The 110,615-nt window shown below is 39.4% G+C and overlaps 1 protein-coding gene across 6 annotated transcripts; it reads left to right on the top strand.

The window, feature by feature from the left end:
* Nucleotides 1-8,314: 8,314 nt before the first annotated feature.
* On the top strand, nt 8,315-94,981 carry RASA2 (RAS p21 protein activator 2). Of its 6 annotated transcripts, none has more exons than XM_067558159.1 (24): nt 8,315-8,503; nt 26,332-26,449; nt 32,873-32,976; nt 34,003-34,097; nt 45,790-45,866; nt 59,120-59,203; nt 60,542-60,614; nt 62,259-62,335; nt 64,143-64,241; nt 66,871-67,027; nt 67,981-68,129; nt 72,207-72,321; nt 72,963-73,037; nt 73,856-73,979; nt 76,388-76,494; nt 78,107-78,193; nt 78,286-78,363; nt 84,344-84,417; nt 85,880-85,986; nt 87,815-87,897; nt 89,004-89,212; nt 90,915-91,018; nt 91,684-91,873; nt 93,047-94,981. In XM_067558159.1, the coding sequence occupies exons 1-24, from the start codon at nt 8,440-8,442 to the stop codon at nt 93,120-93,122; spliced, it is 2,526 nt and encodes an 841-aa protein (XP_067414260.1). In that variant the 5' UTR covers nt 8,315-8,439; the 3' UTR covers nt 93,123-94,981. The 6 variants fall into 6 exon arrangements, 5 of the variants coding, with proteins under 5 accessions (XP_067414260.1, XP_067414376.1, XP_067414207.1 ...); XM_067558275.1 differs by having other exon boundaries at nt 92,706-94,981; XM_067558106.1 differs by lacking the exon at nt 8,315-8,503 and having other exon boundaries at nt 25,269-26,449.
* Nucleotides 94,982-110,615: the final 15,634 nt, after the last annotated feature.

Genomic DNA, 110,615 nt, shown 5'->3' with positions numbered 1-110,615 from the left:
GATGGAGAATGTTTGTTCTGCAAGAAAAATATTTGTGTAGGATTACTGCAGTTTTCCTGAAAGCCTGATGTTAAGGAGGAAATCAGGTAAGCCAGTGTTATATATATATATATGCTACGTATGTAGAGAACATGAATTAATCATAAAAACTCTGCTTCACCATTTCTACACAGATTGACTGAAAGAGTTTATTTCTCTCTATAGCCCACTCTACTTGTGAAGACTGACTCAGAAAGAAACTGGGTGACCCCAATCATTCACGGCTTAGATCTGCAGTGCTAAGAGCTTTCCATTTCAGAGAAAAATCAAGTTGAAGGCATTCCATAACTTCCAGGAGCAGCTTCCAATTGCAGATATTATATTTTCCTGGGGAGAGGTGGTAGCCGTGCAATGAGACTGTTCTCCCCCTTGCATTGCTATCCATGATGTGGATACCCTGTGCAAGGAGGCTTACAACTCAGCCTTAAATGAAAAAACATATGATTTAGCAGACATAACTGAAACCTGCTAGTGTAAGGCACCACTGGGGTAACTAAGTGTTCTGGGATGATCACAGAGTATTCCAATTCCTTCCCCACAAAGGTAGATAAAACCGAAATAAGACCAACTAACATTCAAACCCCCAAAATTGTATCAATTGTTATTAATGACAAGTAGAAAGTAAATAGAAATGCAAACTGCTTTACTAGTTAGTTGGCAAAGTCTTCTCTCTTGTCTAAAGGTGACTTCTAAAACTCCATGTTATCCCGTTTACAATTAAGACTCCTCTTATTCTTGAAGGACAATTAGGTTACTATCCTCTTGATTTAAGGTTGGCCAGAGACTGGGCCACTGCTGTATTCCTGAACATGTTGACACCTGCACATCACGAATAAGTCTGAAGCCTGGAAATGCTGTGGGAACCTACTTCCAGGTCTTGAGAGTCACAAAGCATTTCCTACAACACGCTCACTCATGAAAATAAACTTTAAAAAAAAATTTTTTTTTTGAGAAAGAAGCTACGTTTTTTCTTGGTCCGCTATGGTAGGCTCTGTGGCCCAATGGAGATCATATTAGATTTCTAACAGGCAAACATTCCCTAACTGGTTCCCTCAAAGGTCAATTCTTCTGCTCATTGTGTAGAAGTACAGGCTTCACATATGGCTTTTTAACCTGGCGGACAATCTTTTAGACTTGCGTCTAACAGGGAGGGATTGATTGTGACTCTGAAGATGGAAAGCAATTTGGGAGAACATGATCAAGAAATTACAGATTTCCTGATTCTAAGGAAAGGAAGGAGTGACAGCAGCACGATAAGGACAATGGACTTCAAAAAAGGAGACTTCAATAAACTCAACAGAACTGGTAGGTAAGGTCCTCTGGGAAGAAAATGTCAGGGAAAAAGGAGTTCAGGAGAGGTCACACTTTCTCAGCAACTAATCTTAACGGTAGAACCGCAAACTATTCATATGCAATGTCAAAACAGGAAGAATAGTAAAAAGCCAATATAGCTTCTCTCAGAGTACTTTAATTACTTGAAAAATAAAAAGGGAATAATAAAATAAGGAGAAAAATAAACAGATTGTTAAGGATGAATTCAGATGGCTAGCACAATCATGTAGGGACAAAATTAGAAAGGCCAAGGTACAAAATGAATTAGATCTAGCATATCACATAAAAGAGAATAAGAAGAGGTTCAATCAATACATTAGGAGCAAAAGAAAAACAAAGGAAAGTGTCGCACTATTTAGCAAGGGGGGAGAGTTAATGACAGATGACAAGAAGAAGATATATGTGTTTCATGGCTATTTTGCATCAGTCTTTACTAAAAAGGTTAATGGTAACTAGATGCTTAACTTAGTTAATTTTAACAACCAGGGGAAGGAACATGTTAAAGAATATTTAGGTAGCTGAGGCAGCAGGACCTGATGAAATTCATCCTAGGGTACTTAAGGAACTAACTGAAGCAACCCTGGAACCATTGTCAATTATCTTTGAACACTCATTGAGGATGGGTGGATCCCAGAGGGCTGCAGGAGGGCAAATATAGTGCTTAGCTTTTAAAAAGGGGAACAAAGAGGACCCAGAGAATTATAGATCTGTCAGCCTAACGTGGATACCTTGAAAGATATTGGAATCAGTTACTACACAATCAATTTGTAAGCATGTAGAGAACAATAAATAAGATTATAAGGAACAGCCAAAATGGATTTGTCCAGAACAAATTATGCCAGATCAATTTAATTTCCTTCTTTGTCAGAGATACTGGCTTAGTGGATAAGGAAGACAAGCACTAGACATGATGTATCTTGATTTTAGTAAGGCTTTTGATACTTTGACACAGGCTCATATGACATTTTCATAAGCAAACTAGGGAAATGTGGTCTAGATTAAACTACTATAAAGTGGTGCTTAGCTGTCTGTAAGAACCATACTCAGTGGTTCACGTCAAACTGGGAAGACTTATGTAATATGATTCTTTAAGGGTTCATCTGGGGTCCAGTACTATTCAATATTTTCATTAATGTCTTGGAGACTGGAGTAGAGACTATGTTTATAAAATTTGTGGATGACATCAACCAGGAAGGAGTTGCAAGAACTCTGGAGGACAGGATTAGAATTCAAAGTGACCTTGAGGCAGGGTGGATAAAAATTAAAAAAAAAAAAAAGTAAATAAAAAAATTGGATTTCTTTAATTTATATCAGATTTTTTGATTTTTTTAAAAATCAATAAAATACTAAATTTCTCTCACATTTAAAAAATAACAGTTACAATTAAATTGCATGACAAACATGCTAAACCTACACTTACAGTCTCATAAAAATGAATCAATGGCTCTAGTCTGTCCAACCTATCTACCAGCTCTTGCTTCTTGAAAGTTCTGGGCTCTCAGTTTCTGTTTCTGTTTCTCAGCAGACTAAAATCACATGAGCAAAGAAAGACACACACACAGGCTGGATAGGATTGTTGTTGTTCTATGCTTATGTGGTGGTGGAGCTGGGCCAAGCAAGGCAAAGGAGTTTGTTAAGACACTGTCTTAAAGACAGAGAGACAAAGGATGGAGGCAGAGTATAAAGGAACGGTGGAGTGGACTGGAAAGAAAAAGAGAAGACATTATTTAGTACACACACAACTTCTTATATTCCTCCATACTTTTGCCACAGAAAAACTGTCATGGCTTCTGGGCATAAGACAGACCCTATCTGGGAATATTTTGAAACAATTCCTTCCCTGGGTAATAAAGGAAAATGTGTCAAGTGTAAGCAGTGCAAGAAGGAGATGCAGGGCCTAGCTGCAAGCATGAAACATCATAATGAAAACTGCTTATTGGGAGAAAATGATGTGGATGAAGATGTGGATATGTCTGAAGAACAGTGGATCAACTGGTTAGTAACTTAAATAATTCACTTTGCAATGCCTCATTCTTTAAGACTCTCTCTATGCCTTTTAGTGTAAGTGTAATTTAACAAGGAAATTCCCAAGCTGTTTGCTATGTTGGATGTTGCTAGAAAAAAAAGTGTAGCTTTGCTAATCCTTATGGCTTGTTTAATTAGTTAACTAGATTTAGAATCTATCACAGTACAAAAAGCTGCAGTAAGAGAAATCTAGACTTGCCAGTTGCCACTGGATGTCATTTTCTTATTTTATATTACATAATACATGCCCCTTATTTTGGAACATCATGGCCACAGACCATAATGGTGGTGCCATAAGTCTATTCCCTATTTTACTTCAGCATAACAGCTTTCCCAAGGGAACCTCATCCTATACTTGTTTTTTAAAAAAACAGAAGTACCGGTGAGTTCTATGGGGCTTACTCCAAAATTAAGTGCACTCTAAATGTAGTCAATCTTAGCTTTTTTGGTAATTTGGAATCGGATCTGCATCCTTGCTGAAAAAAAATGTAAATGATTAACTGAATAATAGAGTGAGAATAACTGAGAACGACTATTCAAAATCATTTTTTAATTTTGTTTCAGGATTCCATTCAAGCATAAGAGACTTTGACTGTGACTGTCTATCTGCGACACCTTCCGAGTCATCCTTTGGTACTTTTAGCAGCAGTGCTGCAACTAAACGTATTTCAGACAACAAAGTATCAGTAGCAAGCAAAAGATTTCAATCATCCAGTAAAACCACCACCATGGATGGGTTGTAGTAAGGACCAGCAAATACCAACAAGATACCATAGATGAAAAGATTGCTCGGTTCATTTATGCCACAAATTCTCCTTTTCACATTGTTAACAATAAACACTTCATTGATATGGTTGAGTCCTTATGACCAGCCTCCACTCCACCTGGTAGAGCAGACATTGGTGGAAGGTATAGTGTATGAGAAGGAACTTGAACAGTTTGCAAGAAATACTGAGAGGAAATTTGCCAGTTTAAGCCTTGATGCATGGAGCAATGTACACAATGATCCAATAATATGTGCCTGTGTGACAACAGAAGATGGGGTTGCATATCTTTCAGAAACAAGATACATCGGGAAATGTCCACACAACAGAATATTTAAAAGAAGTGGCAGTGAAAGCTGTAATAAACTGTGAACAAAAATTCAACTGTCACGTGTGCAGTTTTGTCACAGACAATGCTGCAAATGTGGCAAAGATGAGAAGATACTTAGAAGAAGAAACAGAAGGGTGCTCCTTAATAACATATGGCTGCAGTGCCCATTTAATGTATCTTTTAGCCAAAGACTTAAGTACGTCTTCTCCAGGAATAAAAGAAAATGTTGTTGAAGTCGCAAAATACGTCTGTAACAACCATTTTGCTTCAGCTTCACTGAAGAGAGCAGGGGGAATCTAAACAAATTCTCCCTCAAGATGTTCGATGGAATTCTGTGGTTGATTGTTTTGAGCAATTTATTAAGAACTGGCCTATTCTCATAAAACTTTGTGAAGAAAACCATGATAAAATAGATGGAAGTATCTCATCCAGAGTATCTAACATTAGATTAAAGAGGAATGTAGAGGATATGCTCAGTATACTGAAACCTATATCCATAGCTTTAAACAAACTTCAGAGAAATTGTTGCTGCATTGCTAATGCTGTCGAAATTTGGAAGGCATTTCAAGAGACATTGAAGAAAGAAATACCTCACCAGAAAGTTATACTGAGGGCAGTAAAGAAGCGAATGGATCAAGCACTAACTCCACCTCATTTTCTTGCGAACATTTTTGACCTCAGATATAAAGGTCGATGCCTAACTTCTGAAGATTGATGCTGCCATGGCATGGGCATCTCAAAATCACTCCTCAGTTATGCCCGTCATAATAAATTTCAGGGCTGGAGTGGAACCATTTAAACAGTACATGTTTACTGATGATGTTTTGAACAAAGTCACTCCCCTGAATTGGTGGAAATCATTAGCCAGGCACCTTGAAACAGTTCCTTCAGTTGCTGTCAACTTTTCAGAGCAGTGGCTTCCTGTGCAGGCACACAGAGAATATTTTCATCGTTTGATATTATTCACTCAAACCTAAGAAATTGACTGGGGGTTGAAAAAGCAGGAAAACTTGTATTTCTGTTTCAGTCTATGAATAAAAATGACAGTGGGAGTGGGGAAGATGAGAGCTAGTTGTTAAAGTTTTAAGGACAGCATATCTTTAGTGTTGTGATGATTTGTTTGTTAGAGTTAATAAAATTTGAAAATTAAAAAAAAAAAGTTTAAGGACAGCCATCAACCAGTAACACAGGAGACTGCTGCAATTGCAAATGTGAAACATTTATGTAACATTTAAGATTTAGTTTAATAAAATATAAGTGCTATTGTGTTTGTTTGTGTGTGTGATTTAGTTCTTACCATTCCTAATGTACTGCTGCTGCATCTGCAGCCTGACACAGTAATGAGTATTATGTACCAGTTCCTAAATTAATAAAAATCAAGTTATCTAAAAAATTACACAAAGTATACCCTCCTACAAGCTGTAAAAACCCTCCTACATGCTGTTTTGAGTTGTAAATTAACATGTTTTAGTGATCTGATTTGCACCATTGTTTAAGAAATATGTGAAGAAGTATCAGTGGGAAACTTGATTTAAATCAATGATTTTCTCTTGGTGATTTAAATCATGATTTAAATCAATTATTTAAATTGCCTTGATTTAAATCAATCTACCCTGCCTTGAGGAATTGGAAAATTGGTCTGAAATCAATAAGATGACATTCAATATAGACAAATACAAAGTGATTCACTGAGAAAGATGAAAACAATCAAATGCACAAGTATAAAATGGGGACTAATTGGTTAGGTGGTAATACTACTGGAAAAGATTTGGGGGTTATAATGAATCACCAGTTGAACAGGAGCCAACAATATGAGTTAAGAAAAAGGTTAATGTAATTCTAGGGTGTATCAACAGGAGTTTTGTACATAAGGCAGAGTAGGTGCTCTCCTCAGCACTAGCGAGGCCTTAGCTGGAGTACTGAGTCCAGTTCTGGGTTCCACATTTTAGGAAAGATGTGGACAAATTGGAAAGAGTCCAGGGAAGAGCAAAAAAAAATTATAAAAGGTTTAGAAAACCTGATCAATGAGGAAATGTTTAAAAAGCTGGGCATATTTAGTCTTCAGCAAAGAACTGGGGAACTGATAACACTCTTTAAATATTTTAGGGGCTGTTATAAAGAGGACAGAAATCAATTGTTCTCCATGTTCTCTTATGCTAGAACAAGAAGTGATGGGCTTAATCTGTTGCCATAGAGATTTAAGTCAGCTATTAGGAAGATATTTCTAATTATAAGGATAGTTAAGTATTAGAATAGGCTTCTAATGCAGTTTGTCAAATCTCTGTGTTGTGGTACACATTCACCATTAAAGTACCCCCTTGCATCAGGTTGCAATGTGGAATGAATGTCTCTGTGCGCTATTCAGCTCTCTGATAGAGAAGCATCCAAGCCCACCCCCTCTCAAGGCAACAAAAACTCAAAGTAGTAATCATAGTCTCTCAGCAAGTCCATCCTCCTCTGGTCTCTATCTTCAATCGCCTTCGGTTTCTCTGGAGTCCCCTTCCCCAGTTATTAGATAACTGGCTATTAACCCCTTCTCCCCCCAGCTAATAGAAAATTGGCTGTTAACCCCTTTCCAGCCTGTGATGGGGTTTCTCCCTGCAACATCACACCCTGATGGAAGAGGGTACTCTAGTGGTGAGTGCACACCATAACACATGGTACATGAGTTTCACCACATCAAACTCCATCATTGTAGGTGTTTAAGAAGGGATTAGACAAACAGCTGTTAGGGATAGCCTAGGCATATGTAGTCCTGCCCCCCGAGGGTCTCTTTCAGCTTTACATGTTTATGATTCTATCACTGTTAACCTTCTCTTCTGAAATTGAAACAAAATAAAACTCCCATCACTGGTTACAAAAACATATTCTTTCATATTTATTCTGGTTCATGTGTGGCAGATTTTTCAGCTCCCCTAGCACAACCTCAGCATCAGCTTTCTTCTAGGCTCACACTTGCAGCAAATAGGTCTGTGGTGGGATAACTCTCCCATCACAGTCTGGGTATTTTTTTCATGGGGAGACTGTTGGTTAAATAAACCCACAAATTCCACTTTTGCAAAGTGGTTGGAGCTCCAGGGATGAAAAAGCTCTTTGCACCTATTATTCTTCATATTGCAATAGTGTCTAGGCCCCAGCCCCATTGTGCTCGGCCCTGTACACATAAGAAGATGGTCCCTGCCCTGAAGGGTTCATGATCCAAACCTGTAAGCAACCACCGCTGGATACATCACACGAGGTGGAGGAGGTAAGGAGCTAAACCACACGGCAATGATGGGATTATTTTGTCTAATTTGTTTACAAGGTGTCCATTCACCGTGCAACCTCGGGGCCAACTCAAGGCAAAACCCAGCCCAAATCACCACCGATTTTTATTTCGGAGTCAGACCCATAAACTTCCCCACCATTTCCACTAGAAACCCGTCTGCCCCCAGGCCTCCGCGGCACAAACCCGCCCAGCGCGCCCACCCTCAGCCACTGCGTCCATAACTGGCCGGCGGGCGGGCTGCCCGGCTCCGCTGGCGCTAACCCGCGCTGGGTTTTAGGCACAGCAGCCCCGGCGCGCGCAGGCGGTCACGGACGTTACGTTACTGCCCTGCCCTGATTGGCACGGGCAGGCCCAGCGTGGCGGAGTTTCCTCGGCCCGCTGGAAGAGACAGTCACAAGAACTGCCCCCCCGCAAAAACGCAGCAGGCGAAAGAACAACTGCGCATGCGCTTTCATCTCGCGCTGCTGTCCAATGGGAGACGCAGAGGGGGCGGGGCGTCCGATGAGGTACCGCCTGCTGCCAGGCTGGGGCCCTCCACTGGCCGGCGGCCGCTCCCTGAGTTCTTCTCCTCTCCCCTCCCCACCGTACAAGAGACCGGGCCGAGAGGGTAGGGGGAGCCGCCTCCTCCTCCTCCTCCTCGTCCTCGTTAGCGCGCAGCGCTGCGCAGCGCCGGCGGCACCATGGCGGCCGAGGTCGGTGGCGGCGAGGCGGTCCGGGTGTTACAGAACCTGCGGGGGAAGATCTGTGAGTGAGAGAGCGGGGCTGGCCGGACCCGGACCCGGACCCTACAGGGGCCTTTCTGTGCTGGCTTGCCGCCCTGAGTCACTGCTGCTGCCGCCCTGGACTTGCCTCCCTCCGTCCCTCGCTTCCCCCCCCCCCCGTGCGGGAGCTGTCCTTTCTGCCTTGTTTCCCTTTCTGTCCGCCTCTTCTTCCTGCCTCTCGGGGCCGGCTCCTGCCCCGGCGTGTGGGGCGGCGGTGGCAGCCAAGGGGCAGAGGAGGCGTCTCGGGGTGGGCGACTTTCCCTTCCCTCCGGAGGACGAGGGGTGAGAGTGCTACAGGCAACAGACGGAGGTCTTAATGGAGGCGCTCACTTGTCACGGCAGGGGGTGATGGCACGGGCAGCTGTGTGGGGTGGAGATGAGCACGGGCAGTTATGCGGGGTCGGGGTGGCTCGGAGGTATGTGGGAGATAGGGGTGGAGGGCTCGGGTGCGTGGGGGGGGCACGGTGGGCATGAGTAGGGGTGGTACTGGGGTTCATTCGGTATGGGGGGAGGGCTCTGGGTGTGCGTGGGTAGGGCAGGCATGAGTCGGTGATGGGCGTTTTTGTCTGTAGGTCGTGGATTAGGTTTTGGGATGGGCTGCTGTATGGGTGCATCATTGGCAAAGGAGGTATTGAGGCAGGGAGCTGAGTGGATATGTGCAGAGGAAGCTGGCAGTAGGAGTGAGGGAGTTATTGAGGAAGGGGCCTGCATGCAGTTCAGAGGGACTTGGTGATGAGAAGCATGACTGACACATGCAGAGTCAATTCATGTTGTGGAAGTTGTTCTTGGGAGGAATTGTTTGAGGGCAGAGAATTAGTTACTGGGAGCATAACTGACACATGCAGAGGAGATTGACATGTATTTGAGGGTGCTGTTGAGCAGTTGGAATTGAGATGCTGCAATGAGTGAACATTTCAGTGAAGTACTTTTTTTTTTACGCTAACCAACGAAAACTCAGCTCCAAAAAACTCTAGGCATAAGAATCTATTTGTTAAGCAAAACTTGCGAAATTATTGATGCAGCAGGAAGTTGGTACAGGGCTACTCTGGAAACAGTAACTTGTGTTAATATGTGTGTGGGGTGGGGGTGAGAGAAAGAGAGTTTGACTTATTTTGGTGAGTGAGGAAGGGCTTCATAGCTATAAATGTGTAAATTCAGTACCCTGGAAAACCAAAGGATGACTGCCTTAAAACGTTGGGTGTGGGTGGGGGGTAAAGAGAAGGGAGATAGATAATGTGTGATGCAACTAACAAGGACTTCAAAGCAGCTAAGAGAAACAGGATGTGTGGTGGCTTCCTGAGGGGTTATCAAAATGCATTCATATAACTCAAATGTAACCAATTTATTTCCTTTCTCACGCATTTAATTAATCTTTTTAATACAATATTTTATGAGAATGAAATGCAATATAATTAAATTTGGCAATGGAGTAGAATTAAGGAACTGTTATAAATATATTTGGATTTATCAGCGTTAATTCAAGTGGTGAAATGCAAATACCAAAAACTTAGGGAAGAATTCTTCGTATAACATCCAAGTCTGCAAAACTATTTAATTACTTTTTTTCCAGGGAAAATATTGTACTGTACTAACATTAATTTCTCTTAACAAAACTTGTGATTTGTATATATTTAAAAGATGTATGTAGAGGGCTAGAACTGTTATTACAGAGGATTCCTGATTTTTTTTTTTTTTTATCTCTTTAGGTTTTTATATCATATGCATCTACATGGTTTGTTAGCACCATATAGGATAGCCTCTTCTCTTAGCTTTTGTTTTGTACATAAACATAATTTGTGATAATTTTTCAGTAAATATTTGAGAGATTGTTTATCAAATATTGAAGCCAAGAAAAATATAATTTTAAAAAAATAATTGTGGTTGTATTTCCTTGACTAAAGAACTTGCGTAAAAGAATCCAAGTGCATTCCCAAATTTGATATTAATTTTTTAATTTGACCTTTGTCAGTGGAAGAGCAGGTCATGAGGATAGGAGTGTGTGCCCTGTGTGATTGGGGAGGGAGGTAACAATCCTTCTGTAATACTAGTTTTGCATGCTCAAGAGGCAGAATCTTAGGGCTTGGTTTGGTTTTGGTATTTTTCTTTCCTGAGATTTCAGGTGTACATAAAGGTGTTCAGAAGTAATTCAAGAACAGCTTTTCTTGTGATACTTTGGTACTACCAGTCCTGCAAGGATGCCAAATGGAAAAATAGCTAAGTATTTAGTTTTCTTGAGCCTCATAGGATTACTTTGGAGTCTTTAGGTTTAAACTAATATAAATGGTGAATTCTCTGTAACTTGAGGTCTTTAAACCATGATTTGAGGACTTACACCCCTAACTTCTGGCTGAGTTAATTTCAGGAGTGGGTGGGTGAGGTTCTGTGACCTGCAATGTGATGATCACAATGGTCCCATCTGACTTTAAAGTCTATGTTTGGCTCAAAATTCAAAGTGACTTAATTTTTACAGGCTTTTTTAGACTACTTTTTTTATTTGTTTTACATTGTTTTGGTCCTTTATTACGAAAGTAGCTTTGACTAAAAATAATAGAAACTTCAGTATATAAATTTGTACAGCTAACTTACTGGTTTTGTAGTCTGGAGGAGTGGGTTCTAAAAAACCTGATATTTCACTTTGAAAAGTGGTTGTGCATTGTCATCTTCCATAGGAATTTTGGAATATATCAAGATGCCTTTTAGATTTTACCCAAATGATTTGGACTTAAGCTCCTGAGTCACTTGAGAGAGGGAGAGAGAGAGATAGGGAGAGACCAGGGTAATTCTAAGAATATCACTTTCAAAAGTCTCGAAATACTACAATTGCAGCATCTGTAAAATCTTATTTAGTCATTTTAACAATACACTAAATAAAACAAATATAAACTAAAGGTTCAAACTTAGTGATAAGAAGTTTATACAAATTTATAAAGCAGAGATTGAGTTGGGACCAATACTTCAATTTATCCTGATTTCCCTTTGTTACCACTTCTGTATATGGTCACTACACACACAGAAGTGAAAAAGTACCACTGTACCACAGTCATCTAATATACTACCTAAAGAAACACTTTTGGCAACCTACACCTAAAACATTTGTGGTTCCTATAATTTATTTTAAAACTACATGGGATACCAAAGTTTATGTAAACTAATTACTTTTGGCTTTCAGATTAGATGTGATATGGGGTGCTGACCCGTTTTGGTCTTTAAAGATCTCATAACATGTTTTGTAAGTGTGGGTGTTACTCTGGCAGGTCTACACTAGAAACTTTTGCTGGTATAATAATGTTGGTTGGGGTGACGTGTGTGTGTGTGAGATTTCTATATTGAAAAAAGCCCTAGTTTAGATGCAGTTATGTCAGCATAAACCTACTTTTGCTGATATAGCTTATTTTACCTGGGGGGGAACTGGCAAAAACACTACAAGCTGGACTAACCTAGGAGGGTTGCCATATTGCTGTTAGTAGTTGGCTTTAGTGTTCTGGCTGAGTTCCAAGTTGGATAACTGGTTTCTACCCATGTAAAATTCCTCCTTATTTCAGTTGGATATGGTGCCCTAAAGTTTCAAAAGATGCAAAGTGATTTCGGTTGCCTGAACTCTTAGATGCCCAACATGACACACCTGAAAGCGCCCTAGACTTATGCTGAATGCTTCCTGAAAATAGGCCCTTTTAAGGTGTTTCTAGTTAGGTATTCAAAAAGTGAAAATCACTGATTATTGTTGAAAATATTAGATGGTATTCTTGTCTTAAACTCTTGCTTTGGAGAGCTGAATACTGTGTGTTACCGTAGCTACCCTAGCCACGGCTCTTGCTCCTGCTGCAGCTGTGTAAAGGAGCACAGAATGCTGTCCTGGGGAAGACACAGCCGATGAGAAGGCAGCTGGGAGAGAGCTTGGAATCCATCCAAAGGGAGCAGTTGAAAGGTGGCTGGAGAAGAAGGGGGCGAAAAGTGATGAGTGGGTGAAAAGAGAATTTGCTGAGGAAGCTGGATCAATAAGGGCCCTGTGCAAGGAGACAGGCCATGAGAGGCAACAGCACACGTGACTGCTGAAGTTGAGGGAAAACAGTTGGGGCATCTGGGTCAACTGGTGTAGTCCTCTGCATGACCAGCTGTTCTCAGATGGGCCTGCTGGAAAGAGGTGCGTTCATTGCAGCGTTGAAGCAAAGGAGCATCATAAGCTGGAGAGAGATGAAAGTGGGATAATTGGGGTGAAGCTGGATTTTGCAGCCAGGGAGAGGAAGAGTTGATTCCCTCTTGGGGTGACACAGTGTGGTGTTGAAAAACTTTTTATTGTGATGGTAATTTACAGTTTATTTTCCTAAGTGAGTACTGGATGTTTATTTATATTACTCTATTATTTACATTACATTGTTCCATCTAAATGTCTGGGTTTAACCTTAAACTTTTTAAAAGGAAATCTCCATTATGTTGGCTTGCATCTGCTTCTCTTCCCAGTAGGTAGAGCCTAGTTGAGGCTTGGGTCACTGCAGTAGGCATCATGAGCAAATGGGAGGAGTTCAAAACAAGATGACCATCTTAGAACAACATGAGTTAGTCAGGGGATAATGCCAGGTGAAGGTTATTGGGGGGGACTGCCACTCAGACACCCCTAACCATGCCATATTTCTTTGGAGCACCCTTATTGCCTAGATTTTCTGGAGAAGACTATTGTGGAATACAAGACAATGCCTCACTCAATGTTCAGATTGCCTGAGCTGCTGGAAAGACAGAAAATAGTGGCTCTCCTGGGGCAATTAGAGGGTGCAACTAAAAGTGAAGTGTGGTCGGAGATAGCCAGAAAATGCAAAAGGGACTGTAGAACAAATATTTCACATCACAGAGAGACAGAGACTAGACCTGAATGGCATAAAGGGCAGGTTATTGCTATGGGGAGGTGCCCGACTGCATTAGTTAAGAATAATGGGATAGAAATGTGGGCCTTGCTGGGTACTGGATCGCTAGTTATCACCTTACACAGCCAATGTTTTAGAAAACATTGGACTCACAATTAGTTGTTGACTAGCAAGAACACGGTGAAATTGGTAGCAGGAAATCGTTTGGCTATCCCATGCGTTGGCTATATGGAAACTGATATTGGAACTAGCAAATATCAGATTAGGTTTTTTGGTAGCATGGTCAAAAGTGATAGTTTACCCCCAGTAATAATTAGTATGAATCTACTGCAACATTGTTACATGGAGTGGTTGCAAGTATTAAAGGATCAGGCTTAGCCCTTTCCCTGTCAAAACAAGGAAGTCTTGCAGAATACCATTAGACATATAAAAAGTTATCAAAATTTTGCCAGTGAGTATGGGGTAAGTGAGAATAGACGATCTGCATCCTATCAAGCAGCACCCAAACACTGAAACTATTCTAATTTGTAAAACAAAAGTTTGTCTACAGAGTCAACGTTTTATTGCTTTACAGAAACCTGTTTGGGTAAAGGAGATGTCACAATAATGGCAAAAAGTGTTTTCATGGTGGAAAAAAGGATTAGTACTGGTGTAGAAGTATTCCAGAGAGAATTTAATGGGTGGGAGGGTGGGTGGTGGTTGAAGTTGTGATGGATATCTGAGGGAGTTTAAGCAGTCTATCCAGAGGAGGAAAATATCATCAGTGTATTTCAGGTATATAATTGGTTTCATGGTGCATTTGTCGAGAAATTTTTCAAGATGGCCTATGAAGAGGTTGATGTATTGGGGAGCTATCTCAGTATTCCGTGGTTGGCCTAGTAACCCATGGTTTGGACAAAGTATTTGTTGAATGTAAGATTGTTGTGGGTGAGGATAAAATGGATGAGTTTGGTGATGTGTTTCTGGTGGATATCTGAGGGTTGTCCAGTGTCTTGTAAATATTTGAGGCAGGCAGCTATGCGGTCACTGTAAGGTATGTTGGTGTATAGGAAAGTGACATCCATGGTGGCGAGGACTGTGTTCTGAAGGAGATAGTTAATATTGTGCAGTTTGTGAAGGAAGTCAGTTGTGTCCTGGGGGAAGCTGGCCCTTTGTGTGGTGAGTAGTTTGGTACTTCATGGCAGTTATAAAATGAGAACAATAGCACATTACCCTCAGACAAATGTGTGGAAAAAAAAATTAATGGGGCTATAATTGGAATGATTTGCAGTCTGCAGCAGGAACAGAGAGCAGACTGGCTGAAGTTATTACCTGAGTTAATTTATGTCTATAAAAAATCAGCACATCGTGATTACAGTCTAGTACTATCTGATGTTAGTAGACATAGGGACCATTCAAGATAGAGTGACCCATGAACACCTATGCAGTCATAGGACAAAAAATGGGAGAGGGTTAGTGGGTTACAGATTGTTGTAATAAGCCATAAATACAGTGTCCCAGTTCAGTCCATGGCTTTTGATATTTACCAGAGTAATGAATTTAAGTTTTCAGGCTAGACTTTTTGAAAGTGTTCTGTAGGGTTCTTTTGAGGCTGAGGAACTGGTAGGTCAGATATAGAGTGATTGCTTTGTGAAAAGTGTTCAACCCCAGGTGATTAGGTGTCTTTGTCTTTTTATCATTTTCCTGTGTGAGCTCATTCGAGAGTGTGGTGATTGTCTGATTTCCCCCACATGATTGTTATTGGGGCATTTAGTGCACTGGAAGAGGTATACCATAAGTTGTGATAGGCATGTATAGGACCCAGGGATCTTGAAAGATGTGTTGGGCGGAGTGTTGATGATTGTAGAAGTGGAGATATGTCTGCAGGTTTTGTATCTGTTGTTCAGGCAGTATCTGGTGCCACTTTGAGTTGCTGTCTCCTGGTCATCATCAGAAGCAAGCTCCCCATAGAATTTGGAGAAGTTGGGGATTTTTTTGAAGGCCAGAAGAGGGGGTTCAGGAAAGATTTTGTTTAGGATCCTCTTTGAGTATGGGTTGTAATGGTTTGATATCCCATATGGGTTTCAGTGTGGGGTGGTAGCTGACAACTAAGGATGTGTGATTAAAGGGGGTTTTATTTCTGTAATGAAGCAAGTTCTGTTGAGGTATTTGGGTGGCCTGTTCCATGATGTGACCTACTTTTCTGATGGAGTGTCCTTGTTTGGTGAAAGCAGTGTTAAGGTGTATATCCTGGACTTTCTCCTGAGATCATAATCTGTGGCATCTGACAGCCTGGCTGTAGATAACAAATTTCTCTGTGTTTCGTGTGGTTACTGGATCTATCTATTTGTAAACCAGGGAGTGAACTGCTAAAGGCCCCTCCCCCAGCCTAAGGAGAGGAGTTACTGAGTACAGGGGACAACGGATGAAAGACCAGGAAGGGGTGTGGGGGTTACAGGGACAAATGAAGAAAACCAGAATGGGACACCGAGCAGAGAACCCTGGACAGCACCCACTGCTCCCAGAAGGTGTCAAGGAAGCCAGCAGACGCCGGCGGACGCCGCCCAAAGGAACTCTGCCCGAATGCGTGAGTGCACAAGGGAACGGAAGTAGGCCCCACAGTGAAGCTGGATTTTGCAGTGAGGGAGAGGAGGAGTTGATTCCCTCTTGAGGTGACACAGTGTGGTGTTGTGGTGATAATTCACAGTTTGTTTCCCTAAGCAAGTACTGAATGTTATTTTATATTATATTACTCTGTTATTTACATTATAAAGGAAAAACCGAGAAATTAGACAGGAAACCTTAAAATTTAAGCTATTCGTCTATCTCCCTTGTGTTGGCTTGCGTGTACCTGTTTTCACTGTAGCCACAGACTGGCTGAGGCCTGGGTCACTGGGTTACCTCAGAAGAGGCTGCATTTCAAGAGTGGGTGTAGTTTGTTCCTGTATGGTTAGTTCTGTGCTTTTGTATTCTTTGGAATAAAAGTTGTTAGTTTAAATGTTAATTCATTTAAATCTCTTGTTCAGGCTGCCATTTTCAGAGGAAGCATGCATTGAATGTATTTGTTACCCACAATACTTTTTTTGCTGCATGAAACAGATTGAAATTTTATAATTCAAGTGTGTCTTACTCATTAATAGTTCCAGAAAAGGAGCTGTATGTTACTCATCTTCCTCTTCCAGATCCATTGCAAATGCATGTCACTTGATAAAAGGATTCCATCATTCTGCTTAGTTAAGATGGCTCATAAGTAGGGCCCTACCAAATCCACAGTCCATTTTGGTCAATTTTACAGTCATAGGATTTTTAAATTGTAAATTTAACAGCTTCAGATATTTACATCTGACATTTCAGTGTTGTGACCCTGTGGGTCCTGACTGAAAAAAGGGTCGGTATTGCCTCCCCTTACTTCTGTGGTGGGGTGGTGCCTTCAGAGCTGGGCACCCAGCCAACAGCCGCCGCTGTCTGGTCACCCAGTTCTGAAGACAGCACAGAAGTATGGGTGGCAGTACTGTGACCTCCCTACAATAGCCTTGTGTCCTGCTGTGACTCCTTTTTTAGGTCGGGATCCCCAGTTGAAAAATGCTGGTCTCCTGTGGGAAATCCCTATAGTATAGGGTAAAAGTACACAAAAGGCCAGATTTCATGGTCTGTGTTGCATTTTTCATGACCGTGAATCTGGTAGGGCTCTACTCAGAAGGTGTGGAGTAGGACTTGTTAGTTGTTTTGCTGCAATATCTGCATTTAACAGGTTTGTGCCTAGAGCTGCCATCTGGTTGGAGTCAGTCACCTCTTTACCCCATGTAGCTGTCCCACGTTCTGTGGCAGTGACACTTGACCAGAGCTTTGGACTCTATCATTCCATCTAATTCCTGCAGTGCCCATGGTTGAACCGGGTGTTATTTTAGACAAAAAACTCCCAACCGTGCCTGTAGCTGTTTTCATCACTTCATACTGACTTAATAGACATTCCAAGTTTCAGAGTAACACAGACAGAAACATAATACCATAACATTTGCATTGATTTGTGTGGGTGGCAAATGAAGGGTGTGTGGGGTTGTGAGGGGCTGTGTGTTTTTGAAGTTATTTTGTGAACTGGTTGTGATGTTGGTGGGTGGTTTCCAAGACCTGTGGAAGTTGGACCAAATAATCCACTGTCTGTGGAGTCTCCCTCTAGTAACCAATGAAATTGTTGCATGCAAACTAGCTGAAAAGTAAGGGTGATGATCTATTGTGTTACTTCTGATACCACAGTGGTCTAGGACTCTTGGCATGGCATAGATGCATACCTTACTGTAGCTGTGTATGTCATGAGTATGATCATAAAGTCAGAATGGCTGAAAAAGTAAAAAAATTGGATGGTATCAGACCAGGAAACCAAATAATGATTCAACCTGGTGATTGAACAAAAAGAGCTCTCAACCATGCTTGTAGCTTTTCCATTGCTTCACACTGACTCTGCATATATAGTCGTGTTTCTTAGCCATGTTGGTCCCAAGATATTAGAGAGAAAAGGTGTGTGAGGTAATGTATTTTATTGGAGCAACTTCAGAAGAAGAGCTTTATGTAAGTTCTAAAGCTTGTCTCTTACCAACAGAAGTTGGTCCAATAAAAGGTATTACCTCACCCACCTCGTCTTACTGACTACAAACATTTTAGGCTTCAGAGTGATACACAGAATGACAATCCTGGAATCTTATAGGTGTTAGACTGTTCTTTCTGGTACTTTGTCATAAGGCTGATACTAACTCTTGCAACATGACACTAGTATGGGGAATTTTAATTTTAAATGTTAAAAAATTAAGTTGTTGCTTGATCAGTATTCAGGCTTTCCCTCTTCTTTTAATTTATTCTGTTTTATATAAAAATACATTATGAAGTGGGAAAACTTTAAGTACTGTGTATAGGAGCAAAACCCAATACTGCTTTTCGTCCAAAATGTAAGCCCCTTATAGCATAATAATTAATTTGGATCTTTTTATAGTCAATATTTTCACAGAACTGAAAACTTGATTGGCAATCAGGCTGAATAAAATTTTTTTTTTGGTGGGGGTTTTTTTTTTTTTTAGGGAAATGTTTATTTAAAGTATATTTTTAAGAATAAACTAAAGTTGTCATAATTTCAGATTTGTTATAAATATAGTCTAACTACAACCTATTAAACTATTTTAAATTACATTTAAAAAAATTCAACCACTATGTATTTGCTGCCAAAGTTTTAAAGAAACTAGCTACTCAACTGGTGAAACCATCTGGAATCAGAGATAAATGCTAAAACTTAAAATGCTAAACCAGATTTTGGCAGCAATAGCCTTTTCTGCAGGTATAGAGGGAATATTTTCTTCATTTCAATTTGTTCAGCTAGCTCAATGAGTAATTTGCTCAAAGTTGAGAAACTCATTGGGAATTGGAAAAGCAGGAAAACAATTCCAATCTGTGAATAAAAATTAGGTATGTGAGGAAGAAACTACTAATTCTAAAATCTTGAAGCACATGGTGACTAGAAACTATCAGTTCAATTCACTAAACAGCAGAGAATACTTCTTTTGTTTGTTAAATTAGTTAATTTTAAATAGTTTATCCAGACATAGTTACTTTCTTAAGCATCTAACATATGTATCAATTAAATAAAATTACCTTAATTTTTTTTAAATACTGTTTGTGCATTTTAATTGAAGAACAGTTTCCATCCAAATGTAATTTGACACAAATTATGAATAAAAAATTAAATATCTATTACATAAATGTGATTCACTATTTTCCAGCATAATGAAAAATGTAATTACTTATATGTGTTAATTTTTTACAATCTTAAGAATCTAAATAAAAGTGTGGTCGTGTATTTAGTTGCAAATCAACACATTTTAATGGTTACCAATGAATAAGAATTAAGCTTTATTTAAGAAAATAATTTAAAAGTACAAATCAAAACAAGATTAAAATTGAGGATTTAAATCATTAATAAAATTTGTGATTTAATCACCTTGATTTAAAACAAGCCACCTTTGTGGCAATGAAACAAGTTTCAATTCCTGAGAATAATATATTTTATAAAATTACACTTTATTTTGAAAAGCAATGGAGGGCAGGTTTGGGCACAACTTTATTTTGATATTAATTATTTTAGTGTTGTATTGATAGAATTCTTCCATATCATCTTTACTTGTGCTTGTGGTAGCATAGATCGGGATAATGTTGAGGGTGCTGTTCTTGTTCAGTTGGAGGTGTAGCATGTGAGTGCATGATGACTTAAACTTGCAGGAGATAATTTTTGAAGACCATTCCTTGTTGACAATAAAACTTGATTCCTCCAGCAGTCCTCACGCCTTCTCCTGACATTGCATACTATCCTTGCCTTCCCCTCCATTAAACGGTTGATCTAGCGGTCCCTCGTCAATGTCCTGCAGTTGTAAGTACACACTGTGAGGGCAGTCCTTTTTCTTTCTAGTGGCCTAGTCCCTGAGATTCTTAGCAACCTTTTGTCGATTGCACTATCGCCATAGAACATGTTGTTTTAGCCATTTCTTCTGCCATCTGCTGGCTGTGCTGTCAGTGGCATATTTTTACCTCCTTAATTGGTACCCAACCGCAAGAAGGACAACTGTCCCCTCCCTGGGTTAGCAGTCTGACACCTTAAGGAAATCCTTCCTCAAAAATCCACATATACGATTGCAATGGGAGATTTCATCAGCACAGTCAGGAGAGGGAAAGAAAGAGAGTGAAAAGTTCACTGGACGATATGGCATAGGTAAACAGAATCCATGAGAAGAGTGACTGGGAACTTTGGTGGAAAAGAAAAAATGTTCATTGGCAACATCTGGTTTAAGAAGAAGGCCAAGAGGAGGTATATGTGGATCAAGCCAAATGTGAAGAATGAGCTCGACTATATTATAATCAATAAGCAATGCATTGTACAAGACATGTCTGTAGTGCCATTATTTAACCCCAGGAGTGACCATTGCTTGCTTGCTTGCTTAGAGCGAGGCTTAGCTTCAACAAAAAGATGGAGAAGAAAACGCCACATATGACAAATCAGAGACAGTGGCTGAAAATATTCAATGCAGTGATCTTGAAAGTGAACAATTCCAAGGAAGACTAGAGTCTCACAGATAGCTCCAGTGAGAACTATAAAAACTTTGCTGATAAGCTGAGGCAGTGCATTAAATCAACTAAGAAAGGAAGACTAAAAAGAGTGAAGGGAAGAATCTCAGAGGAAACAAGGAACTTGCTAGAGAAGTGGAGGACTATGAAGTGAAATGATGGTGACAAACTCAAGTACTCCCTTCTCTGTAAGCTGATAAGAAGACAACTAAAGGAGGACTTCAAGAAGTACCAAAATGAAGGGCTCTTAAAGATGGCTGGAGATTGCAGAAGCCTCAAAAAATGCAATCAGGAGTTGACGCTGTACAGGTTGACAACGACGTTGAAGTACAAGGACAGAATAGATGGAACTGAGATGGAAGCGGTCTGCAAATATTTTCTTTTTTTTAGACTGAACTGTTTGCATCCCAAATAGATGTCCCATTACCAACACTTCAACAGACAAATGAGAGCGTACTCCCAGTCCTTGACAGTGACGTTGGACATGCAGTTTACCAAATGAAGGAAGGAAAAGCTCCAGGAAAAGAAAAGTTGACAACCAAAATAAGAACTGGAGGCCAAGATCTCTGGGAAATCCTTGCTCAGAGGTTTAGTCTCTACTTGGACATGCAAAAGATAGACTCCTTCCAGCTATATGGTAACATCATTTTGCTGCACAAGAAGGGCAACAGTGAAGATCTAAAGAACTATTATCCAATATGCCTGTTCTGACATGTCTACAAGCCATTCACTAAAACAATAACAAATCAACTCTGAGTCTAGACGAGCAGTAGCCGAGAGAACAGGCAGGTTTTTCGAAGGATTTTTAGCACAATGAACCATGTCTTCACTATAAACCAGCTATTGGAGTGTTCAAGGGAATACGAATTCCCTTTATGCATACCCTTCATTGACTATGAAGAAGTGTTTGACAGCGTTGAGATCAGTGAAGTGCTGAAAGCTTTTGCAGAACAGGGCATCGACACAAATTACATCAAATTACTAAAGGAAGCAAGCTGACTGCACTATGGACATAAATCAGTTTGACACTCTGCTCTGCATCCCAATTTAAAAAAGTGTGAAGCAAGGAGACAGTTTCATTGAAATTCTTCTCTGCCTGCCTCAAAATGGTAATGAGGCAGTTGAACTGGAAGAGTAGAATCAACGTCAGCAAAGAGCTGTTAAATTATCTTTAGATTTGCAGATGATATTGTGTTTGATTGCAAAATACACTATCAAACTACAGAAAATCCTTCAAGAACTCAATGCAAAAAGCAGCTGAGTTGGACTGAAAATGAACTGCTCCAAAACGAAATTTATGCCATCTGATGCCCTGCCAAAAGCCCAAATAACAGTTAAGGGAAAACAAATAGAAAAAATTGAACAATACATTTATTTGGGCCAATATATTAATATGCGCCATGATCAGGAAGGCGAACTCTCGCAAAGAAAGCCGGTTAGCGCATATTTAATACTATCAAGGATGTTCTCCAAGGAAAAATCAATAAGGCAACACACGCCAACCTCTTCAAATCAGCAGTACTTCCAGCAGTGTTGTACGGCAGCAAAATATGTGCGTTGACAAAGATAGAAGAGCAACAATTGTCCATCACAGAGAGGCTGATGGAAAGAAGAATTCTGGGGACTTCAATCTGCGACCAAATCCCCAATAATGTGTTTAGCATGCAGGATGTGGTTGAAAGCAGGTATAATAAAATACGATGGGTTGGGCATATAGATAGGCTCACTGACAACTGATGGAGTGCAGCTGTCGCTGAGTGGTACCCACGGGAACTGAAACAACCACTTGGCCGACCTCTAAAGAGAGAGGAAGGTTTTTGTTTTGTTTTTTTGATGGTTTTTTTTGTGAAAAGGCCTGGCCACACATGAAGAAGGAAGGCCAGGATAAGAGAAGAATGGAAGACATGCATTGGCCATGGGTCACTTGCTGGTGGATTCTCTGTACCTTGAAGTCTTTAAATCTTTATTAGGCTGGGGTCTATTACAGGAGTTGGTGGGTGAAATTTTGTGGTCGGTTTTTGTGCAGGAGGTCCGACTAGATGATCATAATGGTCCCTTCTGACCTTCTAGTCTATGGGTCTACGTGTTGTGATCGGTGCAGTCTGTACAAGGGCTGAAGAACTGATTTGATCAAAGTGAGTGATATATTTCACACTAATCTAAATTAACCAGAAAAGCAGGTATGGCACACAAATTGATAATCAGTGTCCTCAACAGTTTCAGTCACTAGGCCAACCTGACTGACTGAAATTTAGTTAAGTCAAAATAAATAAAATGTTGTTCTTATGCATTTTATTTTTCACTGTTTGGGTCATTTTTGTTTCTTTCACAGTTTGTATTATGATTTTTAGCATTTTGAATGTAAAATCAAATGAGACATATTTACATTATCACTTTTCAGCATGGAACCATGCTTCAGCTCAGCATATCCCGAACTTTTTTGAAAGCCTTCCTTCAGAAAAATAATTGCATCCTCTGCCCATAGAAGCCTCATCATGTTATCTTAAAGATCTACCCATCTTAACTGGTACATCTCACATCTTCTGATCCCATCCATCTCCAAAAGCTAATTCTTTGCTCCTTGGGAAATGCTGATGTGGATGTTCATAAATATGATGCTTTCCCTCCTTACATATTTTAAGCAATAAAATAGGTAGCCAAGTTAACTTTTTAAGGACTGTCACTCCCATCCTAAATTGCGTGCATTGACGAGCTCCGCATTGGTTGTGCTGTCTTCACATTTTGAAGTTGGGGGGAGGTTCTGGGGGTGACTTTTGCAAATATAACAACAAGAGACTCTTTAAGAAAAGCTGAGACTTTTTTTTTTTTTTTTTTTTAAAGATGAAAGTTGTGAAGTTGAGGCAAAAACTTAGTAAGATTCATGGATGGATTGGACACTTTACATGGATAATGAAAATATTCAGAGTTATAACAGTTACTGCTAAGAAAATGCTTGGAAGGGATGTTAAACCTCATGCTTCTATGTTTAAGACAATCCAATAATTAAAAGGGATTAGGATGAGCCCTTTATTAGGGGAGATTATCCTACATTTGCCTACTACAGGATTTCTTGCACTTTGCTGTGAAGCATCTGATGCTTGCCACTGAGTGAGACAGTATACTAATCTAGATTGACTATGGATCTGATCCGGTGTGGCAATCCCTATGTTGCTAAGGCAAATAATTGAGATCCCCTTGCACTGTACCCCAGTTAGTCTTTCTCATGCTCCCAGACAGATGCAGCCCACACTTCTAAAAGTGCTGCTTTAAGAAGTGAAACAAAATGGTTCTGAAGTACTGTTTGGATATCTGTGGGATATTTGGGGGTAAGGGATGTGCATATAGTGGTGGTAATGAAAGTTTTATTCTTTGAGTTTGAGGTCACTTTGTTACTCACAAGTGTAGTTGTGCTAGTCATCCCAATGAATACCAGTAAAACCTATATACTACATCATGTATGCTGTATTCACTACACAATTTAGGAATGTTAACTAAAAAAAAAAACAAAAAAACCCACTCCCCCCCTTTTATCTGCCCTCTCCTAACTGTAAAACCAGACTGTTTTCATTACTATGAGTAACTGTATGAACCTTGCAGAGAGAAGAAAATAATACATCTTAAAAACCACTAAAATTATTTAAAATAGGTTTTTCATACATATCTTGATTTTATTCCTTCATAGATATATGTACACATACCTCACAGGCATGGATAGACATCACTGCCATAAATGGAGTAGTTGTGCTAGCTGTGTGATGAATCACATGTATCACATACCTTTGCATGCCCTCTGCCCGTTTATCTACCTCTAGCAAAGCTACATCTAATGCTCTAAAATGCCAAGCAATTTCAAACTGTTTTTTAAAAAAAGGGGGGGGGGGAGCAAAAATAGTGCTAAAACTATAATATAGGTCCATAATTTTCAAAATGTATTTTTTTTCTGTAAAAGTGGCATATTTAGATTATATGGTGTTTATATACAGTTTTTATTGGTAATTAGGATGACCTGCATATTCTAACTGGTCTACTCATGCATGTTTATTGGAAACTACATTAAAAATTATATCACATTTCAGTAGAGGCACTGCAGGGATTACTAGCTGGAATTTCGTAGAATTTTTCTTCCTCTCAAACAAATACTAGTTTTGACACCATATAATAAGTGACATTTTGTCACTAATGTTTCTTGCTAGGGCTTTCCATAACATCAGTTGACTCTAACCTTGTATTTTTGGTTTTTACTTTTTTGGGTTTTAATAAAACTTATAACTCCTTAACACTTCTCTGTGTGGTGGGTTGGGTTAAGGGACATATCTGCCTTTTTTTTTTTTCTTTTTTTCTTTAAGAAGTCAATGTAGCAGTCACTGACATTCCTAGGGACAGAGGTCTTTAACTACAGAACAGTTAGAGCAGTGATGGTATGTGCTTCCCCACTAATGATTTTGAATCCCAACTTGGAGAGATCACTTTCCATTACTATTTAGTTATCACTGCTGAGACTGCCAGTTGTGGCCTTTTAGGAGGTGGACATTTTGTCCACTTGCAGCTGGATTAAGACCAGCAACAGCCTTTACAAAATCTTCCGGCCCTCCCTATCTAGGTAAGCAATTTCACTTACAGTCACTACTGTGATTAGGTCCATGTATCTCAAGGATTTTTAAAATAGATGATGTAAATTCTATTCATCTTACTTCCAAGTCTATAGGAAAATTAATCTAATTAATTTATAGGTTTTGGATATATATTTGGATGTGAAGAATTTTATTGTATGGGAGAAAGTGACAACCAGTACTGGAGCGGGGGAGGGGGGAATCTACTTCTCAGTTTCAGCACCAAGATGGAGACAAGACACCCAGCAACAAATAGACCATGCTGAAACCAAGCCAGTTAGCCATAAGGAGAATTGACAGAAATCAGAGTCTTTTATGACTTCTCCACTTCTCTGAAATTGCTGTCACTGAAATCTTGAATGACATATTCCCAGTCAAATACAAGAGCTTTTACTCACATTCTTCAGCCTTTTGACACCATTAATCCTGTCCTTTATTGGCTTTCCAAGCTACTTGCTCCTCTTTCTATTGCCCTCTATCAGTAAGGTATTATTTTTGTCCCCCAATGGCTAGGAAAATAAATTCTATTCTTTCTTACTGAGAATACATTGATACTGTTAAATAAAAATAGTTCATGGTTGCATACCAACTGGAGCTTCAGTGATTAAGATTTTCTGTAATGGACTGGGCAGGGGGGGAGAGAGAGTGCGTGTGTGTTTTAAAAAAAAAAAAAAAAAAAAAAAAAAAATCAACATTTCAGCCAAATTGTATATTCATCTTATGACTTGCAGCCAAATCATTGCATACGACATCTCTAGAAAAAGTGCAGATGTTGCAGGAAGTGGTGTTAATGAATCAGTGTTATCATTTTTCTGAGTTAGTAGTGAAGCATTTCTTTAGTGTAGTTTGCTTTTCGGGTAGTTTACTTCTGGATAAAATACAAGAAGTCTTGGCTACTTGTGATTAAATATCTATGGCAATTTTTCCAAGAGTAGGGAATGACTGATAGGCTTCTTTATATCAATTTCCCCATAAGCTTTGATTATGTATGGTATATTAAGTCCTTGTAATAAAACTGCTTTACTGTGTACTGGTAAACAGCTGCCTCATGCCATCCAGAAGTGACTCCATTACAGTAGTGGGTGAAGTAATTCCTTTGCGTATAATACCTTGCGATCATTTCGGATGAAAAATACTATATAAATGTGTAAATGACTAGATATACAAGTAATTTATGTGTTTGACAATACCTAAGATTTTAGTGGCAGGTAACCTTATTTTTTGTGGGGTTTTTTGTTTAAAATTTCTTCATTGTTTATTACCAGGTGAAGCCAAAAATCTAGTGCCATACTCTGGACCCAATAAAATGAGAGACTGTTTCTGTACCATAAACTTGGACCAAGAAGAAGTTTTTCGTACCCAGGTGGTTGAGAAATCTTTAAGGTACATCTAAATTTTTAGACTAAGTTTCTGTGAACTAACTTCACGGCTGTTTGGGATAAATACATTGTCTTGTGTGGTTTTTTTTATTGTAGTTCTTCCATTCCTCTCTCTCTCCACCCCATAATACAAAACTTCTGCCTAACTCCTGTCTTTCATTCTTCTTGTTTTCTGAGTAGTTTCCCATCTACTGTGTGTGTGGTGTATTGGTTTGGTTTTTTTTTTTTTAATGGGAGTTGAGTTTTGTCAAATCACTGCCATCTGACTTATAAATCTTGAGAGTAACTAAAATTAAAACAACTAGTTAAATACTACATGTGTAGTGCTTTTGAAAATAAACAAACGCCTACTTTATACTGAAAATTCTTGCGCAACCAACTTCTGTTCCTTTGGTCAGCTGAACATTGTTCTTGCTCAGGATATTTTTAATGGAAAGAAGGCTCTGCTGCTTCTTTGGTCTCTTCTGCAATTTACTATTTCTGCCTTCTGTATTCATTATTCAGCATTTGGAATTATGCTTTGGAATCTGAGTCCTTCGGAACCCGTTTGTAGAGTACAGAGTCTCAAATTTTCCAACTCAGTCTTGTTTCATTTGTGGTGGCTCCTTATTTGATATTGATAACATTGAAATTCTTGTTTCTTGGATGTGTAACCTATGGTAACAGTATAGTATAGTTCTTCAGTACCTAGACCCAGTATAGCTCTGATGCAATAGTAACATTAAGAGTTCTAATGAGTCATGTCCCTTATCTCAAATAGTAGAGCTCATGCTTTTGGAACTGGAGGTTCCTGATTAGTCCCCACAGGTGAGTAATTTAGGGGAATTATTACAGCTGCATCCTACAGGATACCTAAATGTTAAGTGTGGTGAGTTTGGGCAGATGTCTTACCCCTTAGTTAGTTAAAAACATATGAACAAACAAAAGAAGCTTTAATCCAATTGTTGGCATTGATCTAGTTCTTTCTGTTGCCTGCAGTTTTCTTTGTTGCTGTTCTTTTGAAGCATGCATCAAAATACTTGCTTTCCAGGAGTGAGAATCCTGCCCATATGGCAAACTTTAAAGAACAGAAAACTCTGCTTTTCTGAAAGTATCACCTACTTCAATGATCCCTAGAAAAAGGCCCATGGAACTTGCTACGCTCTGAAAGTTTCTGAATCCCTAAGGGCAACAGTTGCAGTAGGAGCATGAGCCAGCTACTGGTGGTCAGTGTCCCCATGGAGTTTAACTGTTACTCTTGCAATCTTCCTAATCCATCTGGATCTGTAGTCTCCTCAGATTAAAATGAGTTGATCAGAAAAACTAAACGGATAGAGAAGTTAGTGCCTCCAAGATAAAACATTAAAGATAAACCATTACCTTAATATTTTCCCTCCAAACCAGGGAGTGAAGGGGTGGGTGGTGTTGAAAGAGAATCTTTCAAGATACCTTCAGAGGGCAGAATTACAAGGAGGTGGTAGCAAGGGAAGGGTATGTCTACATGACAAACTTTTGCCCATACAATTTACGTTGGCGTAAAACTGCCACAGTTAATATATTGCTTGTGTGCATGCATACTTGGCTCCTGGCATCAGTGCTCTGCACTTGCACCAATAGTGTTTTGTTTTGATGCACAGTCTAGTGCACCATGAGTAAATATCTCAGTGTACAACTCGCCACCATCCAGTGCACTCTCTCTTTTGGGAAGTTTTAGCAATGCAGGGTGGGGCAGAAACAAGTCATGTAGGGGTGGCTAAGACTGCAGGGTCAAGTTCCCATTATGCAGCTTTCTCCACTCCATAATACCATCTCTATCTCATAATTTTCGTGTGTATTTCAAAAATCCCACAAACCTGCGTAGGACTTCTTGTTGCTGTCTGCCACTTCTCACAGAAGCACAGAGCCTGCACAGTTCTGCACTATAGTCTCAACACTGTAAGCATAGGATGCATGATCGTCCGGTATTCGGAGAGCTGCAAAAAAGCCGCGGAGAACATGACCATTTCCTGGAGGTCAGATTGCTGTGGGACGTAGTGAGAACCTATTCATGATTGCCGATGGTGTACATGGAGCACCTGATAACGGTGGAACACTGCTTCTGGACCCAGGAAACAAGCTCTGACTGGTGGGATCACATCGTAATGCAGGCTTGGGATGACAAGCACTGGCTGCAGAACTTTTGGATGCGCAAGGCCACGTTCCTGGATTTGTGTACTGAGCTCACCCCAGCCCTCAAGTGCAGGACACTAAAATGAGAGCTGCACTGACAGCAGAGAAGAAGTGGCAATTGCACTTTGGAAACCAGCAATGCTGGATTGCTACCAGTTATTGGAAAGTTACTTTGGATTTGGAAAATCCACTGTGGGATTCATTGTCATGAAAGTGTGCAGGACCCTTATTTATTTCCTGCTACACAGGACTGTCTTTCTCTATAATGTGTGGGACATAATGGATGGATTTGCAGCAATGGGGTTCCTAAACTGTGGTGATGTGATAGATGGCATAAATATCCATATTTTGGCACCAGGCCACCTTGCCACATAGTACATTGGCAGAAGGAGCTACTTTTCTATGATTATGCAGGTGCTTATGAATTACCGGGATGTTTCACCAACGTCAGTGTTGGGTGGTAAGGGAAGGTGCATGACACTAGCCTCTTTAAGAACATAGGAACGTTCAGAAAGCTACAAGTAGGGACTTGCTCTCCTGACTGACAGGTTACCATTGACGATGTTGAAATGTGAGGAGTGATCCTGGGGGACCCCACCTACCCCTGTCTGATGAAGCTGTACACTAGTCACCTCAATAGCACCAAAGAGATTCTACTACCGTCTCAGCAGGTGCAGAATGACAGTTGAATGTGCTTTTGGTAGACTGAAGGGGCACTGGCATTTTTTGTTCACAAGATTGAATCTCCATGAGAAAAATATCCCAGTGGTTATATCTGCCTGCTGTATCCTGCATAGTATCTGTGAAGCAAAGCAGGAAAAATTGCTGTTGGTGTGGAGGTGGAGTTTGAACAGCCAGATATAAGGGCTGTCAGAAGAGCTCAAGGTGGCTTTAAAAGAGCACTAACAGCGAGCCATCATAATGTGTTGTGGATATTCTGTTTTCTACCTGCCTCTGCAGTTTGGGGGCCTGTTAGGAAGTGTGTGGTACTTATTACATTTATAGATGTGTAACACTGACCATGCACCTATTTAATTTTGTGGTACTTGATGTACATTTATGATTATTAAACTGTTCCTCACTGATCCTGTGAGTTGTATCAAAGTATACAATCTCAAGTAAGTGGGTGATTTGCAATACCACCAGCCATTCGGTAGCTGGTAGATGAATTATTTTCCAAACAATTACTTTTATTGAGTAACAAATGTCAAAAAATACTCTGTGCAGATTTTAAAAGCAATTACATTAAAACCATAACACATCTATTGAACAAAGCTTAGAGAAGGGGAAGGAACATTCTTGTCCATTTTAGCTATATATACATACACTGACCTATGAGAACCATGGTGAAGCTGTGGTTGGCCTTATTGTCTCCTGGAGTATAGGGATACGGATGTGGCCTCTAATGCCATGTGGGATGTTGAGGGGTGGAGGTGGTTGGGATGTGCTAATCTGGAGTTCTCCATGGACTACAAAGGGAGGCAAACCTGGGTAGGTCCGCAAGAGTGTGCAGCATTTGTATTTGCTGAAAGAGAAGCCCCGTTAAGGCATGTTGTATCTCCCCATCCAACTCCTGGACCTTTCTCCTGTCCACTCTTTCCTTTTCTGTACAGTCTGCAATAGTCAGCCTTTAGGCCCTCTGTTCATGATCTGATGCAGCAGTGGCTTGCAGGATCTCATTGAACATGTCATCTTGAGTCCTGTTCTTTCTCCTCATCTCGCTCAGATGTTCCCTGGGTGTGGAGGGAGAACCCCACGAGCCTGTAACAGCACCAGCCATAGATAAAACGCATAGGTACTATTGTCATTTTGGTCACAATAAAAAGCCAATAGTAAAATTTGGAACTCCCTTCCCTTGCTCCCAAGCAGTTTTAAACCAGATGTGTTTATTGACACTTCTGCTTTTCAGTGCTTGTGCACAGCATCCCTGACAGCTTCAGTCATGGTAAGTATGGCCTGCAAGGGATGAGGGAAATGAGGATGGTATTACTCGGTTGCATGAAACTTCATATAGGGCAGTGGCATTGAATATTGGCACCATTTTCCACAGGCTGTGGTGATTTTTCTGACATCTCACTCCTGAGGGTAACAAAGGCACAGAGAGAATAGCTGCTGCAGGTGTCCTGAAGCTGACTAGGCCTGTATGCTGTTAACCTGTGTACTACAAAATGGTGCCTGCTGAAGTTGTTGCCGATTGGTGTGGGAAAATGTCCTGCCATGGAGGAAGAAATAAGGCTGCCATCCCTTGAAACCTTTTTGGAGAGGATTGCAGAATACCACTATGGAAATTTCATTGAGATTTCTCAGGAGAATTCAAGGAACATCTCTGTATATAAACTGATCCACATAGCTGGCCCCCACTTTGCTCTATCTTTCTCTGTTGTACCAGAAGAGGTATTGGTACAAGTAAGCTAATGAAAAGACAGTAGCTGTGTCCTCTACCAGCAGACCTCTATTAGCTCCATGACTTTATAGAAGCCCTGCCTGTTCCTGCACAGGTGAGCTTCCTCTAATTAGGGCTTTCCTCTCAGCCTTAATTCTTCCAACTTGCAGCCCAATAGGTTAATTGGCCCATCTGGCCTCCATTAACTCCTTTGGGTGAGTGTGGGTGAACACCCCATCACAACAACCTCCATAAAATTAAGTTAAAAGTATTTATACTGAAATTCGTAATGGTACTGAAACCAAATGAGATATTTTATTAATTAGTAGCAGTTGGCACTTACAATGTTACATGTCAGTGTGATTTAATACAATTTATTTATTTTTTTTCCATGAAAAAGAACTTAAGATCTTGGATACCCACTGAGTATTCCTCCAACAGCACACATTTTATATTCATAAAATGGAAAACTTCACTAAAAAGTTAAGACAATTGAATTCCACTGGAACAGTTCCAAACATCAAAACACAATATTACACTTTCTGTACAAATCTATGAAATGCCATAAAACAAGCTGTATTCTAGAAGTAATGAGCCAAAGTGGGATGTACATTAGTAGACAATTGGTGCATGGAAGCTTGAGGCTTGCCCCAATAATCTACTAATGCATATCCTATTGTGGCTTATTGCTATGCTAATTTAAAATACCAAACTAACTCAGAAAACGGGAAACTTGCCATTCTGTGTTGTGCTAGTATTATTAATTGAACTAACTCTTTCCAATTTGCAGCATATTCATAGTAAATGGTGTAGTAAAGTTGCATATTACTAATTTTACAAACTATGCTTGAGTACATTTACTAATTATTTTACAAATTATAAATAAACCTAAACAACAGTGTTCAAATAAAGTGTATTAAAGTAGTATTATAACGTCATTTGCTTGATACATAATAAAATAGTACATCTCTCAGACACTTGTGCAAATTGAGGTCCCACTGTACTACTAACAAGTAATGTAAATTATTTTGTGGGAATGTCCTCTAATTAAATATCTCTGGAAAGAAGTTGACACTAGAATTAGTGATTTTTATTTTATTTATTTATTTATTTATTTATTTATTCATTTTGGAACCTTCAAACCTCAGTCAAGAACTACATATTAGGATATTGACCTGTGAATTTGGGCTTCTCAGGACAGGTGGTTCATGATTTCTGAGAGTAGCCATGAGCACAAAGTAAATGATTGTACAGAGATGAAAAAGAAAAATAAAGCAGTGCAGAAAACAGAACAATGACGTTCTGATCTAGTGGACAAAGAAAGGTTCACCTTCTGCCACAAGGATCAACAACATTCAGATTTCTTCAAACTCATTCCTTTTTCTTCCAAAAAAAAAAAAAAAAATCCTTAGGGTACAGACTCTTTCTGGAAAGATGCATGTAAATATGTTGAAAGAACCTAAATGATTCCTCTGAAATTTTAGTGCTTGACTTAATTTATTTTGATCACTTACATTTACAAATGGCTTTGTTTTAACACTTGAATCTTTATCATAGATCCGAACATACGACTCAGTAGTTATTAGTATAATGTATCACTAGAATATTGTGGCCACAGAAACAAATGATTAAAAACCAAAACATTAAAACTCTGGAGTGCCTCAAAGTTATTTGGTGAATTCGGGCAGGGAAGATTTCCCTTCATAACTTGAACATTCTGGAAAATAGGACTCATGAACTCTGGAGAAGAATCTCTCCTGTATATCATTTATTTTATGGAACATTACCAAAGTGTTCTGGATTAAAATTTAACTTGCTATGTAGGTGTCATCTAAATTCTGTAGTAAAATATTTTGCTGTTACAGTTTCCCCCCCTTTTTTTTTCCCCCCCCCCAGTCCTTTTTTCGGTGAAGAGTTTTACTTTGAGATTCCAAGAACGTTCCAGTGTTTGTCCTTCTATATCTATGATAAGAGCGTTCTACAAAGAGACCTGCGTATAGGTAAGAGCTAGTATGTTTTGTAAATGTTACTGAAAATAACCTTTACTGTTGAAATTATGTAAAATATCTCTTGTTTTTAAGGGTTTTTTGTACATTTTTAGCTCAGCACACAGTTAAAAATACTTATAGTACCTTTCTATGTTGGGTGTAGGAGTCTGCTTAATTTTGTCGTGTTCTAACTTGGTGATTTGGGAGTATGATAGAACAGCTTGATATAACTACTCACTGTATTCAACACATTTCAGAAAAATATGGAAAATTTGTTTTTTCCAATTCCATGCCAACAGAATATTTGGATCATTGCTTGTATTTGTAGATGTGTAGTGGAAATACTGGTTTTACAATTTGAAGACCTCCCAAGAAATTCATTTTTGTCATCAAATGGCTAAAGACTACATATGCTGCAAAATGGTTTACATGAGTAGACTTACCTGATAAAATGGAAGGAAATGAACTGTTCTTTCACTGCATAATTGCCCTTTTGCAGCTGTTTTTGTGAGGACTCTTTTGGATAAATAGTTTCTTTTTAAAAACTCTAGTTAACAGTGTTCAGTGGAAATAGTCACTTCACATAACTTGAATTGAGGAAGGAAATACTTTGTGCCAGCAGACCAGATAATTTGGTATAATAGCTTTTCAAATACCAATCAGTAGTGCAAAAGCCATCGACCTTCTAATTTTTTCTGTTTTTAAACATTCTTCAGCACCTTTATTGTTTCTTAAACATTTATTTTGTTTAGCATTTAAAGGGACATGTTAACCTTTTTTCAGACAGAAGTTTGATTTTTATTTTATCCAGTATTGTTTTGTGTCTCTTATTTGTGTGGGGTTTTTACACAGCATCAAAGGAGAAAAAAGTATTTTAAAAATTATAGTACATTTGACAGTTTTTGTGTTTTACAATGTTTAAATGACTTCTTAAAAAAATGATTAGATTTTAAATTGAAGTTGTCTCTTTTTAAAATCAATATCTAATCCTTCAATGGGAGAGTGAGATTCTTACATTATCGCACTCTTTTTCTGTAGGAAAGGTAGCAATCAAAAAAGAGGACTTGCGCAAATACACCAGCAAAGAGACATGGTTTTTACTTCAGCCTGTTGATTCTAATTCAGAGGTCCAGGTAACTATTAATCTTAAAGTAAAGAGAAAATGTTACAGATATTTTACTGTAGCTAGAACTTTCAACATAAGCATTTTTAGGAGCTATATAAAACTTTGTCAGATGGATGGAGAGCACCTGAGTAATTTCTGTAACTTTTTAAATGCTTGCTTCATTTCTAATAATAATATGCATTTCTGAAATAGATATGTTACATTGTTTCTCATGACACTTTTCAAGATGTAGCATGACTGAGAGAACAATTTTGATAGGAAAATTATAGCAACTGTTTGCGGATATATTTCTGAAAAGGATAGTGTATAAGAGGCATGTGCCTGCAGTGAAAAGGGGTGAAGAACTGGGAAACATATTAAGTTGTTTTGTTTTTTCCATTTAAGTATCTTGGTAGTATAGCACAGTATTTGATTTATGTAACTTGAAAGGGTTTGTTTGTTTTTTTTTTTTAAAGACCTCAGGGTTGGAGTATTTTGGGGGTTCCCTTCCTAGGGAATTTGTTTTAAGTACCTGACACAATGTATTCCAAAAACAATAGCTTTTCTCTTCAGAGGTGTATTTGAGCCTCTGAATAAAGTTCTGCTGGCAGGGTTGTCTTAGCAGCACCAGCAGCAGAAATGAGTTGGACTCTATTGCAAGCAGGGAAATAGCATTAGTTCTCCTCCTTTTAGACTGATGGGAAAATTCAACAGGAGGCACTTGAGAACCTTCTTTACCACAGCAGCAATGTTTTAACCATATAGTTTAAACCTTTAGTACAATTTTCCCAAACTTATGCAAAGGCAGGACTCTTAAATTTTCTCAGTTAACCCTTCAGTTAATCTGGTCTGGAGGATTAAACTTTCTGCAAATGAAAATCTCACCCAGAGAGTCCCATAATAGGATAGACATGTTAATGCCCAGAATTAGCCACTTGTGCATTGTAAACCTAGTCCGGTAAGATTTGCATTACCTAGGTATGCAGGTAGACTCAGAATTGTGTGCCCAAATTCGTTGGAAAATCTGTTTTTATGCAAAGAAACATCTGAATTAATATCATATACTATTAGAACAAACTAAGACAGGCTTAATTTAGTTGTCTCATTCTTCCCCCAATACCATGTTGGTGCTAATCAACCATTCCCTTCTCCCAGAAATACATGCAGAATTGTCGCTCCTTATTTGGTGTAAGTAGTGTCACACTTGATTCTTATTTGCAAAAAAATATGTGGAAATACAGGAGCTTGCTTTTAGCTGTATACTCTACATATATTAGTAAGGCAAATATGAAGGTGTTCATAAACAACTTTAGTGTACGGTGTTCAAGATACAGAAAAGTGGCAAACTTTGCTCTCTCAAATATCAACAATGTAGGAAATGTTCATGTCTTCCAAAAGTGTAGACAATCACTTGAAAATGCTGCTTTTTCTGTACAATACACTCTTCAGACTATGCATTTAGCCATCTATTCTCTGCTCCTTTCCCGCCTGACTCCTCCCTGTCCGTAACTCTGGGTATGTCTACACTGACGGCGGCAAAGTCGCCGCCGTCAGATCGACTTGCCTGGATCGACTGAGCGGTCAGTGTAGACCCGCTCGATTGATCAGGAAGTCCAAATGGCGCAGTGCTGTGAAGACACCGCGCAGAACAGAAGTACAGTAGTCGACGGGAATTACGGAAGCGACTCTGTGTAGCTTGCGTGACTGCCGCCGAATCGCCAGGTAAGCGTACACCAGGCCTCTGAGTGCAACTGGATGACATGGCACTGAAGTAGCATATCATCTTTTGATGTGTTTAGGATACACTTATGCTCGTGTGCTTTTTTTTCTTTTCTACCTTTATTTGAGTGAAGCTGTGCTTACCATATGCTCTGATATATTACCTAAATTTCACACACAGGCAAAATGTTGGCCATCACTAGTATAATAATAGTTAATGCCTATATAGGAAATGTCAGCAGTGGAGATACTAATTCTAATTAACTATAGAGATTTCTGTGTTCTGGTGTACAACTTTCAGATGCAGAAAAACTACATGGGGTCATGAAGTACTTTGACATTCTTATTTATTATTTTCTTACTAACAAACTTATCTTGATTTCTTTTACATTATACTACCAGCAATTCATTTTACAGTTTCTGAACAGAGTGCATTGTATGCCACGTGGCTTTTAGATAAGTGAAAATAACTGTGCAAAACATCACAGTATTTCAACAAATTTTGACTAGTCGTAGAACCACTCAAAAATATTGAATATAAACTAGAATTAAATTCTAGGTGCCTCCATAAAAATCTCACTGAATCCTGATAAATCTTCCATAGAAAAGTAAATCCAGAGCAGAGAACCAGATGGTAATGCCAGAGCAAGTATCTTTATGAAATAAGAAGTACTTATTAAATCCTCTGAGGACAGATTTAAGACTTCTCTAAGGCAAGAAGCTAGGGCAATACTGCTAAGATAGAGACAGTAGATCTAGATCTGCAAACCTGTGGTTCTAATAGCTCTGTGCTGACTGGCCTAAGATGGCGATTTGGAGCACAGAAAGCTAAAAGCTCTGAAAAAAATAAAGGCAATATCTATCTTGGGTTTTAACATAAGGCTTTGTATACATTTTTAATTTGTGGGCTAAAACCAAAGTCAGTCTTGAAGCACATTAGTAGGTTTGCTTTATTACAACTTCTTTTCCCCTTCTCTTCCTTGTAGATGTGTAAATAAAGGATAATTTGCCATGACTTTTTTGAATTTCTTGTTTTGTCACAGTCTTTTATAGATCATTTCAATGCACCCATTACTGCAGAATCTAGGTACCATTTAAATTTTCTTTTAACTTAGGCTTGTCTACAGACAAAAGCTGTACTATACCAGTATAGTTAACAGTACAACCCTCTGTAGCATGGATGCAGTTATTCTGATATAAAGGTGTTGTATGCTGATATTATTACACTGGTGAATAATTGTACCCCTAACTGATATCAGATCTTGGACTTTGTTTTTTCAGCTAACATTAAGAACATGACTGACTTAGAACTGTTCATAATTTTTCATCTGAAAAAATTACCTGTTCTCTAGATCTCTCTGGAGAAAGGGAAATTGGAACGTATGTCCCAAGTCGGCTTGCAAGCCTGGCATAGATGCATAGCGCTACAGGAAAGTGATTGGCTGCACATCTTTTCTAAGAATCCTCTCTGTGGGGGCCAAGCCATGTCTCTAGCCTGCATACACTGGTGCAAAAAAGATGGAGCGTGTTAGATGGAGAAGTGTGCACAGCCTCACTTCTCTATCTTTTGATGTTCTTGCCTTCTGTTAGTGTTTAGTGAGGGTCCCCAAGCTAACCAGATTCTGGTGGTTTGGGTTTGTGCGTGCTCACAAGTATTTCCCTGTTAGAGTGGGTGGCATTCTGGCTACTGTGTAAGCAAAGTGTGGGGGATGGTAAGAGAAGAGGTTAGAATTTGAGTTGGAGAAGATTGAAATGTGCTGAGAAGCTGGAATAAGATACTGGTGTATATTTGTATTGGAAGTTTAGTGGAAAATTTGGAGGGAAGCTGCCATTTGGAGATGGAATCTCTAGAACTGGATGGGGAAGTGTGTGTATAGTAACTTTGAAATTAAACATGGGATTATTTGTAATACATGTCAGAGCACTACATCCCAGAGCCCGTACATCTCAGAGCCCCAGAACACCTTCCAATCATTTTGAAAGGCTTGTGTTTACTAAGGCTTTTTCTGAGTGGATAAGTTGAGTTGTGTGTGTTATGTTGGTTTTCTTTGTTTGTTTTTTTGAGGGTTTTGTTTTTGGGGGGACGGGTTGTTGGTTTTGTTTTGTTTTTTGCTTTAAGTCTGTCAAATACTAGAGAACACCCAATGTTCAGATAATTTTATGTTTGTGTGCTTAGAGTCTCTGACATGCACCATATGTAAATTAACCTTCACATCCCTAAACACCAACAGTTAAACTGTTATGAATATTTTTTCCTTTAAAGAATGGGGAAAATAGAAAAGACAGACCTGTTAGCAGGATTGTATTTTAGAGTTCTTTGAGTGATTGTACATGTGCGTTCCCCTTCACTTGTGTGCAATCCCAGTGCACCAGAGTTGGAGATTTTTTTCCCTGCAGTACCCATCAGGGCATGCGTTCTTTGCTGCCTTTGTTCTGTAGCATGATGATATAAATGGTGAAGCTGCCTCCTCCATACTTCATTCTTATTACCCATTATCAGAGGTTGGAGTGTGTTGACTTGCTTCAGCAATCTTTCTCTCATAACATGGAATTTTCTTACCTTTCTGTAAATAGTTGGTACTTACTATTTAGTTTTAAATTAGCATATGTTTCATTTGCTATTTTATTGGAGCATTGGTCCCCTTTTGTTATGGGTCGCTGACTCCCAGTACCAGGATATGCGTTGGTCTCCAAGATTTAAGCCTTGTGCCAGCTGAAAAAAAATATGCCAGTGAGTGAACTTTATTCCACTTGCTTAAAGTTCCTCTGTGAGGGTGACATTAGGGACTGCTGCCAAATTTGTTGGGACTAATAAGCATCAAAAGGCAGAGAAGTGAGGCTGCCCACACACATCCTTATGGAGGCTGCCCTGTGTCCACCCTTCCTGCTTGGGAAGTGCATTGAGTGTTTCAGCATCAGTGTGGAGTGCCCCTCTAGATATTGCCTCCAAACATGGGCATCAGTCCCCTTCCCTGATGTTGAGGAAGAAGCACAAGAGGTGGGATTCATCCAAGAAGCCAAGATTTAAGCCCGCTAAACAATCTAGATCCCTGGTGCCATCCACCAATAAGCACTCAGAAGAACAGGGGAAGAGGTCCTCTGGCATGAAATGCTCCCTGGTGCCAACCTCTTCATATCAGGGATCCTTGGCTCCGGGTTCAGAACCTAGGCCATCTGGACCAGCTTCCACCATGGTGCCAACTACTGTGCAGCAATCTCTACAACAAGTCTCTCTCTCTGTACTAACTATTTCAGAGGAATATGCAAAAATGTGAGATCGACTGTCTTTGATGCAAGAGTTACCGGTGGCATAGGAGACTGCTTGCCTGGTATCAGTGTGTGCACAGACACCAGCTATGGACTTACTTCAGGCTAGTGGCTTGGTACTATAGGGTGATAAAGCATCAGACCATCTAGTGTTTTCTCAGCTGGTGCAGTTTAGGGTAAACCTACCTTGATATCCCTTGATACAGCACCTCTGTGGACAGTGGACTCCATCTTCCTCTGAGTCTGAGGTAGGCTTTTATGCCCCTCCCTCTTGAGAGAAATGATAGAATTCCCCTTCTCCTTCATTGAGGGAATTTCATTACCGGTAGCGACTGCATAACCAGAGAGCTATGAGAAAGAATGTCTTGGAGTACTCATGATTGGGGCCACACCTCATGACCCTACTGGAATCCATGGGAATGCTTCCTCCTTCCGGTTCCTCAACTTTTTAGATCCCTACCACATACCATGAAGAGATTCAGGAGGATGTCATCAGTACCGAGCAAACTCTTAAGGCCTGCACCCTTTGGAACATCCAGCCACTACACTGTAGGAGGATCAGCCTCAGTCTCCTTCTTTTTTTTTTTTTTTTTTTTTTTTAAACATTCATTGTTGTTATCACCTGATGAGACTGTAACTCCTAGAGTTACCAAGATGATTAAAGAGCTTACCAAGACCTTTTAAAGAGAGCAACTGCCTCTCTTATTGTCCCGGTTGAGGTAGTCCAGGAGAGGTCACATAATTTTGTGATATGCTGGATTCCAAAGGCCCTTCTAGAATGGCTCTCACTGTCAAGGAGGCTGTCCTGGAGCCTACAAGATCCCATTAGCAACACCAGCCTCTGCCTGTGACAGCCAAGAGAACCAAGGTGCCATGTCCCTTTTCAAGTATATGAGCATTTTTATTACCATCCTTTGCCAAGTTCCTTGGTTTTCTCAGCAATAAATGAAAGAGTGCATCAGGGCGGCCTCCTTCTATCCTGAAGGACAAAGATGCAAAGAAACTTGACCTTTTTGGTAGAAAGGCTAGCTTTGGAATAAACCTAAGTTTTGTATCTCAAACAAGCAAGTCTTACTAGCCACATATGACTTCTTCTGAAACATGTACTCATGTTCTCAGACACATTCTCAGGATGTCAGGGGGGAATTTCAGGCCGTCTTAGAGGGCAAACTGGTGGCTAGAATCTGCAAGTTGCCTTAGATGGGGCAGATTCAGCAGCCAGAGCTATGGCATCTGAAGTAATTAATGTGCAGAGATTCATGGCTTCCATCATTGGGTCTACTGCAGAAGGTCCAGCAGATAATCCAAGATCTCCCCTTCGCATGTCCTGTGCTCCTCTGCCAGAAGATACATGAGAGGCTTCACAATCTCAAGATTCAAGGGCCATTTTGAAATAATTGGAAATATACATACCTTTTCCTAAATGCAACAATTCCGCCCACAGTCTCTCCAAAGATACTCACTCTTCCTGCTTAGGCAGCCTGACAACTCCAAAACTAGGGGAAGAAACCATAGGAGGATACCTCCATATAATCAGTTTTCTTCCATAGCAGGTTCTTTGAAGCAGTCTGGAAATCGCAAGCAGTCTGACTGCCTTGTCGTGGACAGAACACCAGATTGTATTGTTCCAGTTTCTCCCTCCCTTGTCTTCCAAATGCTAGCAACCCTTTCCAGTTTGATGTCATCTGCACATTCTATAAGTGTACTCTCCACTCCATTATACCTCATTAAGGGACATATTGAATAGTTCCAAACCCGGGACAGACCCTTGCATGATTCCAGTAGATAAGTCTTTACAGTGTGATGGCGAACCATTGATAACTATTCTTTTGAGTAAAGGTTTTTCACCAGCTGTGCACTCATTTTACGGTAATTTTCTTTAGACCACATTTCCCTAGTTTGCTTTTGAAAATGTTTTCTGGACTGTGTCAAAGTATTAGCCTTACTAAAATGATGATGTATCATGTCTATAGCTTCTACCTTATTCATAAGCTTACTAAGCTTGTCAGAAAAGAGGTAATTATTGCATTCTGCTTGGCAGTGGAGAGACCAAAAATGAGGTCAGGTTTTCTAAGCCTATCATATGAAAGGCTAAAAAAACAAACAAACATAGGTATGTTTTAGTCATGAGAAAAAAAGTCTGAGAAGGGGAAGACCTGATAAGTCTTCAAATGTGTTAGGGCTGATAAAGAAGACAGTGATCAATTGTTCTCCATGTCCACTGAAAGTAGGAAAAGAAGTAATGGGCTTAATCTGTAGCAAGGAAGATTTAGGTTAGATATTAGGAAAAACTTTCTAGCTATATGAATATTTAAGCACTGGAATACGTTACCAAGGAGAGAGTGTTGCAATCCCCATCCTTGGAGATTCATAAGAGCAGGTTCTGGGCATACTTGATTCTGCTGCAATGCAGGGAGCAGGACTAGATGACCTCTCCTGGTCCTCTCAGACCTACGTTTGTTTTTCTGTATAATTCGGCTAGCTGCAGGTGTATGGATACAGCTAGCATGGTTCTGCAGCAAAGTTTTCCACTAAGCCACAGTTACAATCTGCTTAACTAGCTTGTTCTGTAAACCATTCACTATGGGTTTTTTAAATCACATAAGTTGTGTAGTCCTTGTATCAGTAATAAATAATATATAAAAATAAATATAAAACTTTTTTTGCAGTTAGCTTTAAACTACCAATGTTACAATACACTATTAATGATAGCCTTTCATTTGGCATTCAAGAGGTCTACTTTCTAAGATTACTGGCATGATCTTGTTTTTTCACACTAAATCTATTTTTGTATGACATGGCTCAAAAATATTTTCTTAATGTTCTTGTCATTCAGTGCATGTAGTAAGTTTTATAAAATACTTCTCAGCCATGGGATAGCTATCCCAAAATAGTTACTTTTGAAATTTCCTTATGAAAGAAACATCTAATCTTCTACCTCTGTTTTCTTCCTCCTATGTGCCCAGTGATGTATGCAGAGGAAAACAACCTTTGCCCTCAAAGGATTTAGAATGAAAACGTTTCATTTTTCTAAAGTGTGTATGTTTTGATGCCAGTGTGCAAATGCCCAGCTAAGGACTTTACTGTCATTATGGGGCAGCAGCAGTAGCTGTGTTAATAGATGAAGTTGTAGCTTTTTTTTCAGTTAAGGGTTTTGGTTTTATTTCTTTATTTATTTTTTTAAAACACTACCTTCCCATCTACTCCCCAATTTCTTCAGAACAGTCTATTCTTTATGAATCTTTACTTGTAGTGTCTCACCATAGAATCTTTTAGCGAACTTTTAGATATTATAAACTTATACATATTTAATCACCGTAACTCTTTAAACCAGTGTTCATAGAACATGTTATCTAATGGAACCAGTTATTGGCTCTTTAATAATAATTTCAACATAAAACTTTGAGAACTGTTTGTATTCTGCATTGCCAAGCTTCAACTCTAACTTTTTTTATTTTAAATAACTTGCGAGAAATGTGTTCTTTCCAGAGTGGAGAGAGCACTAGGCTATCTGCATTGTTTAGCTTCGTTGGTGCAAACCCTAATGTGCCTGATTCAAAAGTGTGAACTGGAGGAGAATTGGATAAGTGACTAGCATGTAGTGGGTAGCTGGTGCATTTTTGCGTAAACTGTAACATAATATAAAGTCAAGGGCATACATAGCTTGCACTGTGAAAATTGAAGATGCATGGTGCACAACGAGACCCGAAAAAGCCCAGGAGATAATTGGAACTTCCTCAAGTGAAGCATCAAATGTTTCAGAGCTTACAATAGAATAGATTCTGATGGAAAGCTGCTGGGTGTGTGTCTGTATCCCCAAACTGGGAGACTGAGTTGCTGGGAAAGGTCCCATAGAAGGACCTGCTGTGAGAAGCTGGTTTGGGTGGGGGTGTCCTGGTTCTGCAGTAATATATCCCAAAGTACAGTGCTCTGTATGTTTTCTGTTCTGCTCCTCATATTTGTCCTCCAGATGTATGACATATGGGTACTCTGCCCCTTACTGAGGCACCTTAGTATAGCAGTCCAGAATACAAAGATAGTCATGGCTATGTATCATAGCAGGTATGGCACAAACTCATTTACTGCTTGGTATTGTCACTTTTGTTTAAGCTGTTGCGCATACAAAATTGGATGGTCTTTGAGAACATCATTGTGGATCCCACTGGAGATGCACATGTGCCTCATACGTGCAAGACTGGATTTTTTTTTCTTAACTAGCAGTGTCCATAAGGGCTGCACATGTGCCTTTTGCTGCCTCAGGGTTCCATTTGAGGTGATGAAAGGTGGGGTGGCTGTGACATTCCTCAGTTTCCTCTTACTGCCTGTGGCAGTGAGACAGACTCTGTTGAGTGTTCAACCCTCTAGTTCTTAACTCAGGTTGAACTTCTTCAAAATGTTCTGCAAATCTTCAAAACCATTTCTGATCTCCTGTTTTGAATGCCATCAACTGATTAACAACTGTCTGGACTGAACTTTTTTGGTCTGATCCCACCCTGCCCATACAGGGCTTTTCAAGTACAGTAGTGGATTTGAAACCTCTGAGCTTCAAGCCCTGTCCATCCTGCCGGGGCCTAATCACCCCCCTCTCCTCCAAAGGGCAGGCAAAATAGGTGTCTCTTCTACCTGGGGGAACTGTACATTCCAAGTAGATGCTCTATATGCTTATCCTTCCATTTCATATGTTGTGAGATGCAAAGCTGAAACTCCACCTTCTTGAACAGTCCATGAAGGTCTCCACAGACCTGGAAGAAACCAGCACCAGAGTCCTGCTAATGGACAAGCCAGCATCATCTACTAAGCAGACTGGCAATGCCTAAAATTACTGCAAAGAAGATATGTCAGTGAAAGGTCTGGCACTGACACCAACGTCAAGCCCAGTTTCATTGTTGAAGCTGCCATTGGTGCCTCTGGTTTTGAAGTCAGGCACCAAAAGGAGCCTCTCTGAATAAGGCAGCAGTTCAAGAAGGAGCTCCGTGTCTTCCTGCAGACAGCCTCTGGAGAAAAGTCCTCAGCCTTGCACACTATTGGGGGGAGGGGAGGGGAGGGGGTGGAGAGAAGGAGTAGGCAATGCACATCGGTCCTTTGACACATCTGCAAATTTGACAAGACTGAGAGCCATGTTGGACCCAGTATAGAGAACACTTCAGAAGCTGCCTTGCGCCGTTCCACCAGATATGGTCTTCTATGACATCTGGTATCTGGTATTCTATGACATCAAAAGGCCACACTCTCTTATTGCAGAGCATTTTGAAGTGGATCAGCCAGGGAATTTTTACCTGCTGTCGAGTGGGCAAGCCTCTTTCTTCAAATGGCAAGGCACACTCCACCAGGATAGACATGGTATTATCTGCTTGCTTCCAAAACATGCAAATCTCCAAGATATGCAAAGCAGCTATGTGAAGTAACCCTCTAACTTTGTTTAAAATATTTTATGCACTTGACATGGTAGCCAGGTTGGATACCAAATTCAGAAGGAGTATTTCAATCTGTGTTAAATGACACAGCTGAAACTCCTTGCTACCATTGTCCAGGAAGAATACTGCTTGTCTGTTTCCTACAGTGGGATCCACACTGGTGTATGCATAAAAGAGAGAATAGTTATGTACCCTACAGAAACTGTGGTTCTTTGAGATGATGTAGTCAGTGTGAATCCCACAACCTGCCCTCCATCACCATTTTTTTTAAGGCTTTAGCAACATGGAGTTTGACTTGTGAGGGTCATGGCTCCCCTGCCCTTTGAGCACTCATGTGAGATCACAAGGAGGCACAGGGCACATGTACAGCTCTGAGAGACACTTCTAGCAAAAAGAAAAAAAATCCAAATGTGTGTGAGGTGTATATGTGTCCCTACGGTGTAATTCACGCTGGCTACAACAGTAGTTTTGAAGAACTACAGTTACTGTAGAGTAAGTAACCATTCTGTTTGTTTGTATCCAGATCAAATGAGTGTCATGATTTAAGATGTAGGGAGGAAAAGCCCAAAGACGTATGTGTTAATGTTCCAGTGTTGTCCCAAAGTTGGTTAGGTACATCATTTACAGAGGATATGGGGGGAAATGGCTCTTTTTCCTCACAGAGCTGTAGCTTAACCAATTGCTGTTTTGTGCATGTATGAATAAGATTCTATATAAGGGCAGAATACACTTATTCAGGCAACTACTGCACAAAGCCTATTAAATAACTGAACTCCCATGCATCACTTTCAAAATCTGTTTGAAGTGAAATGGTTACTAGACCTGTGCTTATAATACAGTAATAATTTGTTTCTCAGTTTTCACTCAAATGTTTCCACCGGCCTTTCTTCCTCCTAAACCTGGTTAGGGCAGGCAACAATGAAAATTCTAGAGACCCGCATTACTGGGTGTTAGTGTTGATCAGGTGTTGCATATCAAGGCTTGTTTGGCTCTTTTTTTTGCTAGTTCAGTGAGAGCTGGATGGGGCGTTAAATTATTTAGTTCCAGCAAGACTAATAATGGGTTTCATTGAAGTCAGTGGAAGCAGGAGCGAGCCCTTTATCCAAAATATTCCACTTAGCATTAGTATGCCATTGATTACCTACATTGTCTGCCAGCATGTCTACTATGATTTTTGAAATGAGTAAGTTCTAGATCTTGTACAAAGGGATAAATTATATTTTAAAGGCATGTGCAAGTTACTTTCCTATTGGGCAGTTACTACTTTTGAAATAAAGGATTTCAAAAAATATTTACATGTGGTATTTTTATTTTTTGCAGGGAAAAGTTCACCTTGAATTAAAACTGAATGAACTGATAACAGATAATGGATCTGTGTGCCAGCAACTAGTAGTACAGTAAGAATATTTATGAATCTTTAAAAAGAGCTTGGTTTTACTGTTAAAAGGATCAGTAATGTTGTGTTGTTAAATAGTCTACACAATGCAGCACCAATTAACTTTTTTTTTTTAAATGGCTTTGTGTTGGAATTTGCCTATTTGTAGGGGCCATGTATACACAAGAGAGACTTCACAAAAGCTTTTCAGAATTGCAAAAACAGATTTTTTTTGTTTTGGTTTTGGTTTTTTTTAGCTGCGTGAGTGCCATCCATGTCAGGAGTTCTAATGTAAAATGGGCGCTGGTGTCTAAGCAGTGTCTTCAAATCCTGCTCAAAGATTTAAAAGTGCCAGTGGCAGCTAGCAGCTAGGTCTTCAAACATTGCTAACACTGGCAGAGCTCAACTTATGTTGACATTAGTCAGAACTTCCCAAAAGTTCCCTGCTGTACATAACTCAGTACTTGTGATCTACTTTGGGTACAACTACACAGCAAACAAACAAACAAAAAACCCCTGAAACAGCATGTCTCAGAGCCTGGGTCAACTGACTAGGGCTTGTGGTGGAAAGAATAGTTGTGTAAGTGTTTGGGCTTGTGCTGTAACCTGGGCTCTGAAACCTGGCAAGGGAGGGAGGGTCTCAGTGCCTAAACATTTACACTGCTGTTTTTAACCCCGCAGCACAAGCCCTAGTCAGTTGCTTCGTGCACTATGAGCCTCTCTGCAACAGGCTGGTTTGGTTTGTTTTTTACTTGCTATGTGGACATACCTTCAGTTAGCTGGGAGGCTCAGCTTTGTTTTTTTCAAAATGACTTTCTCCTGGCCTAGCACGTCCTTAAGCAGAAGACTGTTTAGGTAGGAATAGCATCAATTTTTCTGCTCAGCTGTAACTACTGTTACAGCTTACAGTAGTGCTGTTTCCTCAGTCTCTTGGTTCTCCCAGCAAAATGAAAAGTAAAATTTGGAATACTGAGTACACCAATACATATTTTAAAAGTTAAAATGAAAAAATTAATTCAAGCTTTTAATTGACAGTGAAGTAGTACATAGCCGTGCCAGATGGAGTAGAGCAGTAAGATGAAAATGGGAGCAAGGCTGGCAGCAAATTTCAGATTATTTAACTAAGGTAGTGAGGAATGTCTCTTACCTTGACTTCAGTTTAGCTTCAGATTATGTTTAAAAAAAAAACAAAAAAAAAACCACCCAGAATACAGCTTGATATCTCTTGCATAAGTGCTTTTTATCTGTAGATCTCAGTGCTTTACAAAGGAGAGGGTAGGTAAATATAATCTCCAGAAGGGGAAATTGTCATAAAAAGAAGTAGTGAGTTGACCAAGATCACACAGCACCTCAGTGGTGACGTTGAATAGAATCCAGGTCTCCTGACTTGTGGTCTAGTGCCCTAACTGCTAGATCCTTCTGTCTCCAGGTGTTTTTTCGATAATGTATACAAAATCCTGCAATGTTAGCATTCTTTGATTATAATGTCAAGCGCTCAAATTGGAAATGCCAGATTTAGGGTTGCCTTAAGATGGCCCCTTTCAGTGTTTGTGCATTATGATGCACTTGCTCAACTTCATAGTAAGTTTCTGAAGAGCCAGAGATAGAACCAGCTATTTTGGATCCTGGTCTAGTGCCTTAAACACAAAGAACCTCCTTTCTCTTCTTGCAACTCTCCACCTTGTTCATTGTGCATGCTATACAAAATCAGAAATGATATGTGATCATGTAAGTAATAAAGACTGTGTTGTTTAGATACACGCAACGGGGCTAAATTAAGGTTGCACATATAACCATAATACTGGATTTTTCTACCCTTTGCTTACTTGACTTTGCAACATTAGTGTTCTTGTGACAGAACTTTTTTCTATGTAATCTCCTAGATTTTTAAAAGAACAAACTGAAAAAAGAAGTTCCATCATGTGTCACTAGCAATTTTAAAACCCAGCACATCTAAATACACAGCACACATTTCTAGCACATTAGCTAAAGGAGTAACTGGCGGCAGAGAACTGTTTTGTCTCTGTGGCCCAGCCACTAGTCCCACCAGGCACTACTTTTTGCTTAAATAGCTAGTTGCTAAGTACCAGGAGAGTGGTGAAAATGGGGAATGCTGGCTTTTAAGTCTGGCTTTGCAGAGTAATGTGGTCTGGTGTTTAGTTATGTCCTTGCTTGGTGTACATATTCTGAAAGGCATTGTAGCTACAATGGGCTATTCTCAAGCTCCGTTACAAGCAAATTTGAACAACTATCATTACCTTACTTGTAGAATAGATAATAATACCTGCCTATCTCCTAAGGGCTGGTCTGCATTGGGAACATATATCAGCATAGCTACGTCTCTCAGTGGTGTGAAAAATCCACACCCGTGAGAAATGTAGCTATGCCCACCTAACCCCTGGTGTTGACAATACTAGGTCAATGGAATAATTCTTCTGTTGACCTAGCTACCTCCCTGAGAAGCGGTAGATTATCTGTGCCAATGGGAGAACTCCTCCTATTGGCATAGGTAGCGTATAGGCTGAAGCACTTAACAGTGATGCCAATGTAGTGTTTTCAGTGTCGACATACCCTAATGTAAGGGTTTAAGACCTTGCTTAATAGTAACAGCTGTGAAGTGCGTACAATTAACTCTAGTTGGTATAAGAATGGACACTAGAATTCATGAGGGTTTCCTGGCTCTCAACTCAGTGCACCTTTGATTTGAAAGGAAGAATAGCAGTGATTGCTGTTGTTTCATCTTCCCACCTAGAGCTGTAACTCTTATCTGCCATTTAGAGTTGTAGTGGGGCTAGAGCATGCACAGGGGAATTGGCATGTTCTGAAATTTTAACCATGGGTAACGAACAGATACTGAGCATATGCAAATTGCCATTTTAAGAGACATAACTGCAAAATGTGGATGTATTGTCACGACAGCAAAAGGTACCTTTGTCACCAGGACTGTCTCTATACTAAACTTAAATTTCTGCTCTGAAGTACGGCAGCACTATAGTTCTTCAAAGAAACTGATGAAAATTTTAATATAGATAAAAATAGATTTGCAAAACCTAATTCTCCAAAATAGCTAAACAGTTTTCACTGAAACTTTTAGAAAAGAAAGCTCAGCCTGAGGCAGAGAGCAAGCATGAAAACCTTCCACCCAAATAGTTAGTTTGCTAAAGTTATAAGCAGCTGAAAAAAGGGGGTTATAATGGGAGTCTTAACTCTAGCTGTCACCACTACTAGTGCTACTTATAATAATGCTAAATAATTTAGAAAACATAGTTGTCAAAGGAGAATACAGGTGCACAGTTTAAAGGTGTTTTCTGTTACAAAGGTGTTTTGTTACAAATGACCAAAATTCAGTATGCATCTGGTGGTTGCTTCCCAATTCATTATTTCAGCACTACTTACAGCACTACTTACAAATGTGTCTCCAAAAGGCAAGAGACACAATCAGCTAACCCAGCTTTCTGCAGGTAAAGTGCTGCAAAAAGTCTTCTGCTTTGGTTCTCATTAAGATGAGGATTGCTTGGTTTTCAGGTAAACCTTCAACTCCAAAAGATGCTAGTGAAATGTCTTTATGAAAATAGAAACTTTTTTGTTTTTTACCTTACTTTCCTTTTGTTTTTCGGAGATATAGAAGGCTATCAGTCATTCCGTTTGCGTCTGGGAGCCCGTTCGGCTTTTTTGGGAGGGGTGGTGGAAGTACAGGACCAGTCGCCTTTTAAACGTTTTTGAGAAGTAGACTTGTGTCATAAGAACAGCTATCTAGGGTCTGACCAATGGAATGGTTCATCTAGCCCAGTATCCTGTCTTCCAACAGTGGCCAATACCAGGTAAATGAATAGAACAGGCAATCAGGTGATCCATACCCTGTCGCCCATTCCCATCTTCTGGCAAAGTACTCTTCTCTTGTCCCTCTATCCCTAGTAAGTTTCAAGGGAACAGGAAACCTACTTATGTATTTCAATCCTTCAGTACTGCAGGAGGAGGAACACCTTCCCTTTATCCATTGCCAGATCTTGCCACTTACTACTTTTAGTGGCTTAGAGTTGGTAGTGCTTAGGTTTAGTCTCTTTGATTTTGGCATGAACACTTTACTTGTCTCTGAATTCAAACATCCTGACTTATAAAGTGCTGAGTGTGTGGCAAGTTTCCTGATGTGGAACTCCTAAAGAATGGAATCTTGAATATCCTTGTTCTTTCAGATTTCAAATCTTAACACGTTTTAGATTTCCACTTTAACTATTGGATGTGGTAAATGCAGGATGTTTTTTGAAATTTGAGGCTCTTTTGGATATTGTCACTTGACTCAGTTCATTGCAGCTGCTCTTGGTTTGTTTAATCTGCATAAAGCAGTGTGATATCCTGTGAATACACAAATAGTAAATTCATAATTCTAAACTAAATAAAATTGTGAAAAGTAGGCTACTGTATATTTGCAGAGCCTTTTTGTATACCTTGCTATCCTATAATGCATTCCATTTAAATGCAGGCACTGGGCTTCGGTCATATGAGTAAGCCATTTAAAACTGGGATCTGTAGCTGTTATAGTCACATTCTTGCTCCTAGTTATACACCCTCCATGAAATGGCATATAAGGCTGCCTGCCTTCCATGCAGGAGAGCAGAGGGAGAGACCCAGAATTGGGGAAGGACTAGAGAGTGGGAATTTTTGCATGGATCAAGTGGAAGGCTTAAGAGGGAGAAGCTTGCGGAGAGCAAGATTGGGATGGAGGGAAAGCCTCAGCAGGGAGGGCTGTAAAGATTGTGAGGGGCAATGAGACTACTGAAATTGCTTTATGTTGATTTGAATCTTGGTTTGTAAGAACAAAAGAAATAGAATTATGCAATCTGAATTTGGCTGACCAGTTCAATTGGTGCAGGAGCTAGAAAAGAAATCTAGCTGACTCCCGTTGCACTGTTGATAGGAGCAAAATTATTAACTTATTTTTGTCCCAAAAGTAAGCGAATCCGACTGGGAATAAATCAAGTTAAAAGAATCTAGGGGCACTGTAGCTTGCTTTAACGATGCATGCTCATAAGTCAAACACACTATTGAAAGTGCCTCTGTGTGTAGTATACTGGCTGACAATCTGATCACTGGTATCTTGCTGCCCCATTTTTTAGTGTCCTCCATTGGAATATGTACAGCTGCATATGACGCAGAACTAGAACAGCTTCCCCCACAGGGATTCAGCAAAAAGCAAATGATGAATGTTAAGAAATTTCTAACGTTTTGTATTTTATCTCTAACCCTAACTTTGCTCTGTCAGTTTTTGCTCTTAATTTGTATATCCGTGCACTCTTAACAGTACTTATCTATTTTAAGATGTTATCACACTTAAAATTCAGTTTTATTTTGACTTTTATGATGGAAAAAGTTGCTTTAGAAAGTTACTGTTGCAGTAGGAAGTGGGCTATTGCACTGCACCTTCTCTTAGGATGTCTGAGAGAGAGAAATGATCTAAAGGAAATTAGTGTTCTCTCGTGGTTGCTGTAGTCATCCCGTGACTGACATGTGGCAGAAACTTGTGCGTTAAGCAGTTCAGTATTACGTCAGCATTTTTTGCCTTCATCTGAGATTATGAAATGGGGGAAAAAAGTACCTTTAAAACTTGACACATTTATCAAGGCTCTGCTAAACCTGCTGGTAGTCAGACTAATACATGCATTTTTAGGTTCTATACATAATATATTATATTTATGTTCTTAAACATACACAGTATATCTATGCAAAACAAAAATTGATTTTCCGAATTTTTCGAAGAGCCTTGAAGATGACCTATTTATTTATTTGTGTGGAGGCCTTTAGGTTTGTCTTACTTTAAAGGGATACAATCAACTTGGAAATCTCAAGCTACAGTTGTCCGTATGAATTTTCTACCTTCTTCTCATATTACTGTAACTGAAAAATAAAAGGGAGATTTTTGAAGTTTGTTTACTTTGTGCATTTTCACAGCATTCTGTCTATAGTCAGTAGCACTATTTTTGTTCTTGGTTTATGCCCTTCACTAGGCCCTAGAAGAGGATATTCCCCAGTAAAGCAGCAGCAAAGCTGAAAGCTAACATTTATCAGGTAGGTATTTGCACAAAGAAAGGGAAGGGGTAGGCCTAAGCAAAACTGGATTTTTTTTTTTTATTTGCTCTCAAGCATAGTGAAAAAATTTTTAAAGTATTAAGAGGAAAGAAACCCTACAAATTGTAAAAGTGTTTCTAATTTCAAGGTGTACTACTTAGCAGCCCTTTGAAAAAGTAAAGGTCAAGTTGAAACTTTCCCTAACTTCCAGAACATATGAATTTGGATACTACAGTAAACGCTTACAAAAAGGCGATGAGAAACATCATTCCTATCCATAGAAACAGTTCTAGCTAAAATGTAACAGGAAACCTTGGCCCTTAATTTTTTTTGAATTAATGACAAACTTCTTGTACATGAAGTGGGGTGATCTTTTCCCATCCCGTGAATATGAACTGTAAATTTATTAGATGCCTGTTAATCTGATTTTTAGGAAGATGTATGCAATAACTTGGGGAAGGAGGAAGTAGCTTGGCCAGCTCGTGGTCAAGATATAGTGTGAAACTGCCGTAGCATAATCAGCCGAAGGCCTGGTCACTCCCCTCTAGCTACTAGCTAGTTAGGGGTATCTAAAACTGGCAGGGAAGGGGCAGAACTTGGATCATGGGCTTAACGGTCTTTGGTGACTGCAGGGATGCAGCATTAATAGATACTGCCTAAAAATGACTTTCAGGAAAAATCTTCTGACAAACTTTCAACCATAGTTTTCATTTTTATATTTTGAATGAATGTTGCTGTCACAGTGAAATGGGCTTAAAATACTCTCAAATGAAACGTATGCGATTATCCCTTTTAAATGGTCCTCAGAAATTTGGAGTTTGGTAAAAAAAAAAAAAAAAAAAAAAAAAAGGGCTTTAAGTCCCAAAGACTGATCCTGGATATTGTCTCCCACTTACTACACCAGGCTTAATATTTGAATGCTTACAAAATTCAGTCTTAAAGAGCAAACACTTGAAAAATTTGCTTCTATTGGGAATTCTATTGTAAAAAGTTACTTTAAAAACGTCTTTGCCGTTCATAACTTTCTCCCAAACAGTTAATCCTTGTTTACCTTTCCTGACACCAAATTGATGTAGGGAATAGATAAATGAGTATAAGAGCAATCTAGAATTGCAGGCTTTCAGAACATGGAAAATTTAAATATCAAGGCAGAAATAAATTGTCACATTCTGGGGTGCAGTCCAGACCTGTGAGAAGTTGTCACCACCTGCCCTGCAACCTTGGGTGCCTCACAATGCTTTACTGTGGTCACTTCCAACCTAGACTGCTCACAAACCAGCCAAAAAGCTTGCAGATCACACTCTGAGTGCCTGTTATAGCTGCAACTCTAACCCCAACAGCCTGTCAGCAACACTCCAGTCACACTCTGGCTTTCACCAGCCCTGGTTATTATTTGCAGGGTGACCCCACCACACTTCCAGTCATGAATTTTCCCCAAAATATGTTTTCTGCACTGTCCAGGCCTCTCCTGAACAGTTCAGATATTAGAGGTCCATTGCCCCTGCACAGGGGCAATATCCAAACAGCCTGCTACTTTAAATGAGTTCCTAACACCTCAGTTTAAATGTAGCACTGAATTAGTTTTGATTTCAGAAAATAAAACAAGTGTATAACTACAAAGATATTTTAAGTGAGTACAGGTATAAGGTATTAAAGTCAGAAATGATTATAAGAAATAAAGATGAAACGTTTTCTAGTAGCTAAAAGTAGACTTGCTCAAGCTAAAATCCTTACCACATGTTCCTAGCGACATAGCTAACCATATTTTCATGTGAGGATCCCTCCCAAAATCAAAGGGCTGGTTCCTTTTTTGTCTTAGGTGAAAGGGGGAGAGAGAGAGAGAAGGAAAAATAACCTGAGGTGTGTTTGCCCCTCACTTTTATAGTCCTGTCACCTTTTGAAATGCATTTTTCTTATGGTTATCCTGAGATAAAGTTCCTTCCTGTTGTGCGGACAGAAACATGGAGTCTCATGGTGAAAGTGGTTCCAGCTTTTGCTTGCTAAAATGTAGATAGATTGGTTCCTGCCCCCTTTTGTTGCAAATAAATGGCCATTTGACCAGTGATTGCCAGTCAACTTTGAGGACACGTGGCTAGAAGGTGGCAGCTTGTCCTTTCTTTTGAGAAACTGGTTTACCCCCTCTTGCTGTTCCAAGGACTCTGTTTACTATCTATGTGCAAATGAAGGTGTAAACACATTTTTCTTTAGGACAGCCCTCTTTAACAATTTCTACCTAATCAAGGCTACATGGGTTTGAATATGTGCTAGCAACATCATCCAGGGGGAATTCATAACTTTGAATATAATATTGCTACATACATTTCACCATGATATAATTGACCAATAAGTAAGTAGTTTTCAAATGATACTTTACAAAGCAAATGTTATACAAAGATTATTACAATAGTGTGGAGGTGCATTTGGTCACATAAGTAGTTAAATATTAAGCCTTTGTAATAAGACTCCTTTAGCCTCAGATGCTGTGTAATTTCTGTTTCTTGAACATTCCAACTTCTTAGCCCGTCTCTTCAACATGTTTGCCAAATTTCAGTCCCTTTGGTAGGGTGACTCTCCACTTAGCACTCAGCTGCATTTGCATTTTTCCCCAACATGCATGTGCTCCATCCTGGATATTGTGATCTGCAATATCCACTGGGGGCACAGCTGTCAGAGGCTCATGGATCAAACCTATCTACAATTGATCTGTCTAATTACTTTGGAGATTAGGCCCAAAGTCTGTAACTTCTCTAAAATTGACTGAGAGCCAGTGGAAGAACTTGAACATATATGCTCATAGAAGCCAAGAAAATAGTGGAAGCAGGCATCCGTGTTCTGTACCAGCTGCAACTTGTGCATTGTCTTCACATTCAACTTCAAACTAACTTAAAATTGTATCCTCCATTACGTCATGGAGGTCACAGATTCTGTAGCTTTCCGGGACCTCCCTGACTACTTCAGCTTCACTCAGCCACAGCAGTGGGGCCGGACCAGCTGTCACCCCCCACCCCCAGGAACCGGCGCAGCATCCATGGGGCTGGTAGCAGCCAGCCCCCACTCAAGTGACTGTGAGGCCACTGGAGTAGTGGGCCGGTAGTTGGTCCCTGGCAGGGCTCCAACTATGTCTTTCTTCCCAGCCCCTCCCAGGGTATTTTTAGTAAGTCGGACAGGTCACAGGCTTCTGTGAATTTATTGACCATACCTGTCCGTGGCTTTTACTAAAAAACCTGTGACAATTTTAGCCCTACTTATGATAATTCAGCATATAAGTGACAAGTGATTGACTGTGGCCATGTCCTCAGCTGAGGAAGGGATGAAGTTTCCTACTGGGCTAGAAGTGAAAGAAGCTTAGATATTTTTAGACACTATCTGATTATCTAATGTGTAACACAATGAAACCTTGATTCTGATTGAGGCCTTTGGACGCCAAGTTAATAGATAGACTATCTGTTACAATCAAAAAGGGAATAGGAGAGGCTGAAGGATGGATACACAAGTAGACAGAACACCTCTGTATGGGTATTTGAAGTATTAAACTCAGGCAGTTCCCATAGCTCACTCTAGGAGGACTTCATGCACTCCATCTGTAGAAAGGGATGAGGTGAAGACCCAGGGGACCAGTAGCATAAACACTCCCCCTGTAGTAGCACTTCTAGGACGTTGCCTGCACTGGTGTGTGACGAGTGGTAAGTTGCCTATTTCACCAGGGGTATGCTCAGTCAGTGGCAGCAGCGGTGGAGGTCCCCCCAGTGGGATGGGATGGGATGGCTAACCTCTCCTCCCAGCTAGGCTGCAGGCAGGGGAGTAGGACACCATCAGGGAAGGGATGTCAGGGACCTGGTGTGTGTGGGGGTGGGGGCAGCTCCTCCAGCTGCACTGGGAAGGGGGGTCACAAGATCAAGGCGTGCAATGAGCAGTGGGCAAAATGAAAGGGGGGGGTCAGGGGGCTCACACGCATTGAAGAGCACCCAGGTGCACTGATGAGATGGGAGGAGGCGGGGCAGGGCTAAGCAATGAAGTCATGGGGGTGGTGGGGTCAGGCATGAGGCAAGGGCGGGCAGGGAAGAACAGAGGACTCCCAAGGAGCAGGGTGGGGCAGTGACAAAAACACTGAAGGGCAGGGGCCAGGCAGGGTAAGCCAACAAACACAGGGGTTGGGTGGGGCAGGAAAACTAAGGAAACCTGAGGGAGAAAAGGGGGGCCAAAAATGGGCAGCCAGGGGCAGGTGGGGTAGACTACAAGGGGAAGGGAAGGGGGGTAAGCTGTTCTGGGACTACTGCAGGGCAAAGCAGAGGTGGGGGAAGCCAGGGAAGGGAGGAAAGGTCAGGGGGCAGGGAGAGCACATGCACCCAGGTGGGCCTGGGTGGTGGAGCAAGGCCTGGCTGCTGCAGCAGTCCCAGTTAGTCCCCGGCGATGGGCAGCTCAGCAGAGCTTGAGGAGGCAAAGCAAGCGGGGGCTGAGGGTAGTGGAGGGGGTGATGTGGTGGTCATAGTGGGGTGGGGAGCAGATGGATCGAGGGGATAGCTCCCCACAGAAGCAACAGTACCTATTCTCACCACCACCAGTACAAGAGCAGAGGTGGTGCAGTCACTTAGTCCAGAACCCGATTAGTCCCCTCCTGAGCATTCCCCCAGCAGCAGTGGTGATGAAAGTGGTCGTCGTTGTCTTCCTCCTCACACGCAGCGATTCGCAGTAGCAGGCTCCCAGGCAGCAGTGGCAGCAAGCAGTCATCCAGGGAAGGCCCCTTCACTGGTGGTGGTGGCGGTGGCAGCGGTGGTGGAGGGGCTACTCACCCACTTCCTCCCGGTTGGCCAGGAGTGGGGCAGGCCTGCAAGGCCCCCAAGCAGTAGCAGGGTGTCTCTCTCAGCAGCTGTAGGAGAGTGCTGGAAGGGAGGGAAGGCCCAGAATGCTCAGGGCTGTGTTCCCTGCAGACTAGTCAGAAGTCAGTAGAGGACAATTAGGAGCAGCTGAGGCCAATTAAGATCCAGCCAGGTGCTTGATTAAAAACCCTCTGCTCCAAACAAACAATGTGTGAGCTGGAGGAGTAGGAGTGTATGGACTTTGTATGGACTTATTTGCTCTCTTTGTTAAACACCCCCAAAAGTAATCCACAGGCATACTTAGTAATGTTCCCCCATTCCCATATATTCCCTTGTATCTCTTAGCGCCCACACCATCACCCCCCATCCAGGACCCCGCAGCTTATCCCTTGTTATTCTCCCCCCGCTCCCAATCACTCCCTGTGACCCCCGATAACCTGCATATTGTCCCTGGATGTTTTATAACTTTGCCCCTTTAACTCTATGGGTTACCTGTTTTGTTATTTTTTGAAACATTTACTCAATGTGTGAAGGAGCAGAGAGGAGTGCTGAGATAGGTACTGGGCCCAATAAGCCAGAAGGACAGAGGGGGGATAATTAGCCCAGGGGAAAAGACTGCAGCTGTGAGTACGGTGCCAGCAGCACATAGCTGCTACTCATAGGGCCCCTGGGCTGGGACCCGGAGGAGTGGGCAGGCCCAGGTCCCTACCACCCTCTCTGAGGAGACAGGGTAACTGGTGACACCCTGGCCCACATTAAGAGGTAAAAGCATTAGACCCACTAGGGTGAAGCCGGCTGTTTGCCCCAGTTAATATGATATACTTAGACATCTGTAAGGTTTTGATTTGGTACCATATGACATTTGATTCAAAACAAAACCCCAAAACCTAGAATGATACAAAATTAATATGGCACATATTAAATGGATTAAAAACTGGCTAACTGTCAGATTTCAAAATGTAACAGTAAAGGCGGTGTCATCATCGAGCAGGTGTATTTCTTCTGAAGCCCCATAGAGGTGGTTTCTTGGCCCAACGTTATGTAGCTTTTTTAGTGATGTGGAAAAAAACCTAAAATCAACTGATAAGTTTGCAAATAATCCAAAAATAGGGGAAGTGGTAAATAATGAAGTGGACAGAGCAATCTGGATGGGTCAGTAAACTGGGTCCAAGCGAGTGATATGCATCTTAATACAGCTGAATGAGAAGCTATATATCAAGGCTGTAGGCTATACTTCCAGGAGAGATTATCTCATCCCATGAGCAGTGACTGAGAAAGAGTTGAGGATTGTGGTGGATAATCAGCTGAACAGGAGCTTCCTGTGTGATTCTGTGGCCAAAAGGGCTTATGGAGTGCTTGGATATATAAACAGGGAAATACTGAGTAGGGATAGGGAAATTATTTTACTTCTATACTTGGCACTGGTGTGATCCATTACTGGAATCTGTATTCAGTTCTGCTGTCCATGGTTTCAGAAGGATGTTGATAAATTGGAGAGGGTTCAGAGAAGACCCATGAGAATAATTAAAGGACTGAAAAGCATGCCTTATAGTGATTGTTTTAAAGAGATTAATTTATTTATCTTAACAAAGAGAAGAGTAAAGGATGTCTTGATCACACTCAGAGTACCTACATGGGGAACAAAAAATTGATAATGGGATCTTCAGTCCAGCAGATGACAATATAACAAGATCCAGTGATTAGAAGTTGAAGCTAGACAAATTCAGTTTGGGTATTATGGTGCAAATTTTCACAGTGAGGATAATTAGCACCGCTCCGTATACCCTTCCAGCTTCTCTGTGAACCACAGATGATTGCTCTCTGGGAACAGTTTTCCAACCAGTTATGCACCCATCTTATAGTAACTCCATCTAGGTTGTATAGTTTCTCGTCCTTCTTAAGACAATTGAACAAGTAACTTGTAAGTCTACAGTCTTCTCATTCACAGTAACTTTGTGTATCATTCTAAGTTGTTTTCTTTCTTTCTTTCTTTCCTTTTTTTTTTTTTCCTGAACACATGACTGGCATTTGTGTACTTTCATGGTATCTAATCACCTCCAAGGGTCCTTAAAACCCACTAACCTGCTTCAGACTAGTTTTACACCTGAATATCATCTAGCATTAAGTTTTGCCCAGAAAACTGTGGATTGGATACTCTGGTAATGGAGCCAACTTGTATATAATGTGGATATATAGTACATCAGTGTGAAAGCCAACATTCTTCAGACATGTTAATCATTGCTGTGCTGAAACAATGTACTGGCTCATGTTAACACTTAATGGTTTAATTTAAAGCATCTTCTTTGCTCTAAAAAGAAAGAAATAATTTTTCAGTTTGTCAAAAACTGTTAATTATACATTGATTCACTAACTTTTTTTTCCCTTTTTATTTTAGCATAAAGGAATGCCAAGGGTTGCCTCTTGTAAATGGACAGAATTGTGACCCTTATGCAACGGTGTCTCTTGTGGGTCCTTCTAGGTAACATTTGTTAAATTATATTGTGAATATTTCTAATTGTTGTTTTGAATTAGGAAAGAGACAGGTATTGTCCTCTGGACTACCGTGTTCAAATATATAGCTGTTAAATGATGGATGGACGGGTGATTTTAGTGTTGTAGAGAACAGTCTTTATTTTCCCCCACCAGTTTTTTACTGTTCTACACAAGCTTCTATTAGTGGAGAAATGGCACTGGACTATGTATAGGTACACAGTCTCTTGTAACAAAACGCTTTTACTCTTCGTTTTACTTAAACTGAAAATCTCTTTACTGGCTAAGGCTGTCCAGGACATAAGAAACATATGCTATGTATGTTATAAATCATGTACCATTGTGTGCCTGTTAAGATCATATAAAAAAACCTATTTAAAAGCAAAAAATAATAGTTTTTATATTTGTTGTGCTGCTTACTGAGCACGGTGCTAAGCAAGAATTACTAGCTGGGATGAGAAGTAAATAGAAAATCACTTTTAAAATACTTTATGTAAATAAGAATTCTGTCTGTCTGCCTTAGTTTAGAATGAGCAATAGCTTTTTATTCATTTTTTTAAGGAAATACTCCATATCTGAGCACTTCTTGGAAGTGACATTTCAAGGGGAATGTCTGGGAAGAAATGAGGCAACATTTTGTGGTTATAGTAAAAGTGTACACTACCATGTTTATAAAAACAAAACCAAAACAAAAACCAAAACAAAACCCCTAAAAACCCACAGGAGTGGAGCAAGAGGGGAAGGGATGGAGAAGGAATACAGCATTTTATATGAGCAGGCAGATGCACAAAAATGCTGTTTTCAGGAATGAAAATCATTCTGTTCTATTCCACTCTAATCCATGCCAAATTTTAATATGCATCAAACTCTATCCATTTCTTATTGCACGTGTTTGCGAACTAAAATCTAAACTGTAATTTATATTTTAGTTCACAAACAAATATGAACATGTAGATGTATATATGTAAGCTAAATATGACCACCTCCAAGATGTACATGTAAATAAGTACAGATTTTGAAGATCACCATTTAACTTTTCAAACCATGCTGTGAATGTGTATTAACTTTTTTCTATTCATTTGTTTTTCCATTACATCAAGTGACATCTTAAATAACAGCAATAACTACCTAGTATAGCTACAAAAGCCCAGATCTCAAAGGTATTTAGGGGCCTATCTTCCATTGAAATTAATTGGAGTTAAGCACCTAAATATGTTTGAGGATCTGAACCTGAGAGTTAAATGGATGGCCCTTTCTTGACAATAGAATGTTTTAATAATTTGTGTCTTTAAATTCTGTATGGTAAAACTGTACCACATTGAAACAGGAATGACCAAAAGAAGACAAAAGTAAAGAAGAAAACGAGCAATCCACAGTTTAATGAAACATTTTATTTTGAGGTAACTATTTTTTGTCAAAATGTAAACTCTTAATTCATGTGTTGTTGCCTGCCTGTTTCTCATGCAACTTTTTTTTAAAGCTAGCCACGAGAGGGTCTCTTGACGTAAATGCAAGTGTCTCTATAATAAATGAACTTGTGACACAATCTGAAAAACCACAGCAGTCCCATTCAACTACCACCTAGTGTTATGCGCTAGTTTCATAGTCACAAATGTAAGGGCCATTTATGACCCTTGATTGACTGCCATCAGTAGGAGTTGTGATCTGGACTAAACTATGAAAAGATATACGGCCCTTAATTTGAATATCTTTAAGACAGTTAGCAAATAATGAGGTTTTTTTGGCTGTGTATAGTCAGTACAATAACTTAACAGAGAGATCGGTGATTTAAATTATTCTGTAGGTAGAATAAGTGAATGCTTTAACTTTTTGCTGCTTGATTTGGGATCAAATCCTGTCTCCAAAAACAAGTGATAGTGTTTGGACCTATCCTCATCTCCTTGGTCCACATCAGAAGATCAGTATACTGCTTGGCATTCTCTGTTAAAGAGAGTCCTGAGCTTGGAATATTTGTGGTGTTTTAGTTCAGGATTGAGGTGCATCGCTGGTAGTATGTGGGTTATTTTATGCAGTCTTTGCTGAAATAAACTGAAATTCCCTATTGCTTTAATGCATTGCGGTGTGCAAAATGGAATTCTGGCTGTAGTGAATCTTCAGTTAGAATGGTGCTTTTCTGTAAACAAAATGAGTTACTATGGGACAAATCCTGACACTCCAGCTACATAGAGGTCTGGAAGCCCCAGTAGGCAACAAAGCTAGTAAATTAGTATTTATTTGGGAGCAGGAATCTGTGGTGGCTTCCTCTGCTCCATCACAGTTTTGGGGTGAGCTAAAGCCTGGGAACTGATGGATATTCCTCCTCTGACCACTGCAGAACTCTCATGTCAAGCTTAGATTACTTGCGCTTTGGTGCAAGGGCCCAAATTTGGCCCTTCAAGATGGTTCCACTCTGTGTTCTTTCATTTCATATTGTGAAAAATAAAATAATCAGTAAAATATATATATCACTTATTTTCAAGTGTGAAATGTGAAAGTATCGAAGAACTTTAAAATCAATACTTGAATAGCAATATGTAATTTAATGCTTTGTGTACAGGTTCTGATCCTATAAGAAATCTGCATTTGAAACTCCTGTTGACTTCAATAAGAAATTGGAGATTGGAGTGCTTACAGAATCAGGCCTATAGTTTGTTTTGGCTCCCATGTTTTACCTTACGAAGTCCCAGGTTACATTTTTTTGTGCAATAAAATATTGGAACAAAAAGGTGGTAACACAATTAAATAATTGTATGGCTTAGAATACTGTGTAAATTGAACACAAAATCAATCTGAAAGTGAAAGAAGAAATTCTAAAATATGCAGTTAAAATTGTGGGATATAGGGGAGGGGACAGTGGTTTCTTTGTGGTTGTCTCAGGATATATCAGTTTGTGATGCATCATTAATATTTTAGAACTTTCAGAAACTTGCTTTGATTGAGAACCAATATAACATTAAAAAGCAAAGATTTTAAATAGATCTAAAAGATCTGTAATTTAAAAACAAGGCTGAAGGAGAAAAATCATTGAAGGATTTTACTTACAGGTAACCAGGTCCAGTAGTTATACCAAAAAGTCCCAGTTTCAGGTAGAAGAGGAGGACATAGAGAAGCTGGAAATCAGGTAGGTTCTTGAGGTTCTATATTGAATAACAATTGGTACGAAGTACCTGAAAACCTTTATATCTAAATAAAGAAATGTTATGGCATAATGTGACTGCAAAAAAAAAAAAAACGAGTGTTGAAGTTTACAAAGAAGATTCTTCCATTTAAAAAATAAAATCTTCAGGGTAAATTTGTTTAGATTCTAAAAGTGAAATTGTAAATCATGAATATCTGAGAATATTATTAATTTAATTAAATTTTTTATTCAAACTTCAGGTATCTTAGCTTATGGAAAGTTGTATATATTCTTAAAATCTATTCCCTGGCAAGTGTACAATATTTGCTTAATGTCCATGAAAACAGAATCCTTTTTTTTCAGAACCTAGATTCTTTCTTTAGTACAGCAGAACCTCGATTTTTAGGAACATTGATCTTGTGAACAACCAGTTATACAAACCAAATTGCTTTGCAGGGGTTTGAAGGACAAAAAGAAAGCAATGCAATGCACCATACTGCAACTTGTACACCATATGTACTGTAATTTTGAGATGTTCAATTTTATTAACTTTTTGATTGTATCTCTTCTCAGTCCTCAATTACTTCGTAAAATAGGGATTCTGTTGTAGTATATGCATTTGGAGCTAAACCAAGGATGCTCTGTGCTGGGTGTAGAAGGTACAAAGAGCCCTTCACTCTCAACAGACTCTTGCAGAAATCTGCCAGAATGCTGACCCTAGCATCAAGAATTCAAGAAAAGTGTGATGTCTAGTCCCCCAGTGGCACTACAGGGCTGCAGGGGTATAGTCAGCAGTATTGGAGGCATGGACAGAGACTTGCCTCTCCTATATGTCTGCTATTATCTGGCAGCATATGTCAATGGTGGAACACACATAATACCTTCCCCCAGCAGATGTAAGAAGCACCTTACAACATATTCCCTTTCTACTCCTGTACGCTTTGGGGCAGTTTGCCTGCATCTGTACCATGCAAGCAGCATTTCAGAGCAGCTCCACTTAGCCTCATCAGCTTTACACACGCAGATGCCCAACCTCAGAAGGGAATTGAGGACACAACTTGAGGGTTGGTGATCATTTCATAGCTGATACCAAAAAAGAAGAATTTAGTGTAAATATTAATTTTCATATTCATTTCTAAATCTGTTCTTGCTTATGTGACCCATGAATACCTCAGATTGTACAGTTAATAGGATCATAGATGCAACATATGTAAAAAAGCAATTATGCCCCAAGAAATCTAGCATTAATTTTTTTTGTTCTTCTTAACATATCTGCTGTCTAACAGAAAAAGTCAGTGAGGTAAGAAGTAATAGAACCCAAGCCAGGTGCATGTCTTTGGAGTCTGTGATAGTTCTTTAGGTTTTGAACATTCAAGCCATTGTCTGAAAAAAAAGTGCATGTGTCAGTGTGGTTTTGCAGTCTAAGTTTAATTTTCAGCAGTAAAATAGGGATATAAGCACATGGGTAAAAGTTCACTGCAGACTCCTAAAAAGGAAATGCAGTAATCTCATTTATTATTTTGGTCAAAATAGAAAATACATCAACCAGTATCACTATGTTTTACTGATGTAAAGTCTAATTTCTAACTTGCACTGTGTTAAGTTTGTTTCCGTGGCTGTCCTTTGTGGGTTTAATAAGACATTCGAGTTCCTCTTGACTGTACTAGATTGGTATGGCAATTCTAATATTTCCTGTCTGCATGCATGCTGAATTAGTGATGCAAGGTTGTTGATTGGTGATTTGAAATCTGCTGGTGGTTTTTATCCTTATAATTTGCAAGAAAAGTAAAAACAATGTTTTGACTTTCAGGATTGACCTATGGAACAATGGAAACCTGGTGCAAGATGTCTTCCTAGGAGAAATTAAGGTTCCAGTGAAAGTGTTAGGAAATGATTCCTTTCAAGCATGGTAAGAAATAAGGGACCAAAAGAAAACTCAATCCTGCATTGATTTCCTTAATGCAGAAAGCATCTGTTATTAATTGGAATTCTTAGTCATGGTTCAAATTGCAAGAAAAACAATCTTACTGTAGTTCTTCTGAGATACAGTAGCATATGCCATGTGCTAAATGTAAAATATTTTCTTCCAGATGGTTCCACTGATTAATAGTTTACTAATGAAGGTGTATTTTTGTATGTAAATCTTTTTTTCCTATAAAACAATCATACATCTGGAGGAGGAGGAATGAAGGAGGGGAAATTACAAGCCATTGCTTCCTAATAATTGCAATTTTTAATCTATAAAAGGTATATGTATATGTACGGTGGACAGTGGAAGGGTGGGGAAGAGAGAACAGGGAATACAATTAATAGCCATGAAATAGATAATATGATAATACAGATACTGTATTATGCTTTTTTGTTTTGAGAAAGATTATACAACTAGGCAAAAGCAAATAAATACGTGTTCTATCTTGGGGAATTTATAGTCATTACCCATCTATATAGTTGGATACTGTACAGACCTGGGACGAGCGATTGTCTAGTCTCTCCAGTCTTAGCTACATGTTAACTAACCTTGACCACTTTTCCTAGTGTAGACATACCCTTTCTGGGAACTCCTATGTCATCCTGTTAATTCTATTCTATTAACTGGGTAGGTGAATCTTGAATTTCTAATATTAAAAACAAAAAGGGAAAATCTTCTCCCCCCCCCTTGAAATATCTTTTAGGCCTTCTTTGTGCATCTCAGAAACAAAGGCACAAATTCACTGATGTGGACATGGAAACAATGAAACACATACATTGTAGTATGGTTAAATACAGATGCTGTAGTTTTATTGTAAACTATTACCCAACTGGGATAACCATGGCAGACTATCTGGCAGTATTGTTCCATTGTGGACCTCATCAGGCACCAATGGCCTAGATGGCCTAGAAACCTGCGGGTGGGTATGAAGGCCATACCTCCTCTATGCCAGCAGGCCTGCCTAGGGGCCCTGAGTGAAAGCCAGAGTCTGAGCTGCTACTCCACCTTCACATTGGAGGTAAGAGAGAAAAGATAAGGGAAGCCACCAGCTGCATGAGACAGATGGAAACACCTCAACGAGGTATTGCTGTGCCTAGGACCAATGCCCAAGCAGTCCACTGAGTTACAGGGACCTCATCGGATACTTTTTTAACCCACCAACCACATTGGAACCTGCCAAAGTTGAAACATTTATAATTTAAATCTGCAAAATCAGACTTGAAGGGTGCTGGTTTAGGCCATTAGTAAAGATTTTTGACTAACAGACTTTAAGCACTGTAAAAATAGCTAAAACCCTTATTAATTTATTGAAATGCTGCTTACACTGTTGGAGAACAGCAGAAAGCATTTTTGGGGCTTTCCAGCATGCTGCCTGAATAGAGCAGATTAAACAGATAAGGGAGTGTCTCCAAAACTGAGTATTGGGAAATGAGTATTTTTCAGAATCCTAATTTGCAGTGGAGTCTGAATCACTCACTCTATACATTTGCCTGGCACCTTCATGTGTGATGCATCTAACATTAAACTAATGATTTGTATAAATAAATAAATACAATTATGTTGTTGTTCAAGTTGTCTGAAAATCAACATAATCTTGGTGTTTGGTGTTCAGTATTAAAGTTGTACAATTTGACATCATGGTAAAGAAATTACTTTCAGATTATCAAAATTTCACTTATACAACTGCACCACCTGTGGGAGTAGAATTAAATTACAGACAAAAGCCAAGAAAGAATCATGTGATAAGTATACAGTGTATAATATTGAATAGGGAAAAGCGACATTAGAATCATAATAAAAAACTAGGATCCTGGGATTACTTTTAATAAAATGCAATTCTGGGATTTTGAAATGGAATAAAATCCAGTTTTCTCCAAATTTTAGGATTCTCGTTTTGATTTTGATTTTCCAGCTTGCAATTTTTGAGTTTATATACAATATAATTATAATACAATTTTCTGTATCTTCTATTGTGTAGCTTCAGAATAAAATGGATCCTAGTTTTTGCTTGGGAAATGTGTTCTCTACTGAACATTTTTCTCCACAGCTTTCACTTTTTGCTCTATTTTTGTTTTATTCTAGACCATCCATAATATCTGCAGATAAATGCTACTCATCTTGTAGCAGTATTAATGGGTATTTAGAATAAATGAACCTAGATTTAAAATAGTTTTTAAAAATACTGAATAAACCAGCGTTTTTAACAATTCCTGTTTTCTCCATCTAGTCCCACAAAAACTATCACTCAACACAACTCTCACCCTCAGAAAAGATCTGAGAAAATAAATATGCCTTGCATTATGCCCTGAAGGTCTACTAAATGCTCCTAACTTCAGTGAGAGATTTTTTTAGAAGTTCTTTTAATCACTAGTATCTAGTTCTGAAGTCTGTTTATCTTAATTTGTTAAAACTATTGACATCAGGGCCAGATTCAGCCTAGTGAGTTGTTATACAGTGGAAAGTTTCATTGTCACTTTACCATACTAATCTACCATACTATTAATATTAATCTAGTTACTTAAACAGTAACCTTTAACACAGTATTTTACAATTGCCTTGTTGTTTGCAGGTACTTACTACAACCAAGAGAAAATGGAAACAAATCCTCTAAAACTGAAGATCTGGGATCACTTAGACTAAATGTTTGTTATACTGAAGACTGTGTACTTCCATCTGAGTACTATGCTTCTTTAAGAAATTTGCTGCTAAAATCACCAGATGTTCAGGTACTTTTTTGTTTTAGAAGAAACACTCAACAGGTCTAGGTTATGACCGTGTGCATGTTCTGCTTTATGGGAGTAAGAAGCCATACAACTCTTCCCTTTCACAATCTACCTGCACCATGATTGTATGAGCAGCCTGTGAAGTCACTGTTTCTGCCCGTCCTGGGTGGGCAGAATGTTTACTCCCCATCTGTCTCTACCATTGCCCCGGCCTGTACAAATGAGCTGAAAGAGAGGGTAAAGTAATCTGTACCAGCTACCAGGCTATCACTGGTTACTTTTTCTCTGGACAAGGCAGGGAAACAGAGACTGGATTTGGACTCTGGCTAGGACGATGGTCTACTGTATAAGGAACTGGACTGGGATTCAAGGACCTGGGTTCAATTTGTGGCTCAGCCACAGATTTCCTTTGTGATCTTGGGCAAATAACTTAATCTAATTTGTACCTCAGTTCCCTACTTGTAAAATGGGGATAGCACTCCCCTGCCTTATAGAGGTGTTGTGAGGATAAAATCCATTAATGATTGTGAAACGCTTGCATGCTACAGTGATGAGAGCTATTTTAAAAAACAAACAAACAAAAAAACCTAGAAATGCCCTTGGGCAAGGCAACTGCATGCTGCCATTAATTCAGGGCTTGTGGCAAAGCCACAATCTAACTCTTTAGAAATATTAAAATATTGAATGAAAGTAAAATTTGTAATAGTTATTCAGTGTCAGTGTACTTGAAGATACTTAAGCCAATCTGAGCAGATAGTATCTATTTTCAGTAAGATTCTTTTGTCGACTGGAGACTTGTAATTGTCCTATCATACGTAACCTAATGCTAAGTTTTGTAAGAAACTGGTGACATCTGCAGTGTTGAGAGCTAATTTTTTCCAGGTTATTGTGTTCAGACTGTATAAATACTATGTTAAACTATTTTCATCTTGGTTTCACCTTTATTTTTGTTACAGCCAATCTCTGCTTCTGCTGCCTACATTCTGGGTGAAGTGTGTCGAGATAAATATGATGCTGTTTTGCCTCTTGTACGACTATTGCTGCACCACCGTAAGATAGTTTCATTTGTCACTGCAGTGGCAGAACTAGACTTGAAGGACACCCAGTATGTATTTCATTTTTCCATAATTTCATGATAACATGGGGTGTTTTATTTGTAGAGTTTTAAACCATTTTATGATGATTTTTTATAAATAGTCACTGTTTCATTTCTTCATTAGTTTAAGTTAACTGTAACTACATATAATCACTTCCACTGAATATTGTATTGTAACATCACTTGCTAATACCATTCTAGCTGAGGATCAGAATTGCCATAGAACCCTGCTTTAGATGAGCTGGGTTGACTGTAGTTTTCTTTGAGCTGTTATATAACTAAACATGACATGCTAGAACAGTGCCCAACAACAAATGGGTTTTGTTTGGTTTTTGTTTCTAAAAATCAGTTTGGCCACTTTCTGTAGATTTTATAGGTGATAGTCTGCAATTTGGATTCTGCTTTCAAAGATTCTTTATGCCCAAATCTTTCTTCTATAAGAACTGAAAGGCAAGGCAGATACTGTTTTGCTGCATAAGTGTGGTGATCCAATGCACATGGAGTTCGCACCCTTCTTTGCATCTTGAAAACTACACCATGGAAGTTTTGGTGGCATGGGGTGTGACACAGTAGGAACAACTGCAGGGTCCATTGGTTAGCAGTTACATATATCTCATTAGTCAATCCATCGCCACTTGTATTTTGGGACAGAGGACGCAAAGTAACAGAGACTGCTATAACCCCTCCAAGAACACAGTGGTGGCCATTGAGGTGCTGTTATGTGCTGTGGAGCTGGGAAACGAATAGATTCCATTACCACAGAGGTCACCTATGAAAACATATTTATTCCAGTTTCACATTGGGTGAGAAAATATGGCCTATATTTGGGCTTGACAGAATTTAAATTGTATTTTTTTTTCTAATTTCAACCATTAGTAGTGTTTTGTATCTTTAACTTCTTATTTTTACAGTTGCTGAAAATTATGGGTGTTAGGGTTAGGGCAGCACTGACAGCAGGGCTACAAGGAGCTCCCTGCATGGCCAATGGACCCAAGACACTGAGGCACAAGATGCCGGGGGGCTGTGGTCCTGGTCCTGCAGAGCAGAGACATCTGGCCAGGACTGTAAGGATGATGATGAACCCCTGGCCACAGGGTGCTGCTGAACAGTTCATGCCCAGGGACAACTCTCAAATTCCTGGCTGAGTGAGGGGGTGAGGCCATGACAGCTGAGCAGCAAGGGCTCCATGCATGGCCCTAGGGCTGGTCCCTGCAGGCACAAGGTGGGGTGGGGGGAAGGGACTGGTCCTGCTAGAACAAAGAAGAGCAGTCACTGGCTAGGACTGTAAGGAGGAGGATGAGCCCCCACTGGAGGGGAGACCACACTACTGCTGAATCGCTCCTGCCCATCCTCCTCCTTGAGGCCCTGGCCAGGAGTCTCTGCTCTTCTATGCAGAATTATAGCTTCCTCCCCCCACCTTATGCCTGCAGGGTTCAGGTGTTACTGACCCTATAGCTTGTAGAAAACCCTCGGCAGCTCAGCTGTCAAAGAATCACTCCCAGGACAGCAGGACTGCAGAGGGCTCTCTGATCAATGCCTGCAAGCACAAGGTGAGGTGGGAGGGGCTGCATGCCAACTGTTATCAATTTTTTTTCCATCTATTTCAGTGTGTCAGCTGAAATTGACATTTACTGACAAATATAGTTTGAAATCAAATCCTGTCAAGTCTACTACCTATATTTAAAGAATCTGGCCTGTATTTTAAAATATTAACATTTTTAAAGTGTAATTTTCATATGGTAAATTTACATAACATTTTTAGTGTGCCAATGTTCTTCGAGTGCTTGCTGATGTCCATTCCCAAATTAGGTGTGTGCGCGCACCACATGCACTGGTGCCAGACATCTTTTTCCCCTAGTATTACTCATAGAAGCTGACTCTAGTGCCCCCTGCAGTGGCATGCATATGTGCCCGCATATAGGCACCACCATCTCCCCCTCCCTCTCAGTTCCTTCTTGCCGCCAGTGACGGTGCTGGATTGTCTCTTGCCTTCGCAAGTCCTCTCACTACACCTAGTTGTTTGTTGTTCTAGTTGGTAGTTCATAGTTGATAGTTAATATTCTCTTCTCCTGGTCGAAAGGTCTCTTGTTCACCTTCCTACCTGTACCTCTGATCCACTTGGTTCTCCTGAAGGTGAAGAGAGACAGGGTTCAGGTCATCCTTGTAGCACCGGCGTGGCCCCGGCAACATTGGTTCGGGATGCATCAGGAATTGGCGGGACCCAGGCGTTGGACCCTGCCGCTGCAGTCGGATCTTCTGTCTCAAGATCAGGGTCGCCTGCTTCATCCGAAGCTGAGCTCCCTACATCTGACAGCATGGATGCTCCATGGCTGAGTTGAGAGGAACTGGCCTCCTCAACCCAAGTTCAGCGTGTGCTCTTAGAGAGCAGGAAACCATCAACCAGATCGGCCTACAGCCAAGTGGAAGCGCTTTAGCTGCTGAGCGTCTGAACAGAGGCGTTGATCCCGACAATTCTGGAGTATCTGCTCCACCTAAAGCAAGGGGGGTTGGCCTTCTCGTCTGTTAAGGTCCATGTAGTGGCCATTTCAGCTTTCCACTCCTTGGTGGAAGGTAGAACAGTCTTCTTGCATGAGATCATGGCCAGGTTCCTTAAAGGTTTAGAGAGGTTTTTCCCATCAATAAGGCAGCCTTCTCCTCAGTGGGACTTGAATTTGGTCCTCTCCAGACTCACCAGTCCACCCTTCAAACTCATGGCCTCGTGCTTTCTGATGCATCCGTCCTGGAAGGTCACATTCCTGATGGCTATTATAAATGCCAGGCGAGTCTTGGAGATCAATGCATTCACATCCAAACCACCCTACACGGTGCTCTATAAGGACAAGGTCCAGCTGTGCCCGTACCTGGCCTTCTTGCCTAAAGTAGTCTCCCATTTTCACCTTAACCAGGACATCTTTTTACCTGTCTTTTGTCCCAAGTCTCACAACTCCAGTGAAGAGACACCTGCACTCTCTCGATGTGAGATGTGCCCTGGCAATTTACATCAACAGGACCAAACCATTTAGTCGTTTGACACAACTCTTCTTGGCTGTTGCAGACCGAATGAAGGGGTTGCCGGTTTCTTTGCAGTGTATCTCAAAATGGATTATGGCCTGTATTTAAACCTGTTATGAGCAGGCTGGAGTCACGCCTCCGGGACCCTTGACAGACCATTCAATGAGAGTACAAGCCTCATCTGCGGCCTTCCAAACTCATGTCCCCATCCAGGACATCTGCAGGGCCGCTACCTGGTCATCGGTACATACCTACCCGTACCACTATGCCTTAATGCAGCAAGCTCGGGATGACACTGGCTTTGATAGAGCGGTGCTCCAAGTGTCACGTCCATGAACTCCTGCCCGCTTCCAGAGACACTGCTGGTGAATCACCTAATTTGGGAATGGACATGAGCAAGCACTTGAAGAAAGAACAGTTACTTACCTGTGTTGCTCATGTCCATTCCACACCTACCCCCCTTCCCCTCAGTCGGAGTTCCGGCAAGAAGGAACTGAGAGGGAGGGGGAGCTGGTGGCACCTATATGCGGGCGCATATATACTAGAGTCGGCTTCTATGGGTACTACTAGGGGAAAAAGTTGTCTGACACCGATGTGGTGTGTCTAATTTGGGAATGGACATAAGCAACACATCTCGAACAACAACAGTTACAGGTAAGTAACCGTTCTTTTTTTGTCATAAATGATCACTGTAATTTAAAATGGATTAAGTTGGATTTATCGAACTAGAAACTTTTCTTTTACAAGTCAGAGTATAGCTAATTTGCATTTATATTCAACAGCTACATCCAAAGCACAGTCTTAAATTAAAAATTTATTGGCTGAAGAGTACTAAATCTACATTTTAGTAGTATACTATTTAGCTATAAGTCTTCATTGTTCTGGAATTTTCTCCCAATGCACCTATTCTCACAAGTGGCATAGGGCTTTTTCTTTATCTAGAGTGTCCAAAACTGTACATTTTTAAATTTTGTTACTTATGTTGATAATTTCAATGACTGCAGTAATATTAGAGTGTTTTCTTATTGCTTCTTTTCTTTCTATTTTTTTTTTTTGTTTGTTTTTTTGTTACAGAGAAGTAAACACAATCTTTAGAGGAAACACCTTAGCTACTCGATGCTTAGATGAGATGATGAAAATAGTGGGAAAGCACTACCTAAAAGTTACTTTAAAGCCAGTCCTTGATGAGGTATGGGGTCTTACAGCAAATATTTGCAGTAATACGATGAATCTCTTATGGCACCCTCTCCTATCAATATGTACTTTCTACAGCTCTCTTGTATAAAAAATATACTAAATACTTGGGGGATTACCGTAGCATGTGTGCTAGGTTATAGTTTTGTAGCATATATAGTATATTTTATTCTGTATACCAAGTATTATGAGCTAAGTTGCTCATCTAACACAATGTTTCAGTCCCCACGCAAGCTTCTGGAGATGTTCTGCCAGGCAGACACAATTTCAGGAAGAACAGAATAAGAGCAATGGTTGTTACACCACCCTCTGAGTAGATTCAGTGTTTTTACTGGTGGGCACATTGGGATAGGGAGGTCCATCATGGCACAATAGTCCTTTGCACTAACAGCACAGTGACACTCTTTATGTATATACATATATGAGAATGGGATAGGCTCCTTGCATGCTGCTCCCTCCTTCTGGAACATGGAGACACTATATACTATTTTGCACTTCAGGTCTAGGGACTTGGTTTTTAGTTGAATTGTTTAATGTCAGAATACATTGAAAACTTAGTACAGAAAACCAGTTAATCTCTGTGCTTTTTGTCACTTAAAAAAATGGATCAAAAGGCTTTAATTTGTATTGTTTCAGATATGCGAGTCCCCTAAACCCTGTGAAATTGATCCCATCAAATTAAAAGAAGGAGATAATGTAGAAGTTAACAAGGTAAGATTTCTAATTTATTTTTTGTTTCCTCTCTAATTAATTTCTTAATCCTTATCTAAATTTGATATAGTTGTATAAGATCAGTTTCATTTTAGCACTGGCAAAACTATGATATGCTCTGTTTCTGGAATTGGTATTATTCCCTTGTGACTTTAGTACCAGTAACATTGCAGGAACAAAGTGTATTGTCTTGTTTTCTGTTCATGGCACCTCTCTTTTGGTTGCTCTTTATGTCCACCATTCCCTATCTTTCAAGTTTCCCATGCGTTCTTATTACTGACCTTCCCCCATTTGAATTCTTTAATACAGCAGATTATAAATTGACTGCTTCCACTGTTAACTTTGCTTAAAGCTTCATTCAGTGAACTCTTTGCTTGCCAGCATTATGATTAATCCATACCACTTGGTGATATCCACTGAAGGCAATTGAATCAACAGAGAATTAAGTAACTCTATTATGAGGACTGTGGGGAAGTTATCCATCTTGACAGCATGGCACTGTGTTGCTGAAAGGCAGTTTAATGTATCCTTACATCATTGCCCTGTATTGCAAGAACCAGTAAAGTACTTTCCAGTGTGCTTCTAATTCTGAGTTACCTCTTAGCAGCAGCAGCAACCTATTGTAAACTGGATTAGGTTGTTTAAAGATGTACGGTACTAGCATTATGTATTTGAAGAGATCACCAGTATTTATTAATAGGTGATGTGTCCTGTATGTGTGCTACACTGGTTTTTGTCTGTAGGAATAAATAAGAGCTCTATTGTATATAACAGAAACATAACATTCTGAAAGACTATACCTGTTTTTATCCTTATAGGAGAATCTACGTTATTATGTAGATAAAGTATTCAATACAATTGTACAGTCAAGTATAAGTTGCCCTACCTTAATGAGTGATGTGTTTTATTCTCTGAGACACCTGGCTGCCAAAAGATTTCCAAGTAAGTTTGTTTTAAAAAACTCTTGTTTAGAAATTGACAAAGGGTTTTTTATTTAAGCATCTTTTATGATTTCCGCATGCTGTTTACCATGAGTTAAATATTTAAAATTTCTACTTATTCTCTCTAATGGTTTTGTAAATGGCTCTTGCTTTCCCTAGACTGTGTGGTAGATTTTGTTAACCTGGTAACCAAATGTTCTCTGCCCGGTACATTGTAATAAAGCAATATTGGTATCAGCAAGAGCTATATGGGGTAGGCAGTAGTACTGCTGAAAAGGATCTGGGGGTATAGTGGATCACACACTGAATATGAGTCAACAATGTGATCTAGTTGCGAAAAAAGCTAATGTCATTCCAGGATGTATTCACAGGAGTGCGGTATGTAAGGCATGGGAGTTAATTGGGCTGTTCTGTGTCACATAGGTGAGGCCTGAGCTGGAGTATTGTGTTCAAGCTTTAGAAGGATTTGGACAAATTGGAGAGGGCTCAAAGGAGAGCAGCAAAAATGATAAAAGGTTTAGAAAAAAAACTGGGCATATTAATCTTGAAAAAAGACAACTTATCAGACTCATAAGTCTTGAAATATGTAAAGAGCTGTTATAAAGGTGATCAATTGTTCTCCATGTCCACTGAAGGTAGCAGAAGTAGCAATATGCTTAATCTGCAGCAAGGGAGACTTAGGTTAGATATTAGGAAAACACTTTCTAACTATAAGGATAGTTAAACATTGGAATAGGTTACCAAGGGAGTTTTTGGAATCTTCACCATTGGAGGTTTTTAAGGAAGGTTAGACAAACCTCTATCAAGGATATTCTAGGTACACTTGGTCCTGCTTCAGCATGGTGGGTTGGACTTGACTGTTGGAGGTCTCTTTCAGCCCTATATTTCTATGATTCTATGATTTCTTGATACACAAAGCAGCAGAGCTAAGTGTTGCATGAAAGTAGCAACATGTGGATAGAAACTACAAGGGACCACCACTAAAAAAGATACCTGCAGAAAAACAGAAGCAATGCTGAAAGTATTTTAATAGTCAGGTATTATGAGTGTTCAAATTACTGCTATTATAAAAAGTACATCATGCTGTAAATCTGAAGCTAAATTTACTTTTGCTTCTATGTAAAACACAGCTACTGTAACATGGAAGTGCCAGCTGTAGTTCCATAAAGTAGAATTGAGTTTTTTGCAGTTAAATTAGGGATTCAGACAGTTTGTTACATATAAATAACTCAGTGTATCCTACCCAAAATTACATCACTTACTCTGGGAGTACAGAGTGAATTTTCTGAAAATTTAAATAGGTTAATTGGTTTTGAATTAAATTTCATTAAAAAATGGATCCCTTAAAAAATGTTACACCCTGCGTCAGACCACTGCCTATCCAAATGATCTAAATACTGGAATAAAACACTGTTGGAACTTTGCATATGGTGAAGTCAGTGACATTTCATGCATTGCTATAGGTGAAGACCATTTAGTCAAAAAAAAAAAAAAAAAGGGGGAGGGGGGGGGTTTGTCATTATTCATAACTGAAAGTTGTTTCTTCAGCAGAAGCTGACAAATGTTCTACAGAGTATTCTCTGTAGAACTGCTCTCTTTCAAAATGGCCACAATCTCACATTGTGCCCAGTAGCAGTGAAACCAAGCTTCCTTCGGTGTAGACCATGGCCCCACTATACTGTCAGGCATAAAGTAGTAAAAACATCAGAGATATTGTAAATATCCCAAAAACTTGGGTTACAGATTCAGGAAATGTAGTGTTAAGTTTAAATCCCAACGAATTAAAGGTATGGAAATAAACAGTTACGGCACCAGACAACCTTGACACCACCCGCTGGTGACATGAAGAAAAAATGGAGGTTGGGGGGAAATGAATTTGTCTTTTAAAAATCAGTTTTATCTAATCTGAGACTAGAAAAATGTATGTACTAATCATAATTACATGGTTTTTATGATATTATTACAGGGTGGAGTTAAGGTTGTTTGGATGTCTTACCTGCATTTGCATACCTTAAAAGAAATCCAAACATGGGAAATTTAACCTTAACTCTTAATATATTAGTACACCATACTAGCCTTATTGTAGATGGGTCATCAGCTGCCACAAGCATTTTTAATTTGGCAAATTGTATGTGCTTGGAGCAGGGTCTAATCAATATGGTATTTGAAAGCATCTGTGGCATTCGCCGTTTTGCCAGCCTTGGGGGAATTAAGCCAGTGTTCACAATAATGGAATAGTTTCTTGTCATCATTGCCACCTTTTCATTTCATGAACCTCATTAGTTCTGTTCTATAGAAAATAGTTGTCTCTTCCCTATTGATGCTGTCTTCCTAAGGTTTTTATTTTGACTGTCTTCACTGTTTCCCTGTTAAGTTTAGTTTGTTACATTTCATGGTTTTTCTCTGCAGATGACCCTCATGTACAGTATTCTGCAGTGAGCAGCTTTGTGTTTCTTCGTTTCTTTGCTGTAGCTGTAGTCTCACCTCATACTTTTCATTTACGACCTCACCATCCAGTAAGTTTTTGTAAAGTTTTGTATCACTTTTACTCAAAATCTGCAGACCTCTTTAGATAGAAAGGTGTATAGACATAAACTTCTTTCACTGGCTGTGCTCTGCAATTCAAAAAGAAAATCAGGATGCTAATTTTCTGTCAGTTTGGTTTTCCCTTTCATATTTGGCCAAAGGAAACCATAGCTGTGTGGCTTTGTGGGAGGCAGGTGGCTAATAGTTTATATTGGGAACACTCAAATGGGATGGAGCTGCTTTTAATGGAGGACATATTTTGGAGTGTTTTACGGGAAGGTGCTGCTCTTTGTGCAGGTGGAATCTTAGGGGGAGACTTTTTTCAAAGGCAGAAATGGCAATTAAGAACTTAAATTCTATTGATTTCCTCCCTCCGTGTATGGAGTTAGGCATCTAAATGTCATTTGTGCCTTTTGAAAATCTCCGTTTTCTCTCTTTGCCCCCCCTTTCCCTCCCCTCCCCTCCCATCCCAATGTCTCAAAAGGAAGTTGCAGGAGAAAGTGCTTTCTATGATGGTATTGGGTAGCTCTAATTTATGCACTCACATTAGACTTCACTTACTCTCCTGTATTGCCACATGTTCAACATAACAGCAAAAGTTTACATATTCTATACATATAATCTGGTAACCATATTATAATTGTAATATTGAACATAGCCATGTGAATTTTGTAAAAAATATTTAGTTTAAGTTTTATATTAGAAAATTTCAAAGCATAAGAATAAGCTATTGAATAACTGCTTACATATAAAGGAGAAATAAGTGTTTTTGAAATATCCCTGTGAGACTAATTTTATATTTAATAATTTCAAACATATATTAGCCACGTAAAAAAGAAATCCACTTGGTGTTTTCAAGAGAAAAATTTACTTAAATAAATGTAGCCATTAGTCCAAAGACATTATGAAGAGAGAGTGTCTCTCACAGATGGGTACAGTTGTAGTTGACTGAGTTTTTCAGGTTTTCTTAGAAATAATACAGCTTTACAACATTGTTTAGTAGCTTATTACTAGAGCTGTTTGAAACTCTGTCTAAACCATTTTTCAACAGGAAATTGTGGTTTGAATTAAACTTTTTTTGGCTTTCTGTCAGAAATTCCATTTTTCACCACAAACCAAAAGAGAAATTTTTATCAAAAATTCTAGGTTTTGAATTTTTCAATACCCATTTTTCCACTAGCTCTACTTTGTATTTGCAATATGTTGAGGGGGGAAAAAATGCAAAATCCTAAAAACCAACCAACATTAAAACATACAGAAATAATTCTCCCAAAACAACATGCAACTTTGCACACACAGTTCTCTTCTTTGGGAGAGGATGAAAATGAACAATTACACCTGGCAAGTTGTTAGTTTAAGGCACTTCTGAAAGGCACTCAGATACTACAGTGATGGGAACAATATATTAACCTGTATGTAATAAAATAAATGTTTAAATTTTCTCATGAGAATTTACATTAGTTTCTAGCTGGAAATAAAGTGCAACAAATCAAATAATATGGCTGTTTTGTCAAACCCCTATTTTGAAATCCAGGTTTTGTATTGAGTTGCCAAAAATGTAAGGGGAATCTTCAATTTGTTTCCTAATATTATTTATTTTAGGATGCACAAACTTCTAGAACATTAACTCTTATATCAAAAACCATCCAAACTATGGGGAGCTGGGGAAGTTTGTCGAAAAGCAAGCTTGTAAGTATATTAATGTTCTTACTTTGATGTATTTGTTTCACGGATCATGTTGTTAAACATCAGTTTATATGCCTCTATATCTTCTCTTTTAGTCAAGTTTCAAGGAGACATTTATGTGTGAGTTTTTCAAAACATTTCAAGAAGAAAAGTTTACTGAAGCTGTTCAAAAGGTACCTTTTTACTGATACTATGTAAACTTAATATTTGGTTCTTTAATGCCTTGCAGGCCAGGTTTAATAATAAATTGCCTATGATTTAAGACGTTGCCTTGCAATTCTCTGTTAAAAATCCAAAAATTCTTATGTGCAATCTGTTTTTCATAAACATTATAGAATGTTTATATATACAAATTCTATCAAATTTAAGCTAAAAGATCTCCACTTCTTAAATATCTCAGGATGACCACTGAATTGATGTAGTCTAATAAATACATATCTTTAGCTATTATATTGATATTAATTTATCAACAGTCTTGCTATGCATAGTTTTATTACTGAAAATACTAGATAAAAAATATATCTCTATGCAATGCATAGATTTTTGCCTCTGTTAGAAGTACAGACTTGTTTTTCATTAACTGTCTGGATTTTAGAGCACTTAGAACAGTCGAGCTTTAATCAGATTGCCTTGAAAATTGGCGTGCCTCCATGTGGGTGCAGGGTATGATCAGTGATCCAAGTTTGGGGCCATTTTATCAAGGGGTTCTGAGATACAAGTCCTGGAGGGGGACCAAAATGTTTTTCTTAAAGTTGATCTGTTCTGGCAATAGATTTTTTTGTTTTGGTTTTTTTTTGTTGTTTTTTGTGTTTTTTTGCTCACGGATAGAGATTAAACCAGGGTTCAGATCATTGCATCAGGGTCTCGGATGCTTGAGTGTTATCCCCATCAGAGTGCCTTGCAACCACCAGTTCTTTGGGGGAAATCACATTAAAACTTTATTTCAAAAAAGGGATTGCTTCTCCAGTTAGATGTGGTAAGGCTCTCATGTCTGTTCATGCACCTAATAGGCTCTCTGCATGTGCTCAGTGTAAACTATCTGGAAAACTACGTCTACACCACAAGAGGTGTATATTATGTTCGTTGAATCCAAGCACTGCCCCAGGCACTAAGAGTTTAAATCAAATGGGGTAAAAATCTAAAGTTTAAAAAAAAGCAGGCATATTGCTCCAATCTGCCTCAATCAAAGTGCTTTTTGTTGAGATGGGGTGCTACCCACATTGGATATTAGATCATCACTAGCATTTTAAATAGACAGTACCAAACGGTTTCGGTAGGCCACTCTGCTGCTTCGGGCTATAGTGGACAGAATTAAAGTTCTTCCAGTCTCTTCTCAAATAATTTCTCTTGGATGACTTCCTATATCCATGGTTATGATCTGGCAGGCAATTCTCCGCCAGACAAGCTGACTGCTTGTTCCACAAGATTACAAGTAACCTCACCGGTATTTCTTGCATAGGTCCCTATCCGGGACATTTGTAAAGCAGCAACCTGGTCATCAGTGCATATTTTCACCTGCCATTATGCTATCACCCAAAACTCTACAGATGATGCCAGGTTTCAGCAAGCTGTACTACAGTCTGTATGTATATGAACTCCAGTTCCTCTGCCTTTATTATTGCTTGGGAGTCACCAAGAGTGGAATGCACATGTGCAATCACTCAAAGAAAAAACTGTTACTAACCTTTTGTAACTATTCATCTTTGAGATGCGTTGCACATGTTCATTCTACAACCCACCCTCCTACCTCTCTACAGTTATCTGGAAAGAAGGAACTGAGAGGGAAAGGTTTGGGGTTGGCAGGGCCCTTTATATTAGTGCTGCTGGCATGCCGTAGCAGAGGGCATTCAAGCCACCCTGAGAGGTGCCATTGAGGGAAAGCTTCCAGCAACTGTGTGCATGGTGTGTACATACCAATAGTGGAATGGACATGTGCAACACATCTCAAAGAACAACAGTTAAAAACTGTTACTAACTTTTCGTAACTCTAGGAGGATAGGGCCCAAATTCAAGCCATTATTGACAAAAGCAGATTAGTGGCAGGAACCTCATTACAAGCTGTACTCATCTCTGCTGTTCCTCCTTCAAGATCCATGTTGACAGCTATAGTGATGCACCAGGAATCTTACCTACACTCTTTGGGGCTCCCAGGGAGGTACAGAGCACCATGCAAGACTTTCCCTTTGATTAATTTAATCTTTTTTGACCAGAAAACAGACTAATCTTTGCATTCACTAAAGGACTCCAGGGCAACCCTTTGCTCCCTGGGCATATATAAACCAGCCCAACAGAGGAAGTACCAGACATAACTGTACAAGCTGAACTCTTTACAGCAACCCTTATATCACCAATGATGTTACAAGCCATCTCACAAACAGCAGAGGGTGCAAAAATTGAGAGAGCCTCATCCACCCCCTACTGTAGCTACCCAACTTAACCCTTCCTCCCCCAACCAAAAGTTACTTTTGATAGGATGCTCAGAGCTGCAAACAGATATTGGTGCCACCTCCTCCGGACTCCAAATCCACTTTGGTGGATGCTTAGCATATTTTTCCCACAATTGGAGGGCAATGACAATGGACAAATGTAATAGAGTACATACCCCTGCAACATAAAGGGGAAAGGCTTCTACTCCAAATATTTTTCTAGTCCCCCAAAAGACAGGAGTGTTCAGACGCATTCTCAAACTGCAATGACTCTGTCTTTATTTGCAAGCTAAAATTATGTATGGTCACATTGGCATTGAGTATTCTTTCCTTAGTAAAAGACATATGGGTCAGAGCTCTTGATGTGAAAGTTTCTTACTTTCAAGTAAATAGTCACCCTTCCCACAGAACATTTCTCAGATTTGTGGTGCGTCCAAACCCCTATCAATACAGGGTACTCCCATTTGGCTTTGCAACTGCACCCAGAGTTTTCACCAAAGTGTTTTTCTTTAGCAGCCGCTTACCTCAGAGAAGACTGTTCCAGTAAGTTCCTATCTAGATGACTAGCTTCTTACAGGCACAATGTGTCCAGAAGTCATAGCATCAACCTTGTCGCTGCTCCATCTCCTAGCCTCCATGGGAGTCCCTATGAATATGGAGAAGTCTACTCTGATTCCAACCCAGACTGTAGACTTCATAGGAGCAGTCTTCTTAGACTTTTTAACCTCAATCATGGCAGAGGCTTGTCTGCCTATGGACAATTTCCAAGCCATAGGAAGACAGACATCCGGTTATGCACAACCTTCAGACGTCGGTTCGGATTTGCCTTGCTGTCTTGGGTCACATGGCATCACGTACCTATGCAACACTGTTCCCCAGACTCCACATCTCCAGGTTTTGGCTTCAAACAGTATATACTAAACAAACACAACATGAACACTGTGGTGACAATCCCCATCTCTTTGACCTGAGGGAAGAATGTGTTGCATAGTGTGCCTGGACATTCCTATCCCCCTTACCTGACAGAACAGTAATCACTGATGCCTTTTTGTTAAGATGGGGGTTTCATGTGGATAGTCATACAGCACTAGGCACTTGGACACCCCTGGTCTATCCCCCTATGCATAGAAGTAGTCAGTTTATGGAACTGGTATATCAAGAACCATGCCATCCTATTGGCAGCAGAGTTCCCAGGAACCCAGAATTCACTAGCAGACAACCTCAGCAGGCATTTTGTCACTGACCATAGTTGGGAATTACACAGTTCAGTAGTAAACAACATCGTTGCTCAGTGGGGTACCTCTACATGGGACCTGTTTGCCTCTCAGTCAAACAAGTACAGCATATGCTGTTCCAGGGGAGCACAGGGCCATTTCTCCAGCAGCAAAGCTCTCCTGCTTTCTTGGACAGGACATCTAACTATGCCTTTCTTCCTATCCTACTGCTTCCTTGAATATTGTGGAAGATTTGACAGGTCAGAGCACAAGTCATTCTCATTATGCCCAAATGCACCAGGCAGTTGGGATTTCCAGTTTTCCTGAATATGTCAGCCCAATTGTCAATCTGCATGCTTTCCTTCTCATACCTCTTAACTTGAGAGAACAGCAAAATCAGACATCCCAACCAAATACCATCTCACCTCATGGCTTGGTGTTTGGTTGGATGTCAATTAGATGTTGGTTAGAATGTTCCTGTTCTCAGTCTTTTCAAGCTGTCCTTGCTAAAAGTAGAAAGGACTTCTCAAGAAAATGTTACCTTGCCAAGTGGAAGTGTTTTTCTGTCTGGGCCCAGTGACTCTTGTATTTCCACTGAGACAACTGGTATCCTTGATATTTTAGATTAACCTCCTTACTGTCAAGAAGTTGGACCTTTCCCTTAGCTTGATAAGGGGTCATCTGGTGGCAATCAGTGTATGTCATCCTCTTTTGGAAGGCTACTCTGTTTGTTTGTTTTTACTCACCCAATCCCCTCCAGGTTTTAAAAGGTTAATTAGAACCTTCCCACCAATAATAAAATAACCCCTCAATGGGATCTTATGCTTTCAACACTCACTAAGCAACCTTTTGAACCATAGCTATTGTTCAGTGGTTCACCTATCTGTGAAGGTTGTCTTCCTTGTTCCCATCACCTTGTCCAGATAGGTAGGTGAACTAGGGGTCCTAATGGCAGACCTCCTTGCACTGTATTTCATAAAGACAGTCTTGCTACGACGATGCCCGAACTTCATCCCAAAAGTAGTTTGAATTTCATACAGACCAGCCTGTCCATTTATGTGTGTTCTTTCCAAAGCCCCCCATCTCCTGTATAGAAAGGAGACTTTATTCCTGCGATGTGATACAAGCTTTGGCCTTTTTACCTACAGAGAACAAAAAAAAAATCTTAACAGTTACCTCAGCTCTTCCCGGCCATAGTGAAACAAGTCAGAAACAAGTACTTTCCTTCTAAAGGACCTCTAAGTGGCTATCTGGCTGTACCATATTTTACCAACTGGAACACCTTTCTTCCCTTACACAGGGCATGGCTTGTATTACAAGAGCATAGACAGCCTCAGGAGCATCATTTCAGAAATACCTCTGCCTGACACTTGCAAGGCAGCAACATGGAGTTGCATTCATGAGGCATTATGCCTTGGTCCTAGCCTCTTATGCTGACACATCCTTAGGCATGGTTGTTTTGCAAGCAGCCATACCACCTGCATTCTCTCACCCTCTCCTCTGTGAGTACAGTTTGTCAGTCACGCACAGGGACCAGCACTTGAAGTTCATAACTGGAGTTTTCTGAGATGTATGGTCCCTGTCTGTATTCCACTTCCTGCCTTCCTTCCTCTCCTCTTTGCAGTAAGAGGTGGAACTAGAGATGTGTCATCGTACATCTCCCCTTCTGCCCTTGGTATGGACCATGAACAGAGCAATTATGCAGGGGTGGACCAATGGACACTACTTGCTAGAATTCTCCCGTCTCAGGAGCATGGAGTGCCTACATACCCACAGTGGAATACAGATAGGGACCACATGTCTTGAAGAACTCTAGTAATGAAAGGTAAGTAACTTCCTTGTACACATGCACCTCTTTCCTTTGATAGCACACCTGGGGGGACAGAGATCTCCTCGTATCACAATCGCAGTTCTTCCAAACTGTTTTAATGTATTCCTCCACCATTCAGTACAGCCACACTAGAAACAGTGAATGCCACTGGAGTGCATGCAGATAATTCTCAGAGGCTATTGCCAGTTCCAGGGTCAGAGTTAAAATTGCGTGGGCATTTACCTTTATTTCCTACTTTTCAGAAGTTTGAGTTTTGCTGAACTTGATGTTCTGGAAAGGCATGAGCCCTGTCAACGTTAACTCTGTGTTAACAACATTTTTTGCCATTTAACTTTCTTACATATTTTAATATTACGTACACGCATAGGCCAAGATGCTAAAAATTATCCTAAATTTAGCTTCTTGAGTGCGTAATAAGTGTCCCAACTTTAAAAAGTACTGAGCAACCAACAGCTCCTGCAGGCTTTTGAAAATCTTGTGTATAGTTTAGAAATTTCTAATGTACTCTTCATAAATTGTTTTCATGTTACTGCCCCCTTAAAACTGAATTCCATACAATTTACCCTAGTTTCACTCTATTAAAGTACTTATGCACTGAAATAAATATCTTATGAGAACACCTATGGATTTGGGTAATTTTTTTTTCTTTCCAAACATAACCTATCCTCCTTGTTCTCTTTAGTTTTTAGATGAAGTGTCGTCTACTGAAAGTAAAGAGCCCAGTGGCATGAGTGAACCAGTACATCTAAAAGAAGGGTAATTGAAGTATAAAGTATTGTCCATTACACAAGTGTTTGGTAATGAAATTGATATGAAAGCAAGGACATTTTGCATGTCCATCTTGTAGTATTTATACACAGAGAATCTGTATTGATTTTACTCCTATTTAATTATAGCAAATTACTTTATAAAATGAAAACTAATTTGGAAACGTCTATTGACATGTTGCATTAATTATACTATTTATGAAATTTGTGAAAATACTCCATTAGATATCCAACAGAGAGATGGAGTTTGCAGAATCAGTTAACAGCTCTCACGTGGAATTTTTATAACTCGCCTTATGTATTTTAGGAAGATTATTGTATTTATTTTTTAATTTTTTCAAGTCTCTATTTCTGATGGCATGTAATCCATGCCTCTCAGTGGCAGATTTAGTTAATGTTAAAATGTATTTCAGAATCCCATAATCCTGCTGTTAGAATGACTTTACCTGATCTACCTCTTGAGCTCTGACAGCCCAAATATACCAAAGCAGAAAAATCCTTCCCAGAATTAGAAAGCATATGAAAGTTTTATTCTTAGTGAATCGTGGAACATTTTGAAATACTTGTGTGGCAGAGGTGGCTAATGATAAAGTAAAAACTGAAGTTTCCTTTGCCATAAACTTCCTTGATTTAATCTATCTACAAGCTATTCCTGAGTTTTAAAAAAAAAAAAATCAGTTTATATCTGGGAAGCTGATTTTTAGCAATGGAATTGTCCTCTACACAACTTGTAATTTATGGAGCACACTTCTTCCCAAGTCTGAGAGTTAAATTGCTAAACTCATTTAATGTGGACCAAATTGTGTACCTTTTACCCTACCAAAACAATGGGGGAAGGACCATGCTTGTTCCCAAAACATACTGAACAGAAATGAGAAAGAGGACGGCTACGACAGACAAGTCACCAAACATTCTGATTCACAAGCCTTATCAATGCTAGGGAATTTACCTGTTGTTGAAAATAGTTAGCAAAGGGTACAGTTAAAGCAGTATTAAATGCAATTTGTTCTGGTCTGCACTTGTCGTTGAACAACAGTTCAGCTGCACCCTTTACTAAGATAGACCAAGCTATATACTCCAATGATGGAGGTGGAGTTGAGGAGAGAGACTCTTGTAATTGGATGTACATCGCCATTTTGGTAAAATGCAGGTCTCCAGAGATAAGCAAGAGGCCCCAATCCTTGGTCAGTGCTCCAACCAAGTGATGGGATTTCAATTATCTAGCGCTCAAAGTTCTTACCTGCTAAAGAACCTATTGACTGGGTCACTGTAAGGGAGAGTTTCAGGATCTATTTTATGAACTAAAGTCTCCTTTAAACCTAAACTTTTCATGTTGTCATTATATGACAGATAGTAACTCATTCTCTCCAATTAGTTTAAAACAAAGTTTTTAAAGCAAAGCTCTTTGGTAGATGAGCATTAGTGCAATTATGTGATTTCTTTCTTTACAGTGAAATGTATAAAAGAGCTCAGGGAAGAACTCGGATTGGAAAAAAGAATTTCAAGAAACGATGGTTCTGCCTAACAAGTAGAGAGCTCACCTATCACAAACAACAAGGTAAATCTTCATCTGTTTTTCAGCAATTTAATTTTTGTTATTAAACACTGCTTATGTAACTGTGCTAAGGAATGGTAAATATGTATGTCATCCTATTGCATCCATAAGTGACTTTAAACATCATGATCATATTCTTATTTACTGTAATAATAACAAAACACCAACAATTCTCAATCTTTGGCAATTTCCTTTTCTGAAGAGATTCTCAAAATTGTGTCTCGGTTGCATCCAATTTTTACTCCTGATTTTGGTTTGGTTTGTTTTTTTGTTATCCACAAATCTGTTTGCTGCTTTTCCCAAAGGTGCATGTTGCATATAGGGTTGTTCTATCCTGCCTTCCAAACACTTCCCATCTGAGCTGAGAGATCTAATTCCTAGCCATCTTGCAGAAGGGCTTCTACAGACTCTACTATAATTCCACCCAATCGGGTTCCCCATAACAAGCCGAATCATCGGGGAACATTGGGATTTTTTACAATTTTAAAAGCATTTCTTTGTAGAGTAAAATGTATACTCATGACTAAAAGTTTCCTGGAAATATACTATGTTAATCACAAATTAGTTTTTCAACTACTTTATAGGAAACTTACTTGTTTATAAAATTACAAGTTGAAAAATGTCTACAGAGCAATCAATTTCTTCATCTCATAGGACGGTCCTTAAAAATTTTCACCATTTAATCAAGATATCTTTTATTCAGCAGAAATCCAGAATTCTGGAATCTTCAGTTCATGAGCTGTAGATCCTTAATTTTTATTCAGGGAGCAAAACTAACTGTTTTTGTTTTCACCCATGAAACTTTGATTTCTAAATTTTAGGCTATCTGCAGAACTATCAAAAAGGAGACTGTTACCTGTGTGATACTATGAAGGAAGTGGTTTACAGATGACAAAACTGTGACCTATACACATTTTGTGGGGGCACTTTGAGATACACTGATAAATTGACAGTTATGAGTAACAGATTTCTCTTGATGCTAGCCTATGGTCCATTAATAACATTTATATGTTCTAAATAGTTGACTGTACCCATTAAATCCATTTAGTGTTGCCTGACTAAAGCAATAAGCAACATGGAGTTCACACATGGTACCACAGCTAAGAGCTGGGTTCCAGGTTCTTGTCTCTTCCTATGTTATATGCTACTCATTCACAATAGGCAAGGGTAAGGATCTCATCGGTATTTTCCTGATTATTGACACTTTACCCATATAGGACATCCATCACCAAGTGGAGGAGATAGAGATTATTCACCTTAAGCTGCTTTCCTGGTCTCTTAGAGTGTTTCTGGCTTGCTCATCCTGAACCTTCCTTCACTCATAGTCTTCCCACAGTATGTGTAGGCGTGCTCATTTAACTAACACAAAGTTTGACCCATTAGAAGTATTAGATTTCAAAGGGACCTGATACAGTATAGTCTTGATTTCCTACACAGGAAGGCTTTCTCACCACCATTCTTCTGTTGCATAATGTCATCCGGTTAATATTTGGTCTATGTTGATCACAAATCAACTTTTCACTTCAATAAAAGAACAGTGAACATACTTATTCAACCTGCTGCATATGTGTTGTTCATTAACTTAAGCAACATTACAAAGAAATGTGAGAGAAACACGTCTTTCACCTGTCCTTAAAGTCTGTTTCTGTGCCTCATTTCTGAGTCCTTTATTTTCCTATCACTAGTGTTAAACCTTTTGATTAGTTTGTCCTTTGTTAATAATGGGGATGAATATCTTTGAATCTCAACTTCTAGTATCAATGCACTGATGCCAGAAAAGGATTTGTAGTCTGTTGCTTCATTCTTGTTATCCATTCACAAATTTATGCAGACAAAGAACCAATTTACACCATTCCAATCAAAAACATCCTCACCGTGGAGAAGCTTGAGGAGACCGCCTTCAATAAAAAAAATGTGAGTCAGATGAAGCTGTTCAAACAATAAATTCATAATTCCTGTCAAGTTCTTGAAGAAATTGAGATTTACTGATTGGAAAATTCAGTTTATACTATTACATTATTGCAGCTGTTATTGTATATTTTGACAGAAAATCTTTGTTGGATTAGAAAAAAAACAGCTGTATGCTAGTATGGGCTAGTAGTTAGAACATGGGACTTGTAAATCTAGAAATCTGAGTTCTACTCCTAACTCTCACTCATTCTGCAATTTGAGGAAAGCTACTTAAGCCTCAGTTGCCCTACTTGTAAAATCAAAATATTGCTCACCTTTACAAAGCACTAGTCAGCCAAAATAGTACTAGTATTAATTGTACTAGATATTTTAACTCTCTTAAAAGATGTTACTGTCAAACCTTATGATATAATAACTTTATAAAATAATTTCTTATCAGTTTAGAATTAAATTCTCAAATTTTTTTCTGTCCTACACCCCCAAACCAACATTTTTTGTCATTACTTCAATCCCATAATCCTTTGGGGTCATGAAACTATAGTTGTTCTTTGGGCAAGGGGTGATGGAGAATGGGGCTATGGGAGGGTTCTGGTTGTGAAGAAATTATGATGTGGCTGCTGTCTGTGAGGTGATGCTGAAGGAGATGGGTGGGGGGGGGGGTGGAGAGGGATTTGCATCTTCCCTTCCCTCCTCATCCACATGTTGCTCTGCTCCACAAAAGTGCAGCTCAAAGATGAGGAGCAGTTGTCTGAGCACCAGCAGCCATAGGGTTAAGGCAGCTGGTTCTTTACCTTTCTAAGCAGCGCACCTTGTTATCAGGAAGTGGTGTAGGCAGGGAGCAGAGGAGATGAGTAAGAAGTAGTATCAAAGTCCCAGGGTGCTTAATCAGATTATTGCTGCTGCTGCCGTCCCATTTCTAGAGAGGAGAAAGAAAGACCTCTCCTTCCCTTCATTTAATTTACTCCCTGTGGTTCCTTGTGGCTGCTGGGTTTTGGTGATTTTTGCAATGACCTCAGTTCAGTTGATCCGAATATCTTCAGAGTTACTTAGTATGTCAACTCTCTGTCACTGAATAGAATTTTTAAAGAATAAAACACTTTCATCCACAGATGTTTCAAGTGATTCATGGAGAGAAGCCACTCTATATCCAGGCAAATAACTGCGTGGAAGCTAGTGAGTGGATAGAAGCTCTCTGCAGAGTAAGCAGGTGTAACCAGAGGAGACTCAGTGTTTATCATCCCTCCGCTTTTCTGAACGGGAACTGGCTTTGCTGCAAGGCCACCACTGAGAACACACAGGGCTGTACTCCATGCACTGCGTAAGTTGCTTCTGAAAAAAGCATTCTACAATAGAAATGAGTCATGGATTCCTTTTGCAACTTGCAGACAGTTTAAGCATCAGTTCCATATTTTTTTCATAAGCTAGCTGGCTGCTTCTCTCCTAGTTAATAAAACACCATGGCAACCATGATATAAACTTATTTGGCCTTTGTTAGGCATGTTAGTCCATCTAATGCCATTCCAAAATACAAGAAAAGGCAATGCAGCATGTAAATTAGAAATATTTTAAGTGATTGATACCACTCTACAGAAAAATAATATATTGTAGCTAAAGATTCCTCTAGTCTGGGCATTGATTGTTGGATTACCTTGTCCACCAGTATTACAAAAGCAATGGTTCTTAGAACCCAGTGGCTTCTTCACATATACTGTAAATTTGGGAATGCATCGCAGTTGGGAATGCATCGCTGCTACAGCAAATGGCTTCTCATATTCTTCTCATGTTCTGTGTGGGATAATTAAAACCATAGAACTTGGATTTTTGATGGCAGAACAAAGAAGCCTTGAAGCTGACTTAAGCAGCTATGCAAAGATTTCCCGGTCCACCCTATGGGCTCTAGTGTACAGAATGAATGGAAGGCATGTTGAGGAAGGGGTGTAACCAGTGTTGCTTATCTCTGGCTGCCCCTGGGTGGGGCAATTGCTTCTTTTGGGTTATTAGCAACTGTTGGAAATTGGAGCAGATCCTGATGCTTCTCTAGTTGGATCAGATCAGGATCCAAGTTAGGGTGCACAAAGATGGCAGAGAGCCACCTTCACACCCTGCCTGCTAAGTTGAGCACTTTTGCTGACTTGTAGCTGATGATTCGGCCCCAAGTCTGTCACATTGCTATTCAAGTAGTCCACTTTCCCTTTTTGCCCAATATTCTACCGTTACCACAGTGATTTTCTTTAAATACTGTACCAAAAAGAAGAAAACCTGCAAAGTAACCTTACCATTTGTATTTTTCTGACATTTTGACAAAAATATTAGTTTTGTGCTATATTCCTACTTAATTTTGTTAGGTTGCTGCTTTAAAAAAGCCATAATTTTTAAGGGAAATTTATCTTTAATAACTTGATGGATCATATGCCACCTTCAATCAACCCTATTAAATCATCTAGTCCAGTTCCCCAGACTCATGGAAGATAATACCCTATACTGTAGTATATTTTAAAATAATACTTTTCCAGTCAATCTCAATTGATTCACACAGTAGGACGTCCACCCATTCAGATGAAACATCACTTTTTAAGAATGTTCACTTCCATTTCTTTATTCCTAAAACTATTCTATTATACTACTTTAAATAATCCCTCTCCCTCCTAATGTCTGCACCTTTCAAATATAGTAGGAACTATTAAAAACTGCCCATGATAACTAATTATTGTGACATTTGAACTATTTTCAATTTGAAGTACTGTATGGCAAATTCTGCTGTAAAAGTCCATTTTTAGTAGCACTTTATTGTCTTCTAATTTAATTGTGTAAACTCATGTTTTTGCATCCATATAAGGTTTGTCATTAACTTGTTAAATCTTGAACACTGGTTTGAACATGTGAAGTTCTATGTAAGTGACAGGCATTATAATTATAAGTGGATAAATATATTGAAATTCATTCAGTTATTTGCATTCAAGCTCTTGAGGAGAATATTTACTAACTATATCTTCACCTAACTTTTTTTATTTTGGTTGTAGAGGTGTTCCTGCTGATATTCAAATCGAGATTGATGGGGATAGAGAAACGGAAAGAATTTATTCCCTTTTTGCTATCAACATGCCTAAACTGCAAAAAATGGAAGGTATCTGAATACTAATTCAGTGGAGTTACTTGCATAAAATCATTGTGATGGCATGGAGAATCAGACTGATAATTTCTTGTACTTTTATTTTAATTTCATATAAAATTGTACATACTTTCCACTAAGAATTTCTAATATTGCTGTATGATCAAATCATTCTCATTCAGCAGTTTGAGGTACAGTCTCCTCTGAATGTGCACATGTAACTCCCATTAATGTGCTAGTTGGATTTGTGTACGTGCTAACAGGAGAATATATACAGTGGTTTCCATGCAGTGAGCAAGGGGAATGTTACTTACTCTCCCTAACAGCTAGAGCTATTTGGTCTTGTGTACCACTGCTCTTTATTAGTGCTGAGGAAAAGAATCCTTAGTGGCATGATTAAGATTCAAGAAAGTATCAGTTTTATGGCAACATTACAGTAGTCACCTTATTGTGGGGAGCCCGATATTAGACTCATAGAGGATGAACTTACAAAGCAAAACCAAGCTGCTGACCATATCCAGATAATACCATTTTCCTCCTTTGAGTCTATTTTATGTTTTAAGGTAAAAGTAACTCCATATCTGAAAACTTTGGAATCCCTATTTGGTAAATGAGATGAGTTAGCTCTATTTACTGAAAGTGGAAAACTGTAACCTTTTATTTGTGGTGATTATTTGTAGAGGCTTGTGGAAGTATTGCAGTCTATCAAGGTCCACAGAAAGAACCAGATGACTATTCTAATTTCACAATTGAGGATTCTGTAGCAACTTTCCAAACTCTCCAACAAATAATAGCCATAGTAGAAAAGTTGAATGAGCCTCATGAAAAATATCAGAAGAAAAGATCATCAAGTGCTAAATATGGCAGTGAGTAAGTATCCTATGTAATTCCAGCCTTGTGTATGTACATATGAAAAAAAGGATGGGTAATGGGAGTTTTTAAGGCTGTGGGTGTGTAGGTACATCTGAAAGCCTTCTGATAGCTGTTGAATTTAAACTCTTCAGGGCAGGGATTCGTTTCTTCAGTGTTTGTACCATGTGCAACACAATGGGGGCCCCAATCCCAACTGGACATTTGGGGGCTGTCCTAATATATGTATTTATTACTACTACTGTTAATACATAAATCAGATATTTAGACAAGTTGCTTCACCACCATATTACCATGGCACTTCATGGGGCATAATACCACTCTCCAGAAGTACTGCTTCTGAAAGCAAGATTTCCAGGGAACCAAATCAGCCAACACCAAAACTACTAAAAGTGTTGCAGTGGTGAGTGTTTTCAGTCCCTATCAGTTTGACATACCCTTGGCCATGGTAAAAGGTGGGTTACATCTGCAGTCAGGCTACTCTAGAACTTCAGATTTAACTGTCTCTAGTGAATGCTCATACTTTGTTGGTCATGGGTTTGGTTTTTTTTTCTCCTTTGTGTAAGGAAGACCCAAGTTGTAAGAGGAGGAGAGCTGATAACACTGGTTTTCTGTTGCCCAGTGATTTAGACAGATCTGTTTCTTAGCCAATGTTGCTTTCATGTGATAGCATATCAGGATTTCAGTAAACAATGAGACTATGCAACATACACTAGGAGTTATGCAGAAAGTATAGCTTTATATATTAAAACCAACTAAAAGTTAAATTATGATTATTAGAAAGCAACTGTTTCCATCAAAAATACTTATATTCAGTTTTATTATTTTCCAGAGAAAACCCAATTGTTGGAAGAGTTTCCTAACGAAAATAAACTGTGGCTTATGAGGATTCAGAAGAAACTGGAAGTGTGTGGGGATTTTTTGGTGTTTTTTACATGTTTTATTTTTTTATTCCTGGTGTACACTTGTCCAAAGTATTTAAGAATGAACAGAAATGCTTCCGGTGTCACAATCTATTTAATATTTAATAGAGAGAAGTATCTGTTTGGGAATCTGATCGTGAGATTTATTCCCATTTTGATGAAGAACTTAAAGCTCCATATTCTTGAAGTATCACATGTGAGTAAATCTAAATATTTCTGCAATTGCTTTTTTTCTTGGAACTTCCTAAAGGAATAGGCTTCTAAAGGGGGAAAATGAACTCGATATACTGCACTCACATTTAATCCACCATCAGTGCCTGCTGTGACAACGGTCTTGCAGTGGAAATCCCAACATATGGTGACCCAAAAGGATATGAACCTTCACATTCAGTGCACGACTTTTCTCTTCCTTTGTCAAACTATTAATTTTGTCAGGACTCCGAGGTAACTGCAACTGAAGTCTTATAAAATGATGCAGCATGTCCTGTGGACTGCAGACACCAATGTTGGTTATATTTTTATTTAAAAAATTACTGAAGGAGAAATCAGGGAATCTGTTGTATTGTACATCTTGTTTACATTTGGGATGCGCAATAGATGGAGTGACATAAGACCACAGACTGTTGTTCTTTTAAAAAATCAGGTACTCATTTAAAAAAAAATTTAAATGCAGATTAGCGGCACTTTTTGGAAGTTAAGAGCTTTCTTACAAATGAAAAGAATGCAAATGTGACAAATTTGTGATTGGTTCACTTTACATCTTCCTGTCTAGGATTTTTTTTTTAAATAAAAATTTGGCACGTTTAGGCCCAGCTCACTTCTCATTACAGCTATATTAAATAATCTCTCTAGAATAATCACTCCAAGCACTTTAGATATCTGGATTGCCCCAGATTATATTTTTAGATACTTTGTAGTATCTAATCTTTATGATCAGTTGAATGATCAGTGCGGTTATGTGTTAAAACAATGCTTTATGACCATTTTTAATTTCTAGTTATATAGGGTTTTTGTTATGTCAGATCAAACAAATTTGAACTGAGAATTTAAGTTTATGCTGAAAACCACATTTGTACATAATCAATAGAAGCAAGGTAACACTTTGGAGAAGAGAAGGCTAAACTTTCCTTCACCAGTATTAAATGTTATGGTATACTTTTTAAAATAAAATAAAATACACTGTCTACAGGTAGTACTTAATCTTGCCCCAGCCAGAGTTGAGAATGTAATTCCTTAGTACAAATGTAGATCCACAGTGTTTACAAAACTATAAGCTGTTTTAAAATATTACATATTTATAATGCTATTGTAGGGTGGCTTCCTCTACTAAAATCCAGGCCAGTTGATACCACAGGATTGACATGGTTGAAATTAATGTAAATTTTCTATTAGAACAATCATTTTTTAATATTAAAGCAACTGATTGAAATCACTTTGGATTTGATACCATATCTTCAACATCACAATAGTTTACTGCTACTGGCCATTTTACCTACAGGTATAGTCCTGGTTTTGCATTACTTTACTATCGGAAGTATTCCTAAAGAAGTTTTACTTGCCCTCAATTTCAGTTAGAAAAAAATTAATTTGTTATTGACACCCAGAAATGTATTCTGTCAAGGTCAAATTGACGTAGTTTATTTGCCAAAAAAACAAAGTTTGCTAGATTTGAATAGCACTAACACTGTCAGAATTAAGTTTTGCTATTTATTATGACCAGTCTTATTACAAAATGTGCTTTTGTGTCTGTTTCTTGAAGGCTGTTCATCATTTAACAGCAAAGTTAAATGTATAACAAGTTTAAATCTTATACTATTGTAAGAATTGTTTAAAAAATAAATGCACTTTTCATTTGCTTCGATGGTACTAGACAATATAGAAAAGGACAGCTAGGCCTTTAAGATGTAATTTGTCATTTTATAGTATGTTTAAAAATGCAGTAGGTACTCTAGAATTAAATTAGATACAAATAAGATGATTAATAATAAAGTTGCTTTCACTTTGATTAGCCTAGAAATGAAAAATAGCTCAGTAATTAGTTTTATTTGGACTGTAAATTCTTTTTAATGTAGTTTTAATTTGTGTAAGGATGATGTATTGTTGAAAATGTATTTTTATTTAAATTTATTTTCTTATAAAAATATTAAAAACGTTTGTAATTTTGCTTGAGAACAACTCACAAATAAATTACAACAAATTGATTTGGTTTATGTATTTTCTGTGAGGCCTGGTTTTCTTAAAAATTGTTGGTGGCTTAATTGCATAGTGAAGTAGATTGTAGCAAATGGGTGTATCTTCCATTTTACAGAAATAGCATGAAGTGAAATTCAGTAATCCTGTATGGTTACCTCATACATTCAGTTACTTTCTGATTTTGGACTGCTAGTTGGAGAGAAAAGTGCTGGTTAATAAAGGTCCCTTAGCATAATAATTTGCATTTAACAATCTGGTCAATCTTGAAAGCAGTACCCAATTAAATTGGTGAGTGGCCTGATGTATTTAAGGGTAGTTGGGCTGTCCCTTTGTCATTATGTGACATGCTCATTTTGATTGGCATTTTACTTTTGACTTGTCTGTCACTTCCTGTCCTAAAGATGAGTGCTAAATAAGCACTAGCATCTTCTGTTTTATCAGACCTATCTAAGTTACATTACTTATAAACAAGACTTCTTTCTCTCACTCTTGTCTTTTACCTTACCTTGTCCTTTTTATCTTGAGTTTGTGTGTCTCTTCTTCCCCAAAACTGAAGGATATGTATTTTTTCTTTTATGTATCTCAGCAAAATCTGTAGTCTAAACATGTGGTCATATACCATAGGATAATTTTGTAGGAACAGGTCCTGCACCACTTAAGATGCTTCTTTTGGTTGTGCAGGTCACTCCTTTGCTCTTGGCCTCAGAGCTCTTTAGTGGGAATTTATGTAGCAACCTCTCTGGTCATTTTGGAATCAGAGTTGCTTGGCTCAAGGCAAGTTGTGTCAAAGCCTTGCTTTTGCAAGTAAAGGAACTGAACAATCAAACTGGGGAGCAAGAGGAAGGGAACTGGGGACTGTCTCCTTTCTTAGGAGAAAAGTTACTGGTGGCAAGTAGTGAAGAATATCAGCAATAAACCAGACTTAATACCAAACAAATTTTAAAGTTGGATATTATTAGGAATTTGATCTTGTGGCTGCAGAACAGTTTTTTCAGATGTTCCAGCTGACTCTGGTATGGGAGTCTGAGAATAATTTACCAGAAAGAAAAAATACAGTAGGCCAAGGAAAGTTTTGGCCAACAGACCATTGCCATATTACAGAATGTTTTCTGCAATTAGGGTTTTGTATCTGGTAAATACTGCACAGTAAAACCCCTAAAAATTATAGATATTTAACATCTTCAGTATATATCAAGTTTAACTGTTTTGGCTGTGCTGAGTTACAAATGCTCTAATTTGATTAAACCCAACTGGAATAACATTTCACAATCACCTGTTTTGTTTAAAATGCTTCACTTTGACTCCTTCATTTTCCCAGGGTTGGCAGATGAGAAGTAGGTTTCATATAAAATTTAGCAGATGGCCAGTGAGGTGTGCAGCAAAAAGGAGTTGGTTAACATACCTTAACAATGTGAATGTGTAAACCCCATAGATAAAAGTTAGGTCTTCAAGATATTACTATGACTTTTCTCTAGCTAAGGCCATGTCTATATAGGGGAAATTGACAAGCACAGATACTCTGGAATAGCTAGGCTGATCAATTTCCCTGATGAACAAGACCTAAGTACTCCTAGGATCCCCATCACCATTCTAGTAGAGTGCTTCCCCTCTCCTTACCACTAAGATTGCTTCTTTCTGTGACCAATCCATCATTTTGAGTTTCTAAATCATGACTCTGATAGGGCCTTACTAACAGTGTGATTTGTAGGCTAATTGTACTTCCAGTTTTGTTACAGAATGTACAAGCACATGTGCAATGCCTTTTTAGCTAGATGTCATTTAATCACTTGAGTGCCTTAGATCCAAGTTCTCAGGCCACAGGCGATGTGTAAGAACTGCATTTATGTAAACACTTCCCCTTCCTGGCAGTTTCTTGCAGTGATCACAGTTCTTCCTTTGGTCATTAAGCAATGATTTATTATTACAGCCATTTATATGGCACCAATCACTGTAAAATGTATGCCTTTTACATGACAGAGTGTACATTAGGAGTACACAATCTGCAGTCTAATTGAGAGTTCGGATGTTGTTAGTTGTAAAAGATATTTGAGCACTAGTGGAAGAGGAGCTGAGATCACATTGGTGAATTTTGCTTGACACCGTGTAGTGAATCTTTTCAATTTCTGTGTGTGTTTTACATGTGGATGCTCTTGAACAGAACTGGGTGCATTTGCAATTAGTGGTTGTTGCAAACAAGTCTATGGATGGTACTCCCCAATGTTGGAATATGTCATGTATTAGAACCCTGTCATTTAGCTCCTATTCATGTATGAGGCTGAATTATCTGCTCAGCGCATCCGCTGTTGTAGTGAGACGGCCTGGTAGGTATGAGGCAGAGATGTTTATGTTGTGATTTATGCACCAGTTCCAGAGTCTTATGGCTTCTGTGCATAGCAAGTGGGATCGGGTGCCACCCTGCGGTTTATGTAAACATGCAGGCTATGTTGTCGGTCATTGTTTGGACTGACTTGTTTGATATATGTAATAGAAAACATGAGCAAGACCTGCATACTGCCCTGGACTCGAGCAGATTGATGTGGAGTTGGGTTTCTGGTGGAGGCCATTGCCCCTGGATGGTAAGATCCTGCATATGGGCACCCCAGCCTATCAGTGAAGCATCTGTTGTGATTATGACAGATGGTTGGTGTCATAAGAAGGGTATGTCCATGCACCTGTTCCCTGGGTTTGTCCACCAACTCAGAGTCTTTGATTTTGGGAGGTAGTATCAATTGTCTGTTTAGGCTGTGCCTGTTTGGTGTGTAGTCAGAGCTTAGCCATCCTTGGAGGCAGTGCATATGTAACCTGGTGTGCTACGTCACAAAAGTAGAGGCCACCATATGCCCCCATAGTTGAAGGCAGGTGCGGGCTGTGATGTATGGGCTGTTTCTGACCTCTGAAACAAGATTTGCTAGTGTGTGGAATCTGTGTGTCAATAGTGACACCTTTGCTCTTATTGAATCAAGGTATGCCCCTATAAATTCCAGTTGTTGAGTGGGTGACATGGTTGATTTCTGATAGTTTATTTATAGACCTAGGCTTTGGAAGAGGTCTATGGTCCTCTGTGTATTTTTTATTGTCTCCACATGTGTGACACTTTGTAGAAGGAAATTGTCTAGATATGGGAAGATGATCACCCCTTGTCTCCGTAGATGTGCTGCCACGATGGCGAGTATCTTGGAGAAGACCCGTGGTGCGGTGGATAGGCTGAACTGCAGTACTGTGTATTGGTAGTGTTCTGTACCTCCTGTGAATTGGAGGAATCATCTATGTGATGGATGTATTGTAATATGAAAGTAGGCATCTTTTGGGTCAAGGGCTGAGTAACTCTCTCCCTATGCAGCCACTAAAGTAAATCCAAAGCCATTGGAGCCAGCTGAAAGGATAGATCGCTATTTGAATGAAAACTGTCAATACCCGTAAAATGAGTATTTCAATAGAGCCAGTGTTCTGTTTTCTGTGTTTCATGAAATTAAAACAAGAGGAAAAGCTTGTAAGGGTTATTAGTCACTTGGAACGTCAGTTTATACTTCAGAAAAGTTTTATCAGAAGGCTGACTTTTCTAACGGAAAAAGCCCTCATTAGCATTTGGTAGAGCCCAGGACAGAGGATGTGGGATTCCATTCATGCAGTAAACTAGCCTCTAGTTCATATCACCACACAATGCAATTCTGTATATCATAGTGCACTGTAAAACCAACCAACACTTGGAGCATTTCACATTTCATTCAGTTAGCAGCATTCATTGTCAGTCACAGAAATAACAGGCTCAACCTAGGAAAAGTTTCTTGTTGCACTACTCAAGTAAGATGTTACATTTTGTTACATGGCAGTAATTGTAACTTTTCTTCAGACCATTATCTCCCACAATTCTGATATATGGGATATTCACCTCGTATCTGCAGTTCCTGGAGGCAGTTCAAAGCTGTAGCATTCCCCATGCTCCCTTCTCTGGCCTGCTGTCAGATCTTCTGCCTCAGCGGCACCAGTCAAGTGACAGTTTCTCTTTTCTCCTGACTTTTCTTCGCCAGATTATTATTTTATCCATATTTTAGGCAGTAGTAAGCAGCCTTTCTTTCTTCTCCCTCCTTTGGATCGGGTATTGAGCAGTGGGTGGTCTCAGCTACTTGGAGCCAGCATTGCAGCATCTTCTTGCCAGGCTCCTCTGCCTCTCCCGCAGCCAGCATGGTAGAGTTGTCTTGCAAACACTGAGCTGAATCCAAACAGTATTTTATTTCTGAGGCAGCTTTCACGGGGTCTTTGAAAAGCAAATTATGCCCTGCCTGTTCTCAGCCAGCTGACTCTTGCATTGCTAGGGCATGGAATTCTGAGTCAGACAGGCATATTTTGTTCCCCTGTATCCCAAGAAGCCAGGACTCCAACACAGAAAAGGCTCATGGAGACACAGATTGGAATGGGAAGAAACTCCCAGGATGAGGAGGACTTTCAGCCAGGGATAAGTCCTCAAGGAACAACAGGATGAGAAAGGAAAAACCCTTAAGAAGCTCAAGGACCTCTCCCCAGGTCTTAAAATGAGTCTTCTCTTCCTTAGGGAGAGAAGCAAAGGTTATACTCAGTTCTTCTTCCCAGCTTGCATCAGGGAGCTCCAGCAATGGAATCCCACACACACACCCAGGCAGGGGGAGTGTGACCCCAAGGGGTAGGAGACACATCAAGAGGGCTCAAGGCATTGCATGAATCATGCTGCACAAGACCACTACTGAGCCACAGTGGCAATTGCAATGCCTACAAAGTAAGCCAAAAAGGCTTTTTAAAAAATCTAAACATCAAAAAGGAAAAACTATAAATCAGTGTTTCTCAAACTTTTTGATAACAGGTGTTTGAGTCCCAGTATAATTTGAGTTGCTTGACCACTGTCCTACAGGCCTAGCATAGCTTCAGTTGTTTGCCTGGCTATTCTGACCCCTGTAGCATGACATCTTCCAGTTGGCAGAGATGAATAGGACTACTGAATAATCTTGCAGATGTCAGTTTCTGCATACCATGGCACATAACAAGACAAGATACACAATATGTATGCTTGCAGCTGCACATAGATAATGGTGATGGGAACAACAAGTTATTCTTGAATATCTGGGGGTACATTTTTCATTGCCAAGGGGCAAACTTTTACACCACCCCTCCTATCGCCAGATGTTGTTTTGATGACCCCAATTATCATGGTGAGAATGGAATGTACTTAAGGGTGAAAACCCAATGTAGGTAATTAGCATATATTATAATAAGTAGAGAGGTAATTAGGTGAAAGCTGTTTTATGGAATGGTATAAGGGGTGTGCTCCATCAACACCTGACTCCACGGGAGGTGCTGCGGTTGGACCACAGGCCACTGACTCCCTGGCGGGGTCCCTGAAGAAAGCCATTCCTGTATACAGCCTTCTGTGTAACTGCTTAGCTCTCCAGGCTTAGTGAGTATGATATATTGTAGTTAATTTTAGGTTTTGTACTCAACTAGTATATCTATAGAAAACCTTGCACATTAAACTTTATTGATCTGCCAATCGGGTGTACCGTGTCTCATTGGTATTCATATTGATCACTAAGTGTCCACTATTAACACGAGGGACCAGTTTTCAGCCGTCCTAAACTATGGCAGGGAGATCTCAGGGACTGGCAACAGTCTACAGAGAAGTCATAGAGAAACACTGCTATAAATAACCTAAAAGCTATTTGTCCTCTGAGTCTACTGAGGAAGGAGAGCTCTCAGATTCAGACTCTGAGCAGGACCTGGAAAATATGCGACAATGGTTTTTTCACGCCCCTGCAATCTTTGAAACCATGTGCAAAAAATGTTACATCTACAATCCAGATCCAGCTTGAGCAGCCATTAGAGGCATTGAAGGCAAATACTTGCCTTCTAAATCCTTCCCTGAGAGAGCAATCTTGCTGCACCTATCCTTTGAGGATGTGATCAGAAAATAATGAGAAACCCCTTATAAGGGTGAATGGCTAAGCAGGCATGCACTTAGGAGTTAAAGAGCCACAAAATGGCATTGCAGATATACCAATAGCTGATGCTACACCAGTATCTCTAGGTTCCTTACTTTCTGTGGCTCTAGCCGATGTATATATCCACATTCCCATATGATCATACCCCTGCAGAGTGCTGACACTTGCGTATGGCATGGCCAGTATCAGATGTTCCCATCTGACCTTTCTGCAACCCCCAAGGCTTTTACCAAGATGGCTGGAAAAAAAGTGGACTTTTTTTTTGGAAATATTGATACTGTTCATTTCAATGTTTAATTTCAAACGGACATTTTCTAAAAAAAAAAAAAAAGGCAGTTTGAATCAAACAATTTTTTCAGTTTTTCATTTTGGTGAGATACCAAAAAAATTTTGGTTTTGGTTCAAAACAAGCCAATATTTTAAAGATTTGTTCAGTTTAGTCACCAAATCAAAAAAATCAATTGTTTGCTTAGCTCTAGTACTGAGGTAAGGATAGCATTGTCCATCACCCAGTTTAATGGAGAAATGCTTATTTCTTATTTTTACTATGAAAAGTTTTATATTTACTAGTAATACAATTTAGTGTGTTTATTCTGATTTATAGATAGATGCATTGTATTATCATGACTTCAGTCTATTGAGGAAATATATAATTTGATAAACATACCTTTTTAAAAAATAAAAGAATAATGATTAGACCAAAGTATGTATTAATTGCTTCCCAAATGTAACTTTATCTATTCACAGCTATTTCGAGCTGATTGCAAAAGTCTTAAATCAGCATGTTTCCTTAATGAATAAAATTCACACATTTCAAAATTACCATTTTGAAATCTTTTTCTAAATTTGATCCTATAAAAAATTTTAGTAGCAGACCATGCTAAATGCTTTAAAATATTACCATTATTTTAGTGATCAAATAATGATTTCAAATACTATGGGTTTTTTTGATGTAAGTCTTGTTCAGTGTTTTCACAATAAAAAGGACAGAACATGATGTGATAGAAATCTTGCAGTTCCCTTTTATTTATTTTGGATTTTTTTCGCCAAAGGCTATCAAGTTTGCAAAAGGAAATACTTGTTTTGAATGTCAGAACTTGTTTAATTTCCTATACATTTGTAATTTGTTCACTTTGGTAAAATATTTTATTAATATCTCCAAGTGCAACCCTGAAACATGTAAAATGGAGAAGATGTTAATTAAAATGCAATTGTTTTGTTTGTTTGTTCGTTTGTTTGTTTTATCAAGGATCACTTTAGATGTGCACAGTCAGCAGAGGTTGACTCCAACAGTTATTGCCATCAGATAGCAGAAAAGCTTGTTACCTAAAGCCAGACAATTTAGTGTTTAAGGCTTCCGCTTTTCTTTCTCCAGTGGAACCCCTAGTAGTAGTCACTTGTCCTGCTCAGATGTGAGAAGGCAAGGGTGATTTCACACCTCCAGCAATTTTACAGACTTAAAACCAAGATTTGTAATAATGAAATATCTTACCTGAGCCACTTGAAACCACAAGACTGATGATTTTGGCTTTCTGCCAAGCGCTGCAGGATCCTCAGAAACTTATTGCCCCATTTCACTCCTAGGTGGAATTTCAAGAACAAATTCAGCAGTGGACAGGAACAGGCACAGAGCAAGCAAGGGAGGGTGGGGTCAATCAGAGGACTCAAAATCAAGACAGATATTTCTCCGACTTGGTATTTTTCCCCTTAGCCTTTGTAATCCCAGTGCACAGGCACTGCAACCTCTGAGGGAGTTACCGTTTGAACTGCAGGCTAGTCGGGCAAAGGGGGAAAGCGCTGGCTGGTTAAACAGGACTGCTCAGTGTTGTTCTCTTTGTGAATCCTATGACTTGGTTGCTTAGTGACTGAAGAATGCTCAGTCTGTCTGAAGCTGACAAGGAGCCTAGCAAGAAACTCGGCACGGTGGAGTCTGTCTGCACTTGTGAGACTCAGCCATCACCTACAGCAATCATAACCTACAACCAACAATCCCTATACCTGGCATTTATAAGGCAGCTTTCATCCATAGACCTCAACACACTTTTCAAAGGAAGGTAAGTATTAGAATAACTCAGCTCCTTTTGTCTGCAGTTCAAAGCATCCAGACTCACTGTCAGCACCCTTCCTGCTATGCAACATACTAGAGGGGAGGTGAAAAGAGGGCAGAGAAAAATCCGTGTTCTACCAGATAGAGGAGGGAACAATGAAATTGCTGTCTGAGTTATCTGTTCCCTGCCTCCGAATGTTCAATCACTTTCCATCCCAAGGCAAGGTAATTTTGGATCCCCTCCCCTATCTAGTTTCTGTAACTTTAACTTTATGAAATATTTTATATTTAATACACTAATATTGTGTATAGAGGTACAGGTATGCATGGCACTTTAAAGACTATTAAAATGACTAAATAATTGACAGCTTAAAAAAAAATTAGATCTAACACAGCAGGGAGTGACAATAAAAAGGTGTGTATGGGGGGGGGTGTATACTGCAGACTTGACGAAGATGTGATAAACTGTGAAACCATGGGGCATTTTCCTTCACCTTTTCCTGCTTTATCCGCACCACTAATCTATCTTGCTGATTTACACTGGTGTAAATGACAGCACATTCAAACCCTTGACTGGTTGTTAGAGGTGTTTTAAAATAGAGGGAGATTATAATAGAAAGCCTCTACAGCTGGGCTCTTAAAAACTAAAGTACAAGAAATAGTCCCAATAGAATTTTTACAAACTGTAAAATATTTGTAACATAGCTTTTTCTGAAAAATAAACAGTATATACAAAATACATGATGGTCTCTAGTATGGCCTACATAACTCAATTGTGCCTTGACCACTTATGAGTAACGGGACATGCCAAACTCAAGTTTTTATTCCACATAACTCCATGATGTACTTTGTGTATGTGACTGAAGTTGTTGTGTGTATGCATTCAGCACCATACCTCATTTGCAACTTGACTAGAGCAGCTGTACTAAGTGAGCAGTACAGTACACAACATGCACAATGAGGCATCAAGCTGAAAATAATTTTGGCTCAGATTACCCCTTTCTGGGGTTTAAATCATGTGGCACAGGGAAAGGTTGGAAAGAAGAAATTCTCCCATCATGAAGATCCTGCCATCAAAGGGCAGGATTTGCTTCCCTATAGAATAGGCTGCAGAGTCTATCCTGAAACCAGGTAAATTCCAGAGGTCTGTTCATGGCCAAAGATACCAGGATTGAAAGCCCCATGTCACTGCATTGGCTCTGTGGCCCTCTGAAGTTCCATCCCAACAACTAAGCCACACTGCCTCCCACTATATATTACCAAATGGCTCTTTCAGGATGAAAATTCTTTGAAGAATCCTTTCTGTATATTAAGTGGAATCTTCCTACTCTTGGTTGCCAGAAATATGGGTGTTGCATTGTGATGTATGTAATGTCCACAGAGGTAAATTAAATCTCTGAAAGAAACAGGTGAATTTTCTTCTAATTTGTCTCTGAACTCTTAATATTATTATTCCAAATCCAATGTGCACTTTGTGTTATAACGAAAATAATGGGGATGGTCTGAGGAAGCAATGCACATCTGACTTCTTCACAGTCCAGTTCCCCTAGCTCTGTGCTATAAGAACAGCATGAACGTTACAGCGGGACCAAGAACCTTTTCCCCCAGAGAATTTGCAGAAATGTAGTTTCCACATGTCCATTTCTGGATCTCTGTTTTATGCTTTGCTATTAGGGAGCTGTACACACTAGTGGAGGAAACAATCATAAACAAAGTACTTTTGGCAATTGCATCAGGCAGTCTTAGCACTGTCCAGACAACTGCTAGCATTAGAGTTGACACAGGTGTGTCAGATCCGGCCCGATTTCCCTGCTTGTCCTCCAGTGTTATTGCCCCACCTCCCGCCACCCCACAGAGATGTCCCCACTATAACCACAACTGTGCTATTAGTACTGTCCATTAACAGAACTGTCAAACATACGTCTAATGTCACAGATAATCTAGAGCTTTAGGAATGGTATTGGCACAGAGCTGTGCTGATAAACATTGCCTGCATTTTTATATAGGGGGTTTTTTAATGGGTTTTTTTGGAACTATTTTCTTTGGCTTAAATGTTCCAATATTGTTTGCTCAGTTAATACAACAGTGTATAAGTACAATCTTACTCCCAGGCGGTGCATCAGTTGGCCAAGATACACACACTTCTTCACACCCTTACATAATTGTTCTTTGATTATTATAAAGCTAACATTTCAATAACAGTTTTGTTACTAATAAAAATAAGCTTGAATTTTGTGTTTCAGGGTAAGCAAGCTGAGGAAAAGACGACAAAACTTCCCTCACACCCCCCCCCCCAAAAAAAAAAGAAAGAAAGAAAGAAATCATGCAAGGAAAGAAGAAAGAGAAAATAAAAACAAAAGCCAGTTCACTTCCTGACATTTCCATTCTTGAAAAATTTATGAAAACCTATGAAAGGCATTGTGCCTGTTCCCAAAGCTCTGTTAGTGTCATGATCAAACAAAGTTTACGAAAATGCATAGAAAATGAAACTATTCTTACAAAGGTAAAGATATATGCTGCATGATGATTTAAGGTGAGATTGGAAAGGGTGGAAAAGGAGAACTGCTTTGATTCTGTAACTTTTCTCTGTTGTGCTTTTAAAGTTTTATATCAAGAGCACTCGCAGCTCTGGTGGGCGTTCTTTGGAATGGAATTTTAAGACAGAAATAAAAAACAAATATCCATTGAATTATGTGGTGACCCAGCAAGTTTGGGCTATGCTATCTGTGAGGAGAGGCTGAGGCAAACCAAGACAAAAGGGATAATTTTACATTTTTAGAAATTTATAAGGGAAAAACCCCAAAATTGTACCAGGATCATAAATAATATAGACCGTTACCAAAGACCTACTACTGATAACAATAAACTATAGGTTACCAACTCATTAACCTTTTCACAACCTTTGTACATGTTGTGCACTTAGTACCAAATGCATCAACAAGAACAAACGAGATTACAATATATGGTATCACTTCAGAGAAGAATCACCTTTCCAGCTCCACTTTTGCTGCCCTGTTCTTTGCTTCTCTTTGGCTTGAAGAGCTCCTTAAATTTGATGTTCCTGTGGCTGTACATTTTTTCACCGAGTTTATCCACAAGCAGAGTTTCTCCACCTAGTGGGCCCTCAATTGTCCATCAGGCACCTTTGAAGTGGGCTTCTTGTTTACTAATGCCAGGATTTATTTTCATCTAACACAGCTTTTTGATCAATTCCCTTTTTCACCACTTATATTTCATTTCATTCATTTTCCTTGATTCTCTCTCTCTGGTAAGTCTGTAGATTTTTATGTCCCTCTCTTTCCCTTCTTTAATAGTGCTCACATACCCAGGTTTAATTTTTTCTGCTTCTGCTGACATGAAACCTTTCCTATTTTCCTTCTTTCTTCCGTTTCATGTCCTAGTCCCCTACTTTTATTCTCCTGTTCTTTTATTTTATCACTTCTCCTCCTACCCAGGCTCCAGGTCATCCACTAGCTCAGCAGCTCTCTCCTTCTCTAACAGCTTTTATTCTAACTACCCCTTTGGGAGGATTCTGAGCCCACCCCCCCAACCCCCAGCTTGAGATGCCCTCTTGCTGGCTCTCTCTCTCCCTACGACAGCATTTTGTGCTGCTGCATCGCTGCAGCAGGTGTCAGGATGGGGTTACTACAGTTACACTACTCTGGCTGGGAATGTGTTCTAGACATTTACCTGGGTTTTCATCGCCAATGAATGCAGAGTGTATTCCCCAACTGAGTCTCTAAAGTTAGGTACTCCTAGAAAAGTGGCCTAATTTTCAGAGGTGCTGGCTGAGCTGCTGTCGCTTCCAATGAATCCTAATTTTAGGTGACTAAACGTGGATTTAGGTAAAATGTCTAATTGTAGGCAGTCAAGTTTGAAAATTTTGACTATAATCTTGAAAGGACACCTGCAAATGCATCCCCTGCCTTCCAAATGTGCTATAATTAGTTGTTATATGCTTGTATGGTTCAGATATCTAGGCTAAAAGGATTATACAGCACATTTAGAATGGTCTTAGGCTGTTCTCTGCAGACCCCAAATCACTGTATGGAATTACTCTACTTTGGGCTACTCTCTAACAGGCAGTTTCTTGGTGATGTGATAGTCATTAGAGAAACCTTCAGGAATCCGCAGAATGTTATAGGAGGGTCAGGGACATTATTGCTCCAGAAATACCTGGCGTTTTATTTATTTATTTATTTATTTATTTTAGAGTTCCATAGGGTATAAATCTAAGATATAAAATAATTCTTTCCAAACCGATCTGCAGTATTAGATGACACAATGGCAAAAGTGCCTACACCTTGTCTAGTCTATTCATTATTGTTGCAAAGGCTGGAGCTGCACCAATACAGAAAATTATGTGTTGAATGTCCCTTTTACCCTGATTATTTAAGGAATTCTGCACAATTTTTATATATTGATATGCAGAGAGGGTCTTTAGCTTTTGTTAACATCTACAGAGCCCATTAATGTATAGGACATTTAGATAACGGTATACTTTATGTTTGGGTTCATAAAATATAATGTACGTTTGTTTCTGTTTTGGTGACATCAAATTGTAATTTGATTTTGTTTTTTAGTTTGTGCTCACAAACTCTGAGAATTCCCCACCAGTTTCCCTCACACCTCTATTAAGGACAATTAGAGATGAACGGTATATGTTGGGAAAGGAACTCTGTACTTGGGGAATTCAGCTAAACAATCAAGATATTGTAAACCTTGTAAGTAAAATAAAAATATGTAATATATAAAAAGTAGACATTTAACAAGAAGATGACTGAAAGTAAAAGGGTTTTTTGTTGTTTTTATTTTTGCAGTTTAAATATGCAGTGGTGGGTAAATTGGAAATACCAGAACTTAGCTAGAATGATTGTACATGTAAATGAAAAAGTGTAGGAAGACAATGGGAATTGTGTAGAAAAATAGCCAGTGCAAATTATACCACATATACAAAAACAAGTTTAAAAAAAATTACCCTAGATTTTACACAGTTCCACTAATCCAGACCCAGAAGGGTGACTGAGACAATGAACAAACAAGACATTTTGAGAGACAGAAACTTGGATTGCGGGGGGTAATGTGATTTCATGCCCAAAGAGTTTAGTTTTTTCATATGTGCCCAAATCCATCTTTTCTAATGGCATTCTTGATAACACCTATTCGATGTTTCTAGCACACACACACTTGGTGGGACGTATGTATCAACACTGAGAAAAACTGAAGCAGTTTTGAAAAATCTAATTTACTTCTCCCTTTTATACTGAAGTTTATTTGCAGCATATCTTTCATAGAGGACAATGAAACAAACTAGCCAGTTTCACTTTGGTTTATAATCAATTTCTAGTCTGTTTCACTTTTGGAGTCTCATAGTGTAATGTTTTGGTTGAAAATGTTTGAGAGTTTCATACCCCACAGATCTGTGCGTGGAGAATCCTCTGTGTATGGATCTCTGACTTCCTGCACAGTAGAGGGGCTCAGCTGCCCTCAAAATAGCATCCCATCCTTCCCTTGAGCCCTAGGGAGGCCTTCACTGGTCCAGGTTTCTGCATGCAGGAAGGGAGTGGGGATCTGGTGGGCCAAGAGGAATGGGCAAGCCAGAGACAGGAACATACCTGATTCCCACCCTCCAGGCCCAGTGGAGTTTGCAAAGAAATAAGAATACCATATAGGATTGATATTTGATGGGCTTAAGAACAGAAGACACTTATGATGAATATGCTTGAAGTGATTACATTATTGGCTATTTTGTGATCTAAGTCCAGTTCCCAGCAGATAGGTGTACATAACACACAAATCATCACCACAATTAACTCTAGTATTCACTAGGTTAGCAATCTCAGCAGAGAGGCCAACAGATGAATGTGCATGGAGAATTAACTATCCTTTCTCCACAAGAGGTGGTGGCTGTAGGTTAAAATTGGGGCATATTGCCATTGCACATAATGTCTTTATATGGAGGATAAACAGAGAACATCAGTCTCCAGGACTGTCAATCTGACAACTTCCACAAGTACTAAAAGTACATGGAAATTTTAGATTTAAAAAATGTAAAAACAAAAAATCACAAATAAACTCGCCTTTGCTATCGGAAGTGTGTGGTTCTGTTTGATAAACCTTGATGTCTATTCACATTTTGTATTTCTAGGCAATGCTTTTAGAGCTGAATGGACGTACCACCTATCCCTTTTGTACTCTAGAAATAACTCACGCTCTGATAGATGCATGGTCCATGGAGCGACTTGGAGCAGCTTTCCCTTTCAGCAACTTGAACTCCATTGTTCTGGATTATACCAAGTAAGAAAGAGAGGAGTTATGCACCCACAGCATTGAGTGACTGTGAGTTTGAACAATGCTTGTTATGTTCAGTGTACCCTCAAAGTGAGGGATAGTTCTGATATAAAGTTTCTCCTCTAAGGTTTATTAACAGTAGTTCCCAAGTTCCTCATCCCCATAGTAATGAAAATCTATTACTGAGTATGGATAAATCCTCATCCTGAATTTCACATTACACAAAATGTTCTCTATCACCTGAGCCCAAAATCAGATAAATGTAGTTCCCCTGTATTCATTCTTTATAATTACCATCTAAGAATAGGATTGCACAAAGAATGAGCTATAGTTATCATGTCCAATACCAGCAAACTTGCACCCGAAGTGGGCTGCCTTTCCAGCTAAGCATTATTTAATGTGCGCATCATCTGAGTATTGAGGTGCTATACAGAAAACCACACTCTTGCCCCAGGACCTTGTTCACACCACTCTTAAATGGGATTATACCTGTTGCCTAGGTTTCCAAGAGCAGCACTGCTGGGTCAGTCTGCAGTCACTGTTGCTGAAGGAAGGCTTGCAAAAAGACACACAGAGAGTTCTTATTTTGAGCCCTCAATGTGCCAAAATTGAGGCTTAGCTCAATCTCTGGTAATAGGAAGTCTTACGGTTGAGTCTTTACACTAAGCGGGCCCTGCTTCCAGCCTCCCAAGAGTATCCTGGGGACAGTCCGCTGCAGTATCTCTGTTGAATGAATGCAGCTGTTGTAGTGAGTGGTGAAAGCAGAGTCTCTGACATAGGTAGGCCCTAACCCACTTTGGCTTTTAAAAATTAAAACCATTATCTGAAACAGATCTGGAACTGGATATGAGTTAGTGCAGAGCATAGAGCACAAGCGTAAAGTGTACATGTTGTTCTGCCTTTGCCCTTAATAATCAGACTCGTGTATGCTGAACTAACTGAAGTGTCCATGACGCCTTCACAGTCGGTCACAGGTACAATGCATTGCAGTAACCTAGCCTGGAAGTGATGAAAGCATGGCCCACAGTGGCTAGGTCTGCATTTGAAAGTAAAGAGCATGATCTCCTGGCCAGGTGAAGATGGAATAAAGCATTTATTAGCTAAGGTCAGGTACAGCTGGAACCAATTCAATAAAAACCCTTATCCAACAAGAAGGTTCATAACAATGTGGTAATCGCTGAGGTCTTTTGTTTTAAGTGATGATTTGTTGAACACTGGCTGGACTATTACATGTTTCAGGACGCAAAAAAGGTATCCTCTTTGAAGGTGACATTTATAATCTTGGTCAGCAGATAGACAGAACTAATCTGTTCTCTTTTATA

This window comes from Emydura macquarii, unplaced genomic scaffold, assembly GCF_026122565.2.
Source record: "Emydura macquarii macquarii isolate MOO-44397 ecotype Brisbane River unplaced genomic scaffold, CSIRO-AGI_Emac_v2 contig_18, whole genome shotgun sequence".
NCBI lineage: Eukaryota > Metazoa > Chordata > Testudines > Chelidae > Emydura > Emydura macquarii.
The sequence above is the reverse complement of the archived record's forward strand: the minus strand, read 5'-3'. Positions and strand labels throughout refer to the sequence as shown.

Excerpts from the sequence above, each read along its gene's own strand:
- RASA2 (XM_067558106.1), top strand. The coding sequence starts at position 26,241 with ATGTGTTTGACAATACCTAAGATTTTAGTGGCAGGTAACCTTATTTTT. Across the intron at positions 45,867-59,119 it reads TGCCAGCAACTAGTAGTACA|CATAAAGGAATGCCAAGGGT; the intron begins GTAAGAATATTT and ends TTTTTATTTTAG. Across the intron at positions 62,336-64,142 it reads ATAGAGAAGCTGGAAATCAG|GATTGACCTATGGAACAATG; the intron begins GTAGGTTCTTGA and ends TTTGACTTTCAG.